The sequence below is a fragment of the Strongylocentrotus purpuratus genome, unplaced genomic scaffold (genome assembly GCF_000002235.5).
Source record: "Strongylocentrotus purpuratus isolate Spur 01 unplaced genomic scaffold, Spur_5.0 spur5_scaffold_2, whole genome shotgun sequence".
Taxonomy (NCBI): Eukaryota; Metazoa; Echinodermata; class Echinoidea; order Camarodonta; family Strongylocentrotidae; genus Strongylocentrotus; species Strongylocentrotus purpuratus.
In genome coordinates this window covers 20,996,724-21,101,172 of record NW_022145605.1, presented here as the reverse complement: position 1 = coordinate 21,101,172, position 104,449 = coordinate 20,996,724, and the positions used below count along the sequence as shown (strand labels likewise).

Sequence of the window (104,449 nt, the reverse complement as noted above, 5' to 3'; positions counted from 1 at the left end):
GAACGTGGGCTGCTCGTGTGGCACCCTTTTAAGGCACTGTGGCGTCACTGCCTTAAAAGGACGTCACATTGCCCTTAAGAGATGTCACACGTCGCAGTCCACGTTCTCGTCGTGCAAATCTAAAAGTCCCTATTAAGATACAATGACATACGACTGGAACTGTTGCTCACACCTTGTTCCTTTAAGGAATTTGTCGGAAACGATACCTCTAAGAGGAAAAACAAGTGCATAAAGACCGCTGCGTGCTAAGCATTCTGCATGTTATTATCCTCATGACTATACTCAGCAAGTGAAAAAGGAAATCCACATCATTTTGTTTCGTGATATGTCCAAAAATAATTTTCCGAGAAGTATATTACTTATTTAGCTATTTATCTATCTCCAATGCGATGCACTTTGCAAATCATTGCCTGACCATTTACTGAAACGTGGAAACGGTTATACGCTGAAATAAAGAATGTTTCAAGTTGTTCGAAAGATATTGCCATAATAAACAATGAATGGTGCTGAAATTGGATTAACATAAAGGGATTTTATTAAAAATTTCTTTTAATAACGGAATATGGAATAATCCATTGGTTAAAGTATAATGTATCTTGCATGTACTTAAGAAATGGAAATAAAAGTGAATGGAACAGAGAAACGGAAAGACAAACACAAATACACACACACACACACACACACACGCAAACCAATCATTAATAAAACCCTGTAAAGGTCTAGCCACCATGATTATAGTAATCAAGGGCTAGCATTAAAATCTGTCTAAGTAATTACGTATATCAAGCCAATAATTATACAAGTATTTGTAAATAGGCATGTTCATGGCAATAAGGATATCGTTTCCGGAAAAGATATAACTCTCTATATATCTAGGCCTATATATAAAAAAAAATACGATAAGAAAATATATTTGTTGATAGGAGAGCTGTGATGATAACGTTTCAACAATTTTTGTAAATAATAATGTACCATACTGATAAGGGCCAGTCGCTAATTGTTTCAGGTATTGTAAGAATGTAAATGGGCATGCGCGAAAGCCTTTTAAAATAGCTAGTCACAAAAGTGAGATATTGTCTTTTTCCTGTGATATGTCTCGTTATTATTCATGGAGTTCCGACACTGTACGTCGGCCATTCTTCGGGCTATTAAACCAACACACAACATGAAGCAACCGAATCACATTAAACACACGAACATTATACATGTATACACGAAGACCCGCACAAAGTGCGATATTGCGGTGCGATGTGTAGAGACTACGACACAGACAGGGTGTGAAACCAATCAGCGGCGTTGAATTTATCACGTGGTTACTGCATTTCTATCATCATATTCATTATGTCATTTTATTATATCATTGAGATTCATTGGTTAGCCCCATTGAGGCGATAATTCTATTAATCGCCACCGTCTTTATACACGCGAAATGGTAATCACTAACATGGATTTTCTCACTTTGAAAAAAATTGATGATTTATTCGACCTTTTCAAAAGTACGATATAGTCAGAAAATTATCTGGACTTCGATATATTTAAAAAGTTTTAAAGAAGAAAGAAAACAAAAAGGATATTTGCATAATTTTCAGTCAAAACTCTGTACTGTTTAGTAAATTATGTAGAAACGAACCAATTACGATAGTTATCATTTTGTTATCATGAGTATTATAGGATTTCTCGGTCACTTTCGTAAGCTTTTCATTCGTTTTGATACAAGCTTCATTCAAATTCGCGAAATAAAGCTGCCGGCGTGTAACTTTCATTCAAAATAACACTTCTTTCATTTGATTTATTTATTCGGTCAATGGATTTAGCACTTGTTTCATTCAATTTAACAACCGCTTACAAATGCGCAATTTGCATTCATTTTCGTCAACAATGGCAAATCGGACGTCCGTACCATTCAATTTCACTTTGGGTCATTCTAAATAACAAAGTTTTCATTCAAATTCGCCTATCTTTACAAACATATGGTATACATGGTATATGCACATGTTTCTCATCTAAATTAATCAAATGAGTTATATAACATGCCTAGATGTCTTGCCCATCAACATGTAGAGGGTTAAACAACTCTAAATAAAAGATTGGACATCATCTTACTGATGTTCTCATCACTGACTTTATCGTACCCGGTCGTCTTTTGGAAGTGATATGATGTAGACGAACATGATGATGTCATGCATGATGTAATTATGTTCATTGAAATATATATATAACCAAAACAAGATTTCAGATTGTATGTAAGTATTCTTTAGTTTATGTCCACATGGCATTAGCTATTGAGATGTGCGCGCAGTGAGAAAACAATGTATCAAACTCATTGATGATTGTGTAGCGTGATCGTGATTGTAATTGAGATGGTGATTACGATTGTGATTGTGATTCAGTGTGATGGTGATTCAGATTTTAATGTGATTATGATTGTGATTGAACTGATACTCATAGATTGTTCTTAACATGTTCAATACAGACGAAATATAATTTACACAAATATAAATGGCTTCAAAGAGGTTACGAACATCGAATAAATTATCAAAAACATAACCAAACTAAACATTAAAAATAAACCAAAGTATAGAGTATTGAAACCACCCCCCCCCCCCCACCATTATGGTACGCCACTCCAATAAATACAACCGTAGTCTGTAAACACACACTTTGCATGTACTTATATCATTGCATATTCATAAAAAAGACACTCTTGCTTAGTTCCATGCTAATTCTATATTGATATGGCTAGGTTTTATCTACTTAAAGGTAATACAAAGTTTTGGTATGGGGTCATGAATTTGGTTCAAATGAACATATTGGAAGCATATGCGATCCTACAATATTCAGTGATCGTTGTCGCGGTTGAAATCGAGTCTAAAGTAGTGAAATTGTAAATAATAAACTCTTTATGATGTATAGCTCCCTCTCAAGGTCAAAAAATTAAGTAAGCTACAAAACAATGTTTTTGACTAAAATCTACTGATTAGCTGTTCCTGTTTGGGAATTATATATCACAACTACATATTCTGAGAGTTTCATGGTCGCAGCTACTATTGTACAGCCGTAGGCGCTATTTGAAATTTATCAACATTTACCGGGAGCACCGGTAAATTTTTATATTCAATGTTTCTCAAAAGCAGAAGTGTTTTAGGGGCTTAATTTTCTAGTGCTTATAATACATCCACAGGGGCATCCAAATATATCAAAATTGTAAGAATCACGATCCACCCAATTTTCAAAATTTCCCAAAACTTTGTATTACCTTTAACACATGATCGTTCAGTTGCTAAATAGTGATGATTTAGTGGGTATACATTTACACCCATAGTGAGGACAAATAACATGTTTGTTGCTTACCAACCCATACAATTTGAAATGGATTTAACATGGAACTAAGCTTGCGGGGGTTCTATATATGATCATACTGGGTAAGATGTTTAATTTGTCTGCAAAACGTGTGAAACTGTATGCAAAGAAACGAATTTTAATTCACGGAAGACGCTATTACGTAATCGCGAATCGTCTCGCTTTAAATTGAATGACAATTTTACGAAAAAGAAACACGTTTTAATTTGAATGAAAATGAAATGTTTTTGAATGATCGTTTTAGGAATTTGAATGCTAAAAAACGAATTTGAACGAATAAATAACAGCTGCGGTGACAGAATCGGCGAAATTGAATGAACATAAAATGAATTTGTGTGGCCAGCTTACGAAAGTGACCGAGAAATCCTATATTATTAAAGTTATTATTAATATTCTTTGGTAACGTGTCGTGACCAGAAACTAAATACGCTTTGGTACATCCTAATTCTTTTCTTTCTACACGTATCAATACTACAATAAATTCTACACTTGTATGTATTTATATGTATACCATATTTTACAAATATAAGTCTCTGAACATATATGTAAAGGTTTACATACAGGTGTAAATCTCTGCACATGCTACAGATGTCAGCAAGTCATTATACAAGATATATAGTAAAAACAAAAGTATTTAATCCTCACAGCATGCCGCAGTCTATACTACTATGCGTCATGATATATATCATAACTATTCTATTATGGGGATAAATTATTTACAATGAGCTACACAAGCGCACTATTTCAATATGTTTAAAAACTTTATTTTTTTCATTGTTCATATATTTATATGGAGATTCGACATTTTTGTTCTCTCTTTTCCTCAAGCGATTTTTTCATCTCCATAATTTCAATACATATTTACATTTATTACTCAATATTTGATTGATATATTACATTGTCTAACAATTAAAGTATATTCCACAATCCTTTGAGCTTAGTATTATTTTCTTTGATAACACATTCATACCTTAAATACAATCTTAGCAACGACTTTAATTAAACAAAACAAAATCATGCGAGTAAATAACAAAACCGTTGACAATCTTTTTAACGTAGCATTCATAAATTGGATATTGCGCATAATCTTGAATGATATAAAGGAGAGTTTATTTCTTGTTTCCTATGTCCTTACCGACAACTAATATCTTTTGATTTATTTGTAGTTCTTCTTGAAAAAGGTGAAATATCAAATTACAAATTATTTTCCAACATGTTCACATGCATAACAAAAGGAAAACATAATCAAAACAAAAGGACGAAGAGATACATAAAACTAGTAATAACTAATACATAAAGATATACACATTTTATTGTTGAAAAACAGAGAGTAGATCATCAAATCTAATAATTGTTTTTAAATTTTACAGGATATCAATGGTTTAGAAAACATCACTCGCTATTATTATTATTGTTATTATTATTATTATTATTACTTTTATTATTAGTTTCGTTGTTTATTGTTTGTTTTTCTCTCTCATCCAAAATAAATGTTAACTAAACAGAGGTATCAAAATCAACGTTATTCTAACACATTACCAATCCTTGATTCAAGTAGGAGCCCTAAGAGATGGAGTGAGGATTCTTGTTTTTTTCATCGTCGCTCTTCAACTCTTCTAAAACATTTTTCTCTTTAAATGATGAAAGTTTAAAACAAAGCTTAGTTGGACTGGACGATTTATCAGATGAATTGAGATCGAAATAAGAGAATGTATATATTCAAAGCGTCAAATAAAACTTGAGAACTGAGAGATAGCGTTGCATTCCAGGGAGGATCACGGGGAACGAGGTGTTTGAATCGTCAACTCCAGTGGCCCAGTTTGCGCGAATAAGATTCATATTTTGACAAGAATAACTACAACGATATGGAAATGTATTCATCTTTTGCCAGGTAAGCAATTGTAAGAGCCACTTGTCATAAATACCCCCTCAGGCGGCTGGTCGCATTGTAGTATTCACTCACAAATTCCGTGAGTGATATTTGGCGATATAAATATACACCCCAGAGAGCCCAGGAAACACTACAGACTCTGAAAATCACATCGATTTGTATCAAATATCATTCTATTTGTCAAATCAAAACCCCCAATAGGACTATTTTCCTCTACAAGTATGAAGTCAAATTTACCGAACACTTCAATATTTTCCCTCTTTACTTTTTTGTGATTTGACATATGAATCTTTTAGCGCCTTATGTTTGATGACGAAAGAGAGGAAGTAAAATGCAAAGAATTGTTTGAGAGGAGAAGGGGCTTGTATGAGGTTTGGTGTAGTAGAAGGAGCCCTGCACTATTTGGTTTTTCCGTCACGCTTGGTGAGGTCGCTGTTGACGGCCCTCCAGCCCGGGAGCTCGTTCCTTCACGCGCTCGTAACCACTGATTGCGCGGCGCGGGATTCTATGACTACCAAATGAACCATATCGCACAAGACAGATGAAGAGGTTCCTTGGTTTTCTCTCTTCGTTGCGGAACATTTTTTGACAAATTGGGTCCATTTCGGGCCATTCGGGCAAAGCGATCACTCAGGCGCGTCTACGACGTAAAAAGGCAAGAATATAAGTGTGAGATAATGGGCTAACAATTGAGCTGCGGACGAAAATATGATAAGGATTAAAATGCACAGCGACAGATGGACGTAAAAAGGGTTACTGGTTGGCTTGAATTCTTACAAAATACTCATCTCACATCAGTTTTACTGTAAGAAAAGAGGAGAAAATAACATCGAGGAAGGGGCAGTGAGGGAGGGGAGAGGGGTATAAAGAGGGGTTAAAGAGAAAGCGACAGAGACTTTGGGGAGGGGGAGAGAGATAAAGAGAAAGAGGAATAGGGGAAGGGGAAAGTTGACATTGTCAGCGCATTATTTGACACAAAGCTCAGGTAAAATTAAGAAATAGGTATCTTGCACCCACAAGAACAAAAACATCGTTTTATATACTCAGTATCGACAATATCTCATTATTCAGAATTATCATCAATTCCGAAATGTGACAATAAACATTCTGAAGTCATACATTTTTACGAATTGAAATAGGTTAGTATCTATAACACATTGTACTAATTTGTAAAGGAAAAAATTAAAAATAAAGTATGAGGCCGTACAATCATTTCATTGACGTAGTTTTATCGAAAGGATCTGATGAGAATATATATATATATATCAAACTAGAATCTGTTGGATTTAAAGCATGAAACTTCTCTACTTCATCATTTTCGCGTCATCTTATGCCAGCGTTTGGAGTTGATATCGGATATATTCTAATCCATGATTGGCTAAAATCCATTACAAACCAGACTTTCGACTCATCATATGTGTTCTGCCATGTGTTTGGGTGACGTACTTGTTTTCCTTTTTTAAAAATAATTTTTATAGATGATGAACAGCATCACTAATGAATTTAGCTATTTTATAATATCATTTTTGTTTGAAATGTCCTCATTGAAATCGATGCTGGATTTAACAAAAATATGACAAAGATTGTTAACTTCATTAATGCAGTAATCGGCTTGCTTAAGAAACATCTTAGACTTAATGTTTCTTTTTGTGTGTGTTGGAAATAAGAAGCACGCTTCTCAGAGTGTATCAAGCGCTGATTTACTGAGCTTGAAAAGACACACGTGTAAAACCGGAAAATTTGACTCAAACAAACAGAGCCGCTGTGAATGCCATTCAACAAAGAGTGCGCTCGCGAGAAAATGCGTGCTTTTGTGCCTGCATAGAGCAAAGCTGTCGCCTCAACTCATGATCATGCTGCAGAAAGAGTACCCTCTCGATGGCGGACTCATGGGCGTGGTCACTGTGCTGGTGATGGACGTGCGCATTGGACCAATCAGCGCCCGTTGTAAGTCGCGCTTGTCTAAACGGTATAACCTAGTCGGAGGCACTTCATAATAGGTCTTTAATTGGTGTTTCGGCACGATCTCCGATGAATCCACGTAAAGAACCATTTTTTTTCATACTGTTCTTCCTCCTCAGTTCTCACCGGGACGTGAATCTGGAGATATAAATAAAACCATTCTCGCTCTCTCGACACCAAGTTTTTCACGAGTGCACCAAGGTTGGGAATGCGCGCACGGTGGCATTGTTTTTTCTCCCACTCTCTCTTCCCTCTGTACTTCACCCCAAAAAGCGAGATCTCTACTCTGGACTTGAGAAGTTCGTCGCCGACATCGTTCGATTTTGTCGCCCCCTTGGAAGTTTGTTAGCGGCTGATTGTAGGCTTGTTTCTTGACTCTCTCTTTCTCTCGGTGGTGGTGACAAGTGGGAATGATGTATGACGGTAGCGAGGAATACCTCAACCATCATCGTGCCCGGGCTCACGCCTTTGCTCTCAACAGCATCGTGCCCCCAGCACCTAGGAGCTTCTCCTACCCAGGTCTACCCATGCAGTCGTCGAATCATAATTCGTTGGGATTCTCAGGTGAGGTGTAACAACCCCTCTTCAACTCAACCCACATCAACACCTCTCTACAAACACCCACACTCTTAATCTATTGCTTCCCATTCATTCAGATTGCATAATAGTATTTAGCACAGATCACGTACTCGGTTCTCAAGAGTGAAGCTTCAACTTCAAACTTTGCAATATTACTTGTCATATTCCTTAATACTCATGTATATGATAGGCCTATCTATATTCCTATCCAGGTTTTAATTTATTATCTTTTGTTTACACTTCATGGAATATTTATTGTTTTTATTTCCTTTTTGAAAAACTTTGATCATCCGATAGGCAAATTTAACTTTATTATTGCAATGTCAAGTAGAAATTTCTTTGAAAAAGAAATTAACAACTGAAGTACAAAAATAATACCAGAGAGACGGAAAGGAAAGTACAAATAATTGTGAACGTAAAGAAGTAGAAAAAAAACAATACCTCCAAATAATCGTTTATTAAAAAAAAACTGTCTATTCGTTTATCTAAAACAAAGATATTTCTTTCTACATATTATATTTCTCAGAGATTAACAGACGTGTATAATATCATATGCCAGAATACCGGATTTAAAAAAATGTGCCATTGGGGTAATTACATATCCAACCAACGTTTTGTATTTGTATTTGTTTACTTAATTTGGTTAATACTTTACCCATTGTCGAAGTAATTATTCTATAGTTTGAACTTAATGGGAAAATGGGTAAAGACAATGCCCAAAGTTATTTGGATACATAATTAACTTCGTGCTGGGCAAAAAATTGTACCCAATACCCAAGAGAAGGATTCTATTTGGATTTGTATGACTTAGAAATTAAAAGAGTTTCTTGGCAAAGTACTTCAAAGTCTAAGATCCGTAGGAATATCTCATTTCGCATTTAGTTACATTATAGTTATACCATAGGCTTGCGGATGCACCATTTTAGTTGTATTTTACTCTGAGTATTTTGTTTACGAAATAATGTTGGAAGGTAAAAAAAAAAAAGGGATATATGACAACAAAACTGATCCGAAAAATCCTATCAACTTTTCAACACCGCAGAGTAAATGAATGTATATAGAGGGAAAATAAAAAGTAACAATTTTCTTTTTGAAATAAAAGATCTTGAATCAAATTAGACTATCAATATCTCACGAGAGGATACTGTGTATCTTTGACATCGGATGGGCCCCTTTTGCAGTCCCCTCTCCTTGTTAAATATTTACAGTATTCGATGCGGCTGAGTGGGGATGGCTGTCATCCTATCTGATGAGTTAGCTATGCACGGGCTGCGGCAGGCGGCTCGGTACTCCATCGCTCGCCTCGAAGGCCGGTCAGAACGACAACCCTATACACCAATCCTCCTCCTCCCTCTCCCCGCTTCCCTCCGCCTGCGACACAGAAACTCATGTCTTATTGACACACCTCATTTGTCCAAGTATTGCCTCTTTAGCAGCCTCTCCTATCCCTTTAATTCGTTTGTATTCCACAAGCAAATGAGAGGAGGGATCGTTTGTATATATGCGCTGCGAATGGATCATTTTCTAAGGGACGTTTGTATGCAAAGACAGCTCAAAAAGCTCAGGAGGTGTCATGGCTATTTGTCACCGGCACGAAGTTACACATTTTGCAATTTGCCCTCTTTTTCCAGCTTTTCTCTTTCCTTTCTTTTACCCCTCGCTGTTGAATAAACGTTTAATACATCAGTGCAGAGTGTGTACAGTCCTAAAGAGCACACACGGAATTCCCACTGGAATTAGGTCTGATCTGGAAAGAACAATCCCACGACATGTCTATAAACATGAGATAGCATGCACGAATATTTCCCTTCAAGACGTCCTCCATTTCTCCTTGCTAAATAGGTAAACCAATAACGTAATGAATATAGGTAAAACCAACAAACGATTTATATTGCGTGACGTCGTTGTGAGAAAGATTTAAAGGTACTGTTATAATTGATGTGGTTACAACGCAAACGTTGATCAAGTATAATATCATATAAAAAGCCAGATAACCAAGAATAACAAACTCAAAAACTAGTAACTAATTTTTATGATTTCGTATCAAAAGAACGAAATCTCAAACACAAATAAAATAACAGATAATTTAGAATAACTTTATTGTGTTTATACCTGCTCTTGGTAACAGACGTGGAAACAAAAGTAAACAAACCACCCTTGCTACTCTTTCAATCAATTGAAATATAATAATCTTCCCTGAAATCGACAAAATAGTATAAATTTTACAATTTTTCGTAAGTTATTTTCCTTCACTCTCTCGATCAATTCTCCTTGAAAGAAAACAAATTGTCGGCAGTTTAGAGTGATGATTACCATACCATATTCAACTCAAAATGTAGAAATATGACGAAATCTTCTCTGTCTTGGGATTAGGGTTGATGTGGTTAAATGGTGATTGAAAACCGAGGATGAGCTTTAAGAGTGGTAGAAGTCATTCTGAAGATGCGTGGTATCCCTATCAAGAGGTTCTGAAGAGCTTCTTCACAGCCACTTAATGGCAATGTTAAACCAAGAGAGTAAGCCAAACAAGCTAACGTGCTCACAGTGGCATCACCTTCAATGGACTTCGCTTTCCCATTGTTCACTCAATTCATCTTTACTCCCATTTAAATAGAATCGTTTATATATGGCTAATAAAGATGTGGACATTCTTATGCCCTCCAACTCAAACATAATTACGCCAGGATTTTTTTCTTCTTCTCCTCTCCCATGCTCCCGATTTGTAGGTTCTTTGTCAAGTTAAAACCCCAAACGTCGCTCTTATTCTGAGTAAGATTCAAAATTCTTTTTCATGATTGAAATATCAGATTATAACATTCGACTCAAATCCTGTACAGCTCTGCTTTAAACAGAAAGAAATCGAGGAATGACTTCTTTTCATCTAAATATGCTGAAAATGACTAAATCATCTGAACTAGAATATTTGTGAAACTCATGTCTCAATGATTTTATGGAAACATTATTGTACCACTTTGTATACGTTGTATTCTACTCTATGTTTATTAAATCTTTTGAAAGCTTGGTTTGTTATATTCACTTATATGTGATAGAAAAATAAGTTCACCTAAACGAATTCAGGAGAATATAATATACTCCATCTCTTCAGATCATTTTTCTTCATTTTGGATTTGGATTTGATGTTTCGTAGTTAAAGCCCTTCAAAACTCGCAATCAATGACTGCCTCATGAAATTTTGTAGAGTTATCTTTCCAGACTGATGAAAAAACCATCACAGTGACGAATGTAATATGTATATATTTTGATTCGAAGGAAAATGTGTTTTAAAAGGATTGAACGAATACTTTTGAACGTGTCATTAAAACAATTACATTTTCAAAAGAATTTGAAGACAAAATAAAATCTGAGGGATTATAGGTTCATAATCGGAAGATTAATTAATCAAGTTCTATCTTCTCTTTCATAAGAATCATACAAATTAATGTCTCTTTATTAATTTCTTAGTTATTTGACATCGATACACCTTGGCGAGAAGGTCTTTTCGACGGATTTATGATAATCTTATTAGTTTGCTAAACGTATCATGATTACAGTGAGGTGAACCACAGGAAGCATGCATGTAGAATGCAAGAATAGACATAATCACTGATAAATGAATATGTGTTCTGTATATTAAACAATAACAAGTGAAGATAATCAGAATGTTACTGACATCACATATAATTATTGTTGATACAACTTGGAATATCCTTAGATATCCAATATCATGAAACTTTATAACAATAAGCTTAACATATACATTGGGTTTTGTAAATGTTGCTTAGTTTCATTTCTTAATTTAGTACTTAAAGTAATTTGGTAATTTTCTTCCCCTCGATATCATGTTCATGCACATCAATTCAGATTCATCCAACAAAAACAAAAATTGGTAAATCGTTATATCTATCGTGTGCGTAATAAAATTGTTTGTCGATTTGTTTTAACTTGATTCCAGTCGTTGAAAGTCGGAAGGATACATAACAGTACAGTCATCTTGTTTTACCGTGATGATTATGTAGCTGGCCCAACCAGCCACGTCCATACAAGATCCGTGTGTGGCATACATTTACATACTTTATCACTCTCTCATATTTTATTCATACGCGACGGGTAAAAACGAGGTCCCATATCGTGCATCCGCTGTGACTCTTCGCTGCTCCCGATGACAGAATTGTCATCCATCCAACATCCACGAACCCAGACGTGCATGGTAGTCAATGGTTCAGCGAAGTTGTGTATATCACGCCATAATTTAAAGGGAAATTAAACCTGATATTCAACTCAGGCAACAACAACAACATATTATAATTCTGCAGATCGATCGATGACTGTTCAAAAGTTTGTTATTTAATGAAAGGGTACCACTTATATTGAATGTTGAAGCTGACAACTCGTCACTATCTTATTATTACAAATGCAATATTCCGTTTAATATACAGAACATCGTTTGATACAATAGAAAAGTTTCTTATAACAACTTCCTTTTTATTCTTTTTATTCATAAAAAATATATCCTTTTATTTCAGCTTTACCAAGAGACAAAAGAGTCGTAAAATTGTTGTTAACCATGTTGAGTAAAGTTAAGCCTTTTGACGGTCACCACTGGGCAAGAGAAGAAGCAAACAATTCGATATTACACCCATGCTATCTTTATCTCTGCAATTTGTTTATGATAAATTTTCAGAGAAAAAAATATCCCTGTAAGTGTATTGGATTGTCTGTAAAACTATTTCTTTTCAAGGTAGCTGTGTCCAGCTCTGTGATTCATCTGACTTTGTTTGAATGAAATACTAAAAATCACAACACATGATAATGATAATACAAATGTAAATAAAAGTTAATATAATAAGGTGTAAAAAACACACGATAAACGAATTAATAACATGAATCAATACAAATATCGAGAGTAATGAGCCGTTATTTTGTAATTATTGAAAATAGTTATGAATGACACTGGTACAATTTTACTTGATAACGTTTATAGCATTTTGAAACATGAGCGCGTACAGGGTGTATGGCCCATTCCAGTAGAGATCAATCGACGTGCATTGTTTTGGCGCCTCCTCCCCCCCCCCCCAACACACACACGCACGCACACAAGGATGATGGTTAAGACAAAAACTGTTACAAATAGTTTGATATTTCCTTAGCTCATCTGTTGGTTCAAAATTTAATTATGTCTATCAAATATGTATTCCCTGAACTGCAATCACAATAAAGAATCTCTCTTTCTCCATATATATTATATAAGTGTAGAGGAAACTTATATATCACTATTTTTATGACTGTCTGGAGATGTTGAGCTGATTGAAATTGAAAACATCTTTATTTCGCCCATGTGTAATTCTATCGGGTGATTTATTGTAGCTCAGTCATTCCATATTAGTGATAAATGTGGCCCAACTGACCATGTTACACAAGTAAGAGTCAAGATCCTTGACCGTAAGTGGAAAGCTGATATAAATCGGATGATCAGCAAGATATAAAGCTCTCATAGGAGCATACTTCTATTACGTTTGTCTTGCAAACGGCTATCTTTATTGCTCGACGAACTTGTTGCCTTTGCTTGTTACCCTTTCTGAAGAACCCAATGTTTGTATTTTCTCTTTTGACCTTTTACAGAACTCTCTCTCTCGTTATTATCTATGACGACATTGAGATTCTAGAAACATTTCATTACACGTTAAGTATTAAAAGTATATCAAAAGTATCTTTATTGGTTTTATGTACCTTTACTTCTCAAATGGAGGTCAAATATTTCCAAGCGTTTCCTTAGCCTGTGGGCAATGCTGTGAATGAAAAAAACTGGCATGACTGGCGCCCATTGCAATGTATAATGTACATGTATATCCAATTTTAAGTTCGTAAATGTATGTTTTGTTATTGTTTTCCTGTGTGTTGGTCGATAATGCTGAAGAATAATTTCTCTTTTTGTTTCACTTAAGAGGGATATCTCAAAGACGTTTACATGAATATAAGCCCGTGATTATAAGTCAATCTCTCCCTCCCTCCCTTTCTCTCTTTCCCTCTTTCTTTTTTCTCCTTTTCTCTGTCCTCTCATACTACCTATACCACACAGTGCTTGTGCAGGCCATGGACGGAATATTTACCTTCTAATCAATTAAGCCCACAATCGAAAACAGTTACTTGCCGCGCGTACGACCTGTCAAATATGTCAGTGTGCATTAAGCCCTGCTCCTAACAAACATATAATCAGCCTTACTTAACATCTATCACCTCTCCGTTAATTTTAGTTACTACCCCCCCCCCCCCCCCCCTCCTCTAAACGCCCTCCACTCGCCTTGCACGCTGAATGCTTTTTAATGCGCCCCTGATGTACAAACGGGTCGATGCGCGGTGCCCCATGTCAGACACGGCCGAGGCACGTAATAATGGCAATTATCTTTTGACAGCCTGGGCTAATAGAAAATTGCTCATTAGCAGTTAGCTGTGGACACATCCCACGTTTTCTTTCTTTTGACAAGAGCTGTGGGAGGGCTACTAGAATGGTTTAATCCGTTTGACTTCGATTTGTAATGGACATGGGGATATTATGTAATCAGTATTGAACGAGTGAGTGAGTGCCCATGCGCTACTGACCTGCACACCCCCCCCCCCTCCCCCTCCTCTCCAAAAAAAAAATCCTAAACATCTCGTGACTTCCGTACTTACCTTTGAGTGAATAGGTATTTGATCTCATCAATAGTTTCAGTTTACCACTTAATTTTAAGCGATTAAATTTGACAATTATTATTTCTGATGACTCATTAACCAAACTATGTACGGGACTAAATGTAATTGTAAGCATGATACATGTATCTGTAACATGGATTCAGGTTCATCTCACCATACAGAAACATAATACTGCACTTCGGTTTTCGTTATCACGATTGTAAAAGAAATGTAGCATATAACACTAGAAGAGAACGGTATTTAGAAGATCATTGAAATATCACAACTTTTAAAATGTTTGTGCGGATCTTTTCATTTGTTATTATTCAAACGGGACAAAGTGTCATCACCTTCTGATTACAATATTACCTGAAAATCGTGAAAATCAGAGAATATTGTACATCAATATTCATTTACGCATAGTGTCATCCTATTATATCATCCACCCAATCTAAAGAAAAATTATTTGTGAATAAAATTTGAAAACAAAAGTTAAAAGCCTGGGCAATTTGGAAAGGAATTGTTTTGTATTGTCTTCAATGTGAGACTTTTAATACGCACACTGAAATGCCTGCGTAATTCGATGATTCTTGCGAAAATTGAATTGCCAGCTGAGAAAGTATCATAAAATAATTTCATAAAATGCTTGATGTTTTGAGTCGGACCACAATTACAATGCTGTGAGGAGGTGAATAAATCGATAATCGAGAATATCCTGATTTTATACCCAAAATGAAAATTTGTTTTTAAACTTACTCCGGACGTGACTAACCCTTTTCGTGTGTGTTTATTTGTTTTTATAATGATAACCTAGAACATTTATAATGTTTTCACAATGTTGTAGATGTTATGAATATTATAGTTATCGTCTCTTTTTATTGATAAATAAGTACAATTATACCATCTCATATCGGATTGTATTGACGCCAACCTTCTTCTTCCTTGGCAAATGTCCCACAGACCGGAGCAGTCACTTTGGAGATTTCACCCCGCTGCCAGCCCCGCCAAGCGACCACAAGACCGCTGCTGCTGCCGCGGCTACCCAGCAGATGATGGCGGCGGCAGCAGCGATGCGCCCGCCAGACCTGTCGGCCCAGAACCCTGCCACCAAAGACATCAAGGTGACGCTAGAAGGAAGGGAGCTCTGGACCAAGTTTCATGAGATCGGAACCGAAATGATTATCACAAAAGCGGGAAGGTAAGAATGGACAATCTTTCTTATTTTTCTTTCTTTTTTTCTTCCTTCATTTATAATTTGAAGATGTTTTTTTCATACGTATATGATATAATACCAGGGTAATACGAGACTCTTTTAGTATACACTGTAAGAGAGACGAATTTCGATTGAGCTGTGATTTATGAATATATATTTTAGAATTGAAACAAAAAACAAAACAAATTTACAGATGCCTTCTCTTAAACGCATTTTAATCATTACCTTAATTATGGACACGTTTTCATTATTTACAAAAAAAGAAATCATGTACATCCGTACTGTCCCAGTTTTTTTATGAATATATTAATCAATAAATGGAAAATAGTGTATGGGAATTTAGACGAAGCGCCGTCATTATACGGCACTTTAACACTAAATAACTAATCGATTTGTGAAATGCGACAAACCCATAGCAAACAGTATGCTTGTGCATGAAAGATCCCCTTTGCGGCCCATTGTGTTCGGGCGTCAGCAGACACAGATGACTGAAGTAATTTGTGGTCATCGCTTTCTATGTGACGAGAATCTGTGAGTGTGTGCGCGTGTTTTTGTGTGCGTGAGTGCGTGTGTATATGGTGAGTGACCATTCGTCGGGGCAACCAAATCGCGGGGATATATTTAAATCGAAACAAAGCTTGTTTTCATCAATCATTTATTCAGAATGTATGTGTGTCCGTGCAGCAGTGGGACATGGCGACTATTATGAATAATTGATCATTCTGCATGCATGCATGCATTGCTGGGGAAGGAGAACTCAAATACTTTCTTTGAAAACCGAAGCCACACTCCTGGCTGTTTGTTGAAATATCCTACCCAGTAAACTTCTTTCTTTCTTTCAACTCAGCAAAATCAGCTTATTATAATGAATATCACACTGTTGATACAGAGGGTTTTTTTGCAGATAAAAATATCATCCCCTTTTTTTAGTTTATAGACAATACATTTTTCATGTCTTTCTCAAATATCAATTAATTTCCATATTTCAATATCGTCATAGAAGTTCAGTTTAGAATAGAATAATAAAGACGACAAATATAAGTTAGGGGTTTTCATGAACACCGATAAAATTTTTGTTTTGCTGTGCTTATGCTCTGTTCGCTTTAAAAACATTGCAGATTTATGTTTTGACAACTTTTCAAGTTAGACATTTTAGAGAAGTTTGTCCTCTTCTGAAATACCGCATTGGATCTTGAATGGGGATCTATATCCAAGCTCAGTTTTCGTCTAGTTCTTTTCTACTTCTTCCCTTTTTCTGAGATTCTTTTATTAAAAGATCTAAGGTTTTACTTTTAGGAAGTGCTCCAAAGTGGTCGCAATTACTCAAATACAAAAGATGATTTTCTATTTCCATATCAGTAGCTCCTGTTTGAACTCCGTATTACCTTTACCGAACCGCAAAGCATTATGAGGGTCATAATTGAGGTTTTACAGTTTGCTAGAGCTTTGTAAATAGAAGTAATAGTGTCATAATAAACTTACGTTACCATATCTTTCTCATTCCTTAGTTTGTTGTTTTGCCTAGTTGTTACATCATTATTGATGATTTTATCAGTATAGCAATGATACTTATCTTCTTACAAACTGTAACATGTTTATAAAGGGAATTGTTGAAAAACTATCTCTATTATAAGTAATACAACAATAAGACATATTACAGAACAGCATCTTAATATTAAATGTGTTCCTTTTGTAAATTGTTTATCCAACTGGCACCCGTATTTTCCAATCACAAAATATTTCAACTGTTTTCAAATCCTATTTTGTTTTGTTTAAAGGTTATATATTATATTGATTTTTGTAATAACTTTCATAAGTCTTTGATTGTCTTAATTATTTTACAATTACTTTCTTATATTTGCCCTTATCCATTTGGGTAGTATTTTCACAAGAATATAAACAAAACAAAAAAGAAATCTTCTAATAAAATAAACCAGTGGTGTGAATAAAAGTTTTTGAAGCGGACACGCGTTCACGCATTAATATAATCGGAATAAATATAGAAGTGAGGGATATCTAATAGTCCAAAATCAATTGTTTGTAAACCCGATACAGTGAACATTTAAAGCGAACCGCTTACCGTGTTTGATCAGAACATGTGGCTACGTGTCCCGCGGAAGTGGCGGGCTGAATTTCACAGCTGATAGCCCCTCTTGTCAAAGATTCTGTCGCCGCAGAATCTGTCGTGACCGCAAAATATTTTCAAGAACGATTATAAAGATCATAGTTTGGACCCATAATCTAGATATTTTTGCTTCAATTGTTTCTTTCAGTAACTTTTTATTCTAAATTTCCAAGAAGCAAAGAAAAGAGTGGTGTGGTAAAATCTATGATTGGAAGATTGCAGGCGACGACGGCTTGATTCCTAAACTGTGGAAGTTGGAGAATATTACACAAAGCATGTTAATTTGACTTTTGCTAGAAAAAAACTTACATGACAATTCAACATCATTGAATGGATGAGAAAAAATGGTTATTATCTGAGTGTGTTTTTATTATTGTCAGTGTTATTCACACATAAATAAGTGAACAAGAATATTCAACATAGGTCTGAATGTACTATTTGTTTATGTTAAATCTTACACCCTATTTGGAAAGCCATGAGGACATTTCATGCATTTTTAAATGCATAAAACATGTAAATCCTGTATCGGTTTATTATTTGGGTGTATAATTTTCTACTATTTGCTATGAATAATCTTATTGCAAACTTTGTAATCAAATATTCAAAAGATGAAAAAGAGAACGAATTTACAAAAGGTCAAGATTGTACCAAATTGTAAAGAGTTTGACAACTGTTCCTCTCCCTTTAAATGAAATGAAATGCAGCGATTTCGTATTTTATGAATGCAATTAAAGAATACATACGGACGTTAACACATTGAACATCGAATTTACTTTAGTACTTATTGTCCATTATGTTCTCCTTACTGTTTACAGGGTAATTTTATGAATTAGAATAGCCATAACACACAGGTCCAAATATTTCTTTAACAACAGTTCGTGCTTTTTCACAACAATTAGGGATATTGAATGAAATGGAACTTTAACACTTTTATGTCAGTTCCGAAATAAAGTAAAGCAAATTTTAAAGAGATACAAGATTTGTCATTATAACACAAACCAAAATGTTTGTCTAGATCGTCGCTACATCATTCGTATAACATTGCAGAACGTAAATATTATTTACCCCAATGCTCTAAAATATATATATACCCCTGTGTTAATTGGCATTTGTATCTAATTCATAGCAGAAATGGGTCACAACATACAAATATAATTATACCATTGTATCAAGCATGACTACGGACATGATGACGGTTGTATACAAGGAATGTGTTAGAATACCTCCACACAAACATGGCTGTACAAGTATTAGGTTGGGTTGTGTTGTCATCTATTGCTATGTGATGATACATAATGACATGTCGTGAAAGAAACTGATCTATTCTTGCGCAGGTACAACATCCATAAGACAGCGGAGAATAGTCCCATGAGGGCTATTCAACCCCTCGCTTTGAGACGTCGAAGCTAGTGCATCAAGCTTGTCTCCGCATAATTATCAAGATTATCGAAACAGTTAGATCTTTTGTCCGCTGCTCTTTTCATGCTGTTCAACTCACTCAACTCTCTCCTTCCCCTCCCATAGAACTGCCCTTAATACACCTATTTAGGCTGGCCTATAGTCCCGCTATACAACCGTCGCGCAGGACTAAAACACTCTTTTCTCCAACGTTCACAATTGGCTTTCAATGCTTCGATTTAATCTTGTTTTTTGCAACCCCCTTTAGAAATAAAAGAGAGTATTCAGGGGTTAGAAAACGTTTTTGGCAAACTGACTGGGCGGAGTTTTATCCCGGGTTGAGATGATGGGAAACTAATTATTTGGCTATTGATGCCTTTGTGATGGCCGTAGAAAATCCATGTGGTCTTTTCAAGATTCTTGGCAGAGGTGAGGGGTAATGTGAGGTTTCAACTGGAGTGATTATTGACCCCCTTTCAGGCAATTTATAAAGAAAGGGAAAATGATATACAGAAAGGGGAAATGATGTGGTCGAGGGCACAACGGTTAATTCTCATTCTTTCATCTTCGTCTCCCTGTTCTTTCTTTTCCCCTCTGTAGCTCACTCCCTTCTTCCCCCTTATCTTTTTATGTTTATCACTTTCCCATCCTCTTCCTTCATACCATTTTTTTCTGTACTCCTTTTCCTTTCTAACTCACTCCTTCCTCTTTTCGCTCCTTCAGTCTCTCTGTCTCTCTGTCTCTCTCTCTCTCTCTCTCTCTCTCTCTGTCTCTCTCTGTATCTGTCTATGTCTCCCCCCTCTCTCTCTCTCATTCACTCTCTCTTTCCCTCACTCTTTCCCCTCATTCTGTCAGGTTCTGTCGCCTCCCTCTCATCTTTCCATTTGTGTGTCTCCTTCTTTCTTTTGTCCGGCCGCAGTATAGAATAACTAATGATGAACAAAAAGTACGGCAATGCATGTGGTTTAGAATCCTATCTTCTACTGTACGATACACGTATTGCCCCAGCGAACCATTTTAATGGGATCAGAGTGACATGAATGCTTAGATATATAGGAAAGTATAAAGACAGCTTTCCATCTTATTTTAAGTTAAATGGCAGATAATTTGCCTCTTATGTCGCCTTAGATATTACTGTCCGATTATCAACCGGCCTCAAATTATCTCGATCTCTGTCAGACATGTCTGTATAACTTTTCTGTCTTTCTTTTTTTCTCTCTCTCGCTCCCCCTCTCTCTCTCTCTCTCTCTCTCTCTCTCTCTCTCTCTCTCTCACACACACTCTCTCCATGTCCCTCGACATCTCTCTCTCTCTCTCTTTATTATAATATCTATCTTCCTCCCTCCCTCCATTATTTCTTTTCTCTTTTCACTCATTCTGTTTCTCTTCTTCTTCATCTATTGATCCGTATTCATAATATTGTACGTTTCTATCCAGATAAACTCTCTGCACGTTCATTTATTTATTTTGACAAAATTAATATTTGTAAGTTTTATTAAAATGTATGTATAATGTTGTATTATATATTTTCACTTCTGTCTCATTCTTATTGTCCCGAATGATCTATATTCCTTCTTTGTTATGTTTTACTCGGCATTTAATATCATTCACAGCCACACCCTAAAAGGAAGACCCCCCCCCCCCAAAAAAAAAAAAAAAAAAAAAAAATCGTTGCAAAATTTCAAGAGATAAGCAGAACATAGACTCAGCTAGCTAAGGCTTCATTTGGCATGATATGAATTATTTCGTTCGAGGAAGTGTCGTGGAGTCTTCATTCCTGATAAGCATAATAATTGTAGCTCCAAATCATTTGTCAGTTCTCATTGTGTCCCCTTTTTAAATCCCAATACGTCATTCCCTGAAGCACAAATGTCCACACTGATGATAGACTACATGGATGGACCAAGGTTATGGTAATGACGAAATGATCATCTCAAAATAAACACTACAATTCAATATTAGGAGGTTGACCAACTGACTCCCAACGCTAGCATTCTCGCTTGCGATGCCTGCAAAAATACAAGATCAATACGGCTCGTGATTTGATTTCGCTTTAATTCAACTATCTAATTTCACCTATGCGCCACGACATACACTGTAATAACAGTATCCTTACTTAACATCGTCGTGAGCAATGCCCTAAACTAAACAATCATCTTGCAATTAACTCATAGACCCATTTACATTCGGGTATATTAAGTCAGTTTGGTCTTTTCCATTCTCCATTCTCTCTCTCTCTCTCTCTCTCTCTCTCTCTCTCTCTCTCTCTCTCTCTCTCTCTCTCTCTCTATTTCTCCATCTTTCCGGATTTTCGAAAGTACACATTAGATTTGTTTCAGGCTTTGTTTAACTTCTTCATTTCTAGATTTTTAAGTTCTCTTCATCTTATAGGAAAACTTTCTGGACACCATCCAACTAACCCCTCCCACCCTTCCTAGTTTCCCTTGTTTTTTCTCTATCTTTAGTACTTCATGTCTCTCTCTCTCTCTCTCTCTCTCTCTCTCTCTCCCTCTCTCTCTCTCCCTCTCTTCCCCCTGTCTCTAAATCTTTCGCCAACTTCTTTTATCTTTATCCAACATCATCTTATAGGAAAAATTTCTGGACACCATTCAACTAACCCCTCCCACCCCTCCTAGTTTCCCTTGTTCTTTCTCTATCTTTGGTACTTTCTGTCCCTCTCTCTCTCTCCCTCTCTCTCTCTCTCTCCCTCTCTTCGCCAACTTCTTTTATCTTTATCCAACCACCCCCCCCCTTAATTTGGTTCCCTGATTATTATTCCCCGGCCTGTCCCACGTCTCTCATCAACTGATGAACATCAGGGCAAATTAAGAGACGGGGAATTCAATTTGATTGTCATCGTTGTAATTAGGGTTGGGGATAATATGTTTACGTTGTATAGTTACCCCGTATAATTCAAGATCATTTTGATGGGGCAAAATGGATAATATTGTATGTCATTCGGAAAAAATACCTCTATTGGCATGATGAGTGCATGATGCACAATTTTTGCTATATAAAATTATAAATGTACTGGAATAAACAAAGATGATATGTAATTGGCCTTAGCAAAATATGGTTAAAAACAAACGTGGCTGGGTAAACAAAGGAGATGGAAAAGCAAAAGGAATACGAAGACATAGAAAGAAAATGAGAAGAAAAAACATTAACGATGATGATGATGACGATGAAGGAGAAGAAAAATCAAGGAAATAGGAAGGAAAGGGTAAAAGAAAGAAACAAAAGTAAACAAAAAGAAAGGACAGAAGAAGCAGAAAATAAAGAAGTACAATAAAAGAAAGAGAGAAAAGACAAGTAAATGAAGAAGAGGAAGCAAAAAGAATAAACAGATACAAAAGTAAATTTTAAATTTTAAAAAAGTGTACGATGCAAGAAGTTGCATGAACGACGTCGTTACAGGAACTACATATTTTCTGACCATGTGTAATTACCATTGCACTTTTTGGATAGCAGATAGGTTATTCTTTTCTATATTTCGTGGACATATGGAGGGTCATATCTAATTATTGTTAAGCGGACTTACTCAAATAGACAGTACACGGCCACCGTGTATCAGTGTATCTTTTGGTCATCTTCCTTGTTGCTGCCTTCCCATTCTTAACAATGTATCGCGGCGGTTGCTGAAGGCTATAATTTGCGATGTTTGCTCTCTCATTGACGGCTTCTATTCCACTGGCTTAGGGGATGAGCAGGGTGGAAGTGGGTAAAGGTCCGCTAAGCAAAGATGTCAACAAATTAGACAACACTCTTTCCTTTAATGGCCTTTGCCCACAGTGACAGATGCGAGTCTTCAAAAACCCATCCCGCATTACTATACAAAGAATAAAATGGTCGGGACTAGAGGAAACGGATAACAACTCATTTAGCGGGATAATTTCCGAAATATGATGATGAAGAAGAGATCATGGTAGTGATAATACTTCCCCTGGGAGTCAGGTGTGACAACTATAATTGGAGGAGGGATTACGTAACGAGGCTGTCAATAGTGGACTATTTAGGCTTACCGGTAGGAAGAATTATAGATTCATAATTAAAGCTTTCACACTGTTTATACATAAATCATTTATAATACATTAACAATTTGTAAGGTTCACGACGCTATTAAAGAATACAAATTTGTTCCTCTTGTTCAAAGGTAAATTATGGAAGAATATTATCTAAGTCTTCTAAATGATTGGTGAAAAACAACTACCGATTTACAGCGAGTTCCCTTTGCTTCACGTTCTTACCTCCGCAAAGCGCTGTGATCACGTTAGTTTTTCAAGCACTCTCGCCCTCTGTTTGAAGTAGTTTTGTCGGGTCGTTATTTGCCCAGACTGGTGATGTTGTCCCCCTCTTGATCCGAGCACTTGTGTTGCCATTGTTCCCAAGTGTCGCCAAAGACTCTTGTTCTCAATGATACTTGTGGCACTTGTCGATTGCCTCTCACCCGTGTTGATAATATCGGATAAATAGGTATCGTGGTGTCGTGGTATAGTGGATCATTCCATTGACACTCCATCCAAGGGCATTAATCCACACTTGCCGCTCTCCATCCAGGTGTAAGTGGGTACCTGAAAGTTGCTGGGGTAGTAATAATGACAGGGACCTTACGAAGAACAGCTCTGATACTGATGAGGCTGTCCTGGGTAAACAAAATAATTATCACATGTATTATTGTTGTTATTATTATTTTCATTATAATAATATTGATTATCATTGTTATTATCATAATAATTATTCCTAGTAGTATTGTTATTGTCATTATCATGATCAATATTATTACTTTTGTTTTTCTTCTTCTTCTTTTTCTTTTTCTTATTATTAACATCATTATTAGAATACCTTTATTAATATTAAATGATAATGCATGTATTCGAAAGTATGGACTTAGGTACAATTATAAGGGACGAGTATTGATGCTATCTTTTAAAATATTTACCGGAGATGTGTTCAAGCATGCAAGACATTGCGACTCATCTGTCCGTCTGAATTAATGATTCAAATACATATTGTGACGTATAGGGCATTCAGAGCTTGTGTAATTTTAGCGCGAAAACCACCCATGTAAATTACATCTATTATCGATTATCCCGCATAAGAGGTAGAATGTTAACGAAAACATTCAATGTTCTTTTTATTCTTTATTGCTTATTTCGGTAGAAACATTTTTCAATATCTTTCAAAATCCACTTTGTGTGGCAGTTTTAGACACTTTTTCGAAATTTCTAGATGTTCTATTATGGAAGTCATATCAAATCACGTAAACAAATTAGTTCATGCTCAGTGGACTTGTCAAATAGTACGAACATTTTCATTCTATGACTACGTACATGATTTCATATTGCCCAGTATGAAACACATTCTAGTAGCAGACCAGAAATTAATATCTAAACCAAACAAACCTTCTCAATTTGGCACCGGGTTCTGGCAACTGTTACAAGTTCATGTTTCTATTGAAACCGTGGGATTGTGGGAGCAAAAAGAGGGATCTGTGTTTTGTTCATGGTTCTACACACCACTTTATATGAAGTGGAAAAATATCTACATGCAGAACTTCAGGGTTAGAGCAATAGAATAGAAATCAAACTTTTTGTAGTCCCGTCTATAGAGTTTAGCGGACCCCTCGCTGATCGGATTGCCGGTATCAATAGCGCAGCGGAACTGCTGGAGTTTTCACCGATTAACCTCGATCTCGCACAAGGAGAAAGAGATTTTACTCTCCATTTATCGGCGCCTATACCACGTTCTATCATATCTATTCTTCATAGTTTTGGGGCAGTCTCTGGAAGCGGACGGCGATGGAGCCAGTACTTAAACAAGAGGGGGGAATCCTTCTAGTCTGACGTAGACAATCGAAACCAACTCAACCAGAGTCAAAGCCGTGTTGAATCGTTTTACACCACCCCAAAAACCACGAGTTTCTTTTTCTATTCGAACGGGATATCATAACCCTCATCATGAATAATACACCTATTGTGATCCTGTTTCAATTTTTATCGAGTGTATGATGGAATTTATTGTGCTTTATTGTTATGATTATACAAAATGGCCTCGCGTATCCATTATACACGCTCTCTCAAAAAAAATATTAGGCATTTTTTTCTTTTTCTCTGGGTTACAGGCTGTAGGTATGTTTCTCTCTCTCTCTCTCTCTCTCTCTCTCTTTCTTTTCTCTTTTTCCTTTTCTTTTCTTTTCAAGATAATAATGAATTTGTAGCTGCTACGAAATGTCATTCTTCAATAATGATTCAATGATTTAAATGATTTTATTACACATGCAAAACATAATACAATGAATAATTAGGTATATTACACAAAATAAACAATAAAACGACAAATATAATAATAATGGCACGTGACAAAAGGAACTAACTAGAAGCAGAGCTTGTTGAAGTATCATTTCATCAGAGGCTGTTTTACAATTTACAATACGCCTTGAAAACAAAGTGCATGCATAATCAATCAATCAAAAAATATGTAGTAAAGAAATTATAAATTGGGGGAGGGGGGATAAAAGAGAGAAAAAAATGGGGGAATAGTCACGCCCTTAACGAATCAATGTATTCACACACACACACCCACGTATACGTTTATACATTATAACAATAATAACATTATTCTCCTTTTTCTACCCATGCAAAAAGACGGGAACAAAATCTTAGATGTATATATTTTTATTTGTCTACATCTAGATCACACATTACGAGCCGTTTATAAACAAAGAGAATGGCGCCTCTGTAAATATCAGCTTTTAGACTGTCACGTGCACCAACCGGGTCAGTCTAGGGTCAAATAATATTGCGCGGTCTGCTTGCGCATCATTTTTGTGCATTTGAGGGGTGGTAAGGATGTCGGGTATTTGATTTGAAATTAGTATCAGTTGTTGAAAGAGTTATGCTTTATTATTCTCTCATATATACATGTATACTCATATATATATCGTTCTCTTATATGTATAAAGATGTCCTGTTAATACAACATGTAGGGTTATAGAACAAATAATTCAATCTGGATACTCCTTCATCACGGGAATACACAAATAACGATTAAAACAATGGAAATAAAAAATCCTGGATAGTTCACTTCTTTACTAAAATCGAAACCGGTCACATTGTACAAGTAAACTCTCAACTCTCAATTATTTAGATTATTTCAATTGCTTTAATCTTGTACATAGATATTAATATATATATATCTATATATAATTTAAAACACGCCTATTTTTCTAGACTGTTTTTGTTTAGCATTTTGGTTTTAAACTCTTCTATTATTTATCATGATTTTTCAATTCTGTTCATCGTTCATTGGGTGTATTCCCCCATCATTATGTTTACGCGTGTCGAGATAAGTAACTTGTTTCATTACCGAACAAAAAGATCAGAGACTGGATGTATTCCTTCTGTCACACACACTTGGGAATAATCGTGAAAACACCAGTCGATGTGTTAAGTAAACAAGCAGTGTAATTCATCACGGTGATTACGACTTGTCGCTGGTGTGCGTGTGCGTGTGCGTGCGTGTGTGTATGCTTGCATTCTCCTTTTTTTTGGTTTCCCCATCACTGGTACATACTGTATATTAACGAGATTAAGCAATTGTGATTTTCTGGTAGCAATATTCATTGACGCGCACACACAATCGCCATACGGGGTGTCGATGGATTTGTTAGTGAACAAGCCGGGATTCCAATTGAGTGCGCGTTGTATTACTTTCAACATGACTTGATCGCAGGGTCTGATCTATGATCAATATCTCCAGGCTAGTATGATTAAGGGAGGTGTAATTGGCTCACCTCCCTCCTAATATTCATTAATGAAAAGTAATGAATATATATCGTCCCACCGACTTAGAACCAGGCAGTCATGTCACAAACTTAAAGTGGATTGTACTTCTTCCACTTTCTCTCACTCTCAGCCTTTGGACAAGTCCCTTTCAAAAAGATGGTTATGAATGTAAGACATATAGGGCGAACGCGACATGAGATGTTAAAAGGCAGAGGGCAACATGACGTTCCCCCTACTGTTCCTTGCTCTCTTGCCGTCTGTCTCCCAAACAGACCTATCATTTCTCTCGTGTTTTCCCGCCCCGAGCGTTGCTATCGCGATACACCCTCGTGCTCTGTCGTCTGCGTGTCATAGGTGCCTCTAATCTCGTTATGATATAATAATACAAACTATGATAACCAAGCTGGCAGATATCGCTTGTTTTTTGTTTTTTCTATGTCTTGATTTCTTTTCTTTAGAATGACTTTTCTGGATTTTTCTTCACAATGTAGAGCTTTGACTTTGTCGATTGAAATGATAGCACGGTTTGACCGACGTGTAAAGTGACTGATTTTTTTGTGTGGATTTTTAAGTCGGATTATAGACCTTTTCTCTATCTCCGACTCTCTCCCTCTTTACAACTTTCTTCTTCTTCTTCTTCTTCTTCTTCTTCTTCTTCTTCTTCTTCTTCTTCAGTCTCTCCAATATCATGCTCTCACTCCATCACTCTATCTCTCTATCTTTTCTTTCCTTCTTTCTTTTGGATTATTTGCTCTCTGTCTGTACCACTCTTCCTGTTTCTCTCATTTTTGTATGTTTCTTTTGTTTGTTTTGCCTTTGATTTTCAACTCTCCGTTCTTCCTTTCTCGATTTTTCAATCTTCATTTCTTGCTCTTTGGGTCGTATATTTTCTTAAAAGTTTAAACCCTTGTAGTTTGTAGACACCTCGAAGATTATTTTTGACCAACATGTGTACCCGTCGGCTGTTTTAATAATCCACAATCATAACTACACTGACCGCCAGCGGAGTCAGAAACCGGGTCAAAAGTCATTGCTTTGTTCCTCCTATTTCATACCTTGTTCCTTCCAAAATGAAACACTTTTATTGCCCCCAAGGTCCTGGTTTGGCGTCCGTCTTCGGAATTATTTTGCTTGTCGCGAAGTTGTCATCTACCCTAGATGCTGTGCTCACGGCTACGCTCCCGCCGGCGAGATGTACTATAAATCAGAAGGGGTAGCCTATAGAATCCGCCAAAGACTAACATCATGCAACAGCCATATGCAAATAGTGCTAGCTATGGCGGCGGTGGTAATTGAATTACATACATGAGATTGCCCAATTGAAGAATTACCTGGAGAAAAACATGTCATACTCACTCTCGGTTTCATCTTGTTGTTGTTTTTTCTACTGATGTGCAATCGGGATATTAGGAGCCATATGTGGGACTACACCTCGTCTGGGTTGAGTGGGGAAGATGGCCGTGTTTATGCAACAAACACCGCAGTTGTTAAAAATGAATTTCTCTGATTAATATTTCACGCATTTGCGAATGATATTTTGACAGTTCAAAACGTTGGGCTCATGACGGTGAAGGGGATTTAGGATCCTTGGATATTTTTTCAACAGCCATGAAGGTCTTTTCAAATAACCTCAACTTATATTCATTTTTTGTTAACCAATGCATGCATGCTTTTTTCCTCTAAATATTTATCGATCTTTAACTTCTCTACATCAATCCGACCACAAATCTTTCGTTAATCATGTTGTTTATTTTACACACTTCTTCCTGGACGTTCCTCTAAGAGTTTTAAACATAATTCTTCTGGCCGTCCTTTTTCTTTCTAAAGGCCTAAATCAAGTAGTGATGGCACAAAATGAAAAAACCCTTCACAATAATGTTTGCCTCATTTATGTGGACAAAGAGGCATACACGTGGTTGATTTCGGCGGTTGTAACTTCTTGATGGGTTGTTATTGTTTCGTTATTTTTTAAATGTTTTGAAATGGAATCTTATATGTATTCTTTCTTCGATAGTATTAAGGCTGGAGAGGTCCTTGGCAATACCGGTTGTAATTTACATATTTCGTGTTTTGGTGCAATGTTTTTTTCTCAACACAATTTACAAAAAAGACTCGCGTCTTTTAAAAGTGCATGATATATTTCACACGTACCAATCACACATTCTTATAAGAAAGGCGAGGCAACGGGGAAGCCATTATGAACCGTTATTTCTTTTTGAACTTTAATATTCCACTGTGAAAATTGAAATTTTAGGGTTGAAATCTGACAAGCAAATATAGCGTCCTAGCACGATATGGGTATCAATTGGGTGTGAACCTGATGCATTTCAAAACTTGGGCCGTCAGATCTATTCTACATATAACCCTCGGTGGTTAACTGATTTTTAAGATTAGATTATGAGCGAAGGCGAACCTTAACCAGGTTAGCTCTGTAGGAATTCAGGTGTCTTCGCCAATCTAGAAAAGTATGGAGTGGGTGAGAGAGAGAGAGAGAGAGAGAGAGAGAGAGAGAGAGAGAGAGAGAGAGAGAGAGAGGGGGAGAGAGAGAGGGAGAGAGATAAGAAAGAGAGAGGAATGAAAGATTGGAAGAAGAAAAAAAAAGAGAGGTGGAATGATAGAGAAGCAAAGGATTGGGAGATAATAAGAAAGGGAGAGAAAGAGAGAGAGAGAGAGAGAGAGATATATATATATAGAGAGAGAGAGAGAGAGAGAGAGAGAGAGAGAGAGAGCTAAAGATAAAGAGTATAAGAGATAGATAGGATCATAGGAGATGAGTTAAAGCATAGACGTAATGGTTAAAGGATAGAGAGGAGGAGCAGTAAGATTTTGATGGGAGGGAGTATGCTGGCTCTTACACCCCCCCCCCCCCGGTTATGCTCACTATTCTTTCGTGTATCAATCTTTCATATTCTATCATCACTCTAAAAATAAAAATAAATGACTATACATATACATCGGTATGACAATACTCATACGAATATCTAAAGAACAATGTAATGACGCGTTCATACGATGAAAACATTTTGTTTTAAATTATTATTTTGGTGAATATACCCGAATACATGGGTGTTACCACGTTTACCATCAGATTTTCCTTTTTGCGAAGTGAATAAAGTGCGTGTCTCTTTTGTCGGTAAAGGATTTTAAGAGGGGTATATTTACATTATTGTTGTACAGATTTCTGTTTTTCTCCTAATACCTTTTGGATAATGCCTTATTGTAGCATGTCTTTATCATGTTTATGAGAAATTTCTACATGTATAAAAATCTTCTATACGTTTTTTAATAACTGTCTTATGATGTACACCAGCCCTTGGTTTAATGCCACTGACCTTTCCTATCAGCTCCCCTTCTCTCTATTTTTAGTCCATTCCGCCTGCCTCCCTTCCCCTCCCTGCATCCTCTTTCTGCCAACGGAGAAAAAGAGAATTACGATTAAAAAAAATCGTATCTTGTATACTTCAGTCTATAGCTTTTTTGTGTTTGCCCGAACGTAATGCATTTGACACCCTCATCCTGCCCGCGGCGTACCCTTAAATTAAGTTTGGTATCATTAAGGAGCAAGGAGAAGATAACACCTTGGGGATGGATGGATGAGAGGGATGCGATCCAGCGATGCTGGTGGTGGTGGTAGTGGTAGTAGATCTATGAGATGCTTATAGTGCTTTAATAGTTTGTGAGGCAGTGTAGCAAATGAATAGAAAATACATTACGATTTGAGGTATCATCCACCTCATGGCAACTATTTAATAACAGTGAATCCCAGCCTGGCTCCTGGCCCTGTTTAATACAGTTTTTACAGAGCTTTGTTTATATGTTTGACTGAATTTAATTTTCCTTTGTTTCTGCGTCAAGACAGACTGAGGTAGTCTAGGTGTTGTGCGCAGTACCACGTCTTATTGTTTTGTTTTTCTGGCTTTTACAGTTCAGCTTGGTTCATTGAATTCGTTATTTCTTTCGATAGTTTATAAGCAACACTTTCCTTTAAAAAACCTGTCACGAGTTTAAAATATATATAGGCCTATACTGGATTTCTTGAAGGGGGTAAGAGTACAATGTTATATTAAAAGAAACATGTACGTGAATTGGACACCTTCCTTTCTGTGAAGGGGACACCTGAATATTTCCATCGCCCCCCCCCCTCTCCCCCTCACCCGCCCCTCTCTCGATTTGTACCCCCTGTCTATCTTTCTGTCTTTCTCTTTTTTTTTCTTTATATCTCATTACGTCCTCCTTTCTCTCTGTCTCTCTGTCTCTCTCCCGGTGCGTGAGCGGACATCATCGATCTTAAGGGGTGAAACTGAAGAGCGATTAACAACTAACGATCTCAGGGCTGTTGTATGAACGACTACATTAGGGGGGAAAGTAACAAGATCGGATACAAATAATGGCAGACGAGGAGTTTAAATGAACAGCTAATTGTCTCCTCTTCAAAGTCAATAGGCATTTGGGTTTGCTTAGAAACAGACGTGGTGGTGCGGCCGTGCTAGGGCAGGCAGCTTCGAGTGTCATCCCATCCCCGACAAGCAGGATTACGGTGTTTGGTTACGCGATGGAGATTCACGCAGTGCCTCTAGCTGGTCGTTGCGCTTTCTGAGTTCGAACCCGCTCACTCTTGCTTTCTCCCTTCCTCCTCTTTATAGCTCCAACAATACGATTTCTATTTCTCTTCTCCCACCCTCCTTTCCGTCTCCTGTTCCTCCTCCACTTTCTTTCTTTCTCTCTCTCTCTCTCTCTCTCTCTTTCTTTCTCTCTTTAACTTTTTTGCTCTCTTTCTTTCTGCATATTGATGATAGAAATATGGTGCTGATCATAATGACAACGACGACGATGATGATTATGATGATGATGATGATGATGATGATGATGATGATGATGATAATAGTGATTATTGAATATCAATAATGATAATAATAATAATGATAATAATAATAATAATAATAATAATAATAATAATAATATTAATACATATAATAATAATAATAATGATGATGATAATAATAATAATATTGATAATGACAATTGTATTAAAAATAATGATAATGATGATGATGATAATAATCATGGGATCACTCATTCAGTCAATATACTTAGCATCTTTTTGAAGGAAAATTGTCAAAGAAATCAGCTACCTTTTTCATGTGAGTTAAAGTTTCAGAAAGGAAGACGAAAAGACATGTAGAAGAGTTAGATAGATAGATAGCAAAATACGGAGCGAGAGCAAACGTTATCGAGATAAAAAGAAATATAACCCGTTTCCAACAAAGAGCAAAGTGTAATACAGCGTATACTATAGCATAATGCATGCTGATGCTTTTCTGATTTATAAGGGGAAAAAAATCGTTTGTCGCTTGTAGTCTAAAATGGCATGGGTATAAGATAATGGACTCTTGTCCTATTTCTTTCTATGATCCTGATATAATTGAAGATCGTAAAATGGTCTAATTTCTTAAATCAGATTGATTTTCCCTCTTCTTGTCTGACTCCGCAGCGCTTCTTATTACTACAAGGCAACGAGAGAGGGGGTGGTGTTTCAATACAATGCCTGCAATGTTATCCAATTATGTGATTGCAGCGTAGGCATAGAGAGTCACTATACGGAAGGGAAATGAATTAGTCTTTCATTTAACGGCGACGTTTTGATCTTTCCCGATTCATGTTCGGGTCTACAGGGCCTTAAAATGGTTTCCATTCAAAGATGGCAGGTACCTCTTTCTTTGCAGCAAAATTGAATCGCTTGTCACCTCTGCTTTCAGAGCAAAAGTTCATGTTTTCTATCTAATTTGTTTAACTGTCAAAGAAAATGTTCAATAGATCATGAAGATTCGGAGATATTTTGTATGACATAATGTCGCTTCGATCTCAACTATAGTCAAAGAAGAGCGGGAAGATGAAAAGTACTGTACTTTATTAAAAAGGAGACAATGAATATGTGATCAGGGAAATGAAAGAGAATTATGCTGGGTTCCTTTTGGGGTTCAGTACGACGTGTCTTAACATAAATCGCGGAGAGAATTACTGGGGTGTAATTTGATTACGACCCCTTGTTTAATCTCATATGGTGCCTGATGCTACTGACATGTACAGGCCCAAAATGATTTGTTCCCCCTTTTATTTCTGTCTGCAAATATGTCGAATGAGAGAGAGAGAGAGAGAGGCCGTGATTGTACTCATACATTCATTGATCCGCTAGCCTTGTTAACATACAAAGCCGAAATTACATTTTATTTAACGAAATTGATGTCATCTGTATGCCCAATATTCTGCCAAATGAATTTTATTATCGGCTGGCTTGAATGGGGCTGTATAGCAATGAATACCCGAGTAGGAAGCCCTAACAATGAGATATGATTAGTTTATGGGCAATTTTCACATCTCTTCTCATAAAAAAAGGGAGAGATTGGTGGCAGTTAAGGAGCGGAGAAAATCAAATTTGGTTATTAGGTATACGCCTTGAGCTCAGCCGAGAGACCCCTGTTGAGTTGGGGGAGTTCTACGGCCGCGATCGCGACTCTCCGCGAGGACGTACGTCGTTGGCAAGCCCTCGCTGCAGCGTATGTGATACATAATATAAAATCAGCAAACTTTACGACGGCATTTTCGTTGATTTGACAAAAATGAGGGTGATTTAATGAATTGTAATTAACTCGAGAAATCAAACAACGGGGGTAACATGCTGTTCTTTACCCAACAACCAAGTTAAATTGATACCCCTCCCACCACTACCGTTCGAAGTGTAATCGCCGAAGATCGGGCCTAAGATCAAGTCATCAATTCATGGGGCTAGATGTCCTGATCGGCACCCACTGCTGTGCTAGCAACCGCGCAGGGGACGGCCTGAACAGTGGGGTATCTTTTTCTATTACTCCTCCTCCCAAAAACATCATTATTTAAAGGAGACTGTAGAATTAACAGATGAAAAATAATAAGTTGTTCCATCTCGTCTTCAACCTTCGGAGGTGCTGCACTCCGCCCCGTAGAAGCGACTCTATCAAATTCATTTAACTACGTCAGGATGGAGTGACAGATTGTTTAACGTCCGATTTTTTTTCTTCAAGTTTCTCTTTTTTGTAATTGAGCTAACCTTAATACGGGTATAGAAAGTTGGGTCATGATCTAATTTACAATCGCCCAACCTTATCTTTTGATGACTAATTATGATTATTCAGGTTCACCTGTTCTTTAGCAATATAATGATTTATAGTACATACTGGTAAGATTCATATACGTGAATATTCCAACAACTATTGGTCGAACTTTGCAATTAAAGTGGATACTCTTTAACGCAATATTATTGTGAAACGAAGGCATAGATATTTTAACAATTTTTGGTAGCGGAAATCTTCAGATTTCAAGAAGAAAATTGTGAAGTAATGGGATAATATCTTCACACTGCGTACAGGTAAACACTTATTGGTATATAGCGATGACAATTTTTTTTCTTCCATACTTACAATTATAAAAAGATGCAACGAAAAATAATTCTCAATTATTACATTAAGTGAACATTTTTATTTATTCGTATATAAAGAAGAGAAATGTAAAACAACACGCAAATCTCTTCCCTATATTTTCCATACTTTTCAATTCATGAAAAAAAACTAAAGTTACAAATGTAAACCGTATATTACATGAAACGCGATTAAGATAATATGAGGAAGGCAATTCAAACCATCCAAAGTGTTTCAGTTTAATACGATGTGCTAATATGAAGGTGGAATTGATACAGGTCATTGCACAACATTTCATTCACTTCGAGTGAAAATAGATACTTGGAAATTATAAATAGATGTATATCAAAATGGGAAGAAAATGAGTAAGGTTGATTTATTTTTTCTTGAAATCCCCATGGATGCTTCCCAATTTCACGATCAATAGTGCGTTAATTTCAAGTCCCTTGTTCCAATATTGTCATGTCTTCATCTGTCATAACACCATCTCACACCCTCTTAACGCGCCTCTCTACTCTACCCTACTTTCCCTGATTCTCTCTGTCTCTCTCTGTCTCTCTCTCTCTCTCTCTCTCTCTGTCCGTCTTTGTGTGTGTGTCTCCCCCCCCCTCTCTCTCTCTCTCTCTCTCTCTCTCTCTCTCTCTTTCTCTCCCAGCTCTCCTGGCCCTCTCCATCTTCCCCTCTCCCCATATTTTCTTTACCTTGAGCTTTCTTGATTCGATTTTACATTTAGGCCAACCTGTCTTCCTTTCATCTCTCTCTCTCTCTCTCTCTCTCTCTCTCTCTCTCTCTCTCTCTCTCTCTCTCTCTCTCTCTCTCTCTCTCTCTCTCCCCCCCCTGTCTTTCTCCAACCCCCTTCATTTTGTTACGTTTTCCTTAATTACCTTTTTGCTTATTCCCTCAGTAAATTTTCTTTCTTTTTCTTAAATCTTTAACGACCCCCTCTTTTTTCGTTCCCTGGTACAGATACACTACCCCCTTCCTCTCCCCTCTCTCTCTCTCTTATCTTACTCCTCCCCTCCCCCTCTCTCTCTCTCTCACTCTCTTTTTTACTTTCTTTCAACTCTGTAATTTTTCTTTGATTCCCCCACAATGTCCATCTCGCGATGAAATCACAATCCAACAAAACAACAAGAAGTATAGGATTCTCTATTTTCCACATCAAATAAAAGAAAATAAAAGAAAATAAAGCTATATAGGATAGGGAATAGTTGCGCTGACTGCAGCGTTAGTCAACTTACCGGAGCTGGGAGCGAGTGCTAAAGATCGCTATTTTCACACCCATAGCCCGATGTAGGGAGGAAGGCAAGAGGAGTCTTTCAGCTGCCTCTAGTCCCAGACGTGGCAAAAATCGTTGGCAGAATGTCGAGTGACCCCGCTAGACAGGTGGCATCGGGTCCCTGTATCACAAGCAACGGAAAGGAGGGCCGTCATATTGGCTTCTCCGCAAATAATACAAACCCTACTATCCATTTAACCACCTTGGAAAGAAGAAGAGAAAAACGAAACAATATATCTATCAGAGTATGTTTTTGTTCATTCTGGTTTTGGTCGTTGTTTATCCAAAGTGCAACGTAAGCCCCCAGCTGAAGTTGTGGAAAGCTAATCGTTACTTTTCAGCATTGAGCCTTGGTTTGGTGAAATTCAGACCATTGATATATATGACTAATGATAACCATCACTCTGCTATTATATCAGCATAGGAGTGCGATGGAGGGATTTTCAAACTTGTCAGCATCGCGTGCTTCAGAATAGCATGCACTTAACCAAGTTTTTGTTTCACTTAAGCCTGTAAAAAAAAAGTCGTACAGACTTTCATCTCACTATAAAAAAAAACATTCTACAGGCTTTAATGTGTAAAGATTGCCATGCAGGTATTTATATTTATACACATTGGTATAATCACTTGGCACTTGGGAAGACTTTAAAGGTCTTCCCGAAGATGAATGAATGACTACGTTATACATTTCATAATAAAAGATATAAATTAGCAATCATGATTATAAAACGGACGGAATTTTTAAAAAAGCGGAAAATTAAAAGAAAAAAGATGAAAAAGATAGGAAACCGATGATGTAAGAGATATCTTTCACAAAGGCAAAACTAGTTTTTGATACGGATTCTTATTTCTTTTAATCATTATTCTGCTTTTAGATTTTTTAAAAGAAATGTGTGCATAAAAATGATGAAGTAAAGAAAAATTTGTAAAATTAACTGCCACGGAGGGGGAAAAAAAAGTTGCGTATTAAAACTATTAAAACCTCCAAACTAGCCAAAGAACGGTTCGTTCTATAGCTAAGGGATTACTCTGGGAAGTCATTAACTTCAGACGAGGAAATATGTGGTAGAAAAACACTTTGCAGCGCTCAGAACGAAACTCTTACAAATTCTGGAGGAAGCTATTGTTACAAATACCCTGACCCTTGCAACAGTTATAACTAATCCTCCTACGAGCCATTATTGTGAATAACAATATTTATACAATACGCGTTATACTCCGAAAAGGGGCCTCGTGGAGCCCTGTTCGCGAAAAATAGATTATTAATGAAGTTTTCTTGCAACAGCGCCCGAAACTAAACGAAACGCCAAGTCGGGGTTGGAGAGCGGTACGTGTTTGTACAGAGGGGGTAAGCGCGTGCTAAGGTTTGGGGCGATGGGGGCACGCGTGGACCTAATGTGGGGCTCTAGGGGTATGGTGAAATGCGGGGCGGCTTAACAAGTTGGACCTGTTTTACTTGAAGAAGTTAAAAGAAACGAGAGGAGAGGGAAAATGAAAGAAAGAGAGGGATAGAGGGAGAGGGGAGAGGGGGGGGGGGGGAGGGAGAGAGAGAGAGAGAGAGAGAAAGAAAAAAGATGACTGGGTTAATAGAAAGAGAGAGCATTATAAATGAATAAAACATCGGATGGAACAAAGTATCACACAAAGTTTCTTGGGATATGAGATCGATGAGCTTCTTTCTAAATTACTACTTGCAATTTTGCTGAAGGTTTGTATTTAGATAGACATACTGTTTGATTCCCCCGAAGAGTCGTCACGAAGGTTTTTTCGTCTTAAATTCCCCTGTGAGATGTTCGGAAATTAATATGCTATTCATCACTATTGTTGGCATTGTTTCCTCTACACATTTAGCTATCGCTCCTTGGGGTAAACTCATTATGACAGTAATTCATGACTCTTCAACTCTCTCTGAAATAGATCCCTTAGTAATGATGATCACACCATCTTGAAAAGCATAAAACGCGTCACGGTTTAAGGGGGAAAGCATGAAAAGCGACAAGTATCGCTAATCGGTGGTGTTTATGTGGAAGAATGCAACCTGCTCCCATCTTTCTTTCTACCTACCCCTCCGCTGCAATACTAGTCAAAGACAAATGAAAGTCTGAGATTTGATCACAGCTCTTTAATGACGTCCACACGTCGCGCTTGAAATGTTGTCACGACTAGGATCAAGTGGCCCCCCTTTTAATATAAAAATCACAGCGTGATGTGATGCGGAGGATAATCAAGGCTGAAACAATGATCCGTTGAAGCGGATGATGAAGAAGATGATGATGATGAGGATGATGGTGGTATTGATGGTGGTGGTGGTGATCGTAGCTGTGGCGGTTATGATTTGGTATACAGAACTAGAGATAATGGACTGGTGATGATTTTCATGCATCTACGTTTGATTCCTCACGCATACCTTAACACGCTTTTCATTAGTTCTCACTCGGGGTGAAAGTGGGTTCCTACCAGTCTACCACTCTCCGAATCCTCAGAGGGATCGGGGCTCCTTATAACGGGGTGTTGAGACGTAAAATGACGGTCCAATTTATTTGGCATTTATTTCAGAAAAAGGGTGCGAACGTGGTGCTAAACCAGACTTTAGGGGGAACGACACGATCCCATCAGTATTGTACAAAATAATATTGCTATGATGGTAGGGGAAATGTAAGATGCGGATTACGGCAAATCAAAGCATTTTGAAAACACACATTGAAAAACAAACTGTTTTTAATTAGCGAGTTATTTCCACGCATTGCACTTTGATATGAAGAATATAGTATCATATTTGTTTAACTGGAACTGTGAGAAATAGTTATCACTCATAAGGTCTGAATCATGGGGAGATTTTTTTTGTTATTTGATCCAATATTGATTCTCTAATTCTCCTCAAAGTAACGTACCCTTTTCCCAGTATAGAAGTGATGGCCTTACAGCTAAAGTAGTATATCCTAAAGCAAATGCGACTTAGCTAAAATATAGTCTTTGCTAGGTATTTTATGCGCATATTAGCTTTGTTTTTAGTTATCATTTATTATGCAAATGACATAGTTGCCTCTTATTTTAATGTCTCTGGTGTGGTTATTTGAGGAACTGTATAATTTCAATTTTACTTAAATTTAGTTTTCTTTCTTTTTAATCTGAAATATTTGGAATCCAAACGCAATGTTTGACCACTATCGTACATTTTATCTGTATGGTCATCATGCTTTTACCTTTTACCCTAATTTATTTTCTCTCCCTCTCTCTCTAGGCGGATGTTCCCGACCTTTCGTTGCAGCATCACGGGGCTGGAGCAGAATGCCAAGTACATTCTCCTCATGGACATTGTCCCCGTGGATGACACCCGTTACAAGTACCACAACTCGGAATGGGTGGTGTCCGGTAAAGCAGAACCCCACATGCCCAGCCGGCTCTACATCCACCCGGACTCTCCGGCCACCGGGGCGGTCTGGATGAAGCAAGTGGTCACCTTCCACAAGCTCAAGCTGACCAACAACAACTTGGACCAGCACGGACATGTGAGTAGCATTGTAAGCGCTCATCCACGTTCTATATGTTTTTCTTGTGTGTCAAATAGAATAAGCGTTTTTAAGCAGAAGTAATGACTAAGTAGAGAGAGAGAGAGTTGTCAAAGAGGATGAAAGGCAAGATTAGGGTACTAAAGCTGTGTTGGGAAAATAGATATTAATTATTGATGATCACAATGTAAACATTATTGCATGTGAAAATACGTATTTGTTAATGTGAATCTATACAATTTGCAATGAAATTATACATTTTTGAATAAATGTATACATTTCCACATTAATATAAACTTTGTTTAAATCACAAAATCTATAATTTTGTTAGTGATCTTTATAATTTCGCACAGTAATCACAAACTCATAAAAATACATTTACACTCGGAAAAACTTCCACCTGAGTCTAGGCCTATGTATTAACACATTTTTACAACAATTTACAATTATCACATAGATATGTGTATTCACTGTCATTATATATATCCTGATGATTCTAACCCATTTTTCAAAATATTCAACAGGAATTAAAAATTGAATAATCTTTTGCAAGAAAACCTTACACATGGATATCAGTTTCGAAATTCTTCTCTAAATGTCTATATTCATAATTACGAAATGAGATTCGACGGTTTGGCTGAGATGAATTAAAAGGATTATTTAGGGATTAATAAATAGCAATAAGTATTTGTTATATCAAAGTATATTAAATTCGATCGTCGTCAGCCTTCAAGGATGCATTACTTGATAGTTTGTACTTCATACAGCATCACCATTAATTAAATAATGAACGAAAAAAAAAAAACTGCTTGTTCGAACTTTGAAAAGCATTTTGAACCAGTATTTGTACTTCTCTCCATTCAATGTGTTTTCTTCGTATCGATTCTGAAATTGTGTTAAATTTACCCGTTACAATCCAGCCAGAGCGGGAATGAATCAGCCTTTCCCCCCGCTCCTCCCGGGGAGGGAACGTGGCAATAATCCGTGCTGGGGGCATTTCCTACACCCTCTCCTTCTCTACTTTTTTTGGATTCCAATAGCCTAATGGAGGCCCCGTGTCTTGCCCTGAAAACTGTCAAAGACCCCAGGAAAAAAGAGGTCAGACGTAATCTTACAAATGAGTCTTCCCACCAAATCCCGCTCAAACTCTCTGTTGCATCATCATTATCAACAAGGTCTTTACGTTTGACCGAACATCATTATACCAACTTACTACGGTAGATATGAACGTAGCAGGGGTATATAGATTAGAAACCAGACAAAAAGGAAGGAGGAAAAGAGAGAAAAACAGTTCTGTCGTGAGAATTGTTAATCTCGTAAGTCGCCCTTATAACACCGCTAATTGGGTTTATGAGAGCCCAGCATGGTAGGGATGACTCCCCATATCGCATCGCTAGATTTATCTCCATTTCAATTTCTCGACCGTCCAAGGACGCGCGCGCTCTTTTTTGGTCAAAGACTCGACTCGATACACTCTCTCCGTCAGTCATGCGAATGCACGACCGTGCGTGCTGTTGGTTCTTTTCGCGCTCACACTCGTTGCACGGTGCCGAGTTGTGTGCCTTTAAACATACAGACCATTTAGGCGCGCAAAGAAGCGAACACAAATTTCGTCGATACAAATCAGATCTCGCATGTCGACCGTGTTAATGCCACTTAAGTCTGTTAAACGGGACGGGCTCGAATTAAAAAGATTACGGGATTTATTTCACTACCAAAATAGTAGTAATTCTCATCGATGAAATGCCTGTCCGCCGTATTTTTTTTCTTGAATGAGTCGAATTGGTCGAATTAAAAGATACAGCGGGGAAGTGGAGTTCATTTTGGCGTATTCTACCAAATATCATTTATATTCTTTCCTGTATTATAGCTGTTTGCGTTTAACAGGTATCGGGCATAATCTAATTACCCCATGGTCAAGATCGCTGACGAAAATAAGATTATTGGTTGGAGATGGATTAAGGTCAGATCTTACGCAAATTGTTTAATACAGTCATTAGGCAATACGCCTACACAATACCGAGTCCAACCGGTGATGACAATGACTTCGTTAGATTCGCCCCAGAACCTTAAACCGCTCGGAAAGTTTAATAGGCCTATATCATGTCCATTTCGTTTAGGGATAATTGGGTAAATACTTGATGGAGTTTGGTATCCTTTGAATGACGCCATTTAGGGTTTGTGGGACTGATGTGGAAAAATTAAAGTAACACATCGCACAAAACCAATGTATTGGTGACACCTGTCCACCTTACACCTTAAACAAAGGATCAAAATCGATATCAGTGACTAGAAATCCCATCAACCCTTTCTAAACCGAAAACAATCCCATTCAATAGATCGCAAAACCTTCGTCGTTGGAAATGCCACTAAATCCGTCCAATTTTAACCTGATGGTATCTTTGTTTAAAGTAGCACGGACAGTCACTTGGGTTGAGAAACTATATACAAAAGCTCATTCATAATAAACACAAACCATGGACCCTACCACAAAACCATGCATTATAAGTACGGATCCCACCTAAAAAACGAATTTATTATGTCCGTATGTATATTTATTAATGACAAGGAATTAAGAAAGGAGAACTTGTTTGATGAGGATCATCAATTACCTTTTCTTTCACTTGTTCATAGCTGTTATCAAATTGATAGAAAGGGGGACAAAAGAGGATTATTGGTGATGACTGGCTCAATCTGCACGTGGCTATATGCATGCATGTTTTTTTTTTTTTTAATTATGCGATTTGCTTTTACCTTTATTTAAGAAGCGGCTGTTAAGACGCTATTTCGATTGAAGCTGAGTATAATAATGGTCGGGGTGAACACCTTGTCCTTCATTTTAAGCTCCAAGCCTGGTTTGAAATTGATATGCGGTCACTATACCCTTTTAATACAGATAATTCAGATTATGCCGACTCGCTCCTTTTTGAGAGGAAATCAAATTTCAAAACTCGGTTATGATTACTGGGAGATTGCAAATGTAGAAAATGCACCTGCGTCATGCACTCGATGGGAAAGCAACATTTTGAAACCATTAATAAAATAATGCTTCAAAGCCTGCATGATGACGTGATGTTTTCTTGACCTTGTCTATGTACAGTATATTCCCTCTTCTGTGTTTCTCTCCGTTTCGCTCTGATTCTCTCTCTCTCTCTCTCTCTCTCTCTCCCTCTCTCTTTCCCTAGCTTTTTCTTTTTTCTATTTTTTCTTCTTCCATGTATACATTATCATGTATCGTTTTTCTTGTTCTTTGTCTTTCTTTATATAAAGACAAACAGAACAACGAGAGAAAATTAATAGAGAGAGTAAGAGAGACTCAAAGATAAATACACACATGCGCACACGCACACACATCTACCCACAACCATGTATTTATACGTATGCTAAGATACACGATATGATTTTATCAATAATTTCAACTTACATAATGCATGATAAAAAATAAGGGACATTTTTCTATTTAACTTCTGCCATGTATGATGGTCCAGTTGAATGACGAAAAGTGAAATAAAGTTTATAGTTAATGATTATGTAAATCTTTGCGTCTCTTCTCTTCCTTATACTTCAAAGAACAGACACATGAAAACCCTTTCACTTTTATTAAAAGATTCATTTGCCACTCATCATTCATATTTTCTCTTTACCTATATAAATATTCACTTTTCAAAAGCTCTCTTGACATTTTAAATCAACAAAGTTTCCTAGACACAAAAAGAGGGGAATATCTTAATTGTAGTCAATCCTTACTCCATCTCAGTCTCCCCATCGGTCTCGGTGCTTGTTATCTGTATACTTAATGTCAGACGTATAGTCCCGTCATGCCGGATAATGGCAAAACATTAACAGTTAATTGCCTTTTGATGTACACTTAATAAACTTCCCGGGATTTGCAGAGGCGCTTGAACCGCGAGCTGATGAAAAGAATGAAATACGATATGCGGAGATGAGTGGTTCGTCTTTTGTGACAACTTGGGATTCGAATGAGGGGTTATTTTTTGGAAGGGTTTAGGGTTTGCTTTAGCTATCGGTGTTTGAGAACTGCTAAACGGGAGCTCTCGGGTTTCACATTGCCGCTCGGATGGGTGTGTGGGTAGATAATGAGGGGGGTACGGGGAAGCACCGTTTAATCTCTCTGTTAATCCTCGCTTGATCTGCGATGGAGCGGTGTCGGGAGCGTAATTAGGGATGTGTGGCTGAGCGGGCACGATGGCCAGCCCGTTGACGCCCGTAACGCGGCACCTGACAGCTGGTATGTCACATCTATTCTAGCCCGGTGGAGCCGGCTGCGATCTCCCTTGTCTTGCCCTTACATTCCCTGTGCAAACCCGTAGGTAGCAAAGACGACATGGGCAAGTGTGAAAGCCCTATTGAGCGCCGCTGAACGTGTTAGGTTTGGCAGATAGCAGCTCCCCCCTTCACCGGTCCAGCGGGACAGGAGCGTCCCGAGTGGGTTAAGAGGTCGAACACTGGTGACTACACTCTACTACTCAAGATTATAACCTTGTCTCTTCTCTTCTCCCCCCTCTCCCCCCTCTCTCTCTCTCTCTCTCTCTCTGTCCCTCTTGTTATCTCTACTCCTCCTTCCTCCTCTCTCTCCATCTCTCTATCTCTCCTCTTTCTCAGACAGACAACTTTCCTTCACCGCTTCCATCCTTCCTGCTCCATCTCCTTCCCTCCTATCTCTCTTGGGCTCTGTTAACTTTTCACAAGTTGAACGATTCGTTGCATATTGGGAAGTGTCAAAGATTGGAGGGGATTCATCCATCCGTATTGACGGCAAACTTCCGATGATGATTGGAGTTATTCTTGCAGTGATTAAAACGAAATGCCCTTGCCCATGTCAAAACATTGACTCCTTCTCTTTTTTCACTGTGCTGATGAAAGTCTCATTTCATCCCGGAAAAAATTATTTAGATTTAAAGAGAATTCAGAGTTTGGCCCATTCTAATTTTACATCCAATTACAAATCAAATCATTATTGCTAAGAATCAAGCTTTTATTTATAAACATATTGATGTCTCTTAATAAACTTATCGAACGAGACAGAATGATGCACATACTCTAAAACTCGTGCAAAAAGTATCCTTCATTCTGTCTTTTTTTTCTAAGAAATGAAATCCAAAATTAAGCCTGCATATTCAATGTATGCATGGCAACAATTTATAAAATCCAACAAGCAAGACTTAGTTATTGAACTAATTCGTGAAGCTTTAGCATTAATCTTGAGAGCCCTTCCAAAAAATTCATAATAATCCTCCTCATTTATTTACCTTCGTATCTGTTCCTCGCCTTGTGAAGTAGACTTTTTGTAATTATGTTAAGTAAATAAAGATTAAGATATTATAAAAGAATGAAAAGGATAGGATATAAAAACAAAAATCGACTTTCTGTTCTTTAAAATGCAATCAAGCTACGCACCTGCATGGCTTCTAATTACAAAAGTGAACGCGCACCACGGCGCGCAAACGCAAGACAGTATCAATATAGTTATGTAAGTATACAATCGTGAAGACATAATTATGAGGAAGAGAGACATGATGATCTAGCATGAGTAAGAAAACAAAACCACAGGATATAGGTGACCTTAAATATCGAGCATGCAGCCGCCTACACGGTATTGTTGTTGCGATCAGGAAACGGTTTGATAAAGAGAGAAAATGGCGGACAATAAATGGCGTCATCGTAGAGGATAACCTTCTTTGCTATCTCGGGCCACGCATCGCGATCGAACGCGAATCGAACCCGGACAGCTGAAACAGCGCACACTGATTAAATCACAGTGTCCTATCTGCAAACGATACCCTTCTTCTCCTCCTAAATTGACTTTTGAGCTCTGACTCGCCCTACAATGTCTCTCTGTCTCTCTGTCTCTCTATCTCTCTCTCTCTCTCTCTCTCTCTCTCTCTCTATCTATCTCTCTTTCTCTTTCTCTTTCACCGTCGCTCTGTATCTTTCTGTCTTTCTGTCAATCTCTCTCTCTATTTCTTCTTTTGTATGTCTTTATCTCCCTTTGTCTTTTTTACACTCTCACTCTCTCTTTCTCTCCCTCTCTCTCTCTCTCCCTCTCACACCCACCCACATACACGCACACACACTCTCTCTTTCCTCTCGATCTGCTCCTAAACTGACTTATGAGCTCCTAATAAATTACTCGTCTCTCTAAGTCCATTTCCTGTTCTCTCTGTCTCAATGTCCCTGTCTCAATCTCTCAGTCTCTTCCCGTCTGTCTTTCTCCATACAACTCTATTCAATATCATTTATCTCTGAAAATATCTTTCTCTCTTTTCTCTATTATTCTTTTGCATTTCATTCTATATCAAATCCACTCTGTCTCATTGTCTCTCTGACCATATCTTTTTCTCCAAATTTAAGCAACTTTCAATCTATTATCAATTCTCTTCCCACTTCGCCTACCTATTATATTCATCTTTCCCCTTGTCTTCTCACTGCCTCTCCATCTCTCTCTCTCTCTCTCTCTCTCTCTCTCTCTCTCTCTCTCTCGCTTTTTCTTTCTCTCCATTTGACTTCAATTTTAAGAATGTTGACATACAAAGTTTTGATACACCATATTTTGTTGTCACAATATTCAAATGAACTTCACTCCTTTCTCTTATACAAGGGAACAGAGAAATTAATATCAGAGACTAGATAAAGACAAGGAGAAAGATGCCACATTCAAACTTAAATATTAATAATATTGATAATGATATAAAGAGCAGCAAAAGCATAATAGTAATGAGATTTATTTATGTAAGATATATTAATTGGAAAGATACAGCAAAAAGGAAAGGAAAAGAGCTGTCCTTTCTCGCTCATATTTATAAACGTGAAACATGATATAAAAAATGTCCAAGGTTTCGTAACATCGGGAGTCGGCGTGTGGCATAAATCAAACAGTCGGCATATATCAAAGCCGTCGTGAAGATGTTCCTTTCATTTATTTTGCAATAATCGTGATAATAATGCCACTGAAAATAATACACGACAAAGACACTGAAAATGAATAATATACCTCTTATTGAGCTATAAAGGAAGGAGGGCATCGATTTTCGACAACGTTCGGGTCGTCGTCAATGGGCCCGTCCGTGAGTTCGTTTGTTTGGAGCTTAATCCAGCATGATGAGTTTAGAAGGCACCGGCCCTCGCTTGCTTAAGCCCGAAGAAACCAGCGAGCAATCAGGCGAGCCACGAGGATTGTCCCAGCGCAATGCCGGTTGATGTTTCGAGCAAAAGAGCGCGTAAGACGCGCGCATTGTGGTCGCTTCTTTTGACCTCTTTGCATCTCGATCTTTACCGACACTATTCTCAATAAGAGAAAGTTTGGAATAAACACTATTGATGTCAAACGATAAAGCTGTATATTCTAATTTCGTTCATGATATTTCTTTCATTTCCTGTCTCTTATTGAATAAACCCTTTTATCTCAATTGATAACGTCCCGACACGAAAGTATTGCATTAATAAAGACATTGGTCTCTATCAAATTTTAGGGTAGACTGCTCAACGAATCTGCTTAATATATCAATAAATACATGAATATCCAGTTCTTAAAAGAAAAATAATGATAAATGTCACCATCTAAACCAAAAATTTCTCAATCATGAAAATTGAATCTTTTTGAACGTGACCGATGCAAATCTTATCGATTTTGGTGAGATACATTTTGTTTTTAATTAGTAAACAAATTTTGCAATCATAATGGTTTTACATTTTATTAATACTAATGATTAGATAATGAAGGACTATGTAATATTATAAGGAAATTGTCAAGTATACCCTTTTTCAAGTCAGTAACTCATTGAAATATTCCTTAACGTAATTGGTATATCGCCTTCAAAAAGCCTGCATGATCCTCGCATTTCTTTCGTTCCATTAATGAGAAAAAGGATATGAATACCAAAAAAAAAAAGCGAAGAGTATTTGCTCTCCTACCATTTTCACTTTGTTAATCTGTACATTGGGCTTTAAACAAACCAACGTAACATATTCATGAACTACCAATACGGCGTCTAAACAACTGTTGCTTTTTCTTTGAATTTCTTCAGTCGGCTTCATGACTTCTTCCACAAGACAGTATATGCAGGAGTCATAAGCTACAGGTGTAGGCGACCGCAGGGGGGCGTCTTATCAAACCAAAGATCGCCCTTCGCGCGCTCCCAAACGGATGTCAGCATTTTTCCGCCATCTTCTGCGCGAGGCGCCATCGCAAGCACAAACAAAACTCGATTAAGTTTGCAGTAAATAATGTAAGTGAGATGCGTGCGTTAGTGAATGTGGGTGTGGGGTGTAGGGGGTCTTATGGGAGAGCTGAAAACACAGGCGGTGAATGTTACACCGCTCACGGTCTGCTGATGATTTAAAATGCGTCTTGAGAAGGAATCATTTTTCTGCCATGATTTCTGAAGCATTCACTAACGATAAAGCGTGCCACTGCTGATTAGAGATTGCAGGCTATGATAGCACGTGGTATCTATAAACCCATGCTGAGCGACCCATCTGAAGTAAGACATTTTGAAAAATCAATGATGTTTGAAAGACGTTGCGGTCTTTTGACACGATTTAGCTAAAAGCTGTGTAAAATGTTGATTACAAGACCGAAAGCAGCTGAATCGGATTGAATTGTCATAACATACCCAGTCGGGATCACAATAAATCATTTGCATTTATTTCCATCCAACTACAAACGGAGTAGATGATCGTTAGAAAATGTAATCTGTATTAGATGTTGTCTTAAAGATAATAAATAAAAGTTCGGTTTTTGTCTTTATTCATAATGACTCATGAACTCTCAAAAAAGTATTAATACACACGCAAGTGGATAACTCTAGGAAATCAATAATACTTGACGAATAAAGAGACTAAGACATAGTAATGCTTTGACCTTTGAGTTCTTCTAAATGAATTTGTTTTATTCATCATTAACTCTGACACCTATACAGTGAGGTCGGTTAAAAAAGGGATAACTGTAACAAACTTGACAGGACTCTTTTCTTAATTGACATGTCTTTGTCGCTTCGGGTGTGATCTTAGTCAGGCAGAGTGAAGTGCCGGTGACGAAACAGGGAGAATTGGAGTGAGTGTAGGAAACAAATATGATCACCTAGGTCTCTAAATGTGACGCTGTTGCTAAAGACAGCACCATCAAAGACCGCGAAAATTGTCAGGCTATTAACACATCTGGGTTTAGAATGCAATACGTAATGTGATGGAGTGATGCCATTGCGTGACACGTTTGCTCTTTCGAACCCACAGGCAACCTTGAGTGGAGGCGACGCCACAATTATTCTCTCTCTCTCTCTCTCTCTCTCTCTCTCTCCCTCACACACACACACATACAGACACCCACCTTAAAACAACACGGAAGAGATACCAAATAAAGATAGTGGGCACAGTAGCTGTATCAAAAACATAAAGAGAACTATATAAACCAACAGTGACAATAATAATTGCGTGCCAAATTATCCACTCTTTGTATATACATCATCATAATAAAAACTGATATAAACACAAGGGCATATCGTTATTTGCCGCCTTTTGTTAGGCGAGGAATGTTGAGTTGCCGTCGTGATTATTTTAGTAGACCGCATCTTGCGGAGCAGCGTCTTTTTCCCACAAGCCTAACAACAGCAGGCCAGGTCCCGTTGGCGCCTCCGATTTCGATCCCTGTAGTCCCATGCATTGATCAATCTGATGTTATCGTCACCTGTTGAAACCGACGCATTATTCGGGCCAGCTCAGTCGTAAAATCCGCCCACCGATTCATCACCATGTGTTCACTTCGCCACGCTTTTGTTTTTTCTACTCTTGGCCACCTTTTTATATAAATTTTCCTCCATTTCTTCTATTTATTCATCCTATTCTATTTTCTTTCTCTCCCTCTTCTTTTTTTCCTCTACATTTCACATTTTGTGATATATAATTTACTGTCGTCTGTTTTCTTACAGTCGGGTGCTAACTGTTTTTGTGTGGTTGTTATGTCTATAACGTTGATGCGTTTGGTATGATCTATCTTTGACGAGTTCCAGCGCCCTGCTGTGCGAAGGTCGTCTTTTCTTGCCAATTCTTTTTGAATTATTGCATGCCCACGCCTGTTATGATTCCTGCAAAGAAGAAAAAACAATTTCTTACCTCTTTCTTGTGTGTGGATTTTTCTACCCTCTGTTTTCCTTTAATAGAAGGGACCGAGTCGAAAATAGACTGAATGTAACCGTGGCCGTGAAAAGTTACTGTTTCATTCAGTAGAGCGAAATGAGATATGTAAACAGATATTGAAACGTGACCTGAAAACTGAAAAACACAGTATAGAAATGACAATGTCTGCAAATCAGCATGAATCGGACTGTTGTTATTAAATGTAATGACGTATAAAAACATGAACATCAGTTAGAACAAATATCATGCTTTGAATCTTCTATTCATTATCCGTCTTATATCTAATACCTTTTAATAAACCTTCCTAATGATAGATTCATTTCTTGGATTGATTTAGGCAGTCAATTTCAGAATTGGTTTGTTAATCTATTTCAAACGAATTTCATTTAATTAGTGATGATTTTATATTAATTCTGCAACACTTTTACAAGCCATACATACCACATTCCACAATCTTAAACCTGACATTAGCAATGCAAAGATCACTTACTCAATTATTTTTGTAAGGATAGGCTTAGTTTTTTATTACGAGTCTATTGCTCATTGATATTTACTTTTGGATTACTAGCTAACTTTGAATTATCTGTGAAGCGCTAAGAAATGGTATTTCATATCAAGCGCTATACAAACCCAGATTATTTACCTACTAATATTATTCATTATTCAAATTATGATTACTATAAAACTATACGATTTAATTAGCTTTATGATCAATTAGACAATATTTCATGACCCTAATGCTTTTGCTCACAATGTTCTTTCTTCTCTTTCTATTTTGTTTTCCTTTTTGTCGCAGATCATTCTAAATTCGATGCACAAGTATCAACCCCGTTTTCACATCGTGCAGGCAAACGATGTGTTCAGTCTACGATGGAACAGCTTCGTGACTTTTGCCTTCCCCGAAACCACCTTCATCGCCGTCACAGCCTACCAGAACGAAAAGGTAAGACAACGAAGTCAATATAGTAGTTAGCATACACAATTTAAAAAAGTATATGTGTATGCGTTGACTTAGGGATCAGTGCGATTGAATGTAACTTCTCAAAGTTACAAAGTAAAATGGTAAGTTGAGTGAAATAAATGAAAAATAAATCATACACGTTTCTCTTTTGATGACGAATAGGGCAAGAAATGCAATCCGTAGAAATTCAACTTTCCAAATCGTAGCCATTATTGTAATACGAAAATGGAAATTGTATAAAGAGCTTAAATGACGTGAATGTTTATGTATGTATGGATAGTTACGTCACTCGTCTTGTCACCATGCGTCATTGCTCTCTATTTTTATTTGGAAAGCTTTTGAATGCGGTTTCCATGGTTACTTTTCATCAAAGACAATGAAGTTAATGTACTTTTCAAATCCTTTCTCATGTTTAAAGGGAACTGTACTGAGAAAATTTTCAAATTCTTAAAATGTTGAAGAAATTTCTGCACATGTTGAATGTTGTGTAGCACCAATCGCATACTTCATCGTAAGATACTTAAACCAAGGCAAGAAACGAAGCTCATTACTATAGCTATTAACCCTCTTTGTTCTTGTTTAACCTCTGGGCGAGGCATTATGGGTATTGTTTCTGCTGCGTGTCTTCATGTTTTCTTAGCTCTGTTTGGACCATGTTCACTTAGCCAAAGCCTTTCTTCTCCTTAATTGTTAACAAGCGTTCCGTGTTTGTCCATTCGTCGAGAAGCCGTTAATGCGTCTCCTTACAACAATTAACCAGCATCTCCCCCTCCTTCGTAATACAAGTTTCATCTTTTTCTCCTCTTCTAATCTTCTTCCTTTCCTTCTTGCGATACTGCATCCCATTTCGTCTTTTTTTTTTTTTACCTCCCGGCTCTCTATCCGAGCGCGGATAACTTTTTTTTTACTCGCTCCTCTTCTGTTCCTTTTCTTTACATAAGTCCTTCGATCATTCCTCTGTAGAACTTTTTTCCCTCTCCTCGTCCCGTTAACGTTGAGGTGCAGAAAACGCGCGCTGCTATTTTTGCAGCTTTGAGACAAGCTTCCACGCCGTCCATTTTGAGAGCAATAATTTTGCGATGAAAGTCTCATCAGTGGAATCGAACTGGGGCAAGTTGATGAAGTGAATGGCAGCCCTGTAATGGACCGTTAATTCCTCGCCTCCCCGCGCTGTTTGCCTTCATATAGAACCCAGCGCGGTTGTGTAAACGCAAGCGCGTGCGACAGCCAGCGGCAACCGGCAGCAACGCGCACCGGCGCGAGGCCGCTTTTTTCGTACCATGTAACGTCTACGTAACGAACACAATGTCAGAGATACAAGGCGAACATGGGTATACATTCTCAAATTCATTTCCGAGCATTCTTCCCAAGTGGGATGTTTAAACCCTCGCAAAATGTTATCAGTAAACAGGCGAGTACAATGGGGGTGGTGTGGGCGGACGTGGGCCCTGCATATTACATAGAGTGTTGGTTTTCATGTGATCGCGCGTAGCTCCGTGTTCCGACACGCGTAGTTTACACAACCCGTGCGCTGGACCTGCCCGGCTTGCACCACCACCAGCACCAAATCACATTTTAATAGCGGCTTGCTTCCTAAATGAAGAAAAAAAAACAAGTGCACGTCGAACGTCCTTCAAGCTCAGCAAACTTACCAATCCTCTCCGAAAGTCTTCATCAAATATTGGACCACTTTTAGGATTAAACAGCCACGTCGACACGAAGTAATCGACGCAGACCAACTTTACTCCTTGCAAGCTTGGTTCGAACATAACATAAAGAAGATGAATTGTTCAAAGTTACCATGTTGATGATAAACATGGACGTATAAGCTACATATACTCTTCTCTTCCTTTTGATTTATACCGTTATGGTTATGTCATGAATCAAATAGTGATTTATATGAAAGGGATTTGAAGGATGCCCTTCCTTTAACATTAATATTTGGTTCTTGATTGTATACGCATATTAGAAGGAGAAGAATATCAGGGCATTACAGAAGAAGGAAAACAACGTTAGGACGTTTATTTTAAGTTAATCATCTAATCTTTGTCCTTCATTATAAAACACACAAACAAGAATGTTCATGCATTGTTGATGAATACCTGATAAAAGCGAATGATAAGACGGCTCACATATCCCTTCCCCTCCTGGTTTGAATAATATAACAATGCTCAAACAATCTTCATAACCTACTTAATTGTAATAAAAGGGGATGTTTTCAATGGATTACACATTAATGTCAACACAAAAGCTGTTATGTAAAGCTAAAGAAAAGGGAAATTAAAACAAAGTCAACGTGTTGATAATGTCTTAGTAATCTATGTTTTGAAAAGAAAGCACACAATGAATGTAGGCTTATATGGAATCGGACAGAGGTTGAACTGATATTAAATTGATACAAAGTGTATGTGAAGGTCAACAACTTATATTTCTACCCTTGGTAATTGGATTTTATGATAAATTGGCCATTTATTACGATGATTTCTATAAATAAGCGGTGGTCAAACATCGTCCCCCGTCTGTTATACAAAATTTCCAACTTTGTATCAAATTTTATGTCTCTTTATCAACAAATCATTTTACCCCAATGTGTACTTTCTATCACTATTTCATAGACAAAGGTAAGGTACCTAGCATTAACAGCAGACATCAAATTATTATGTCCGAAGTGCTCATTATTTCAGTCTTTTTACATCGTTATAGCGTTGAATTCTGAGAGGTTGTGTGGAGGTAATTGATACTAGGATACGCTTCGGTTATCTTTGAAAATATATATACAGGAATCTATATGGTGGTGGATGGATGGAACCCCTAAATGGGTTTACGATGAGGAAAGGGATAGATGGAGAGAGAGTGAACGAAGGGGTTTCCAGTATGCTGCGTTTGAATCGTGTGCACGCAGCATGGAAATTAAAACTTAAGAAGCTTGGCTGGATTGAGAGCGAATACATGCTGTCTGCCATGCATCTCTTTTCTGCCGCAGAAAGGCCGAGTTAGGGGAGCATGGGCCCCAGAGGTCCCGCGGGAGAAGCAGGAGCGCAAATAGAATGGTCAAGTCCCCTGCCAGAATCGAAATAATTACGCCCTGAAACATCGCGATCGAGCTGGAGAACATGCGCCCAGTCACGCGAAGCCGCCTCGACGAGCTTTCTCCCATCATCATCGCCGCGGTGGTGCAAGTCTTCCTCGAGCGAGCGAGGCAAAGAGCTCCGCCGAGCTGCGCGGTTTGGTAGAGAGGGGTTCACCGGTCAAGGCTCGCTGCACACGACGCTACTACTCCACGACGATGCGTTATTTTCGCTTCATCGGGCACTAGCCTTAAGTTATGAATATTAAATACACGTTAATTGAGACCCGACTAACCCGGGTTCCCAAGAGCGCTCTGCACGGGGATCGGAGTCGGAAGAAAATACCCCATCAACCGAAGGATTCAGAAGAAAGAAAGAGGAAGAAGAAAAAAACCAACATAATATATCTCCCTCATTATCTTGCGACCGAACAACTCATCATGCGTCAGACAGCTATGTCAGAAAATTGCGACCACTTTTTCTTCTTTTAAAGAAGTAAACATAATTTGAAGATCGTGATTAACCGGTTCGTTAGTCGAGGCTATATAGCATGGTAGTCCATTCTCAGAAATTGCCAATCAATAGACAACATAATGCAAGTGGGATATATTCATTGGGTTTGCTTTCGCCAAACTCAATCGTAATTACAAGTATTTGCTTGCTTCAAAATACAAAACATCCCCATGTTTATTTTGCGACATGCAATGCCATAGAAGGTGTCTGAGCTTTTAATAACTTCTTGAATATAACGTCATTCAAGAATACATGTAACAAAAGAATTAGTGGGGGAAAGAAATACAATTTACTTTTTTATGCCTGAGTGTGCGTGTGGGTGTGCGGTCATAAAACTTTACCATAACTTAAGTCCCAAACATTAATCTATTATTTACCAACAAAACAAACGTTTCATAATTTACAAAATGCATTAAAAAAAGAAACCTTTCAGATATTAAAAGAAGAAAATTTCACTAACTTTAAAAAAACATTTCACATAAAAAGAAAGTCAAACTTGATGTTAAAAAAAAAAAATAAAAAGAAGATAGTTGCAAAAATAGAAAAATAATATAATGCCGTTAAGCGGGACATGGTAAAAATCGAGACAAAAAGCCCATCAATCATTGGAAATTAAAATAATCGAAATAATTGGGCTACAAATTGACATCATGCCAAGGCTACTCATTGAATAATGATTAAGCCTGAAAATATTCTCATTCACTATGATAGCTGCGGAAAATAATGTCAGTAAATCGGTTTATATCACGCTCTGAAAATATCAATGAAAAATCAAAATGATATCTGTTTACAACACAAGGTACGTGCCTGCATCTTTAGTTTTCTCTGCCAACCCCCCCCCCCCCACCCACCCTCCTTCCCATCAGCTTACCCAGTGTTGTTTAATCTTGCGTTCCTCTTCATCTCGCTTCATCTACCCGCCTAATCACCCTAAAAATAACCTCTTCCTTCTCCTCTCTACCTTCTCCTCTCTACCTTCTCCTCTCTTCGTTTTCCTCTCTTCTTTCTCCTCTATTCCTTTCCCTCTTCCATTCTAGCATCTCACCCGTGAACATCCTCTCATCCATGCTCTCAGTAATTGTATTTATCTTTAGATGACATGGTATGGACCATGCATGCAAGAAAGCTGCTACTCAGAATGGGACATCTGTGCTTAGTCCCGGACGTTCAATAAAACTGTTTGTTTTGATGGGTCAGCCCGATGTCATAGAATTAGTATGCTCCCCACCCCTAACCCATTCGACACATTGCCTCTACTTTGGACATGTATGGTTGATTGATAAAGAAGATTGTCAAACAACTCCCATTTTTATCTGTCCAAATTAGATGGTACTTGAAAATATATATTTGAATATTATTTTTTCGAGAGTAGATGGACAGTGCTCTAAAGTGCAGATGACAGCCTACCTATAGACACAGATACAAATAAAACTCTAGCTAAATTTTCATTTTTGAAATTTTTGATTTATTCAACTTATATATAGTTATACATCATCACCATGCATAGGTCATAAATTAATTGAATATCACATGAATAGATCCACGTGGGCTTTATTCAAACCTTAATTGCAACCTCCAACAACAAAAATGTATGAATATAGTTCAAATTATCAGAAGTGCACATAATCTTCAATGGAATCCACATTGGTATACCATACATGTTGTATAACTATTTGTTACTTTACCAACAACTTAATATTATTGTTAAAAATAACATTTAGAACTTTAATGAACTTTTCAATCTATTCTGCTTTAAGAGGCATTCTAGCGACTTTTATGGTTTAGACATGTTTTCGAAAATGTGACTTCGTTGCTTATTTCAACGATGAATGATAAATCGATGAAATACGATCATTATAATTGCTTTCACAATTTCAAAATTAAAGCAGTAATCGAAACCATGACTAAATATAGAGTATATGTTTCTTTTATTTTTTTGAATAGATTACCCAACTCAAGATCGACCATAATCCTTTCGCCAAAGGCTTCCGGGACAACGGAATGGCAAGAAGGTGAATATTATTTCCATTTATTATTTGTTTGTTTGTTACTATTATTGAAATTTTGTTTTATCATTAACTTTGACAGCCCACAAGGGCTGATTTTAAAATTATTTCTAGTACGTTCTGCCCAGTGCCAAAATGTTGTTGCTTCGATTTTATTTTTAGAGCTTTAATTTGGGGGTATCAGGATGATATTAGATGCTGTAATGGCTTGCTAAATAAACTCAGACCAGACAACAAATATTTGGTCAGACATTATTTTTTGAAAAGATGTTTTAAAAATACATAATGAAAGAAGCAACATCTTTTCTACATAGAAACATAATGGTTTTTAATGGTCAGTCCAAGTTAATACGCATTTTCGACCCCCCCCCCCTTAATTTTTTCTCCGCTCAATTTTAGCATCTCCGTGTATTTCATATGGTATTTAATATTTTGAGCAGACATGATAAACAAAAGCAACATCTTTATTGTCGATCCGGCCAAGTTAATACGCGCTTTTCTTTTCTTCTTCTTGTTTAATGTCGGCATATCCCTGCATTTAAAATGGTATTAAACTGTTGCTAAAATTAATCTAATCGTTAGGACCTTGCTCGAATTTGAATAAAACTGTATTAGGCAGCATGATAAAGAAACGCTTTAAACATGACAGAACATACAAGGTTGGGCGGAAGGCTATGGTGGGCGAGATGGCGATAGGACGGGATGCGTATGTATGGTGAGCCGGTAAGGTGATCGCGTACGGCGGGTTGAACGAACGATGTTCCGAATCGAAGTCGTGATGGATGGGTGGGAATCCGAGTCAAACGACTCTCCAATCCACTTCTACTTCATGCTTTATCGATATGGAGATCGGAACTCTCCAAGCAAGGCATGTTCACATTGTCGCCTGGTTCCATCTGTTTGCACAGTAGCTAATAATAAAGGAATGAATAAATGAATAAACATATATATATAAATAATAAATATGAATAAATAGATTAATACGTAAATAAACCAAAAGTGATCATTATTTCAAACAAGATTGGGAAAACTCGACTCTCAACAAGAACATTTATTATGTATGCGCCCGATATTAAATATAAAACTAAAACGATAATTTATTTTCAGGAGAATTTCACATGATTAGGCCAATATGTACATGTAAAAGGAGTTCGGACAGTTTAAGAATATGGGAATCCAGACCATTGAAAGCGTTAATAATCATTAAAAAATGATTTGAAATTCGCGAATCATTCCCCGTGGTTCTTATTTTATTGGGTTTTGGCTGATCTGCCGAGAGCCAGAAATGCATTAATTTGTTCACTATACGTATCTTTTAATATTGACAACATCAGGGGACAATCAGCAGACCATTTGTAAATTTTTAAAAATGGCGTTTCATTCAACAAGAATCTAGTCACGTGATCAATAGTGGTGAGCCAATCAGAACACAGGGACGTGTTCAAGCGATAATTCAATATGGATGTAAAAATGCACAAGGCTATTCCATGATTTCTTAAAAGTAAAGCTGTATAGTATTTTGTAACGATACTTTTTGGAATTAAGCTGCAATCTATGGATGGTGCGTAAAATCTTGGGTTTTATCGACAGAAATACACAATCCATTGCAATGTGATCAGTGGGGAAAGGCCCACGTAAGGGGGTACAGATCGCGAAACACGTCGTTTTCTAACCGTGTCCCAGCGCGCCCATCAGGGAGAGAGAGGGAGTTTAGTAAGGTGTGGCTTCTTACGCTGTTGTCTTGCACTCAACATAACACGGTGTATAGCGGGATGGATGTCACGGGGATTCTGGTACCGTTGATGAATATTGTGTCCCCCTGCAGTTATCACTGTTATGTTGTAATCACAGAATGGACCTACCGACATGGAATGGTTGATCAGTTTTTTTTCTAACCCCATTTTCTTTCTATTAAACATCAAATATGCATGCATATGGATTAGTAAATCGAATTCTTTGTTTCTGACTTATATAATCCTGATTTACACCCCCCGCATTGTTCGAAATGCATCTTCCTTTTTTATAAAAATTCCCTTGAATGATTTTGCGGATCCACTCCATTTATACTCTAATTACCTGATTATTTAATCATCAACAAGTATTACAACATATTACAAAGTATTCAATTCATTTCTAAAACACAACCCCTTTGCATCGTATGGAATCATACCAAACCATTTCTGTTCCTTCAAAAAAAACTTTTTACTCACCAAAAACCAATTACAAATCTATCACTGGAGGGCGGACGGTTGTTCCGTCGACGCCGGTAGAGCGGGAACGAATTGGGCATAAATCAAGAATCCGTTACGTCTCGCCTCGGAACTCGTCTTCATTTACCATGCTGATATAGTTTTCATCCATTGGCTTCTGATTATCATTTGATCACTCAGGGGCTCACGGCTGGCTCTCAAGCGATCCAACTCCAAGATGGATGAGCTGGACGAGGAGAAGAAGGGTAAGTTCTTCCTCCTTTTTTGTTTGTTAGTTCTTCATCATCATCATCATCATCATCACAAGAGACGGCCTGCAAGACATGCAGAGAGAGAGTGAGCGTGGGAGAGAGTGAGCGTGGGAGAGAGAGAGAGAGGGGGATAGAGAGAGAGAGGGAGAGAGAGAGAGAGAGAGAGAGAGAGAGAGAGTGAGCGTGGGAGAGAGAGAGAGAGAGGGAGAGAGAGGGAGAGAGAGAGGGAGAGAGAGAGAGAGAGAGAGGGGGAGGGAGAGAGAGAGAGAGAGAGAGAGAGAGAGAGAGAGAGAGAGAGAAAACGAGAACGAGGGAGACGGGAATAATAAATAACCAGAAACATACAGGACAGTGAATAAATAGAGAAAAATTTGTGAATAGAAAGAGAGGAAAAAGACGAGACGTAGAGACATGAAATAGAGACAGGAAGAAAGAAAGAGAGGGGTGAAGAGATACAGAAAGAGTGGGGTGAGGGGGGGGGGGGGGGGGGTAGAGAAAGAGAGACAAAAAATACATTAAAAAAAACACAGACAGGGAGTGTGGCAAAGTGATTTCATATTCCTTGTCACAAAGAAAAAAAGTGTAAAATATAGAGAAAGACAGACTATGAGAGGGAAAAAATGTTACCTAGAAAAGAAGAAAAAGAGGAATATGTAAGAAAGAAAGGGAAGATGATAAAGAGAAAGGAAGAAAGAGTAAGAGAAGAAGATTAAAACTACTGTGGTCTTTCCATGCCATCTTCGTAATTGTACTATATACGCTTTCTACTACTACTACTACTACTACTACTACTACTACTACTACTACTACTACTACTACTACTACCACCTCTACTCCTACTACTGCTACTACTACTACATGTACCATCGCCATTTATTATCTTTTTATAATACATCATCTTCTGCCTACCCTCATCGTAGCTTAATTACCCCCCCTACCTACAAGCAATCTGACATTCCGCATCCCTGTTCTCATTTCCTGGAAGATGTATTTACTTTATTAAATAACCATTAATATTTATGACACTTGGATGTGCACAGCGGGTTTTGAAATAATTATTATATTGTGGGGAGAACTGCGACGTGTATGAATGTATGGCTCCGGTCGTCTCGACGAGTAGCGATCGAGCGATCGGCGCGTTAATGATGCACAGGATCAAGGTAAAAATTAAAAAAAGGAAAACAAGAGGGAATCCGTCATGAATATTTAATGTGCCCTCATTGTTCCCAATTTCTCCCTTTCCTCCCCCCCCCAAAAAAAAAGGAATGATGTTTTATGTCCAAGTAAAACAGATAAATTCATGCATTCTATCAGTATAGGCATCTATAAGGTTCAATTCCTTGGGATAACGGAAGAAGGCTTTCATTTCCATCAACGTATTTACACAGAATCACGCACACGCACCACAAACCCTCACATAATCACCCCACACACATACATTTTTATAATCAAGAAAATGTAGCATACAAGATGGATGTAATATGTTAAAAACTTTATCATGTTAAAGTCCTTATCATGGGAAATTTAATTTCTTCTCTTTCGTTGTAAACAAACTTTGCACGATATTGACAAACAGAACTATTTTTTGTTTAGGCCTCATATTCTGGCGATTTTTGTTTTCATGGCGATGGTAATAATATCGATCCTAAAATAAAATTGTAAAGCGTACTACAAATACGAACATGTACAATTCTTTTATTGTTTCTGTTATTACAATTTTGTGTAGCTCCTTTCATCAGTTTCACAAGATAACTTTTAGATTCAAATATTTTTCATTGGAAATATGAATCTGATGATGAAATGAAAATTTTGATACCACAATAATTACAGGCTAAAATATGCACCAAAACCTCTTCTAGCTGTTTATGACGTTCAAAATATATATCAAAATATTGACAATTATGTTCGTGAATTAAATTCATTCAAATTAGTATCGAAACATGTAATTGAAAAATAAATTGGCTTGGAGTAAAGTGATATGTCTAACGTAGATGTAGACATCTTCTCATACGCATTGGTGGTCACTTAAATTGTAAACACTGTCTTAATAGGTTGACATATTATTACATGACACCCTCCCCCCCCCCCTCTTCCTCCGTGTCCTACAAAAATTGTTTTCTCTTGGCTCATCGCCCATCTTACAATGCAAACACTGAGGCATTCATGGGATAAAGTTGTAAATAAAGCAGCATTGTGAAGGGGAGGGTGGGTGGGGAAATTCCCTGGAACCCTAAAAGGAGTACAAGTGCATAATGGGGTAAAGGACTGGTGTATATCCCCTAAACAGTACCATTCGTTGAGGAATAGCATCACGGTCATGTCGACCCCCCCCCCCCCAACTACCCCCGTTTGCCCATCCGTCCGTTTGTATTACTTCCTCCCCCCCCCCCCCCCCACCCTCCTGTACATTACGCCACTGTATCTGTCTATCTGTCTGCGAGTGTGGTGAGGCATCAGCTGGCCCGGCAAGGTTTACGGGAAAAGAAGGCAGTTCGCTTCGCTTCACGGTCCCCTAACTCTACGGCAGGGGCCCTCTCCCGTTGATCTATCGGACCGTCATGCCTTGCTTGCCACGCGGCATCTAAGTTTCATAGAATATTAAATGAGATATCAAAGTTTCATAGAGACGTACGCGTGTGTCATCTACAGATGGGAATTATTTTGTCCTCCCTTTCCCTTCTTCCGTTTCTTCGACCCATCAAAATGCAATTGCAAAGAGCAGACATTGTCTTCTGTCTTTCTTAGGAGCGTTTTAAAGGGGCTTACTACCAGCTCAAGCATAGCTATATCGATCTAACACCAACAAAAACAAGAGAAGTACGATTGCAAAATTATAATTTTGGGAACAGACTTTTCACTTTGATGAGAAGAATGTATGTTATCGTATTTATACACCACCCTTGTTACCATAAAGATAGTTTAGCATAATAAATAGGTTGGTTCTTTTTGCCACGTTTGCTGAACCTGTGAAAAGGACGTATGTGTATTTGGATGGTAATTAGCAAGATTAATGCTCAATTTCATAAAGCAATTTTATAGAATTAACTTTAATATGCATTGTAAATATAATTGTTACGGCAATAATTATATTAACAGTATATGAGAACACAAATATCCTAATCTTGCTTCTGAGGATTGAGATGATTACTGATTTGGAAATTATTTTTGCCATCGCTTCATAAAAGAAAATAGAACGCCAATAAGGTTCAAGCACTTTTTTTAATGAGTAGCAACAATTTCGAAATTGAACAATTCTAAGGATGGACCACAAGGAAGAGGAAGAAGGTGGAATGATGAGGATAAGAACAGGATAGATTAATAATTATGACGATGTTAACGATGGCAACGACGAGGATGATGACCGAAATGACGATGATGATGATGTTAACTGAACCGGAGAAAGTCTGCAACGACCATGACTGATAACGACATTAATTTTCTAGTAAAATAACAATTTTCAACTGGACCAAGCTTCTGAATGAGATCATGGTTTTGGAATTGTTGGACAGGGATGTGCCTTGTGTTTGTGAAAAGAGAGGATGGAAATGCGAGAGAGTTCATCACTGAATTTATGTATAACGTACACCTATGATCAGAAAGGACTATAATTAGTCGGCAATAATTATACCTGTGTCTTGTTAATTATTGCCGGTTCGCAATTTTCTGGTTTAATACCTCTTGTGCATTTCACACATGTCTTAGTACAAACTGACCTTCAGAGTTATAGCGCCCCTTATCACTGAGATCGAACACTATTATCCTTTTGTAATAAATGGATGACGTAGTCAGTCAGGGGGGGGGGGGGGGGGGGTTTCACAAAACTTGTTATCAGTGACAAATTGAAAAATGACAGTTTTTGTTATAAGCTTCTGAAATACTTGCTTCTGATTGGTTATCAGCAGATTTGTCATTAATATTTGTCATTTGTCTTTGAAAAACTGGCCCATGGTCATGCCCTTTGCACACGAGGCGTCATTTAGATTGCGCTATTACTTGCGCCAATCGAGCCTGGTGAAAGTATTCAGTCCTTACGTCAATATTTCAACGCAATGGCTTGCACTGTTCATTTTGCAATCAACTTTGTGTGCAATGTCACACGCGTACGGTGCATCAAAGACTACGCGTGCAAGTGAATGACGCTGTCCTACGTCACGAAAATAACGCTTTGTGTGCAGAAGGAATAATTATAAAGTCTGGTTATATTTTGCGTTTTAATGACGCACTCAAAAGACGAGAGGACCCTCAAATTTCCTTTCTATTCCTTTGTATTCGTTTCTGATGTTAAACCATATTTCTCAGTGACAAAAGTGGTGCACCGTTTAGTACGATCGTACTTGAGTAGTATAAAAGTTTCATGATTAAGCCAGACCACCTCTCCTGATACTTTATTTGTTTGCAAACGAGTATCTATACAATAATTATCCCTTACACTAAATCACAGACTTTTAGAAAAATGTCAGATTGTAAATAATTTCCTTTTTATTTATTTTTGCTCTACAGACGTAAATGATAACACTGGCAGTGATGGAGGGAAAGGAGATTATTCGGTCACCAAGAAGGAGAAGTCGGATAACTGCGGGCTTCTCTCTGACCTCGGCTCGACCACGGGCAGCTCTAGCGGGGAAGCTTCTGGCAGTCAACTGACTTGTACCTCACCGGACAACGGCGTTGGATTCAACGTCGATATCTTGGGACATCAGTCGGACGCAATGAGTGACGACCTGACGAAATCGCGATCCATGTCGAAGACGGGATCGTCTATGGGTCAACCGAAGCGGAGATTGAGCGGTAGCGGACTAGGTGCGATCGATGGCGGCGTGAACGGTTGCGATGCGAGGTTGTCTGATTATAACACGGGAAATGGAATGGTCGATACGTTATCGCCCTGTTACACGCAGGACGGTGTCATGGATGACAACGGACTCGGCTCGGTGCAGCCCGCCACCGCGCTCGCCGTCGCCCAAATGGCAAAAGACAGTGTTCATCCGAGCTACTCAGCGAGATCGATGACCACGATGGGTGGGATGCAGAGTCCCAGTTACTGTTCAGGACAAGGCATGGGGCTTCAGGGTTCGAGCGGCATGTACATGCAGTCATTCGAGCCGCACACGACGGCGACATCCATGTACAACACGAGCAATACGGGTTATCACCATCATCACTCTTCCAGCGGAATCGGGAGCCATCTCCACGCCGCGCAGCAAGCCCAGGCGCATGCGAGACACCTCGCGCAGCAGTCATCCTTCCCGACATGCAATAGCATGTCATCCATTCACGCATCCGCTCAATTCCTGCATCACGGTAGTCATAGCAACCCGACAGACGCCATGAGTATGAACATGAACATGCATATGACCAATCATCCGTTCCCATCGCACTCAATGAAGTTTCCCGTCTGAGAAAACATAAGTCAAAGAGACGGACTGAACTCAAACAGACTATTCGACAAAAACGATTTTGTAAATTTATCCTTGTACAAAAACTCTAATAGCGAGATTGGATCATTGTGGTCTATCTGATCTACACGAAACAAGCATTTCGGGGATTATTGTTACGTAGTTCATGTTTAATGATGTTCTTTCTTTTTTAATGCATTGGTTTGATATTTTGTGAGTTTATTGAGTTGATAATGCTTCGTGAAATAAAATGTTTAAAAGAAAATTTATAATATTCTGGAAGGAACGTTCTGAGAGAAACTTTTATAGTGATCTTTTACCTGCATTATTCATTTTGTTTTGTCCACCTTAATTTTGTGTTTTTCTTTCTAAAAGATAATGTCAAAATGCATTTTATTATTCTTATTCCACCATCTTCATTTTGTCAGCATATGCGTAATTCATTCCTCTCAGTCAGTTTATAGCATTTCTTTTCTCTTGTCCATTTTCATTCATAAATGTTCATTAAGCTTCTCCCAGTCTTAAAGTCTTTCTCGTCTGCCTTGCCACCATTCATATTCCCGTTGCTTGCTCACTCTTTATCTATCTCAACAACTCAGTATCCCGTGGAGTTAGTCTTATATTTTGGTAACGAACAAAAAAAAACATTTAAAAGAATTATGCCAGACTTATAACAAGTACTTAAAAGAAAACAAGATAAACAGGACAATCAGTCTGATAATCCCGACAAATAAAACACATATTCCCATCATAATTAGTATTCGTTCGTTCGTTAGTTTATTCATTTCATTTTCATAAAAAACACAGCAAATGCAAATAAACATACAAGTATATATTATACAAAGAGTGTTCAGTTCATACGAAAACTTCAATTGAAATGAGAGAACATAGGAAAAGCTATATGGTTTCTGTCCAGAGGTTGTACTCATATAAAGTTCTCCTAAAGTTTATATCATATTTTCCGGCCGGTGCTGACGACCAATAATTTATTGAATGATAAATTCTAGAAGACGGCGTTAAACTGGCTGGTATGAAACGCACTTCCTATAACAGAACTCGAAATACTACATTTGCTGTTGCGATGGAGACCTGTTTGGATACAAACACGTGTATGATGATTTGAATAATGACTATTATCAAGTCCACTCTCCTTTGAAATTATAAATGTGAGTTCAAACATAAAACGAATTGCTCATCCCATTTTTTTTTTATTAGACTAGCTTCAGAACACTGCATTGTAATATTCCACCTTCTAAATATACATTATATTATTTGAGTTTTTTTCTATTTATTCACTATAAAAAGTTCAAAATGTTTATTTCTTTCATTAGTTTCTACAAGGGCAGAAATATTAACCATGCTTTAACATTTTAAAGAAATTGAATTAGAGTTTTACTTACTCGAAAAATGATAGTAGGCTTAATTTGTTTTAGAAGAAACCTATTTCAAGCACTGATTTCACCACTATCTACCTTTTTCAATTGTTCCAGTTATCATTTTTTTCAAGTTTTGCGTGGATTTTTATGGAATATTTCTGTTAAATAACATTATAAAAACATAATTAAGATGATAACATTAGGCGGTTGAAATACGGTTGAGTTCAAAATAGAATCCGTAACTGTTATTTAGAATTTTCTGATCCATTTACGAGAAATATTGAAAATCAAGATAACCGTTATATATATTTGTCCTGTTCTCAATATATGCGATGTAATCGCAAATGCTTTTAAATGATCAGGGAAAGTGAATCTATATCTGTCTAATTAATGTTCGTTTGCGTCTACGTAGGCTTTCTTTAATAAGAAGCAGAAGAGTTTTGTAAATATTTATTTCCAAGTAATAGTCATGTAAATTCTGTTGCAACTAATTTATTAAAGGTTTTTAAAACCTTAATGCTCTTTGTAACCCTAGAAAATTTAATATAAATGAAATTATTGCTTTGACATAATTATGTATAGTTCATGTTTTTATCTGCTTTCATTTTTTTTTGCACTTGAGCTGTCGTTCATGTACTTTTTTGTTGTTCAAGTATGTAGAGATTATTTCGAGGAAGAAAATACTCAAACTTAGAATCAATATGAAGAGAGAATTATGAGATGGACTAAATCTGTAAATTACCGACTTCTTGCTCGATTTATTGAGATCATTTTATTTGGCTTTAGTTTATATAAGAAAGATGTGTAAAAGTTTAAACTCAACAGAAATGGTGCCGTATCGTAGCATAAACGTGTTTTCAACTATTTATTTATACAATTACCAGTACGACTTAAACTGGTTTATAGCAAAGGTTTTAAGTATAATCCGTTATTTCGTTTCTAGTTAAAGCATACATTCCACGTATGATTTTGGTAGAAGGATATCATTTTATTCAATTTTCTCTCTTTTTTCTCGAAATGAGCTTTGAAAGTGCAATCATTCATAAGAATTCTACTCAAAGTATGAAAATTATGAGAGTTCAGAATATGTTTGTATAAATATCTTTAGCCTATCTGCTTTAGAAATATTGAATTTGTATGTATATAATAGGTTTGATAGCAGATACGAGACATTACATTTTTTGCTGTTATTGTTATTTGTGAATATATTAACCGAGAAAATTGAAATATTTACAGAGGATAATGCATTCATTTTGTGGGTGATTGGATGATAATGATTATGATGATGATGAAGATGATTGTGATGATGATGCATGACGATGATGATCATAATGATGATGATGATGATGATTATGATGATGATGATGATGATGATGATGATGATGATGATGATAGTGATGAAGACGATGATGATGAAGATAATGATTATGATGATGATAACGAGGATGATGATGATGATAATGAAAATAATGATGATGATGATGATGATGATGATGATGATGATGATGATAATGATAGTGATGACGACGATGATGATAAAGATGATGATGGAGATAAAGATGATGATGAAGATGAAAATGAAGATGATAATAACAATAATTTTTTTCCCCTTCCACAAGGTTCTTTATATTCAAAACAAATTCCATCATATACAGTATATCCATATATAATATACAAATAAATAAAGAAATAATTTCCATACATAATGGCTTGACACAGATAATAATCATCACGGCCGAAAACTTTTGTGGCAGATAAAAACAAACATTTATGACAAAATTAGTACTTTAAATATATAATTTAAAAAAAACCAAACATAAAATACATGATCATGTTTATGTTAGCACATTTCCAACACTCTCAAAATATTTTCTAAAGTGAAACCATTTCTTTTCAATTTATTCTCTCTGAGATTTGTTTGGTATATATATTTTTCCATTTCATAATAACGTTTTAGAGCTGATAAAATTATATAAAATGATGGTAGTTGAATTCGTAATCTAGCTGAAAATATTTCTTGTCTTACAACCATCAGAACACATTTGAGTGCATTATTATTGCTACCGCAAAATCCAAACAATTTATTTTGATTTGTAAGTTTGATCCTTTCCCCCGTATTACGAAATATCCAGAACTCTAACTTCGACCATACTTCATTAGAATAGTTACAAAAGCAAAAAACATGTATGATAGTTTCATCATTGTTACTATAAAAAGTACATTTCTTGTCAGCCACTACACCAAATCTTAACAAACTGTTCTTCATATATAATATTCTATTTAAAATCTTGATTTGAAACCACCTCATGTTGATATCTATTGTTGACTGAAATGGAAATTGACAGTACGAACCCCAAAGTACATCTTGAAAATCTAAAAAACTTTTCCACTTTGTAAGGGCTTTACATTCTTTTACTTTTTTTTTTTTTAGCAAAGACTGATAAATATGTGAACAACCAACATTTGTTTTCACCACAAGGTGCACGGCTTCGAGAATGATAGGTTCTACGGCCTCACTAGGAGCTACATGTGTAGTCATTTTAAAACCTGACCGAATTGCATTACAAAGACCATAGTACTGGAGGAAATTTGTTTGTATGTCAAATCTCCGCTGAAACTCAAAATATGAACAAAAAGAACCATCTATTTTTAGGATGTCATTCACAAAACGTATTCCTCGTAAATTCCAAGCCCCCAAAATACCACTTTGTCATTTATTATAATAACAATAATGATCGTGTATTAGGAGGAGGAGGAGGAGAAGGATTACGTCTATGATAATCGGAGCATAATGCATTCATTTTGTGGGTGATTGGATGATAATGATGATGATAATGATAATGATGAAGATGATTGTGATGATGATGCATGACGATGGTGATCATAATGATGATGATGATTATGATGATGATAATGATGATGATGATGATGATGATGATGATGATGATGATGGTGATAATAATGAAAATAATGATGATGATGATGATGATAGTGATGACGACAATGATGATGAAGATGATGATGGAGATAAAGATGATGATGACGATGAAAATGATGATAATAATGAAAATAATGATCGTGTATTAGGAGGAGGAGAAGGATTTCGTTTATGATCATGATGATGACGAGGGAAAGATTATGCAATCATGGCAATCAGCAGTTACCCAGTTAAAACCTGAGTGAAGAGTGGCAAAATTGGATTAATGTCTTGCTAAAGAACTCCTTGTAAATTTGATAGTTTTCGTAACTAAAGAATGAAAGATGGATTGCTTGAATAATGGTCTATGTTGAATACTTTTAGATGTAAGTTTTAATCATGTCACATTCTCAAAAAAACATAAATCGGGACAAATAAAAATTAACCCTAAACCGAAAAACAAAATCATGAAGCCTAACTCTACATCATTTTTGACAAATGAAATCCGCAAATATCGTCACCATAATCAAGACGAGTGAGATCGCCTGTCAGATCTACTAAGGCAGCGTTTTTTTTTTAAAACCGGGTTGCCCGCAAAAGACCCCTTGGGTGCCGCCAAAGAAATTTAGTTGCATTTTAATCAAAAATTACATTTTGGAATAATCGGGAATAAATCAATTTCATGAAAACAAATATTAGAAACTGATTGATTGATGATTTAATTTAATTCACCAAGCTTCAAACATACAAGAATAACAGATCAACATTATGTCAGCTTGAATAGGACAGGCCTAACCCACGAAAGCTCGAGAGCTTATTTCCAGTAGGATCCCCGACATACATGTACAACATTAATAAGTTAAAATAGTAATATTTACAGACAGATAAGAAAAGAAAAGAAAAGAAAGGAAAAAAAACTTATTAAAGATAATAATGATGATAATAATAATAACATTAAGCTGATGATAGAAATGATAATAAGTACAAGAAGAAAAAGAAGCCGAAACTGAAGATAAGAAGAAAAATAGGAGGAGGAAAAGGAAAATATTGATTATAAATATCTTGAATTTCTATAACGTACAAAAAAATAAGTATATACAAAATTAAAAATATGAACTGGCAGAATATTTTCCTCGTAACAATTCGAAACAATATGATTCCAAGCAGCCTGATTGCCTTCATATTCATTGAGGTACCCGAATATTCTTTTAATCGACCGTACACTGTGGTGCCAGAATAGCGTCATATTCGGACAACAAGATGACCGAATATATCTTATTTGTTTTAATATCGAAATTACAATGGTACCACCAACGTTCGCTTTACTCCCTCGTAACAACTAAAACCAGAAAAATACTTGACAAGGAGATGCCCGAATATCTTCATTTTCGTGAATCCAAGTGATTTAGTGAATATATACATTTTGTAGTCATGTATTCGGCGGCAAGATTCCTGCATATATAATTTTATTACATGAATTCAGTAAGTTTTATATATTTCTACCATTTTATAACAATTCTACCGTATCTTCTTTGAACAAATTGGGATTTAGGTAGCTATAATTTCTTATAAGGGTGCCGTGACTAAAAAGAGGTTGAGAAATGCTGTACTAAGGCAAAAGGCAAATGCCCCTTCCAAATCAAATAGCAAGAAAAATACGAGGGAAGTAAGCCAAAAAGGAAAGAAAGAGGGGCAGGTACAAGAATATTTCTTTCTTTATCATTTAGGCTATTTAGAGCATCGATCTGTTCTGGAGGAAATCCTTACAGATTGGTGATAACGTACAACTACAAGGCATGAAGTTCGAGCATCTGAATCACAGAAACGTAGAGCTGAAGAAAAGAGAGCAAGACGCCCTCTTACACCAAGCCTAGTGGAAATCATCAAACCCAAGAACTAAACCAAAAAGCATGCAGCAGTAAAATTGTCGCAGAGGGAGCTCGACGAAGAGTTTCGATGAAATCATGTCTTGAAAAAAACATGGCAGCCTCCACGGGGCTCACGTTGTGGAGCAAAAATCTAGATATTTCCCGTAATTTATCGTTTGCCGTGAAGATGATGATAGGTAAATACTGAAAACATAGATAAAATTATTTTGATTAGCGATTTGAAAATTTTGGCATTATTATATTCTAGAAATATTGATGTCTTCATCAAGTTCATGAGGTTTGTTTTGTAGTATTGTCCCACTTGTACATTTCTGTGTGGTGTGGGCTGTGGATAACCCTTGTAGCTTTAATACCAGTAGATCCAGGGAGGTGAGACTTTAAATGGAGATTCCGTCTCGAAAGAATTTCCCGAGGGAAAGATATTCAAGATTAACTTGGCTTAACAACAAGTAATGTAACCCTCTTCAGCCATCAAATCCATCAACAGCCGCCCGGCTCTGGCGATCCAAATGTTACGAAGTGTTACGCAACGCGGCCTGCTTCCCTAAGCTCTCCAAACACTTGGTCGTAAAAAAAAGGCTTTGAAGCCATGCGAGTCACCGAGAAAATGACGTCATACTCATTGAAGATGTATATAGCTATAACAGACAAAAATACAAAATCGACAACTTATGGCACAAGGCAACCTGCTATTGGTTATCAAATGCTTTCGCTGTGCTCGGATAACTCTTCTGAAGACGTAGCCATCTGAACCAGCGAAATCGACCAAGGAAATCGTGAGTTAGAGTGAATGCAAGTTTCTCATCATCATCACGTTCTCTTCTAATTATTGACATTTTCCGAAAGTTTCCGAAATTTTTACATAGCTAGGAAGGTAGTCCATAAGTTTATCTCTTAAAATAACTAAATGAAACTGTGTTGTATAATTGCGCATTTGGTTTAATGAGGGTTAGAAGTTGTCAATTCATCACCACTTTTCACCCCGAGTACGGGCCGGCGACGCGAAAGCCGCCGTGCTCGCTGGGCTGTACATGCTGGTTGTTGTTGGTGAAAACACACATAGCTGCATTACTACCCTGGCCGTGTATTGAAAGTTGTGCTATTGATTCTCAACATTTCAAACACCACTGTACAAAACTCAACTGATTTCATTCAAAGGCAGTACTATAGTGACGATTGATGACACCTAAAGAGCATTAAAATACAATTTGTTCAACTTTCTGATGTTAGAAAGAATAATTTAAAAATTAAAATTGTGAGTCTACTGTCAAACTTGCCGATCAACCGCATCGGGATGATTATGTGCATTTGTACTGTATGTTGTGAGTGTATTGACTATTCATGTATTCAAATGCTGCCTATTTACATGGAGCGGCCTACGCATTCACGATGAAACCATTTAACCGTACATTCTGGTTCGCTGCAACGAATAAGATTTTCCGTTGATGGAATTTCACACGTGCATAACTTGTATTGGTCTCCAACTTCCCATACACCAGGCTCAAGAATCAAATCTTCCTCAAAATCAGTCAGAAAGTCTAAATCGTCGCCTACCAAATACTCTTCCCTACTGTACGCCGCCATTTTTGTCGATAGCAGCCGATGTGTATTTCCAACAATGCATTTCGCGAGCCCTATGTCACTCAGTTTCGGGAGTGAAATTTACGAGCTGTGCGGTCCGGGTGGGGGATTAACGGGATTATGATAGGGGGAAAAAAGACTCGGCGGTGCAACGGACTGCTTCAAAGGGCCCTCTTAGATGCGGAATCCATTTAACTCACATGCCCTGGTAGATCTAAGTAGGAGCGCTGGTCCGAGAATGAGGATCGTCTGCATAAACAAGGATATCCTGTATACGCGGACAGAATGCGTCCTAAAAATATAAGGAACGTTCTTGGGATCGTATTCTTACTCTGACTTAGCGCACTTTTTTTGTCGACTTCGGCACGCTGGCGATACGAAAAACAAGAGTTCACTGTCAACTTCTATGGGTTGTCCGTTTTCCCAAGGATTTATTGCTCATAATGTGAAAGTCTCTGTTCAAAGTCAAAATGCATCGCGAAAATCATCGCGGAATCTGTTTTTCGCATCGCCAACGCGCGGTTCCGAAATGAGAATCATCAGCGAAAATATGGACGATCCTTATTTTTGCGGACCCATCTGTCGACGTTTACGAAGACGATCGTAACCTAGGACCAGCGCCCCTGCCGTTTACGTGCAGAATCAGTAGTCATAAAGCTAGACATAACTCCAGATCCTAAACCAGCGGGTTTGGTCCTATTTTGGGAAATCTAAAAAAGTAGTAATTAAAATTTAGACTTGCAAGTTGCAATGCTTTTCGACTCCTCTGCTCTGGCCTGGGCATCTGGTCAACCACTTGAAATTTTGATTTGAAGATGTCTTTGATTGGAAAAAGGGGTGCTTCCTTGTCCTAAACCAATTCATCCATGTTGTATATCGTCGATTCAACATAGCCAACATGCATGCGTGGTACCGGCGCAGCACATATGAATAACATCATGTTGTATATCGTTGATTCAAGATCAAAGAGAAAGTACGTAAGTACGTAAGTGCTCTGTCTCTCAAATCTTGTCAATTGATCATGTTGAGAGCATGTTTTAACTCATCAAGACATCAAACTTTCATAAGTGACCCAATTTGAAGGAAAATTGCTGAAATTTTAATTTTGTGTTAAAGTGTAAGGAAATTCTCTACTGAATTTTCTACATCTAGAGATCTAAAAAAAAATGTTTCAAGTTCCTTAAGTAAAGCTTTGAGTCTTGAAATTTCAATCATTTATCTGTTTAACTTTTAACATGTCTTTATCTCTATAGGGACATTGCATCGGAATCCCATCCTTCATTTGAAAGCAATATGCCAGCCAGGTCAAAGGTCAATTTGGCAGAGTACCATTAGGTCGACAGTCCATAAACCAACCACTGAGCCCACAGACCAAGGACCGAACTCGTACCTTGTGGATGAAGGGGAAAGAGAGCCTGAATTCTACACACCTGTGCCTCTTGAAAGTGGTAAGCAAGACAAAAAAGAGATTGTCAATATCTTGGAATGGTGAAATTTGGGTCATGATGACCATAGGCCAGTTTGTAATTATCTCATGGTGCAAATGAATCTGAATATCCACAGATCTTTTAAACATAGAGAAGTCCCACTCTGTGCATTTTAGAATGATCAGTGCCAAAGTGATGGTGCTGCCACATGAATACCTATTGTTTGCATTCTTGATCGAAGTAATTCAGCCTGTTTTCCATAGAATGTACTTTGATGACCACACATCCAGTTATCATCCCAATGGGTTTTACAATTGTTTACAAATGACCATTACCTGGCAATGCATACATTGTATCTACAAACTGGCTTACTCACAATAAAATATATTGTTGAGATTTTGTAATGGTGAAAATTGGATCATAATTATTCTCCAAGTTGTACGTTTTTCTATTGCCTTGAAAGTAGTAAGATCTAGGCAAGACAAAAAAAAAAAAATTTACTTCTGGTAATATAAACAATTCTATCATGAATTTTTGCTATGTAGTTTTCATCCACAAAAAATTATGTCTTTGAAATATGTTGTGTTTGGTTTACTTCAAAATGGTGAAGAAATTGTAAAATTCTTTTTGTAAAACTCACTTGAAATTTAGTCAATGTGATCTAAACACTTCTCTCCTTACAGTTTTAGTTTCAATGAAGTTTGAATGTAGCATATTCAGTCAGAAAGGTATTGCGTTGTGATAAACAACAAGCCGTTATCATTGTCATCATTATTAGTTTAAACATAAATAAATGTCAGGTTTGACAAATTTCAAAGTACCTTGTCGTTTGCCCAGCGGAGCAGCAGTCTCTACTCCTGGCCAGACCCTCCTGCCAACCCGAAGACTCCAGGATCTCAAGGGTTACTATCGTAGGCACTCCAAACTCAGGAAAGTCAACCCTCATAAACAGCCTCCTCGGGAGACGAGTGAGTACCATTCTCCATACTTACCCTCTTTAAAGGGATTGGAAATCTTTGTCTCAGATTCTAAAACAAAATCCTGGATTTAGCTCATGCTGCAATGCTGCTATGATAAAGTATAAACCTTCAGGTCAGTTTAGAACCCCATGATTTTTACAAGCCGATCGCCTGTCTGATTATCAAGATATTTATGATTGGAAATCAAATTTAGAGCTCACTGACCTGATCCTATCCCCTCCCCATCCTCCTGCCCCATCGTCATCCATATATGTATAAAAAAGAAACCTGTATATAAAGACCCATTTCCCCATTTTTAAGACTACTTTCTTGTCTCCCTGGAGTGGATATTATATATAGGTTTGAGTGCAGTTTGTAGCTAGATTGGAAGGCCTCGTTGTGAATGAATATCATTATATTTGTGCAGTTTTTACTTGATGCAAGAAGACAAAAATAAGAAAATATATAGCAATAAACTTACCACACGAGTTGTATCATCACAAGAACAAAAATGAGAAAGTTTTAGATGTAACTTCAAAGTAACTTCAAGGATCCCCTTCTCTCTATCAACAGATATGTGCTGTCTCACAGAAGGTCCATACAACCATGAGCAAGGCCCTAGCTGTCATCACACACAAGAACACTCAAGTGGTAGGTCAAAGGTCAAATAAGTTATCTTTTACTTGTAGTGTTTGTCATTCAGTGTTTGTAAATCATGGTTAAATCACCGATTTGTAATGTAGAGTCAACAGATCATTGGATGTTTCTTAGAGTAGATTTTCCATGCGAGGGAGCACAGTAATAAATGTCACACTTTTACAGTTACAGGTAAATTGTGTAATTGATCAAACCCTTTATAAATGTGTACACGGGTCTTTGGATAAAATTACGGTTCAGCATATAAGTGATCACCCACCCATATATGCACTTGAAAGCATTCCAGCCAGTTGCCATTTCTACAGGCAGCGCCATACTCATCAAACCACTATGACGTTCACACCCTAACTGGTAGCCATTCATCACCCGGGTGGATAAAAGCAATAAAGATAAAATGCCTTCTTTAAGGAGATGAACGCCTTCTGACATTCTCCTCCAATGGTAAATCTCACATAAATTGATTTTGTCATGTTTGATCTCTATTTTGTTTATAAGGTGCTGCTAGATACGCCTGGCCTGATCAGCTACACTCAAGGCAGGAGGTAGGTGTGTTTTACATATTAATAAAGTATTTATTATTTTTTTGGTTATTGAAACTCTGAATTTAATTCGTCACAAGGACGAATAAGGTGGTCTGTCTTCAAGTCTTATGATAGATTATAATATTTACTATCTTGAGAAAGGGAGAAGTTATATAGACATGTAAACAATGATGATCGTCATGATGATCATGATGATGATGATCTTGATAGTAATTGTGATGACGATGATGATGATGATGATCATGATGATGTTGATGATTATCATCAACAGACCATGATGACATCAGACTGAAAAAAATGAGAGAACATTTAGATAGCATATAGTCTCAGCTACAACATACTCAAAAATCAACAAAAATCAAGCCGAAATAACGGCGATATTGCTCGCAAAAGACAAGAATGTAGAATCCAGATTTGAGAAAAAGTCATCTCCTATAAGGATTACACACGAAAAGTAATGGATCAAGTGATAATAGGGGAATAATAAAGGAAATATGGTTGTTTATTACATTATTTGCGATTGTACGTGTTTTAATATTCAAAGGAGATGGTACAGTGAAAGGTCAAAAAGAAAAAAAGTGAAGAAAAAAATTGTTTGAGACGCCCGGACTCGAACCAGGTACCTCGAGGTCGGAAGTCAAGTGCGTTACCGATATACCAAAACATTTCCCATAGAGATTACATGTAAACGAAAAATGGAAAACTCAAATCCCACTTTGTAAGTGAAATATGAGCATGATCCCGGCATCTGATCGAAAAATAGAGGGCACACTTACGATAGCATATTGTCTCAGCTACAACATACTCAAAGCTCAGCGTAAACGAAGATAAAACGACGGAGATATTGCTCGCGAAAGACAAGAATGTAGAATCCAGTTTTGAGAAAAGGTCATGTCCCATAGAGAATACACGCAAAATGTGATAAATTGACATGCCTCCTTTAATCGCAAAAATACGCCATGATGCTATTGTCAAAATGAAATATTGTGGTGACTGTATTTGTAGAAAATATTCTCAGCTAAAACATATCAAAATTTGAAAGAAATTTGGTCAATATTTACAGAGATACAATCATTTTTCCAAAAATCTGCTAACGTCATAATATGCAAATTGAAATTTTGAGTTCGGAGGCCATTATGATGACGTCATGAGTTAATTGAGGGTCAAATGAGACATGAAATCATATCTCCGACTCATAATCTATCTAAATATGAAAAAAATTGGGGGTATCTATCCATTCTGAAGAGTTAAAATGAATTTTGTATAAGCTTGTTTTTGCACATGTAATGTGGATAGGGATAACGCAGATCCGCGCGTGCTGTTAACTTTGACGGACGCTCATTGCGTTATCACTGGTCAGAAAAAGGTGAACAAGGTATCAAAATGCTTGGAAAAATGTGGTTGATGTGATAGAGAAAATTTGGCGTTTCTATGTTGTAAAATGTCAGTACGCGCGATTACGCGCAAAAAATAAGTGCTCTCGCGCAAAATTTTGAAAATACTTACAATGGCCTGAAACGTGTGCAAAACAAATTTGGAACGAATTTGAGCATTTTAAAATTTTGATGCGCGCGTACGTGCGCGTCGAAGTGCGCGCGCAAAATTTGTTGACATTTTTAGTTGACATTTGACCTGAAGTTAATGTATACCAAATATGGTTTATTTTTGATTACTCGTTATCGAGATATGATAGTGACCTGATTTTTACAAAATGGCGCCTGGATGACGTCACGATGACCCCATGAACTTGAAAAAGTTAATTAGACTTGAAATCATAGGGCTTGATGACTGACACAAATTTGAAGGAAATTGACCATGTCGATTTCGAGTAAACGTGTGGACAAAAAAGTGTACGGAAGAAATAAAAATAAATAAATAAATAAAGAAATAAATAAAGAAAGAAAATTCTAACGAAATCAATAGGTGATCTGTCATCGACAGACCACCTAATAAAATAACTTCATGTAAATCATGTCATGGTAATGTACAAAGAATGATCATTCAATTTAAATGAAATATGGTCTTTAAAATAAAATAGGAGAGCAAGAGGAAAGCCAATTCCATTGACCATCTGTTGCAAAGTTCCCTTGAATAATGTAATTTACACATATTTATTACAGAGCAGATACACACAACAATGAAAATGATATGTATGAATGTGTACAAAATCGGAAGAAAAAAAAGTTTGAGAAGTAAAAATAGTGTATTGATTGGAATAACTTGCTCAAAGTTATTTTCAGTGGAAGTGCATGCAAATTTGTATGCTTTACAAGTACAGGGGATGACCACAAAATGTAAGAAATTTATTTTTAACTCATTTGACTTCTGTCAACACTGTATAATTGAAAAATTTAAATGCCAGGCTCATGTTATTTTATAATAAAAATGTTTTGCTTAATCTGCATTAAAAAAAAAATTGTTCTTACTTTTTTTGTAGACACAAGTTACCTAGATCTCTGCTAGTTGATGCTAAGAACACTTTCTTGGAGTCCGACCTAGGTAGGTACTATCTTGGTTACTCGCTCTCTTTTTATTGTTATTATCATGGGTTTGGCATCACCTTTGCCTGAGAGGGGAAAACTGAAGTAAATCACTATGACTCTTTTATAGACGCACAGAATTCAGTGGGCTCTCGATCATGGGGAATTTGACACCATTCGGGTATTTATTACCCAATAAAGGGTGTTGCCAATTACCAGGATTATTCTTCAGTTTTATGACCAACAGGCCTTGCCTATATATGCTCTGCAATATCCACCGATTGCCCCAAATGCGAAAGTCATTATCTTAGGTATCTCCCAACCTAAGCTTCTCTGTGAGACTAGGGGAATTTCTTTATGGCAGGTTTGCTGTGTGTCCAAGATTTGTACACCCATTAATGGTATTTCCACTAAATCTGGTGTCAGCGAATTATAACCTACTGTACATGGAAACTGACGCCCATCTCCTTCTAGTTTAAGTCTCTCGTGTATAACCTGTATACATGTTCCAAGTGGGATGTGCAGAGGTACCACTACACCAGACTTTCCCCTACTCTTACACCAATGGTGCACTGGGATCTTAACATTCATTGGTAGTGACTCTCATATAAGCGGGGCCTGCATTCAACGTCCTATCTGAGGAACAGAGTTTTTTCCACTTGAACATCACCTGCATCTATGAAACGGGTGAAGGGCAGAATCTGCCATTGTAATATTTGCTGCTATCCGTTTGAGTGCTTTAACTCTCACTTTCAAGTTTTCACCTTTGATGGAGTGATAGACAATCCGTTCAGTTGCTTGTATTTGCATAACATTCCTGGGTTCATTGCAAGTCGCAGTAGGCGATACATGAAATCTAGATACACTGTACACGAAATATAGATTTGTCTCTGTGTTAGAGCACTGTAGAAAAGATGGTGGCGGCCCCTTTGTCACCCGCTTGGAACTTTAAAGTCTTTCATGATGTACGAGTATAAAGTAAGAGTTAAATGAATGCCTGGATACTTGATTTTTATTTGACATATTCTTGAAATAGGAAAGGGAGATCTAGATGTAGGAGAGAGTCAACAAAATATATATCGTATAGTGTTAACCCTCATTTATGCAACGACACAATGATGCATAACAGCAACCCATATATGAACCCCTCTGACGATAACCTCCTTGGAAAATATGGTATCAAATAGAGTATAGGAAATGCAGAGCAGCCCTTCTAGGCTTTTGAACTGTGATTTACATGTATAAAGGGTCCAGAAAATCTGCACTCTGTAAAGAATTCTTTTTGGGGAGGGAGGGGGGGGGGGGGGGGGGATAGGCTCCACACTATAGCTGTTCCTTTGGTTTGATGCTTCTTACTTTTCAGAAATAGACCATTTGGGTAATTTTTGTCTCACTTGTTTGCCATACACCTGAATGAGGCTCAAGGCTGTGCAACGTGATTCATTCTAATTGCACGTCATGTATATTAATTTTAATTTTGAGTCATTGAATCAATGTCACTATTTCAGCCTGTATGCCTTGATCCTATGGTGTATGTATATGTTATTTCAGTTATTGTTATATTCACTTGCCCCCTCTCTCCCTCCTTCTCTCTCCATCCCCCCTCTCTCACTCTCTCTCTCTCTCTCTCTCTCTTTCTCTCTCTTCAAACTTCTCTCTTTCTTTTTTTCGTTCAACCTTCCATTTTCCCTCTTCTTGCATGTACTTGTATGATGATTATTGTTGTCTCGCCGAAATTTGACTTCTCCTAATTTTCATGAATGTATTACATGTACTTAGGACTAGTATGTTTATTTACTTGTGTTCATTCCATTTTCTACTCTCTCTCTCTCTCTCTCTCTCTCTTTCTCTCATTGTACCTTCTCTTTGCTCTCATCCTCTCTTTCTCTCTCTACCCCTTTCGCTCTTTCTCTCTCACCTTCATGAGCCATGTACCCTTCCCCTGCTCTTTTATATCTCTTGCTAGTACATCCTTTCATTTAATGTACATAAACAAACGCAATATAATTCTGTTGTATTGTCAATATGTTACTGATTTATTTACTATGTTTTGTAATACTATTGTACATGTATATGTATATACATCAATGTACCTTTGTAAATTGGCCCTTCCAGCCTTGTGCTGCAGGTCGATCATTATATACCAATAAGTAAAAAATAAAATGAAATAAATATATCTTGTATACTACAGTTGCAGTGTTGGTGGATGTATCTAACACATGGACCAACATGAAAATGGATCCTGAGATTCTTCTTCAACTCTACACGCACCCACATATTCCATCTATTCTGATCCTGAATAAGGTAAATGTATAGTATTAAAGCAAACCTTCGTGTTTGTTTGTTTGTTTTCCATGACTGCTAAGAAAGCATGTGTATGCTTGGAATTAAACGACCAGGGGACCGATGGCTTTAAGTCCTCTCTGAAGGACCTGGTAATGAAGATTAGTCCCTTACCAAAAAGCCTATCCGGTAGGCGTCGGGCTAAATGGCAAGTGTACTAATCGCGTTATGGAGACTGACATCGGCGCGGGCGTCAGCCCGAGCGCCTATCATCACTGGTCAACTCATCATTATTCATATATGTGTATCGTATGTGTGACGAGCGAATTTGCATGCATGATTCATAAGACTAGCCTTATTTGGTGATCGATAATTTTGATTCAACCAATCAAATATCATCTCCAGGTTCCCCATCGCTCATTGGCCTATTTTGGTCTATGCTACATAAATATTCATGAAAGAGCTTTACAGGGGGTTCGTAGATTTTCTACGAACGAAACATGGTACATAAAAGAAAATAAACTTTTCGCATGCACCAGTGATGATAGGCGCTCGGGCTGACTGCGCCGATGTCACTCTCCATATAAACGCGATTAGAATACTTGTAAAGCCTGACGCATATCGGATAGGCTACTTACCAAATGGCCCTAGCGTATCAATTTGGTTTCAAACCGAAACCACATGGTTTCTGGACCACTGCTCTACCACTGAGCTATCGCGCCTTCTTCTGTACTACTGTGGTTTTTGTCTTAAAACTGTTAGTAATTTGCTTGAAGGGATACCAAACATTCTACCAAAAATTAATGTAGAAGTAGAAATAGAAGTGACTGAATCCTTAAAGGTAAAGACCAGTTTTGGAAATGCTCCCCCTCTCAAAAAGTGAAATGGAAGCTCTTATTACCAATCATGTGAAAGAATATGTTTTGACTAATACAAGATGACACAAATTTTGCCGGGAAACTGCCTACTAATTGAACTATTTGATAAATTATTATATCTATTTGGACCGGATAGATATCGTGCATGTGTCGCGTAATCCCATATACATCTTTCTGTGTACAGTGCTTGTAACTTTACCAAGACTGGGCCAAAGTTTCCAGAACTGCCCTTTATCTTTAACCCTTTCTGTACTGGGGGGGGGGGGGGGGGGCCTGGGAGGCCCCCCCCCCTGACATTTTCGAAGATTGCGCCGCCCTGACATTTTCGAAGATTGCGCCGCAACCGCTTGGAATTTTGAATTGTCGTTTCATGAATTTTTTCCCTCAAGTCTTACGCATTTTGATACCATTTTCGTCGAAATCGGATACACCTGTAAGGTGTTACATAACAATTAATATGCGCATGTCATCAAAAATATGCTATAATTGCATATATTCATGTACAAGCAGAAATGTATTTCTTCCTAAGTTTTGCTTTTACATGTTTCTCAAAGTAACTTAGAACAAAAGAATACATTAGAAATAAAACAATAGATATAAAAAGATATAAAAAACAATAAAATACAAAAGAAAATAAATATTTGAAAATTGCATCAAATTTGCATAAATTATCATTATTAATTACATCAAAATAACTATTTTGTGTTAGAAAAGAAGTTTCATATGAATAATGGGTTTCTTTAATTAACATTCAAAAAGTGGAGTCTGACAAGTTTTGTAATGATTCTAGATCTAGTTCCCTGTATATTTTCAGATTTGATATTCATAATTTATGCAAATTAAACTATGCATTTTCAAATATCATAAAAATAATGTAACCTTATGAATTTGAGATGAAGAAAACATTTATTCAATACATTTTCAACATTCTCCACAAGTCTAGAGACAAATATGAAGAGTTTTCTGTAAAATGCATGAAATTAGCATTTTGCATAATTAATTAGGCTATAATGACAACAATTTGCATATTAGGAAAAAACTAATTATATACCATCTTGTTCCTTACGTAAATATCTACAAACATGCACATTTTCGCGTTCATCAGACTTTCGACGGCCAAGATCATAGGGGGGGGGGCCCTCCCAGCCCCCCCCCCCCCCCCCCCCCCCCCAGTCACTAGGTGCTCAAAATAGCCCAGTACAGTAAGGGTTAAGTCATGACAGATGCTCTTAGAATCATACCAATAATGCATTGAAAAAAACAGGCTGGCTATGGAATTGGAATCCTTTATACCTTATCTTTTAAGACATCACATATGAATCCAAATTTTAAGATGGGTCCAAGGTTATGACAATGGATTTACTTTTTATGTCACTTTAGACTTTATATATTCATGTAAATAGACATTGTATTTTTGCATAAACATAACATATCTCTGTCTTATTCATAATTTCCAGGTGGATGCTGTGAAGGCCAAGCAGTCTTTAGTTGAGATCACCGAGGTTTTGACGGAAGGTGTGGTCGATGGCAAGGAGTTTGTGTCTCCCAGGAGGAAGGGGAAGTTCAAGGATCGGATCAGAGAAAGTCTGAATTCTGAAAGGACAGAGAAAAGGCAAGGTGAGGAGGAAAGCGAGATGGGAAACGATGAAAGGAACTTGGTGGTTTCCAGACTTGCTGATAGTGGTGTGCCCAGAGGTGGGACGGAGTCATCAAGTAGCCCGGACAATCCATCTGTGAGGGTGAATGCTATGCAACAGATGAGCTGGTCTCAGACGTCTGTCGGGGAAGAGGATAAAAGTAGACTTCATGTCCAGGATCATGATAAATTCAGCAAGGCCTCTTCAGAACTCTCTAGCACCAATCCCGAAGGCCACATACAAGAAAATAGAAGTCACATGACCAATCATGTGACAGATGGCACAAGTCAGGTGATGGAACCCCCCAAACTTGACCAAATACAAGGAAATGAAGGTCATGTGACAGATCATGTGACAGACGATTCAAGTCAGGTGACAGAAGGCAACACAGTGCAATCACATGACCTGGACATGAGAAAAAAAGATATTATGCAGCAGTATACTGCCAACCTCTTTGAACTCTCGGATGATGGAGATCGAGTGGTTGCTAGGCAAAAGAGGGAGGGGCATGATGAGGAGAGGATGAAGATGGAGAAGGAGGAGATGGAGAGGGAACGAGAGGAGAGGAAGAGAATGTGGAGGATGGCTAAGGAGAGGAGTGGATGGAATGGATTCAAGGCTGTCTACATGGTATCTGCTCTCCATGGAGACGGTGTGAATGATCTAAAGGTAAGCTAGTGATGTGTCTCTTGTAAGGTACCTGCTTTAGTGACTGCGTATAACAAACAAGAATCCCAGAATAGATTTCCAAGTCATTGGAAGTCGATGGAAGACCTGGGGGTGTTTCACAAAGACTAAGATCGACTTTAAGTTGGAGTTAACTATGGCAGGCTATTCATGCCACTGTTTGCTCTCACCAATAACTGGCATTGGTCTCTCAAAGGATGTAGACAGCATGGTCACAGATCTAAATAATTTGCATTTTGGGATGATTCATTATTGAAGGAAAATATAATATCATTATCTAAAGATCATAATGGTGAGAGCAAACAGTGGCACGAACGGCCTGCCATAGTTGATCCAACTTAAAGACGATCTTAGTACTTGTGTAACACCCCCCAGAAAGAAGACACTAGAAGAAGTAATGAGAGATTCTGCCCTCTGTCCTTGGCGAGGTGAATGTTGAAGACGGGAATGTTTGGAGAATGGCCATTAAGGGAAATGGAACTTCCGCCCCACAGGGGCCATGCATATTGTCACAATCATTTCATGAAAAGAGGCGAGACAAAAATATTCTAACTTTATGGGCAACAGTTTATATCGCTGTCAGATTCATCCTACACATACATGTCGTAAGGTATTAATGTGTAAATCTTCAGTTATTAAAGCCTGTCTGTACTAGTTTGGCCAGGAGAGATTAAACCACCCAGACACTGACACGTGGCCATCTCAATTCTCAGCTCTCAATTAAAATCAGAAAAAGAGGATCATGGGGGACCGATAGTCACAGATTAGGAATTGTTTTATATATAGAGGGAGCAAGTACATGTAGCTACAAGTAGTACAGTGGGGCTTTAAGAATTAAACTTTTTTGTTTACAACACAAATAAGCCTTCAGACTTACACTTCTTTGCTGTGTTTATATTCAAGGAGTTCTTGGTAACCAACGCCAAGCCTGGTGATTGGGAGTACCATGAGGATGTGGTGACCAACCTTACTCCAGAGGAGATCGTCAGAGATGCAATTAGAGAAAAACTTCTGGAGACGCTACCTCAGGAGGTCCCCTACAACATATCACAGGTATGGAGCGAAACTGGTCAGGAATTATAATAACTGTGTTTTAACAAAATAAACCATGTTTGTGGTGAACTATTTTCCCTAGAGGAGATTTTCAAAGATGCAATTAGAGAGAAACGTCTTGAGGCACTTCCTCGGGAGGTCCCCTACAACATCTCACAGGTGTCAAGCAAAACTTGGTCAGGAATTATAATAACCGTTTTAACCAACAAAATAAACCATCTTTGTGGGTACCAATGTTGCCTCAGAGGAGATGTTATTTTGGCCCATAGAGGTGGAACCACATTGTTAAGAAGTGGAGCTGGTAAATAAATGATCTATTACACTTGATTAGGCTCAATATTGCCTAAATTTTCTGGTATTCTGATTTTGGGTGGTTTTGAGCCAAGAAGTCTTTTTTCTATTTTGTAGTGATGTCATTTTAAGCGATTCCTTTCCCTTCTTGTCTCCTCAACTGTTGCTCTCTCCCTATTTCTCCCTCTTTCTCTCTCTTTCTCTCTGTCTCTCACTCTCTCTCTCACTCACTCTCTTGATGCAGATCGTAATACCTGTATAAATTACTTGACCCATGCTATAATGACAGTTATCTCCTCTACTTTTGTCCTTTAGTCCACTGAGTTATGGAGGACAGGGGAAAACGGTGAGCTGCACATCGTCCAGATTCTGATCTGTCATAAGAAATCTCATGTGGTATGTATATCATCTATTTATCTTCTTGTACACCAGTAGTTTGGATGACCCCTCCCTGCAAATAGCACCCCTCCCTCCCCCCCCCCCCTCCAATTTTTTTTTTTTTTAATCAACTTACTTTTTTTATATTTATACCTCCATAGATCAATGTCGCTGGGAAAGGCCACTTTCCTAAGCAAGGAATATGGAAACAAAAAGAGACTTGAAAAATAGTTTAGATCATGCCCAAAATCTTAATCCCCACCTACAACCGGTATATGTTAAACCAGTACACAGTTGTGTATGCAAGAGTTTATACAACATATGTGGAATTTTGAGTGAAGTATCACTAATACTGTTCATGGTGGAGTCTTCTCATTGTAGAGGTGTTGTGGTCTGGTGGATAGTTCTGTGGACTGTGGATCACATGGTTTTACAGCTTGAGTTCCACAGGGGCACTAATGTCTTTGGGCAAGACAATAATCCACATTTGCCGCTCCACACCCAGGTGTTAAAGGGAGTGGGTAGTCAGTTTCCATGTGCAGAAGGCCATAATTCGCCGACACCAGACTTGGTGGAAATACCATTAATGGGAGTACAAATCTGCACACAGCAAACCTGTAGGCCAGTCAAGAATTACATGTACCCCCTATTCTCTCGGAACATGCTCGGAGAGTCTTCGGGCAAGGGGAAAAGCAAAGCATTACATAAGGTCTAATGGTCATAAAACTCCAGGCTAATCCTGGTGATTGACAACACCTGTTATTGGTTAAACACCCGAACGAAGTCGAATTCCCCATGAGAGCTGACTTCTATGTGACTTTAAATGGGTAGAGGTAGAAAGGAATTCTGTGAATACTGCGTGCACTGAAATCAGTAGCCTAGCAGAGCTGGGGTAATATTTGAGCACCTTGAGTACCTTGCAGGGTGGATATGTGCACTATAAAGATATCCTTTTTTTTTTAATGCTCCTTGGAAGAAAAAAAAAAATTCTTTGAAAGAATACAATGTGTGGGATTGTTGTGCCATGAGATGGAATGATTTCCATCTGTTCTGTGATCTACGTCTCATCCATTCTCTCTCAGGTTGTTACTCTGTCCATCTGTATGATTTATATATGTCATTTAAAGGGAGTCACTCGTCAGTTTCCATGTGCAGAAGGCCATAATTCGCTGACACCAGACTTGGTGAATAAAAGTCATTAATGTGTGTACAGGTATTAGGTCTGCACACAGCGAATCAAGCAAATCAAGAAATACCACCTCGTCTCTCAGAGAGTTTTCGGGTGAGGGAAAAGTGAGATGATGACTTTACCATGTGGGGGAATGGGTGGAAAATGCAGTACATTACATAAGGCCTGCTGGTCATAAAACTGAAGGCTAATTCTGGTGATTGACAGCACCTCTTATTGGGTAAACACCCGAACATTGTTGAATTCCCCATGAGAGCTAACTACCGAGTGTCTTTAATTTTTGGATACTTGAGTGGAAAAATAAATCAAATCAAATTAAAGGTAAAGACCAGTTTTGGAAACGCCCCAATTTCAAAAAATGAAATGGAAGCTCTCATTACCAATCATGTGAAAGAATATGTTTTGACTAATACATGATGATAAAAAATTTGCCGGGAAACCGCCTACTAATTCATATATTTGGTATTTGTTTCTCTCATGGTCTGTGAGAGATATAGGGTAGTCCCATATACATCTTTCTGTGTATAGTGCTTGTAACTTTACGAAGAATGGGCCGAATTTCTTATCATTTTGATGATTCCAGAACCTTGCAGATGCTAAATGCTAGATGATCAACCTTTTCTGATCGATTCCACAACGTTTCTTTCACAATGCTATCGCATGACCATAACTGGTCTTTACCTTTAAATCTTTTCTCATTCTTGTCTCAATTTCTCACACAATTCTTCCTTCAGAGGATGTTGGAGAAGAAGCTAGCATGGATTGGTCGCCAAGCAACCCAAGATCTGATGGATGCGTTCCACTGTGATGTCAAGCTGAGTCTTCATGTCAGATTCAAGAAATGAAATGCACCAAACCATCTTGTATTCTAGATCAAATCACTCTTAAATGTTCTTTATCAATATATTAAATATGTTTATGAATGTATGTTAAGTGATATGGACAAGGACGTGGTCCTTTGTATCTTAAACCTTGTAAGCGTTATGGAACAATGATCAATTATTGTTGGGCTGACACAAGGTCTCAAAACTTAATGTGACTCTGATAGTTACCCCCCCCCCCCTCCTTTTTTAATCTGAGTAATATTGAAATAATTGTTGAAATAATTGTTGGTATGATATTATAAAAATACACCTATTCTTTCCCTCTTTCATTTCAGAGAGATATATACATGCATAATGGTATGTTCAGTAAATGAATTATGATTGCATCTTTCTGACATTTCAGACTAGATTCTGACATGCTGCCTCTTGAGTTGCCAATTTGCAGGTAGACATTAAAAGGGATTCAACACATCATAAATGATTGGCATGGGGAGAAGCAGAAAAGTATGCATGTTATGCTAATTTTGAAAGATCAATAATAATGTGAGGAATCTCAAGACTATGTTGTGTGATGTAAGGGGTTGGTCATATCATCTCTACCAGTTAGCAACTGTAGCTATAAAATAAAATCAGTCTATATAAAATAAGTATTGGATGCAAGAAAATCAGTGCCGAAGTCCCATAAGCATTATCAAAATCCTATGATTTGTCTACATAAACTGATTTTCATACTCTATCTGTGATATATGACAAGGCCTTTATACATGGAGGGTTATCTTTAACATTTCCATTCAGATCAGCTTTTTAAGGAATTATTCTCGCCAAACATTGTATATTTTTTGTCTACAAAAAATGCTGGAATGTATAAATAAATAAACAAATGAAAATAAAACACAACATATACTCAATTTATTAGTAGTGCTTTTTATTGTAACATGTCCCCAGCACACTCATGTGTACAATATACATTATAAGTAGGAGTGTAAAAACTCCAATGAGCTTTACGGTTCACTTGGACACTGTTTCATAAAACTTATTATCAATAACAAATGCAAAAATTATATAACTTTGCTCCCAGCCAATCAAATGCCATGATTTCAATAGCTTATTAGTCATTGTAACTTTTTGTTGATAACAAGTTTTATGAAACAAGGCCCTGATCTAGTAACCCCTGCCACCATAGAGTAATACAGTAAAACATTCATTAATGACCCCCTGTATAGAATAATCACCTGTCTATAAAGACCACTTTTTTTGTTTTCCTTTGAATAGTGTTCCTCATTGGAACATGTACGCAAAGACCACCTGCCTATAAGGACCACATTTTTGGTTTCCTTTTATTAGTGTTTCTCATTGGAAACATGTACCAAGAGAGCCTGTACAAAAAGACCACCTGTCTATAATGACCATGTTTATTGTCTTCTGTGGGTGGTCTTTATCTACAGGTTTGACTGTAATGGCATTGTAATAAAGCACCTTTTTCCTTTGGATACAATGCAATGAGTACTGTTTTCATCTGTTAGAACATTAAATCCGCAGGAGTGGGGGAGGGGGCACAGGAGGGGGGAGGGGGGGGGGGGAAGTTACAATTTGTCGGACTCCATATGCTTGTTCCTTGATCCCTTTAATTCAATTGACAAAACAAAGAAATCATGGGACTATTTGCACATACTGGATCGTAATGGTGAAAATCAACTGCCACAAGTAATCTTTATAATATTTTGGGTGAACATTGTTTCAAAATGCCCTAACAAAGCTCAAATTACATCTAATAGAAATAGCAGTAAGTTGTGTTTAAATAGTTCCTTTTTTGTACATTCTTATATTCTTACTTCTCTTCTTGAATTGTGCACTTAGGTCATTAGTTATGTGTATGTGGAGTCAACACGTATTTATAAATACTTTATATTATCATTATTACATAGTGACAATTGGTAAATATATTGCATCGCTTGCACATAAGACATTTGAAAAATACCATGCATAATGTCAGTTCCACACAGAGGAAAACGATATAGCAGTGTTTACAAGTAACTCTCTACAATTTGACCTTACAAAAACGTCATTTTTGGTTCACAATTTGTCTCTAATCCAATGAATTGGCTACGTGACTAGAAAATATCTTAAAGGATTCAGGAGCACTTCAGATTAAAAGTTAAATTTGAAAAATGACAAAATATTGATGTTATTCTATTTAATACTGACATTATTTTAATCTTGAAACCTGTCATGTCCCAGGGGTAATATTTTTTTCTTCAAAATTACCTCCAATTCTAAAAGTAGTACCGTACTCATCAGTTGGAACCTAAAAGTAATCTCAGGCATTGAAAAACTAAAAACTGAAATGCTTTGTAAATGTGAAATTATCAAGTTGTTTTCCTGAACCTCACTGCAATTTCTCAAATCTAGAATGACAATGTCCATCAGAAGTAGGACTACTTGAAAAGAGATTTAACATAGATTAATTTCAACCAGCCCTTTTCATGGCCCCTACAGAGTACCAAAGTACTTTAATAAATCATACATGTATTCACTCATCATTTAGGTTACTGGTTCTAAACGGACTGGAGCAGGGTAAATTCAGTGTTTGCCTCCAGTGTCATCACCACACCACTGATAAGCATAAAACTGTTTGGAACGAGCAACCTTGATAACTTGGCAAGTATGACGTTATACTTTGGTACTACTTTGGTACAGTACTCTATTTGTTTACAAAAGACATGATGTAATCCCTGAAAACCTGGCCTACAATTGCTAATCCACCTGTAAAGTAATTTTAAAATGACATGTTAACTATGACAATTCAATGAACTGCTAGTGAAAAAAGCCTGCTGATATACAGTTGTAAATCAAAAAGTAAACCATACCATTCTCAAATAAACTTTACATACATGTACATTGTAGGATATATTCAAGCAGCTAAATGTAAGATAAAAACCTTTGTGAAACATATAGTACATGTAGCATGAAGAACTATGTTAATTAACAACAGATAATGGTCTAATGAATTCTTAAAGGGAAAGTCCACCCCAATAAATAAGTTTGTTTCGATAGAGGCAGAATAATAAGAAAATCAGGTGAGTGAAAGTTTGAGCAAATTCTGAATGAAAATGAGAAAGTTATGAATTATTGAAGTTGTGATCAATCAATTACAAATTGGCAACTCTATGACGTATCATGTGAGCTCAACTTCCATTTGCTCAGTACTAAAAAAATCTAAAATTTTCATTTTCCCTCAAGAAAAATTTCAACCATACATGCACCCTAAATATAATAATTGCAAATATGTTTCTATACTCCCCCTGCAAGGAACAAATATATATTCCGTCATCAATAACGAAGAAAACATGATTTTATGGAATATTATGCACAAAGCAAATGAAGGAGAGCTCGTATAATAAGTCACAGAGTTGCCAATTTGTATTTGATTGATCACAACTTCAATAATTCATAACTTTCTTATTTTCATTCAGAATTTGCTCAAACTTTCACTCACCTGATTTTCTTATTATTCTGCCTCTATCGAAACAAACTTATTTTTGGGGTGGACTTTCCCTTTAATTTGTACTCATGCATTGATATCATTTCAATATTTGTAATTATATTATTATTTGTAATAAACGACTCCTAGTTTCTACATATTGCTTAAAGATAACAATAACAATACATGTAATATTCTGGTGTTATATAGCGGTTAATACATGTACATTGACAATGTCTCTTAGCTCTTCACATATAAGCCTAGTCAGTGGATTCAGGCTTGCCCACACATGTATGCAAATTCTCCACTCCCTGGGGAGCATTCCACCCCGGCACCATTTTACAGATGATCATATTGCTGAGCAAACTACAAAGTTGACTTACTGACATCCTACCAGGTACCCATACAACACCTGGGGGAGAGAAGCAACAAACGCAAGTACCATTCAGGGAATTGAACCCACAACCTTGGCATCTCTACCCCAGTGTTTACACCACTTAACTACAACACCATACCACAGATACCAAAAACTGTATATCCACTTTTAGTTGTACTACAACACAGGTCACTCTTATAACTTTTGATCACCAGCTAGTTAATGTTGCATTTTCCTAATGCATTTTAGTTTTTCATTCCACTATATTTCACCAAGATAACTCCAATATTCATGAACATGTATATCCTTCATTTGATATCGTATTTTGACATACTGAACATGTACAAATATTACCCTCTGCACCTATATGCTACTAGGAGTCACTCAAACCGTCAGTATTGGTAATAATACATCATTTGCATTGTGACTTTACTTTGGCATGAATAAAGGGAAAAATATACACACAAAAAGCACTCTTGACATGATAAGATTTAACCGAAATTTACAAGTCCGGCTTCTCCTACTATTATTTGCAACCCAGAATTACTACAGTAATGAAATATCAAAATGTGACATTTACTGTTTGACATTATAGAATATCTGTGCAGCACATTTTTCGTCCACAGTTTGTTCTGGCAGTACATGTCAACCAGTGCTAGAAATAATTATTTGCTACAAGATTTCAAATATTTGTTGAAACTTCAATCATAAGGGTGATAGCAATGATGGTATGAAATATCTTTTCAATTATCATCTAGTTGTGATGACACATGATTTTAGCTTGTTAACATTTTGATTATTCTTGTTAAAAATGAAAAACAAATGTTATTCTCTCAACTTAAACATTGTTTAGATTTCTTAAATTCACTGATGGTTTCTCTTTCAGCCCGAGCAATAAATATTTCAACTGCTTAATATTTAACATGTGATACACCGTACCGTAACCTCTTTGGATGTGGATGTGCGGCAAAATGAAAGTATCATCACTTTTTTGTTCATCCTTTACATTATGCAGCAAATTTATATTTGAGTAAGTACAAGACAGCAGCAAATCACTAAAAAAGCTAATATTTAACACATTTCCACCGGCCATGCAGTGTCGCAAAGTCAATCCGGTTAGAAGAATGGCAAGATAACAATGAAATATAAACAGAGTAAAATAATTTTCCATGCTTTTCCCTCATTAATTTCATATATAATTTCATGTACATGTATATATTGTCTGCTCAGAGCCAGAAAGGCATTAAAGGTAAAGACCAGTTATGGTCATGCGATTGCATTGTGAAATAAATGTTGTGGAATCAATCAGAAAAGGTTGATCATCTACATGTAGCATCTAGCATCTGTAAGGTTCTGGAATCATCAAAATGATAAGAAATTTGGCCCATTCTTCGTAAAGTTACAAGCACTATACACAGAAAGATGTATATGGGACTACCCTATATCTCTCACAGACCATGAGAGAAACAAATTTACCAAATATATGAATTAGTAGGCGGTTTCCCGGCAAATTTGTTATCATCATGTATTAGTCAAAACATATTCTTTCACATGATTGGTAATGAGAGCTTCCATTTCATTTTTTGAAATTGGGGCGTTTCCAATACTGGTCTTTACCTTTAACTCTTTGACAACAGACATAACTATTTGATCATTTGCATACTATTGCATATTATCCCAAATGTGGGAAACAACACGGGCACATACTGTAGTGCATCTCATATAATATATATACATGTATATTTATTACACTTTAAAAAGGAAATCCACCCTGATTTGAAGTTGGTTTTAATAGAAGTAGAAAAATGTGAGGAACCGGTCTGTGAAAGTTTGAGCAAGAAACCATTAAGGTACATGTAGTAATACATTTTTGAAGCTGCTATCAATCAAACACAAATTGGCAACTCTGTGCAGTATCTCGAGAGGTCCCCTCTCATTTTACCTGTATTAGAAACTTCAACAATTTACATTTTCCCATAAGAAAATTTTCAATCATACATGTACAAAAACCCTAAATATAATTATTGCAAATATGTTTTTATACAACCCCTGTACGAAACAAATCTATTTCAGCATCAACTAAGCATATGAAAGCTTAAAATTTTCTGTAAAGAGCAAATTGGATAAGAGCTTGCAATATACATGTACGTCGGTGTTGCCAATTTGTGTTTCATTGTTGATAACTTCAAAACTCTCCTATTTTTAATAGGAAACAATTCTAACTTTTACTAATTTGTTTCTCTCCTTTAACTGTTTTTATTGAAACCAACTCGATATGAGGGTGGACTTCCCCTTTAACTTATATATTTTGTTTTTAAAAAGGCATATACCTTTACAACCATTATAATTACCCTGTATCCAAAATTCTACAACTCCTATTGTTCAAGTGATCCTACCTTAACACCAAATCTCACATTACAGTGAATTACAGACTTACCTAAGTGATTTGCATAGTTTTCTATCTACATCTACCTTGAAGTTGATCAAGTAAATTAAAGCACCAATTTTTTAAAGCAACTTCTACCTAATAACATCCTCATTTTCTTTTCAAAATCAAAGACAGATTTTTCAGTAGCTTACCGGGTACACAGTGTGTTACAAATTTCAATGTTGCAAGCTCAAATACAGGTATTAAAAAAACAAAAAATAATAATAACTTAAATATCTGAACATCCTGGATTTTGGCATGAATGGGATAAGTATTTAATCATACATATATATATATCATACTTTAATCTGTCTGGCTTCTCTGAACCCCTAAGTTTATAAAGCTGCAAATGACAGGAAGGGTACTTCTGAAATACACCCAAACCTGTCTCATAGTGGTTGCCTCCCTATGCACTGTATACAGGCCACCTGTCTATAGTGGTCATGTATTTTGCCTCCCTCTGATAATAAATGTATGTTGTAGATCCTTCCTAGAAAGGCAACCTGTCTACAGTATCCACTTTCTCTGTGTCCCTTGGGTGGCCTTTACAGACAGGTTTGACTTCCATTGCCCATGTATGTACACCTTTGATATTGCTTTCCACTTGCATTATGTTGATAGACGCATCCATCCTAACAAAGAATCAATCGAATTCGGTACAAATTTCATGTCAAATGGTCAGCAAAGCATTATAAAGGCAACACAAGCAATGCCCATAGGTTAGAGGTTAGTGTCCCAGCAAATTTATCCCCAATAACAGTATCAAGAGCTAATATCAGTTACCATAATATCTACTTTAATTATTTATAATACCAATGATGAGAGAGATGAATAAACATTAATTCAATACTATTACAGCACAACAATCCCACTGTCCCAATTATAGGATTAATATTCTTTGGATCCATTTTAATACTAGACATTATTGCATACTGGTGAAAGAGCACAAGATATTTGTACAGTTAATAAATTAATGGAAAATACATACTTATTATTATTACGCAGAAAAACCGATTAAAAATAAGATAGTAATACATTTTTAAAGCTGCGATCATCTAACACAAATTGGCTACTCTGTGCTTATCTCGAGAGGTGCACTCTCATTTTCTGATTCTATTACAACCAACTCGATATCAGGGTGAAATTCTCCTTTAAACTTGACGTATCTCCCCTTGTTTTTTATAAAGGAGTAATATTTAAAGCTGATACAAGTATTTTTAATTAAGAATACCAACATGGCATTCCAAGTACAAAGCACATGTTTATTTTTGTTGGTGAATGGTTCAATTGACAATCATATCAACTGTCAAATGACATCTCAAGTCACAAAGAAAGCACAGTAATAAACATGAAAGTCCACAACTTTATACATTTAAAGCAAAGAGCACTTTAAAATGAAGAAAACCTTGTAATTTTCCATTTTTCATCATCGCTATTATCGCTTGAAGTCAAAAGCACAACAGAAAGATAATCAGTGATGGCCACACTGAAAGTGCAAGTGTACATGTGCGGTATTAGTTTGTCAATATGATTTGAATTTCAAACACTTCGTGGATTGCACTCTTTACCCTGCATTAAAGCAATACCGAACGGATGAACTTTCTGCCCTAGCGCACCGTTTATTGCACAGCATCGTCTCGTGATCAACTTGTTACCAGTGCGTAAGTCAATACCTAATTTGGCAAACCAAGGACTCAAGGCAAGAAGCAGAGAAGCAGGGGAGTTGAGGGACCATACTGCTTCAGCCGAAGTGAGATGGTGCCAGAGGGGATTTCGTGGTAGTGCTTCTAGTACAGTATTGCTTGAACGTTCCTCTACTTTTTCATAACATTAATCTCAATTCTGCTTTTGGCTGCTTTCTGACCAGTCAAAGCAAATCTTGGCGACTGTGGGAGATTTTAAAATGGTCATTAATCATAGGAATATTACTGGAAATTCTTTCTAATGTATCAAAGCGCAAGTCACATTTGCAGATATACATGTAGAGTGGACAGGCTATAATACATTTTGTCACTGCTACCGTTACATGTCATTTTTCCAAAGAATCATATTTCTGAAGATCCATTAATTTGTTTTATAATGCTGTAGTGGTTGTAATTCTGAAAATGACAAAGGGTACATTGTAGAAACAGAAATCTCTGTCATTAATTCAAAAGTTTCAGGATCATTTAAATAACCTTATTTAATTTTCAGGGTTTTCTCCCCCATACCCCCTGGTATGGCAAATTTGTATTTGGAAGTATGAAACTTTGGAAAAACAATTCCCTGACATGTTATGAGGCTATATTAATAAAGCCCTTTAACTACTGTAAATGTAAGTTCTCCTGCATAAAATCTAATTGAACAGTGCTATAGGCAAGAGTGACTTTATATATTTTTCAGTAGAACATGTGTATACCGGTACATTATATTCTCTCACTATATCAAGACCCTGCTGTACATAATATTCCAGTTTAGCACAATCAATACCCAAATGAGTGATATATAGGTGGTACATACAGACCATTCAAGGCACAAGGTGCTTTTTACATTCAATAAACATGAAAACTAGTACTCATAGTATTGAAAGTTAATCATATGAACATTGTATTATTTAAAATTAATCATTGTAAACATAGTTGTAGTACATTGGAAGTTAATCATATAAACATATATTTTCAGTATTTTAAGTTAATCATATAAAGATACTGAAGTATTAAAAGTTAATAATATAAGCGTATTTGTAGTATTGAAAGTTAATCATATAAACATATATTTTCAGTATTTTAAGTTAGTCATATAAAGATACTGTAGGATTAAGAGTTAATAATATAAGCGTATTTGTAGTATTGAAAGTTAATCATATAAACATATATTGTTAGTATTTAAAGTTAATCATATAAAGATACTGTAGTATTAAAAGTTAATCATATAAAGATACTGTAGTATTAAAAGTTAATCATAATCATTTCCACTATACTATTAACAGATCAAAAGAATCCCTGGACGATTAGCCTACTCCATCTAAAGAGAACTGCCCCTGACAAATACCACCATAAATTTAAAAAAAACTATAAAAAAACAAATCCGAGTACCCCTCAGATAACTATATGTACCTGCCCTCAGAGGAGGGTGGATATGGATCTATGGAATTGTTGACCAGGGGGGTGTTTCACAAAGATCCTAAGTCGAACTTAACTCTTAGTTGGACTTAAACATTATGGAGAGCCATTTGTAGCCTTAAGATAAAATATATTCAAACGCAAAAATTCAAGTATTGTAGACTTTTCATAGATTCCACATCAAGAACATAAAATCTCCTTGATAATAGAAAATATGAATGATTTGACTCAACAGTTTATGCCTTTAGAAATAACCTTTACAAAATATTTTGAAAGATGCTAATGGCTTTCCATAATTGTTAGGTCCAACTTAGAGATAAGTTCAGCTTAGGATCTTTGTGAAACACCCCCCTTGGGGTACTTGTCCATCAACATGTAGGACGCAATTGTTTGAGGAGGTGATTTACCTGTAGGTCAATAGTCCAGAGGATGAGGGTCCAGGGGACGTACGTTGTTCTAGAATGGAACACTGAATGCACATCAGCTTTGTGACTGTAAAGGTGCTTTAATTAGTTTTGGAGCGTATGCGACCACCAAGAGTCATAAAAATGTCGCTGTGCGAGCTGAGAAGGCCATACACATCAGGTACAGTAAAGGTTTGTTAACATATGCTGTAGTAATCGCTGTAGTTTACCGCTGTTATTTTTCTTTTAAAGAGCACCTCTCCCCACACGTTTGTCTCTTCTAAAATGCATAGATAAGTCAGTAGGTAAAGGACCAATTGTTGCGCCCAGTTACTTTTGTCATGACCACTTGGCATTCATGAATTACCGCAACAAAAATGTTGCAGTATTAAAACTGGAGCATGTGAATGGACATTCAGGTATAGAGGTACTTTAACCAAGTAAAGTGTAATTTCCTCATTTTTCTTTCAAAGTATATGAAAAATAAATCACCCTTTGTCATAATAGACAAACAAAAAATATTCAAAACATTCACATTTTGTTCACACTACAATGTATTTGAAAACACCACTATGCACATTTTCCAGAAATAATTTCTTGACAGTAAAAAAAAAAATGCTAGTGATACAAATATTGATACGACATTCTACATGTGCACCTATTATTTATTGCAAAAGATCTCTATTCTTGATATATTCCTTTCAAGAGATCTAGTAATACTTCATTTTACTCTAAGGCATGTGAGCAACCATCTTTGGTACAGAACAGCACGTGCATAATAAGTACATGATACAGTCTCCACTTCCAGAGAACATTATTTCTATGTTCGACATTTCTAATCTTCTTCCTGCAAGAGCGAGTTGAGAAATGATCTAGGCCATCATCTGGAGGGCATTTCACAAAGCCCTTTTTCAATGACAAATGACAAAAATAAGTGACAAATCTGCCAATATCCAATCAGAAGCAAGGATTTCAGTAGCTTATAACAAAAACTGTCATTTGTCACTGATGACAAGTTTTTGTGAAACGACCCCTGGACAAAGATGAAGTCAAGACCTGGGTCCTGCCCGAGTCCAAAACCAGGAATCTCAAGGCTCATTCAGATGTGCAGCGGTAAACCACAGCGGGTTTCCTTGTAACGTGTAGAGCAATGGCAACGGTGCGCAACAAAAGTACTACACGTTATCGCTGCGCTCTGTGTTATAAGATACAGAAAAGTGAAGCGTAATTAAACTTTCGTAATTACATCCCCCCCAAAAAAAGTAATGAAAACAAACATCAGGTGAGGTGATTTTCTAAAACAAAAAAGAAACTTCTAGGTGATTAAGGCATTTTTCCTCAGAGTGCTTAAAATGCACTAAGAAAAAAAAACCCACATACAAAGGAGGTATATGTTTCTCTTTTTAAAAACACAATACCCTCATCTAGAGACTATGCGTGTCCTGAGCAGCAATAATGCAGATCTATGAACGATTTCACAACTTCAGGGAATAATTTTCCTGGTATCGCATCGCAATTTGCTATGCATTTTTGCATGACTGCTATACAAATTATCTTTTGTGTAGCAGTTTTCTTCCATAGAAAAGTACAGAATTTCATTTGAAATATTTATCCATCGGCTGAAATTGCTAATCAAAAATTTGAGGAAAATTATTCCCTGAACTTGTATTTATCATTCAAACACATAAAACAGAACCTTCAAGGGATGTGCCTCAATGTGGAGGCCAAGACCTAAATGAAATGGCACAAACCCGAGATTGGTCTAGACTACATCGCTGCACCTGGATCTCCTTCTTCAGATTGGATCACTTCCTTATTTCTGCAGCCCTCGTTTTTGACGGACACCAACTTCTTATCTCCAGTAAGGAACACCCCTGTGAGTGATCCGTGGTACACGCATCCCGTGTCTAGACCCGTTGCGTAAGGGTACCTCTGTAGTCCCTCTAGGGCATGGTGACCAAAGTAGACATGCCGAGGACCTTTCCAGAGCTCACCCCAGAGCTGCCCTTGGCTGATGTGCTTGGTAGCTTTCAGCTCGTTGCCTTCCACGATGATGTTCCTCATCAGGAGCATCTCGTCTTGGGTGTGTTCCTCCAAGGGTTTACCTGGCAGGAGTCCTCCATGGACGATGACGGCATTGAGACTAGGTATACTGATGGTGTAGGGCAGCTCCTGCAAGTACTCATAATCACTTCCATTCAAGTCATGCAGCCACTGCTTGGAGGCCTTTGGCTCGTATCCAACATTCATCTTTATGAGACGCAGTTTCCTGACTGCAGCTCGTTCGTGGTTTCCCATGACGGAGTAAGAGTTTGACGAGCGGACGAAATTGAGAACCTCCAAACTCTTGGGACCTTTGTTGATGATGTCTCCGACAAAAATCAGCAGCGCATTGGGGTTCTTGTCAATATCAGCAACGTGCAGGAGAGTTAGGAGGTTATCATAGCAACCGTGAACATCACCAATCACGAAGATTCTCTTGCCAGCAACATCATCTTCGCTCAGGGTGAGATGAGGTTTGGTTGGTATAGGAAAGGTCAACTCTTTGAGGAAGAGTTCCGCTTCCTCTTCAGGTATTGGTCTGTCTGCAGAATATTTTCTGCAAAGTTCTGAAATGTATTCTTCTTCATTTATCATTTTATCCTCTGCTTTCGCGTCATGTCCTGCCACGTCATCTCCTTGACCTATCTCATCTTCTACAACTACCTGGTCATCTCTTGCTAACTGGTCTACTGAAACTTTCTGGTCCTCTTTAGTTGTCTCTTCATCTATGGCCATCCGGTCACCTTCAGTGATTTGTCTATATTTAGCTGTCTTGTCTTCTTCAGCTATCTGGCCATCTCTAGCTAACCTGTTATCTTCAGTAGTCCTTTGAATGTCCCCTATTTCCTCATCTGTCAAAACAAGGCAAAAAATAATAAAAACAAAGTTGTATTTTCATGACAGATTATTGGAGATTAGACACTCTTATTTGGAAGGAAAAGATTATGAATTCACTTTATTACCTTGAAATTTTTATGTAGCCTTTTAAAAACTTCTCATTTTATTTGGCCAGAAAAATGTTGTGCTTATTCTCTTTTTCCTTTTTTTTAAATATAAGAGAGAATAATTTAACTCCACCCCTTTGCAATAACCTTCTTTATTACAATAATGAAATACAAGTGAGTAACATTTGTTGGAGGGAGGAGGGAAGAGTTGGGTATGAATTATGTCTGTCTAGTGTTAACAGATTGAATTTGGGAGTTATGGCACAATGTACTCTGCTACTCAAATATTTACTTCACAAGTGAGCAGAAAAATCTTACAAGAAGACATGGATATTGTATGTTCACACTAAACACATTGTCTATAGTTGCTATTTTGTCAACTAGCTTAGGGAGGGGGGGGGGGGGGGGGGGGGGGGGGGGGGGGGGGGGGGGGGGGGGGGGGGGGGGGGGGGGGGGGGGGGGGGGGGGGGGGGGGGGGGGGGGGGGGGGGGGGTCCAAAAAAAAAGAAATAGCTACATCTGTCTGTAATACTTAACTATGATAAACATCTCATTTTCACATATCATTATCAAACTATGAATGTGAGTTTTAAAGCCCCCCTGTCCTACTTGGAGCTGCTTGCTCCCTCTATATAGAAAAATTCCCCAATCGGTGCCTGTTGGTCCCCCATGATCCTCTTTTCTTATGTTAGTTGAGAGCTGAGTTAATGAGATAGCCACCAGTCAGTGACCTCGCTGTGTGGTCTAATCCCTTCTGGCCAAGTAGTATTGACGGTCTTTAACTTTCTAACACATTCTTTATTCATCAAAATTATACAAGAGAAAGAAATACATACCATCTTTACATAGTGAGAAGCACAAACCCATGTTGGTCTAACTAGCAAGGGACCATAGGGAGAAGTATACTTTAAACAAGCCAGTTAGCTCTCTCTAGCCTGATATGATATACTCTGCATCAATTATCCATCCTGATGTCCACATTTTCAACTCTGTCCGGAAGAGCAAGGAGTCCCTCGTCTGTCCACCGGTTGGTCAAATAGAATGATGGAGATGCCGGTGTCGAGCCGATTTGACCTTGTGCTGGCCTTGGTGGGGGGGGGGGGGATGATGAATTACATCCAACACCATGCAGCAATTCATCAGCCTGGATTTATTTTTAAAATTAAAAAGAGAGAGAGAGAGGGGGGAGGGGAAGAGAAATATGAATGTAAAACTAAAAATTACATTTTTCTCACTTTCCAACTCAAAGAATGACATTACCATACGTCTTTACATGGAGCTGGATTGAGTTGGTCATTACAGCATAGTTTCTACATCGAGTCAATAGTATCTCCAGGAAATTATGGCAGATTTGATTTTCCCCTTTTCAGTTTTTTTTTGAGGGAGACTGTTAGATTTTAGATAGACTTTCTAGACTGTAGACTTCTAGACTTTCGCATGGTTTGGCAAATGAGTTTGGAATTCCCACACATATCTCATTGATAGGCCATAAATCTAACAAAAATAGAACAGATTCTATTGCTATGTCCCTTGAAAAGGAATATTTGTATATCTTATCATCAAATAAAGTTTGGGGTACAACAAAATTGACGGTTTCTGCCATGCCCATGCCACACATGACATCGCGCATACATGTACTGAATAGCAAAATTGTCAATACATGGGGCTACAGTAAAATAGTCGTAGCATTTTGAAGTTGTCTATTGATCGTTATAATAGCACAGAAAAGAGGATATAAACGTCACCATGAACACCAACAACAAATTATATGTACAATTACCTGCTGATTATTTTATTGTTGCTTTATAGCCATCTAAAACTAGGATGTATGAGAGGATTAGTGAAATTCCAGGCGTAAATCGGTCAGTGTTGCCAGGTCCCAACAGACGTGATAGTCTATAATTTCAGTAGTCTACATTATGCGAAAATCTCTATGGAGAATATAGACTAGAAAATAACATTTGGGATATCGATATATTCGAAGGCCAAAGGGGCTACTGTAGACTACTACTATATAATTGTTAAATATTTGGCTATTTTACCTACAAAATGTGTCGATATAAAAGTTAATTGGGAGGTATAAACGGCTTTCATCGAAAGGGTGCGGTGCGGCGCGGCGCGGTGTGGTGTGCTCAACGCACCCATTCGATAAAGGCCCCCCGCTTTTCTCGAAAGGGTGCGTTGAGAGCGGAGTACCGTTTTAACACACCCTTTCGATAAAAGCGGGGGGGGGGGGGGGGGGCTTTTCTCGAAAGGGTGCGTCGACTAGTCTTTCGCATCAGTCGTTTAAAATGAGGATCTGGACATAAGGTAATAGTTGCCAATTTAAGTATATCGAAAATGTATTAAATAAAATGGAATGGTCTTGATTACAGAGTGTTCTCTTTCGTTATTACTACGTTGATGGGGAGACTGCGAGAAGGAAAAAGGGAAAGGGAAAGGGAAGATAAAAGGAAAGAAAGAAGAATAAGAAGAAAAGAGGGAAACGGGGGGGGGGGGGAGGCGAAGGGCTCTTGGCTCCTCCTCACCCCCTCCCCCCCCCCCCCCCCCCCCCCCGCCAAAAATAAATAATGAGCCGAGAAGGGAGAGGAAAGAAAATCTAAAAGGAAAGAAAGAAGAGGAAAAAGAATAAGAAGAAAAGAGGGAAACGGGGGCGAAGGGCTCTTGCCCTCCCCCCGCCAACAAATAAATAGGAGAGAGAGAGAGAGAGAGAGAGAGAGAGAGAGAGAAGGGAAAGGGAAAGGGAAGGGAAAGAAAATATAAAAGGAAGAAAGAAGAAGAAGAAGGAAAGAGGGAAACGGAGGAAGGGCGAAAGGCTCTTACCTACTCCCCCCCCCCCCCCTCCTCCCGCCAAAAAATAAGTGAGAGAAGGGAGAGGGAAAGAAAATCTAAAAGGAAAGAAAGAAGAGGAAAAAGAATAAGAAGAAAGAGGGAAACAAGGCCAAGGGCTCTTGCCCTCCCCCCCCCCCCCCCGCAACAAATAAATAGGAGAGAGAGAGAGAGAGAGAGAGAGAGAGAGAAAGAGAGAAGGAAAGGGAAAGGGAAAGGGAAAGGGAAAGGGAAAGAAATATAAAAGGAAGAAAGAAGAAGAAGGAAAGATGGAAACGGGGGAAGGGCGAAAGCTCTTACCTCCCCCCCCCCCCCTCTCCTCCCGCCAAACAAATAAATAAGAGAGAGAGAGAAGAGAGAGAGAGAGAGAGAGAAGGGAAAGGGAAAGAAAATAGAAAGGAAAGAAAGAAGAGGAAAAAGAATAAGAAAAGAGGAAAACGGGGGCGAAGGGCTCTTGCCTCCTCCCTCCCCCCCCCCCCCGCCAAAAAAATAAATAAGAGAGAGAGAGAAGGAAAGGGAAAGAGAAGATAAAACGAAAGAAAGAAAAGGAAGAAGAATTTGTGTCCTGCCAGTGTCACAAAAAGATATAAAAATATGCTCATCTGACGATAATGTGATGTATAAAACCCCTCACCTTCTTGGGGCTCCGCCCCTTGGATCCAACACCACTTTGTGTCCTGCCAGTGTCACAAATAGATATAAAAATGTGCTCATCTGACCGTTATTTATTGCCCAAAACCCCTGAGCTTCCGGGGGCTCCACCCGCTGGACCCCACGTCAATTCGTGACCCCTGTGTCACAAATAAGGTATAAAATAATAATAATTTTAATGTACAAAACTCCTGAGCTTCTGGGGGCTCCGCCCCCTGGACCCAACACCAAATTGTGTCCTGCCACTGTCACAAATAGGTATAAAATTATGCTCATCCGACGTTAATTTTGATGTTTAATACCCCTGAGCTTCTGAGGGCTCCGCCCTGTGAAAAAAACGTTTAAAAAAACACGTTAATTTTACCGTTTTTGGGAGATAGGCCCCTCCTCCCTGGCGTTCAAGGGGAAGGGGGGGGGGGGGGTGGTACGATTTTTTAAATTTTCGAGTGCCCCCCAAAAAGATTAGTGCTCTCTAGTAATTTCGCGACTACTCCGGAACCGCGGCAGATATAATGTTTTTCTTTCATGACTTTTTTTCTTTCGAGTCTTACGCATCTTTTGAAACATTTTTTTTTTAAATTGGACGTATAGTTGCGGAGTCACGTGACCTTTTGTTTTTGCATGTCAGCCCTAAAATCGCTCATTTTTTTGATTTATGTACCAAACATATGGAAATACCATTTATTCTTTAAAAAAAAGAGAAAACATTGGTTATTTGGTCTTGTTACAAGTTAATGTGTTTGTTTTTGGGTCAAAATAGTTGAATTGTGCTTAGAAATGAAATAAAACAACAAAAACAATATAATACATACATACAAATTATCAAAACAAGAGATACCATAGGGATAAACTGGCTCTTCCAACTTTGTTGTCGTATTATTATTTAACGAATATATGTAGTGAAAAAGAACGCTTGAATATGAATTATATATGATTTATGGGTAAAAATGTGAATTCTCTGATCTTGTTTGCATAAATTACCATAAATATGCAAATGAGTGAATTTTTCAAAAATTGAAATTACCATAGTTTTGTATACACTTCACTTGACATGCATGCACATTTTCGCGGCGATCGGCTGTAAAACGGCCGAGATCTTAGAGGGGGACCCCCCCCCCCACCCTCAAGTCTACTCCAATCACATTGAAAAAAGTATGACTTAAATCATCTCTCTCATCATTATACCGCTACAGTATTCATGTTTTTAATATCATTTATTGTCCTTCCATTAAACAAGTTCATAGAGAAATTACTTATCTCTCTGCAACATTAAAAAAGAATCTTCATTAATATGTCTTAATTTGTATTGATAGCCTTGTGGTCGTGGCGTAGGTAGGGGCGTCTCCAAAGGGGGGTGTGGGGTGCGAC

The 104,449-nt window shown here is 37.4% G+C and overlaps 3 protein-coding genes across 4 annotated transcripts; 2 read left to right on the top strand and 1 right to left on the bottom strand.

Annotated features, from left to right (window-relative positions):
* The first annotated feature begins 7,024 nt into the window (after positions 1-7,024).
* LOC592389 (T-box transcription factor TBX3) lies at positions 7,025-66,380 on the top strand. Of its 2 annotated transcripts, none has more exons than XM_011681887.2 (7): positions 7,025-7,777; positions 15,422-15,659; positions 38,953-39,220; positions 50,169-50,315; positions 55,859-55,926; positions 58,311-58,375; positions 62,882-66,380. In XM_011681887.2, exons 1-7 carry the CDS (start codon positions 7,624-7,626, stop codon positions 63,778-63,780), a joined length of 1,839 nt encoding a protein of 612 aa, XP_011680189.2. In that variant the 5' UTR covers positions 7,025-7,623; the 3' UTR covers positions 63,781-66,380. The 2 variants fall into 2 exon arrangements, with proteins under 2 accessions (XP_011680189.2, XP_797010.4); XM_791917.5 differs by having other exon boundaries at positions 38,953-39,232.
* Positions 66,381-70,016: 3,636 nt separating this feature from the next.
* On the top strand, positions 70,017-88,315 carry LOC580935 (GTPase Era, mitochondrial). The gene is made up of 11 exons (XM_030991945.1): positions 70,017-70,135; positions 72,794-72,988; positions 73,805-73,935; positions 74,500-74,577; positions 75,079-75,125; positions 77,563-77,624; positions 79,797-79,909; positions 82,224-83,072; positions 83,994-84,143; positions 84,750-84,830; positions 86,736-88,315. Exons 1-11 carry the CDS (start codon positions 70,027-70,029, stop codon positions 86,844-86,846), a joined length of 1,926 nt encoding a protein of 641 aa, XP_030847805.1. The 5' UTR covers positions 70,017-70,026; the 3' UTR covers positions 86,847-88,315.
* A 9,966-nt stretch (positions 88,316-98,281) lies between these two features.
* On the bottom strand, positions 98,282-101,508 carry LOC763407 (bis(5'-nucleosyl)-tetraphosphatase, symmetrical). Its single transcript, XM_030991944.1, has 3 exons — positions 101,382-101,508; positions 100,438-100,745; positions 98,282-99,509 (listed from the first exon to the last, which is right to left on the bottom strand). Exons 2-3 carry the CDS (start codon positions 100,466-100,468, stop codon positions 98,383-98,385), a joined length of 1,158 nt encoding a protein of 385 aa, XP_030847804.1. The 5' UTR covers positions 100,469-100,745; positions 101,382-101,508; the 3' UTR covers positions 98,282-98,382.
* Between the last annotated feature and the right edge of the window lie 2,941 nt (positions 101,509-104,449).

What these genes read in the sequence shown, in the direction of transcription:
- LOC763407 (XM_030991944.1), bottom strand. Translation starts at nt 100,468, where the DNA reads ATGGGTTTGTGCTTCTCACTATGTAAAGATG. An exon ending in CTTCTCACTATGTAAAGATG is followed by an intron (nt 99,510 to 100,437) that starts GTATGTATTTCT and finishes TTGTTTTGACAG; the next exon opens with ATGAGGAAATAGGGGACATT.
- LOC580935 (XM_030991945.1), top strand. Translation starts at nt 70,027, where the DNA reads ATGAAATCATGTCTTGAAAAAAACATGGCAGCCTCCACGGGGCTCACG. An exon ending in ACCTGTGCCTCTTGAAAGTG is followed by an intron (nt 72,989 to 73,804) that starts GTAAGCAAGACA and finishes TCGTTTGCCCAG; the next exon opens with CGGAGCAGCAGTCTCTACTC. An exon ending in TTTCTTGGAGTCCGACCTAG is followed by an intron (nt 77,625 to 79,796) that starts GTAGGTACTATC and finishes TGTATACTACAG; the next exon opens with TTGCAGTGTTGGTGGATGTA.
- LOC592389 (XM_791917.5), top strand. Translation starts at nt 7,624, where the DNA reads ATGATGTATGACGGTAGCGAGGAATACCTCAACCATCATCGTGCCCGG. An exon ending in TAATTCGTTGGGATTCTCAG is followed by an intron (nt 7,778 to 15,421) that starts GTGAGGTGTAAC and finishes AATGTCCCACAG; the next exon opens with ACCGGAGCAGTCACTTTGGA. An exon ending in ATTATCACAAAAGCGGGAAG is followed by an intron (nt 15,660 to 38,952) that starts GTAAGAATGGAC and finishes CTCTCTCTCTAG; the next exon opens with GCGGATGTTCCCGACCTTTC.